Here is a 144179-nt window from a genome sequence, read left to right as displayed (position 1 = left end):
TGGAAAATGTCATAATGCAGGGTGTTAGAACCCTGTATAGTGATACTTTAAAATGGCTTGAAAATAGAAGCAAAAAATGAAAAGATAAATGACTTAACTGAGACTGATATAATACTTATAATTACTATCAGTGTGGTAATTCATATTTTATCCTTAATGACCATAGTGGTATTCTGTGCAAAATATGAAAAGTGGACTGATAAGATACAAGCCTTAGAAAGACTTATAATAAAAATAAGAAAAAGCCGGGCAGTGGTGGCGCACGCCTTTAATCCCAGCACTCGGGAGGCAGAGGCAGGCGGATCTCTGTGAGTTCGAGGCCAGCCTGGGCTACCAAGTGAGTTCCAGGAAAGGCGCAAAGCTACACAGAGAAACCCTGTCTCGAAAAACCAAAAAAGGGGGCTGGAGAGATGGCTCAGAGGTTAAGAGCACTGACTGCTCTTCCAGAGGTCCTAAGTTCAATTCCCAGCAACCACATGGTGGCTCACAACCATCTGTAATGAGATCTGGTGCCCTCTTCTGACCTGCAGTCATACATGCTGTATACATAATAAATAAATAAATCTTTAAAAAAAAATAAGAAAAATACTCAGACACAGACAGAGGGATTTAGACAAAAATCTACCATGCCACCGCATGATGAAACTAAAGAGAGGCAGCCCAAGGTTGTTAGAAAACTAATTTTAGTTTATCCAATTACTGTACAAAAACTACCGGAAGACATGGTAGGCACACACAAGGTTATCAAGAAGTTAAGAGGAATCCTATAGAAATATTAGATTTGAGGTGATTTAAGGAAGTGGTCATTTTATATGATATGTATTCACCCTATGTGAAGCAGATATTAAATCCATGGGCAACTCAGATCAGAATTATCCCCCAAGACTAGAAAGATTTGGCAACAGCAATATTGGAAGCTGGTCCTCAGTCATAATATCAAACATGGTGGAAAGAGGAAGCTAGGGCCATACAACAATAAAATCCGGTTAGAGGTATTAATATTTCCCAAGATCAGTTTCTAGGTGAAGACCAATATGCTGAATTGCAAAGGTAGCTTGATTTGATGATCACACCTTGGCACTATGCCCTTTAGCTTTGAATGCTTGGAACAAGGTTCAAGAATCAGGAAAGAAGTCTGAGTCATTTACTAAAACTATACAAGACCCAAAAGAAGCCTTCATTGATATTTTTCAAAGATTGACTACAGTTGTAAATAGAATAATATCAGATACAAAAGTCAGACAATATTAATTGAATCTTTGGCTTTTGAAAATGCTAATTCAGAATGCAAAAAGGTTATTAGGCCTTTGAAGGCAAGATTGGCACCAATAGATGAATGGATTAGAAATATGGCTGATATTGAATCTCACATTTATAATGCAACTCTGATAGGAGAAGAAATTTCTAAAAGTTTTAAGAAAAATCAAAAGGTCAGATGTTTTAATTGTGAAAAGGGATTATAGGCAAGACATTCCTAGAAATGATGTTTTTTTTTTCTAAAGATAATCCAAGCAGAAGGCCTCAGTCTTCTGGAGTGTGCAGAAGGTATGGCAAAGGTCTGCACTGAACAAATGAATGCAGATCCACAAGGGGCAGGTAAAGTAACCCTTTGCCATTGGTAAATGTCCTAAGGGGCCTCCTGATACAAATTCAATTCAACCATTCCCTGTTAGCATTGGAGAAACTCATCACAGAGCAATTAATAGATTGAATGCCTGTTATTAAAACAGCACTGCTCTCGATGTAATCAAGGACAAACAGCTTCAGTAGATAAAGCAAAAGATTCAGGGGAGAACAAAAAACAAATACTTTAACAAACTGCTATAAATTATCAGAGACCAAAGCTAAAAATACAAATAACTGGCATTCAAATGGAAAGTGTGCTAGACACAGGGGCAGAGGTTAACAATAATTTCACCAAAATCTTGGCCTCTTCAGGAGGTAAATATTCAGCTTCTAAGAACTGGAACTTTATCTCAGGTAAAACAAAGTGCAAGATGGGCCGAGTGTATAGGTACAGAAGAACATATAGGAAAATTAAATCCATATGTGGCTAACATTGCCATGAATTTATGGGGATGTGATTTGTTGCAGCAATAGAAAATACAGATTAACAATGCTCTAATCTAAGAAACAAACCATAAAATAAAGAATGCTTCTGATAGAAATATTAAAAGTATTATCAAGAACATTAACAGATTATCAGGTTGTACATAAGCAGGACACAACAGCTATCGATCTTCCAAAGGTTCCAACGACTCTACCTTTAAAATGGTTAACTAACAAAGCTGTGTGGGTGGAACAATGGATAAGCAGGACACAACAGCTATTGATCTTTCAAAGGTTCTAACCACTCTACCTTTAAAATGGTTAACTAACAAAGCTGTGTGGGTGGAACAATGGCCTTTGACATTGGAAAATTTACAGGCCCTAGAACAGCTGGTACAGGAGCAGGCAAATGCTCAACATATTGAAGAATGGACCAGTCCTTGGAATTATCCTATATTTGTCATTAAAAAGAAATCTGGCAAATGGAAAGTGGTAATATATTTAAGAGCCATAAATAAAGTGATTCAGCCAATAGGCTCTTTATAGCCTGGAAATCCCCTGCCTTCTTTATTACCTAAAGGATGGTCTATTACAGAAATTGATTTAAGGACTACTATTTTACTATGTCTTTATAAAAACATGACAGAGAAAAATTTGCCCTCACAATGCCCACTTATAATAATAATGCTCAACCTGTTAAAAGGTATCAGTGGAGAGTTCTTCCATAAAGGATGTTAAACAACTCCACCAGGTGTCAATTTTTTTCATATCAGTCATTGGAAATAATTCATAAACAGTTTTCTCAATCTAAAATTTATTATTATATGGATGATATCTTACTGGATGATTCAGATGCAGATACCTTAGAAAAATGTTTGATGAAGTAAAGAGAATTTTGCCTTGATGGGGCCTACAAATTGCTCCTGAAAAAATACAACAAGGAGATTCTATTAATTATCTAGGATATAAGACAGGTTTATAGAAAACTCAACCACAGAAAGTAAAAATCAGGAGAGATCATTTACTAACTCTTAATGAATTTCAAAAATTGCTGCGAGATATTAACTGGCTATGGACCACAATTGGAATTAACTACTCAAGAGCTAAGTAATTATTTCAAAACTTACAAGGAGACAAGGACTTAAATAGTCTAAGATATTTATCAGTTGAGGCTGATTGAGAATTCTCTGGTAGAAAAGCAATTATAGGATGTGTAAGCATTGCAGCTCACATGGGAAGGTGTCCTGGCTTGTTGAGAAGCCAAGGAATACCACAAAGTCACACTGCCTAACAAACCTCACACAAGAGATTTATTGGGAGGGAAAAAACCAGGAGGTAGTTGCCTCTACTCAAACAAGAAACAGCAGCAAACTGAACAGGATAGAGAGCTTATATAGAGTTTCTTAGGAAGTGGGTGAAACTTTTCAGGGTAGAGATTGGTTTGATTTCATGTCCAGAGATTTGGCTTTTTGCTCTGTAGGATGGGGGGCAAGGTCTAGCAGTTAGGACAGTTAAGAGTATACTGTGGGTGGAACCTGGCAGTTAGAGATCCTTGAGGGAGGAGCCTGGTCACTTGTGTGGCTCAAGGACCTTACAGGATGTGCATCTGGATCACTTGGATCCAAAGCTTGATTGTATTTTAATTATTTGGTCTTCTACTCATTCTCCCACAAAAATTCTTATGCAGAGAGAAGAGAATATCTTCGAATGAATATTTTTAGCACACAGAGTAAAAAATTAAAGACCTATGTAGAAAAGGTTTCTGAATTGATTCTGAACAGAAAAATGATACTTTGTCAATTAGCAGGAATAGATCCAGCAGAGAATGTGGTACCTTTTACTAATGCTGAAATTGCCTCATTATGGGTAGAAAATGAACACTGGCAAAGAGCTTGCAGTAATTTTTTGGGAGAGATTAATAACTAATATCCCAAAGCAATAGAATTAAATTTGTAAAAAGAACTAATTGGATCCTTCCTCACATTGTACAGGGAACACCAATTTCTGGAGCCCCTACAGGAAAGGCAGGGTATAAGTCATGAAAAATAAGTAAAGTGGATCAAAGCCCTTATGATTTAGTTAAAAAAAAAAAACAACCCAGAGCTGTATGCCATTCTTATAGTGTTATTAGATTTTCCTGGATCTCTTAATACAGTTACTGACTCGTAATATGCAGAAAGAATTGTTTTACATACTGAAAGTGCTGAACTTACTTCAGATGATTCAGAATTAACTTCAATATTAATTTAACAACAGCAAGTAAACGAAAATAGAAATTATCCATTGCACATAACACATATCAGATCCCATATGGGTCTATCAGGCCCTCTAGCACAAGGTAATGATAAAATTGATCAGCTATTGATAGGAAATGTGCTAGAAGCCTCAGAATTTCATAAGAAACACCATGTTAATGGCAAAGGTTTGAAGAAAGAATTTTCTGTCACTTGGGAACAAGCCAAGAAAGTTATAAGGAAATGTTCTACCTGTTCTTTGTATAACCAAACTCCATTACCTGCAGGAAGTAACCCAAAAGGTACCTAAAAATGAAATTTGGCAGATGCATGTGTTTCATTTTGCAGAGTTTAGAAAATTATGTGCATATGCACTCTACCATAGATACATACTCAGTATTTCCATGGGCAACTGCTTTAAGTTCTGAAAAGGCTGATTCTGTAATTAAACATTTATTAGAAGTTATTTCCATTATGGGGATACCTGTACAAATTAAGACTGACAATGCTCCAGTGTATGTCTCTAGTAAAATGAAACAGTTATTTTGCATATTATCATGTGAGGCATATATTACGGGCATACCACACCATCCTACAGGACAAGCAGTTAGAGAAAGATCTAATTACACTTTAAAGGATATGCTTAATAAACAGAAAGGGGTAATAAAGACCCCCAGATATAGATTACACTGTGCTTTGTTAACTTTAAATTTTTTAAATGCCAATGAGAAAGGAATAACAACTGCAGAGAGACATTGGATAGCAGAAAAAAAACTGCTTATTTAAATCATCCTGTATATTTTAAAGATGTATTGACCTCAAAATGGAAATCAGAATATGTGTTACATTGGGAAAGATGTTTTGCTTTTGTTTCCACAGAAGAAGAAAAGAATGGACACCACTGAGATTCATAAAAATTATATTTGAGCAGGAGAGACCTCCTGAACTTGTAAAGACTAACAAATGCCTTTTATTTGATCAGGTATGAAAAAATAAAACTAAAAACAACAGTATTTTTGAATTATAACTTACCAAAGGCACATTTGCCTTACTGGCACGAAATGAAAATAAACCTTATTTCTTAATTCCATGTTAGAATGTTAGACTGTAGATCGCCATGTGGCTCAGGCCATCTTGGATATCAGCTTTTGAGTTTTCTTCTTAAATAAAAAGGATATTTTGTTGTTTGGTATTAAAAACACAGTTAAGAGTTTTAAAATGTTTTAAGTAAATTCAAAGAGTTAGTACAGTTCAGTTTTTTTTTTAATCTCTAAGTGTTAGAGTGATTTGGAGCTTAGAAAAATATTTGAGCAAGACCATAATAACTCATGTCTTTCATCACAGTAAAGACAGATGGAACTCTGTAAGTTAAATGTTTTCTAAATTCTAGAGCTACAGTGAACAAGGTGGTGGTGCATGCCTTTAGTCCCACCACTCAGAGACAGAATTCAGACACAGCTCCTAACTGGTATGTTTGCATACTAGAAAAAAATCACATACCGTATTTACAGAGTATTATAAGAACCCCTCTACAGGGTTACTAGAAGTATAGGCTGAAGTTCAAAGTGAATGTCCTTTGTGATCTAAAAATCAATACACTTTAAACCTTGAATTTATATATGTAAAGAGAAAGAGTATATTTATCCACACATACTAAGTTATATTTAGTTTCAAATAAAAACACCCCTTTTTTTAAATTGAAAGATAATACTTTTTCTGTTGCCAAAAATCATTTTCCCTTATAATCTGCCAAAAAACAAAAAAAAAAACAAAAAAAAACAAAAAAAACAAAAACAAACAAACAAACAAAAACTCCCCAAAGTTAGGGTTGGGTCAGGGTTTTGTTTCTGAAGAAGGATGGATCACCAAGAAGAAAAAAGTAAATTGGTCAAGTGGTATCGTCCACCTCCAGCCTCTTCTATGGCCAGGTTCCACACAAACAGTGAACACCTTTGTCTCTGAGAAGATGATGGGGCCCTGTAATGGGGACTCCACCTGGACTGTGGTAATGCCACTAAGCTGGCAAACACCACCCAAAGCTCAGCTTCTAATTACAAACTGCTCAGGACATTCAAATTGCTGAGTTCATATGAGACTGCCATGAACATTTTATAGGACTTGAACTCAGAAATACTTAATCCTAAGACTGTCAAATACAACTAAGCTGAACATTGTAGAAAGCTTGGTAAAAATAGCTTCATTATTATAAATAGTTTTACTGTGTTAGAGTTAAAACCTTTCCTTCTCTATTGGAAAAAAAAAGTGGGAAACGATGTGGGATATTTTATCACATTGTGAACCCCAAGATTGTGTCATTAAATGAAATCAACCATTGGTCAAGAGGTGGGACAAGCAACCAGTTGACTGGAAGTAACCGTAGAAAGTGAGGGGAAGTCAGAAGGTTGGAGAAAGTGGTACAGGAAATCAAAAGGAGGGACATCAGGTTGGGGGGGGGATTTTGTTTTAGACAGGATAGGAGAAAAGTCTCTTTCTGGGACAATGGAGGAGGAGGACAAAGCTGGGTGCTTTCTCTGTCTCTCTGAGCTAGCAGATTTTCACCCCAGCATCTGATTCCCAAGTCTTTATTGATAAAAGAGAACAATAGAGAGACTTGGTTAAAAACAACAGAATGTTCATGTCCTGTGGAGAGAGGTAGATCTGAAAGACAAGGTGAGCAAACCTTAACCCCACCCAGCACTGATAAGACTGAGCAGGACAGCCAGGTGGTGGTGGCACACACCTTTAATCCCAGCATTCAGGAGGCAAAGGCAGGTGGATCTCTGAGAGTTTGAGGCCAGCCTGGACTACAGGTCAAGTTCCAGGACAGCCAGGGGATTATACAGAGAAACTCTGTCTCAAAAAAACCAAAACGGGGAAAAAAAAAAAAAAAAAAAAAAAAAAAGACTTAGCATGGTGAGGGGAAACATGGTCTGCCTGGCACCTTTCGTGTGCCAGGCAGTTAGGCACTATTATGGTGAGCAAATACATGGTGAGGTATGGAAGAGAGAGAGAGAGACAGAATGGTTCCTGTCCTGTGGAGAGAGGCAGATCTGAGGAGGTGAAGGTGGTGAGGAGTGGACTGAGGTGGGTGGCTCTCTGAAACCACAGGGTCATAGCAATGTCCAGGACTCAGCTGCTCCCAAGGCCTGTCTGGGTCTGTGACCCTGATGCATCCACTGTCTGTGTGGATGTCTGTGGCTCCTGTTACCACCAAAGGCTTAGAGGATAGAACTGCACAGAGTTGGCCCTACTCCTCACTGGCTGCAACACTAGGGAGACCTTCTCAGCTCTATTTCAAGGTCCAGAGGAGGTGCAGGGCCCTGAGAGTAGGAGAGCTGTTCCTGCCTCTCACCAGCTGCAGCACTCAGGAGAGTGGCCCCTGCACCTTACCTGGGCAACACAGTAGAGCTGGCCTTGATGGCATAGGTGTGGGTGAGCCGGTCCTGAGGGTGTGAAAGTATGAGAACCAGCCCTGACCCCTGGCTCCCTGCTGCATGGGGTGAGCTAGCCAGGACAGTGCTGGAGAGCTCCCCCTGGTGGTGAGGGTGGAGAAAGCTGGTGAGCTGACCAACCCTGCTACCACCCAGGCCCAGAACCAGGGTTATAGGTTGGCCTACCCCAACATCCACCTCATCTAGGATCTGCTAGAGCACATAAAGGGGCCCCAGTCTGGCAGATCCAAGGCTGCAGGATCTCCATGACACAGAGCAACAACAGGATATCCCAGAAGAGTCCCAGTGAGGGCCCAGTATAGATAGTGTAGCAGAAACCAGAGGCCTCCAACCAGACCAATGACTCTTTGCAATGAACACTTGCAGGTAAATTTATATGGACTAAGGGGCACACTGTGTGACTCACTGTGTCACACTGCAGCTTCCATGATGAGATTTTTCTTTTTCCTTTCTCTTAAATTTTATTTTATTTGTAGGCGGGATTGCAAGGGTAAAGGGTGGATATGAAGGGATGGGGAGATGAATGGGATTGAGATGCATGATGTGAAAGCCACAAAGAATAAATAAAAAGTTTTTATAAAAGGATAATAAACATTTGTAAGTTGATAACAGTTGTGGTCAAAGCCACTGTCGCATGGGCCAGCTCTGTTTAGTCATTTTGGCTTTATTCTCAGAATATTTATTCAGGCAATCCTAGTCATTAAAGGAGAAACAGACCTGTCCATACACGAGACAGAAGGGCCAGACTGTCTCATTCCCAACATTTTCTGCCAGCAATCTGTTGGGTGGGTTCAAAATGGTGGCGTGTTCACCTTTTGACATCATGACTGTTCATCCTTAAGAATCACAGAACTGAGTAAAAACAAGCGAAAAACAAAAATAACCCAAATAACAAAAATAATGCTGTTAAACTTTTGTTTAACAGCATTACCCCAACACTTATGTTTTAAGTCACCTTATGACTTTGTGTTGGACTCTATCCATAGCTCTTCTGGGCTGCACGTGACCCATGGGCATGGGTTGGAAGTATCCTGCAGAAAATGAGCCAGGCTGCTTCATGTGCTGAGACCAGCTCTGCCACCCACAGATCTGCATCTGCACTGACGCAGATTGAGACAGGAGGTGATAACAGAGCTTGGGTCATTTCAAGGTCTACTGCTTTCTGTCAGCCCAGGGATGGTGAATATGGGACCTCCCAAACCTCTGTATCTTACGACCATACTCAGGGACATAAGATCCAGCATCCGAACCAAACTGTTCTTTGACCCTCTTACAGAACGATTTAAGAACCTTGGAAAAGCTGTATCATAGGCTAGTGGTGGATGAGAGAGCGCAAGATGGGCCAGCTTGGTCTGTGTGATGATTAGTATTAATTATTAACTTGACAAAAGTCTAGAAACACCTGAGAAATGGGCGACTGGGCATGCCCTGGGGGGTGTGCCTTGATTCCTTAAGCCACGTGGGAAGACCCATTTTAATTGTGAGTGGTACTGGGCGTGTAAGAGGAGAAAGTGAACAGAGCACTAACATGAGTGTGTTCGATACTCTCTTGTGACTGGATGTGATGTGACCGGGTTTCTCAAGCTCCCGCTGCTGAGACTTACCTGACACAGTGAACTAACCTGGACAGGTGGCCCACACAGACCCTTTCTCCTTTACATTGCTTTGGTCAGAGTATTTATCTCAGCAACAAGAGAGCCACTGGCGCCGGGCGGTGGTGGCTCACGCCTTTAATCCCAGCACTCGGGAGGCAGAGGCAGGCGGATCTCTGTGAGTGAGAGGCCAGCCTGGGCTACCAAGTGAGTTCCAGAAAAAGGCGCAAAGCTACACAGAGAAACCCTGTCTCGAAAAACAAAAAAAAAAAAAAAAAAAAAAAAAAAGAGCCACTGGCATCTGGTGACTTCCCTAGTCCTGCCTGTTCTGTGGGCCACAGCACCTGCAGCCCAAGAGCTCACATCCTTTCTCTCCTCGTGAGTGGCTGTTCAGCAGAAGTCACAGCTTTTGAAAATCCATGCTGGTCTATCTGGAATCAGTCAAGTATCTAGAAATCTGAAAGAGAGATGAATAATTGTTCATCTGAACCAAGCTCACCAGCTTTTCGGTCGGTGCTGACTGATAGCCACCACTAGTAGTATAAGGCGTCTCTCCATCCAGAATCTTACCCTGCGTTTTGTTGGAGCAGAGTTGGAGATCTTAGGAGGGGAGCATGTCCTGTTTCTAGATTCAATAGCCACAATTTCACCAGCATTCTGTATCACTTGTGAAGATCACTCGGCTCGTGCGTCGATGAAGAACGCAGCTAGCTGCGAGAATTAATGTGGATTGCAGGACACATTGATCATCGACACTTCGAACGCACTTGCGGCCCCGGGTTCCTCCCGGGGCTATGCCTGTCTGAGCGTATTTTTATAGTATTTTGTTCTGCCTTCTCATTGGTTGTAAACCCAAACACGTGACTGCCTCGTCACTGTCTGAATGTACAGCCCCCTAGGTCTTAAAGGCATATGTCTCCAATGCTGACTGTATCCCTGAACACACAGAGATCTATGGGATTAAAGGCGTGTGCCACCACCACCACCACCACCACCAACCACCACCACCACCACACTCTTGCTATGGCTCTAATAGCTCTGACCCCCGGGCAACTTTATTTATTAACATACAATCAATATCACATTTCAGTACAATTAGATTACCACCACACACTTGTTTTTCCAGTGCTGGGGATCAAACCCAGGACTCTCGTTCATGCCCGGTACACACTCCCCCCAGCAGTGTCCTCGGACCTCCTTACCTGTACACTGCTACTTGCCTCCTTACCTCCAGTAGGGGTGTGAATCTGATTCAGACGAGCAATTGTTTTATAACAACTGATTATTGCTAGTCCTGCTAACTAGTCACACAGCTACTGAAATACCCTTTTCTGTTTAGGAAGGGCTTGGCTCACTCTTTTCTTCTAGATGTGTGGTCCTTCATCATCCATCCCCAGCCATTAGCTTGCTAAATGCTTGGTCAGGACTCAAGCTGATTTGGTGTAGACAGCAGGTTCATACATTATTGGATTCCCAGTACCCACCAGAAGGGGGACTAGAGGCCAGAAGTTCAAGGTCATCCTCAACTACCTAGGAAGTTCAAAATCAACCTGGGCTACATGGCAGCCTGTCTCCAAAGAAGAAACTAACTAGCTAACTAACTAACTAACTAAACAAACAGACAGGGTCTTGTAGCTAGAGTTTTCTTGCCTTGCCCACAGTCAGGACAAATCTCTGTCACCTACCAGTCCCACAGCCGCTCAGACCCAACCAAGTAAACACAGAGACTTATATTGCTTACGAACTGTATGGCTGTGGCAGGCTTCTTGCTAACTGTTCTTACAGCTTAAATTAATCCATTTCCATAAATCTATACCTTGCCACGTGGCTCATGGCTTACTGGCATCTTCACGGGCTGCTTGTCATGGCAGTGACTGGCAGTGTCTCTCCCTGCCTTCCTGTTCTCTCCATTGTCCTCTCTGTTAGTCCCGTCTATACTTCCTGCCTAGCCACTGGCCAATCAGTGTTTTATTTATTGACCAATCAGAGCAATTTGACATACAGACCATCCCACAGCAGGGTCTGTCTTTGTCTCTGGGGAAAAAGCAAGACTAAAGCAGTTCTGCCCAAATTTATGTGTGCTTCCATGGTGTCACCAGATCCTCTCAAAGATAGCATTTGGGGATATGGTGAAGTCCCCAGAATCCTGGGGTCCACTTTGCAGCAAGATACCATTTAGCTGTCCTTTGTGCCGTGCTGAAACAAAACAGACCATCCTTCCCACATTTGGTCAGCATTTGCCAAAGGCAGCAGAATCCCCAGTGAGTGGGGCAGCACTCACGGACACAGAACTTTCTCAGAGTCTGTTTGCATCTGTGCCTTCTTCCTTCCATCGTCGTCGGAGCCTGTGACCAACCACCACACTTTAACACGAGGAAGAGCTGTATCTGGGCCTGTCTGAGTGCTGTAAACTTGGAGCCATATATACCAGGAGTGAGGTAGGCAGGGCTTGAGAAGCTGTGTTGGTACAGATGCCCACCACCAGCCCGTGCTGCTCTAAGTAGTCAGAATAAACTCATTTACTTCATAAGCTGGATCCATCAGAATTCCCCCATGGCCAGTCTGTACCCTCTTTATTTAGGAGGTAGATACTTCTTAGATGTCTCCTCAGGAGAATCCTCCCACCCTGACACACCATAAAACCCACATCATGCAAAGCAGGACCTCAGTGAATCTGGGAGTGACAGAAGCCAGAGTTTATGGACTCCTAATGGTGTTGCATAGCCTAGAAGTACATCAAAAGTCTCCACAGCTCTGAGGGGCTCTGGGTGGCTCCCTGGCACAAATACTTTCCTACCCTTTCTTTGGCTTGTATTTCTTGCCTTGTGGACATGTTCCAAAGAATGTTGCCATTAAGCCCTCTTGGCCAGCTATGGGAAGATCTGTGCATACTTGCCCTGGAGGAAGAATTGGGAATATTTTAATGCGATGCGATGCAAGCAAAATATCTATTTGAGAAGTAACTTTATTCTTACAACTAAAATGCACTTCACCAAATTGTGTCATTGATTTACCTAGTCTTGGGCTTCAGAGAAAATCTAAGCTTAACAGAGATCTCAGTTCTACAAAAGTGCAGAATTGCCATGAAGAACCTAGTAAGGAACCGTGTCCCGGAGCCAGAGAAGGGCCACCTAACAGGACTGCCACCGTCGCCTCCTACGCTCAAGCTGTGTATCTTCACTATGCAGTGCACTTTGACGGCTCCCATTCCAGCCTACCAGGCTTTAGAAACGCTGCTCGCATCCACCGTATTGATCCCTGACCCACTAATGGACTGTGATCTGAAGTTGGAGAGATACTCCAGCAGGAAAAGTGAAGGGTGACTGCAAACTAGAGACTGACTGGGAACCGAGGAGGCTGCTTGGAAGGTTTGGGGATGTGGTCAGATCTGTACCCAGGATGTGCTGGTCCATGGAGGCCTGCAGCTCTGCTCTGAGAAGCTGGGCTGTCTGGATGAAGACGGTGGTGATGCCCTGGGCTTCTAAGAAGAGCTTGATGCTACAAAGCCCCATGCTCCTTCTTTTTGGTAACACCGAGTAGTTAGGAACAGAGTGCCTGCCGTCCTGGAGGGAACCTCCCATTCTGGAGATAAAACTCCAGTATCACCTTTGCGAGGTTTTGCTTAGTCCTACGGGTTAAACGCCATCTCTCCACCCTGACGACTCTCCACCCACGTCTCATTTTACGCAATACTTCCTAAATTTGGATTAGTTGCATCTGGGGTTTCTTTCCCTGACTGACTGTAAGCATCACCGACTACGACTATAAGATTTTGTTCACTTTTGCACCCCTGTGTCTATGACAGTGACTTGCATGTAGTGGGTACTTCACTAAGTGTTTGACATGCACAAGGAAGGAGGCTGTGGAAATGCCTCAGCTCTGAATGGTGAGAACCCATCACCAAAACTCTGTAGAAGGCTCACATAGGCGGCCGGCACTTCCACACCTCTTACCTCTACCTGTCAACCCACGCATCCAAACCTCCCTCCCCCAGGCAATCATTTCTCCCTGCCTCTCTGCTGCGCCCCCATCCAACACTTCCTGTGCTGCTGCGCCCCCATCCAACACTTCCTGTGTTGTTACGAAGATGGACGAGGCTACCGTTGCCTCTCAATCTGAGAGAGGGTTCCATTCAGCAGTCATGTGAGGAGTAACAACATCAGGAACGGAAATGCTACGAAGAAGGCTCCTCCCCAATCTCCCCCTCACACCACAGTCTCCCCCTCACACCACAGTCTCCCCCTCACCAAATGCTTTGCTTCCCTCAGACTTCTAAAATTCTGTCCCACCCACCATAGTTAGACCTGATGGCCTCTATCTGTGTCGTGATGACAGCCACATCAGAGTATTAAATTGTGATAACACTGAACAGGTGTTTCAAGGTGTTTACACACATCAGAAGCAACAACTAGTGAGCCATTCACAGAAGAGTGTGTAGCACTGAGTATGCAAGTTGAATATCGGTGCTTCGCCTGCCCCGCGCCTCTCTCTGGCCAAAGAGCTCTGACCAGAGCCCAGGGTTTCTCTCCTTGCACCCAGCCGCACGGCCCTGTACTTCCCTCTGCTTGGTGCTCAACCTTAGGGGAAGGGAAAGAGAGCTCACTGCTTAGCCAGGGGTCAGCCTGATAACTGATCATCAAGATCTTCCCACACTTTGTGCAAAGGCACTCACCCACCTCAGTCCCCAGCACCGGTGGGGACTTCTCATCCACACCTGACCACACGCTTAATGATTCCATGTGTTTACTTATCTCTCTCCCTAGACCGTGAACGTCACTGACTGCCGTTCACCACTCTGTCCCAAGAGGCTCACAGAGTCTCAGGCACAGAGTAGACATAAATACGGCTTAAAGACGCAATGAACGCTGGGGTGGCTCAGAGGAGGAGCAGGGAAGCGCTTTCTCCAAGGAGACTGCGGCGGCGGCGGCGGCAGCGGTGGAACAACAGCGACCCCACGTGGTCAATTGTCATTTCCCGGAGAGCTCTCCTCTGCAGACGTCGCAGGCGTTGGAGGGCCCTTGCTGGCATGCTAGCAAAGCTCGTAACTCACTAAACTTGATTCTTTATTCTTTTCCTTAATAAAAAAAATAAAAATCTGCTCTCGAACGTCTCTCCACAGAGAAAGACACTGGGAAACGCGCGGTGGCTCAGAATGGTGTTGCTATGGTAACTCCCTCCCCTCAGCTAACCATTTGGAAATCTTACATTTTTAGATTGGTATGCTTTGAAAAGCCCTGTTTATGTCTACTTTGCTGTTTACAAGCTTGAATTCCTTCACTTTATTGTATTTAGTTCGTCTCACCTTTTAAATTGTTAAAGGGCATATTATTCAAATTCCTTAGCTGGGGCTGTTGAGCCTGCTACCTGAGTTCCATTCCTGGGGCCCACAGTTGCCTGACCTCTATACCTACAAAAAAAAAAAAAAAAAAAGTTAAAATTCCCCCAGGTAACCAGCAGGAAAACACCCGGGAAGAATCTATGCCTTGTACCCAAGCGTTCCCAACCAGAATTTGGTAGCCAGTTGGGTGGAACGAGTCTAAGCCTGTAGTGGAAGCTGCTGTGGCCTGTCCTATTCCTGATGTTGTTCACCTGATGATCTGGAAACACCATCCGGGCTGCCAGTACAGTGACCCCGACTGCCTGTGGCACACACCTGTTTTCCATCATTAGTCACCCACAGGACAAGAAAGCAAAAGTAAAGGGAAACAGAGCGCCACACTTAATTAGAACCACCCTAGCCCATATCCCTGAGGCCTACCCATCGCCCCTGGGAGAAGGCACGTCCAGGGGTCCTTCTGGATCTGGGAAATGAAGGTGATTAGTTGATGTTGGGTGATGTAGGATGATATGGCAAATGAAAATATTATAATGGAAACAATAAAGAAAGAAAGGCCACAGGAAAGCTTTCTGATGTTTACAGACCAATGAGACCCAACCCAGGAGGAAGGCCACGGTAAAATATTTACACAGAAAACAGGCTGTCTTGTCCTTCTAGAAGTTTCTTCCACCAAGGTCCAAAGCCTGATTTCTCTTTTGTTAGTGGTATATGTTTATTACTCCACTCACTTCATATTTTATTCTTAAAAGCAATAAATAAGTGATAGTTGTTTCATTGGAATGCATGCTTGCTACAAAAGAAAATTCACACACAGAACATGATGAAAGACTTCACCTTCCTGAAGATTGCCTTGGAGCAGTTTGATGGATAATTACACATATGTGCACACAAATATTCATACATATTGTCCAGCTGTTCACCTAATTACAATTAGGTATATAATTCAACCTAATGATAGCTTCAGAGTGCAGTTTATACTGTTACTTTGAATTTGAGTTTGGGTCTTAGGCTTAGGTCTTTGCTCTATTGTTTCTGGATTCTGACTCACTTCCGCCCTCTACTGGATCCTGGCCTCCTTACACTCCACCCCTGTTCCAGCCACATTGGACACCTGCATCAGGAAGGCACAGTCTGGACTTTATCTGACTCCCTGTCCTCTCCCGCTGCCCTTCTTTGTAAGGGTGGGTAACGGACATAACTAGTGGAGGAGGATTTTTAGTTCTGATTCTGTCATGGATTTTTGGTGGTGGATAAGTACATAAAAGTCTATCCCACAGAGAAAATGTAAAATCCAGAGCCAAGCCCCATAGCTTCAGAATGGCTGTTCTAACTGTACAGAAGTTCACTGAGATATGTTGACTTTGGGTCTGCTTAATTTTGGTGTGTGATGTTTATTTTATTTGCAAGTTAATTTTTGTGATAGTCAGTAAAATTATGGAAATTTAAAACAAAGCTGTAACAGTGAACAAATCCCTCAGAGGCATTTTATTTAAAGAGAGATGACCCTTGGGTTATCGTTGGGTCTTAAATGTCCCTCACCAGCTCATCTTCTTGAACACAGCTAGTGTAACTATTTACAGACCGTTTGGGAAGCTGTGGGAAGTCGGTTGAGAGAGGAGGACCTAAAAGGTAACACCCACTCTGGTTCCCACTAGACTCTCCAGTTCCGTGTGGCTCTGTGCTGTGAGTAGCCACAGGTTCCCTCTGTCAGGGACCAAGCTACTACAGTCACCCTGCTTTCTCCCCTAAAACTATGAGCCCAAAGCTGCTTCTGACAGGTACTTCGTCACAACAACAGGAAAATGGATGGACCTTCCTTTATCCCAGCTACAACATCACAAGCCCCCCAGAAGTTTCCATGGTGTCCCATCTCCTCCACACACGTTGTATCGCCTCTGCGGGCCGCACCTCTGTGGGCCCTGTGTTCATCTGAATTGTTTTCCACAACCCAGTTGCTGCCTTCCTGTCTCACCACCCAGGCTTGGCACGTTCATCACCAGGGGTTCCCAGATAGACAAGGGCACACTAGTCATTCCCACACAGTTTATCTGCTCCACGTTTTGTGATATTACACCAAGATAGCTGTTTCACTTAGGAATCAAATCAGAAAGCAGCGTTTCACAGCCATGCCTGGGCAAGCCACGTCGCAATGAAGTTACTTTGCTTTGTTTCTAAGTGGAATTGTAAGGTCCAGTGGCTTCTAGGTTTTCCTCCTCCTCCTCATCCTCTGCTGAACATCCTTCATTTTTACCAACAGGTCCTTTCATATTGATGGGGAAGGCATTTGTTTAGGGTGCAACCCTCTGCGGGACACTGGGAGGGGATGGAAAAGCCATGGGGCCAACTCTTTTAAGAAGGTGTTAATTGGATTTTCCCCATATAAAACCCCCTATAGCATTTTATTTCCTGGCTCCGCTTCTCACAGTCAACTTCATTTGCCCATTTAATGCAATTTGCTTCTCATGATAAGATTCTATTAAGTGATTATTAAGACATTCTGAGTTACTTCAGCCAAGCCTGCCTACAATCATTCCCTACCTCCTGGGGGTGATGCGAGGTGTAATTAGTTAAAGCTCACTATCCTCTTTCAGCATCCAGAGCTCCAAACAGAGACATCCCACACAGCAACCCCCAGCTCCTGAACTCAGTCAAGCACAGCCTGGCGCAGCCTGTGCACATTTCCTAAGTCCCATAGATCCACGCTGGATGAGAGTCAAGGCTGGGTGGATTATGTGAAAATAGCATCCTGGAAATTGCCTGTCTTTATTTATGTCAAATTGTATCCCTAAGGGTTGATTGCTTTTAGTTTCTAAACCATATTATTTAATAGTCCTAATCTTAGTGTTAATTAAAGAAACACACATGAAACTTCCACTGATAATTGAAATATGCTGAAGCAAATCGTTTGAGCATTACCCTCAAACCTTTCATTCTCACAGTCTCCCGAATTCCTAGCGCGTGGGAAACCCTGAACTGGGATCCGGAGCTATGCGATGTTGGGAAATGTAGTCATGGGCCTTGGCAGGGAATAAAAACCAAGAACTACAAAATGGTAAGGGATGACTTCTCCCGTTCACTCCAAACCTACCTAGGAACTAAGAGGTGGAAGTGGAGAGAGAGAGAGAGAGAGAGAGAGAGAGAGAGAGAGAGAGAGAGAGAGAGAGAGAGAGAGAAGAGAGAGAGACAGAGAGAGACAGAGAGAGAGAGAGACAGAGAGACAGAGACAGAGACAGAGAGAGAGACAGAGAGGTCCTCCAACTGGCTTAAATGCTTTTGCTAATGAAACTGCTCAAGTCAAGTAGCAGGGCTCTGGGCCCCTGGTGTGTGTGCTCTCATGGTGAGCTGGTTTAAAATCGGGGGAAGATGAGGAGCATTTAATTAGGAAAGGGAGATGAACTGTTTCACAGACACACAGACAACAGTGAGAAAGTCATGGATGACATCCTTATAATAAGGGATCAGGCAGAGAAACTGAGAAAAGAAGCAAGAGTTCATGGAGCGTTGCAGTGTGGGAACATTTAGGAAGGAAGCAAACGGCTCTCCAAACCCCAGTGGCTCTCAAGGGTTTCTCTGCATTACAGCAGGATACAATCATTTGTTTTCATAATGACTCTTTCACATCGAGGAACGTTTACAACATGACCAGTGCGCAGAGGGAGAGGTCGCAGAGAACTGTTCCCATCAAAAAAACATTTCTAGAAATTTAATCAGCCCTTAAAGTAATTCCTTGGTAGTAAGATGAAGAAGGCAGATTCCAGACCAACATAAAAATGCTTTCTAGCCATTTAAGGTGTGCTGAGATGGAGCTGGTAACTTTGAAGGATAGTGGATTCCCCCCACTTGGAGGTATTTAAGCAAAGCACTAACGGCCGTCCACGTGAACGCTGTGCAGACTGTGAATGTCTGCCCGCGGGCACAAACGCAGCCTCCCATTTCATACAGCTAGAGAGCGAAAAAGCACTTTTCCTTTCTAAATGCAAATTGTCAAATGAGAAAAAATAAAGCCTTTCAGTGGCTCAGTTTCGCCTCGGCCCACAGAGCCTGAGACGTCCTGGCCCTCGGCGGAAGGAGGCTGCTGACTGCCTCGTCTCTGTTTTGCTCTTCCCCTACTCCGAGGTGCTCAGAGCACACCTCATTTTTCCACGAGGCCCTTATCAAAACGAGTCCGTGTGGACAATGCCTCCCAGCGGCCAGAGCAGACGGTTCCTAGGGTGACTGGCCACCTCCGAAAATGACCCACCGCAATGCTGGGTGGTCATTTTGGAGACCCTTCCTATCAGATTCCTTCCTTTTCTTTCCCCTCCTGACTGTGTTTTATCCATCCAGATTTCATTCACTGGCCAGGAGAAGGATGACTCTATGATCTTTACCAGACAAACCGCAGGAACAGGGCCTATGCGATTCACATCCGTGGCATTAGGACCTTCCCACGGCTGTACTAGTTACTTCTCTACGTGCTGTGACAAAATCTTAAGAAGGAAGTCATGATGGTTAATCTTGCCAGGTTGATGGGATCAGACTCACCATAGAAACAGATCTGTAGGGGTTCTGTGAGCAATTGTCTCTGTTCGGTTAATTGACGTGGGGTGGGGAGTCCTTCTGTAAGTTATTTGGTCTCAGCAATTAGAGAAGGCACCGACATAGAAGAGTTCGTTTGGCTCACAGTTTGAGGGTCCAGGCCATTCCAGCAGCAGTGTGATCCAGCTCATCACACGGCATCCACACTCAGAAAGCAGAGATGAATGGATGCTGCTGCTCAGTCTGGGAGCCCGGCCCACAGAACGGTGCTCCCACATTCGTCCTGAGTCTCCCCATGCTATTCACACTAATCTAACCTAGAAAATCTCTCACAGACAGACTCAGAGTCTAGTCTCATTGGTGATTCTAGAGTCTGTCTGTTGTTGGTTATTTTTGCTCTTATGGGGGGCCCACCACCCAGCTTCCAAATAAATCACACACGGAGGCTTATTCTTAATTATAAATGCCTGGTCTTAGCTTGGCTTATTTCCAGCCAGCTTTCCTTAACTTTAAATTATCCTATCTATCTATTGCCTCTGGGCTTTTCCTTTTCTATTCCTTTATACTTTTCTTTGGTTCAGTTCCTTATTAGACCATCAGGTGTTTTACACAGGCACAGTAACACGGCTTCACAGAGTTAAACAAATCAATATAAACAAAAGTAATACACCTTAAAATAATATTCCCCAACACTGTCAATTTGATAATCATTTTAAGACAAGATGTGAGTGACTCTGATCCAACCATTACTCTTAGCATAGGGTGGTAAGGTACACTGCTTGGAGCTCATGAGAACAATAATCTTCAGAAGGCTCCATGACCTCTAAAGGCAAATACATGTTTCAAGTTTCTTCTTGTACATGCCACATACTTTCATTTTAAGACCTCCAGTATAAGGGGAATTTGCCATCCAGGACTAGATCTAAAGCACAGCTACTTGAAATACACTCATGAAATTATGCTATGATTAAGCCAAGAACAAATGGAGGAGGCCTATGTAATAAAACCAGCAAAAAGTTGTGAAATACAATGCTTACTACTGAGGCTGTAAACCAATATACATAACACTGTGGCCCTGAATACAAATTCAGTCCTACTAATGAGTATGCTAGAATTTAAACAACACAGCTTGAATTAGAAGTCAACAATAGCCAGCAAATAACCTTATAATAAGATTTTTAAAATTCCAAACCCTAGTCTTTTAAAATACACATATATGAGTGACTGGACATTTTCTGGTATCAGTGTGCCTAGACATGGACCATTCACTCTAGTGTCAACAGCAGGCAGCATGTGACCTTAAACTTCACACATTTTAAATAGTTTTAATTACTTCGAGGAATCGCATGTGTGTGCTCGCACACACAGGGAGGCACGCATGTGTGCACATGGTCTCCAGCCCAGCACTGTGTGACGTTCATCTGGGCCCCCTGCTTCGCCATGTTTCAGACGGCAGGGGCGTGCCGGCAAAGCTGGACACACAAGGAGCACACTAATGCCACGAGGCCCAGGTCGATCCTACGCATCTTTCATTTCAGGACTTCCAAGCAAAAGAGGGTAGAGTTCCAGTCACCTTTTACTAAGCATTCGTTTGCAACCCAAATTACTCCTGACAACACACTTTTCACAGGACCCCATGGGTGCCCTCACTGCCACGGTTTTCATGAGTATTTGGGGTGGTGGGAGCAGCCCTGTCAAACTACCATGAGTGATCGGGAACCTCCATGCAGGGCTTCACTGTCCTCCCAGCCTCCCCGCCCCTCTCTTCCCCTTCTCCTCCCACCTCTGCCCTTCACCTCCACATTCCTTCACCTCCACATTCCTCCACAGTCTCACACTTCTCCCAGAGAGTAGACTTGAACTCAACATGTAAGAAATGACAGTCAGGGGAGCCACGTTTTCTCTGTCACAAACCATGCTTTGTGTCTCTCCGCCTCGCCTCTCTTCCTCCACAGCCTGCTCCACATTAGAATTCAGCTCAGAGAGAGCGAGAGCTGACACTCAGCAGATGGCTGCAGGCGGTCCCCTCATGCAACCTGGACACCCACTCCAGTCCTCAGCTGAGGGAGTTGGGAGTGACAGCCATATGTTGGGGTGCCGCCGCAGCCAGCCGAAGACAGGCTTTGTTCTTTTGAAGGGTTTGTTTTGAAAGGGGAACATAAATAATACACAGGCGACTCCCTTCCCTGCAGTCTGAGCAGAGCTTGGCTGGCAGTGTTTGTGGTGGCTCCAAGTGCCCCACTGTTCCCTCAGCGTGCTGGGGGAGAACTGGGCTTGGCCACCAGATAAAGTGCAATTAATTGCCAACATTAAATAATAATAAATAATAAATCGCCCTTTCCCCATTTAATCAGTAGAGATCTTTTCTCAGAAACTCTGTAAAAATTAAAAGCTCTGTTTTCACGTACTCGAAAGGCTTCTTGCCAAGATTGCAGTGATGTCTATTGGCATGGAGGGGAGAGGAGGACGGAGATGTGGTCAGATGGGGCAGGAGCAGGGTCCGAATGTTCTTACAGCGCTGGAGAAGAAGAGTGTCCAGTGAGGGAGCCTTCAGGTCTGCCCCATCATCAGCCAGTCAAGCTCGCTTCCAACAGCAATTCTACATCCTCCAGAAAGGCATTCATCTCAAGTGTGAAGGAACCCTAAGACTCCTGGGAAGCAACGCAGCTCTGCTGACCTCTAGTCGCTCTAGGGTGATCAGGCACCCAACATCTGAAGTTCTCTGCGACCTCCGCTGGAGAGTGAGAGTGCTCAGTGGATAACTGTTTCTCAGGCTAGATAAGTTCTTGATAGTGTAAGATGTGTTTTAAGGGTGTGTGTGTGTGTGTGTGTGTGTGTGTGTGTGTGTGTGTGTGTGCTTGTGTACTTAAAAAGGATCAAAAATAATCTAGTCATAGAACTTACCGCGTGGGAGTGAACTCTAGAGGCTATGGAATGGCTGGGTTGGTAAAGGTCAGATCCTCAGCACCTCTGTAAAAGCTGGGCAGCTGGGTAAGGTGGGGTGTGCCTATAACCTGTGCTGGGGGCTGAGACAGGCAGACCCCAGGAGCTCACAGGCCAGCACAGCTGAATCAGTGAGGTTCATTGAGAGACCCTGTCTCAAAAATAAGGTACACCATGATTGAGGAAGATGTCTGTGTCAACCTCTGGTCTCCATATACACACACATGTGTGCACATCCATCCACAGAAATATGTGCATATACCATATACAGAGACATACAGAGACAGGCAGACAGACAGACAGACAGACAGACACACACACACACACACACACACACACACACACACACACACACACTCCTAGAAGCCAGATGTGATTTATAATTGTAATCCCAGCTCTCAGGATTGCAACCATGCCTCCCAATACACACACACTCCAGGAAGATGGCAATAAGTTTGAGGACAGCCTGGGCTACAGAATGAGACCCTGTCCTTACAAGCAAAACAAAATGAGTGAGCCAGAATGCAAACCATGGAATCTGGGTGATAATGATGTCTCTAAACAGCTTCATTGATTGCAACACATGCTCCACTCTGGTGAGCATGCTGATAATGGGAAGCTGTGTTGTGTATATCCAGGGGGAGGGGGCATTATAGAAGCTCTTCAAACTTACCACTTAATTCCTTCAGGAGCCCAAACATTTTCCATGAATAAAGAAACAAGGCCTATTATTTCAGTAAAAGAAACTAAATGTGCAAACAGTACTTAATTTATTTGTTGCTAGTCTCTCTGTGTCTCTGTCTCTGTCTTTCTCTGTCTCTGTCTCTGTCTCTCTCTCTCATTCTCCCCCCGCCCCCAGCCCCCACCCCCGCCATCTAGCCTCATGGGATGCTCTTAATATTAGGATGGAAATCTTCATTTAAGAAAAGGAGGAAAACACAGCACTTGTCCAGGTTTCTCCCGGCTAGCGTGCTGGCAGAAGGGAACCGTAAGCCAATGCATTATGAATCATTGGCATGGTAAGTGCAGTTTAAAAAGAAACCATGGGTACCATGTGACAGACACTTTTTGTAGTGTTTTACATGCATTAATACACTATGGTAACTAGCAGCTATTACTAAACCTTTATGCAGAAAAGAAATCCATTAATGCAAATAATTTATGTTCTTACTGTGCATGGTGGGAGGATATGTGAATGGACATAAACACAATATTGTTGTAGTCCGGGTATTAGTAACTGCCAGAGGCCTGTGGTAAAAGAACTGGTCGCCAGGGCAGTGCCAACCAAAGGTCCAACACCTTCAGGAGACTGAACTTAATAGGAGGCACTTAGGTGGCCCCAGGGGGCACTATGATCCATCCATCCCTTCTGCCTCTTCATTTCCTGCCTAGGGTAGGAGAGGCTTTGTTCTGCCATACACTCCCACCCCAATGACCTACCTCACCTCAGGCACAAAACAATGGGGCCTATTGATCACCTGCTGGACTCTCCAGAGTGTGGGCCAAACTAAACCGTTTGGGTAAGTTAATCATCTCGAGCATGTTGTTCCAGCTGACTGACAATAGTTGTTCCAAAGCAGTATGTGGAACTGGCCATTTGACTCGAACACAACTAGGTCCTTCTGAACACAATGCCTGCTTTAAGGAGTGTGAGGAGAGGGAGTGAGCTGTGGAAGTCTGGGTGGCTGTCCTTCTATCCAGCTTCCTCTGGGATGTCGGGGGGAAATGGTAACATTTCAGGTCTGTCCTACACCCTCTGGAAATGAAGCAACAGCAACCAAAGGGGCAGTGTTGAGTCCTGAGTGTGGGCTGGCCCTGTGGCAGGGCCTCTGCTGGCCTGTCCCCTTAGTGTGTTTCTCCCCTCTGCTGGCCGTCCCTTAGTGTGTTTCTCCCCTCTGCTGGCCTGTCCCCTTAGTGTGTTTCTCCCCTCTGCTGGTCCGTCCCCGTTAGTGTGTTTCTCCGCCTCTGCTGGCCTGTCCCCTTAGTGTGTTTCTCTGCCTCTGCTGGCCTGTTCCGTTAGTGTGTTTCTCCGCCTCTGCTGGCCCGTCCCCTTAGTGTGTTTCTCCTCCTCTGCTGGCCCGTCCCCTTAGTGTGTTTCTCCGCCTCTGCTGGCCTGTCCCGTTAGTGTGTTTCTCCCCTCTGCTGGCCTGTTCGTTAGTGTGTTTCTCCGCCTCTGCTGGCCTGTCCCCTTAGTGTGTTTCTCCGCCTCTGCTGGCCTGTCCCGTTAGTGTGTTTCTCCGCCTCTGCTGGCCTGTCCGTTAGTGTGTTTCTCCCCCTCTGCTGGCCTGTCCCTTAGTGTGTTTCTCCGCCTCTGCTGGCCTGTTCCCTTAGTGTGTTTCTCCCCTCTGCTGGCCTGTCCCCTTAGTGTGTTTCTCCGCCTCTGCTGGCCTGTCCCTTAGTGTGTTTCTCCGCCTCTGCTGGCCTGTCCCGTTAGTGTGTTTCTCCACCTCTGCTGGCCTGTTCCGTTAGTGTGTTTCTCCGCTCTGCTGGCCTGTCCTTTAGTGTGTTTCTCCGTCTCTGCTGGCCTGTCCCCTTAGTGTGTTTCTCCGCCTCTGCTGGCCTGTCCCTTAGTGTGTTTCTCCCCCTCTGCTGGCCTGTCCCGTTAGTGTGTTTCTCCCCCTCTGCTGGCCTGTCCCCTTAGTGTGTTTCTCCGCCTCTGCTGGCCTGTTCTGTTAGTGTGTTTCTCCGCCTCTGCTGGCCTGTTCCGTTAGTGTGTTTCTCCGCCTCTGCTGGCCTGTTCCCTTAGTGTGTTTCTCCCCCTCTGCTGGCCTGTCCCCTTAGTGTGTTTCTCCGCCTCTGCTGGCCTGTTCCCTTAGTGTGTTTCTCCACCTCTGCTGACCTGTCCCTTAGTGTGTTTCTCCGTCTCTGCTGGCCTGTCCCATTAGTGTGTTTCTCCACCTCTGCTGGCCCAGTGGGAAACCAATTTGCTCTGCTAAACAGTGATACTGACTGGCACTTGGGCGAACACTTTGAGACCATGCAATGCCTTCTAAGACACTGCCATCCCTGGTCTTGTGTTCATTGCCATTGTTGGGTGAAATGGATTTTATTTGAACATTTTTAGTTTCTTCCAAGTCAATAAAGGTGATTTTTCCCTAAGGTCACCTTTGTTACCTCAGCAATCTAAGTTTACATACCATGCGCTCAGTGGACAGGAGAGGCAGATGTGAGTGGTGGTAAGGGCTGTAGACTCGCTCGGAATCAGGAGACCAAGCACTCAGCCTGACCCTGACATTCCTAAGTTGGGTGATGTAGACTTCCTGGTCCCTTCCAGAGTAGGCTGTTTACAGTTGCTTTGAGTTAGGCCATTTTGTGAATCTGAGTTACGGAAAGCTTTGTGTCAAGGGGCTGCAGATCCTGTCCTCTAAGGCAGGGATCCTTTCGTGTGTTCACAGTGGACACAGATTCTGTAAGGTCACAGAGTCTACCATAACGGGTCAGCGTCACTCTGACCTCTGAGAAGGGATGAATGTGAGCTGCATTTTGTGGGAATGAAGGAGTAAAATCCCTAGGGAAGGGGCCAGAGAAAGGACTCCAGGAGAGTTCTAACACTCCACTTGGAACAGAGTCCTTCCCATATGGGGCAGAACATACAGTCGGTGTGCATCTAATAAAAGAGGAAAACTCTGGAGTGATATAATTCAATAAGCCTTTTGAGATACTTGTTATGTCCAGGGCACCTGATCTCTGCCCTCAGCGAGCTAGGGCAGCCTAGGACATTAGAGGCCTCTGGGTCCCCAGGTATGGGGAGAAAGGGAGGAGTGGAGGGCTTTCCTCACCCCAGGCATCTAGAACAATCCAGATTGTCAATTCGGAAATGGCCTGATGCTGAGACCCTTGGCACGGTTGGCCCAGAGGAAGGGAGAAGGGGCCGCAGTCTTTCCCTCCAAGGACTCCATCCTCTTCTCCAGGCTCGGTTGGTGCAACTGACCCTGCAGCTGCTCCACCCACTCTTCCTCCGGTCATCAGCCGGCTTCGGTTGAGCCGAGAGCCATCACTTCCTACAGGAAACCTCCAATGCCGATTCACAGTCCTCTCCAGGACTTCAGCTTCCTTTTCTAGCTTCATTCTATGCACCCTCAAATGTCAAGAGTGCACTCTCCTGCTGTGGCTCAAGAGTTTGACTTAGGGGGAGGGGGCAGGTTCTCATGTAGCCCAGGCTATGCTCACTACGTAGCTGAGGATGACCTTGAACTTTCTGATCCTCCTGCCTCAGTCTCTCTGGGGTTACAGATATGTGCCATCATACCTGATTTATTGGGAGGGGGAACCAAGCCCAGAGCTTCGTGTATGCTGGGTAAGCGCTCTACCAACTGAGCTACATCCTCAACCTTCTTGACTATTTTCAGTTTTCCATTGAGCCCTATTTCCTCCTATCCATAATGAACCAAATCAAATATTATCTTTCCTACAGAGATTTCCCTTATCGATTCACTTAATTTAACTCAATAAGCCTTTTCCTCCCACTGTATTCCCTTGTTCCTGTTGTCTGTCTGGCTCCCATCCGAGGCATGACAGGAAGCTAAATCCTTACAATACGAAACCATTTAGGATGAGAGTGCTAGTGGATGATGTTAATTTGATGACCAGAGTTTATCAGGCATGATAGACCCTGTAGGCACCATGCAGAAAATCCTTCCAATTTTCATGCAGTAGTTAAGTCATGCAGAACAGTACGGTGATTCATTCATGATGTCTGCTGAGGCTACAGGAAGCAAGTGACAGCATGCACGACATTTTTGACACTTTTTTTTTCACGGCATACTTCCAAAGAGCACACACTTCTGCACCGCTGGTCACATAATCTTGGTTGTTTACAGTATTTGTGAATGTAACACGATCTTCACCTGAATGAGTAGGTTTTTCAGCTGCCTGTTAGCTTTCTAATTGACACCATCCATGATTGGCTTACAGGTTCTTGGAGGCTCCCTTATATCTGAAAGTTCCTACTATCTACAGCTCTGGCTCAACAATAGGAAATCTTTCAAAACCCTAGGGCATAACTCAATTGATAAAGTATTTGCCAAGCATGCAGGAAGCCCTGCTTAGAGTCCCAGCATGAACCAGGTATGGTGGTGCATCCCAGCCCTCAGAGGTCAAAGGAGGAAGGCCTCAAGTTCAAGGTCGTCTTCAGCTACATAGCAAGTCTGAGGCCAGTCTGAAATACATGTGTCCCTGCATATAACAAAATAATAAAACAACAAAAAACAGTAGCACCAAATGCTCTCCATATTTAGAATTATTAAGGTATTATCATTATTTGGAACGCTCGTTTTCAATATTCTGAGCTTCAAATTGTCCATATACCTAATCCTGCCTAATGCTGTTTCTACATTCAGTTAGTAATTTGTTCTGGGTGCTTAACAATGCAGCGGAGTCTGGCTTTTCAACCAGTTACTTGGAGAGCAAAATGTTTTCACAAACAACCAAATAGATGGCCTGCCGTCCCTTTTTTGACCGTGCCCAAAGCTCTAGCCAGGTTCCCAGTCTCTGTACACAAGATCCCCTCGTGAGGTCTCTAATGGAAGTCGGGTGGTTCCCTATGGTGCTCTGTGATCAAAATTAACTCACATAAAACAAGGAGGCCTCCTGAGCTGAGGGTGAAAGCCTGTTTGGTTCACTCTGGGTATTTTTCTCTTTCTCCATGGGCTCTGAAAGTGATTATCTTCCAATCAGGGAACAACCCTGGCAGAGGAATGCGATCCTTGTAAAACCCAAGGGCGCACAGGCTTCCTTAACCAGAAACAAGCCCCCACAAGTAGGAAGGCCAACTGGGACGTCTTCAGTACCAAGGGAGGCATGGGGACCCAGCACAGCAAGGGGGTGTCAACGCTTGGCTGGAGGGCAGGCAGTTGCCATTTGAACTAATGCTTTTGAAAATCTCCCGCTGGGGAGAGATGGGGGAAGTGCTAATGGATGTAATGAGCCAAGCCTCCCAGGGAAGCCACAGAGAATTTCATCAGCCAGTCATTTAAAACTAGAGCGAGGAAAATGCTTTGGTAGAGGGGACAATGGAGGAGCAGCATCAGCCAGGCCTGGGAAGTGGTCAGGGGCTCTGAATCCAAGAGTCTGGCCATCAGCACCATGGCCCTGCGCGCCCTTAGCAGAGGCAACAGAGGTGTGTGTGTGTGTGTGTGTGTGTGTGTGTGTGTGTGTGTGTGGGGAGGTACAAGCAGGAGGCTCTTGTGTACCTGGATGCATTTGAGAGACTACCACATGAATTAGCACAGAGGTAGCTCCCAGGGCAGCTGGGCTGTGTCCTCACAGGGACCCCTATTCTCATGCATCTCCCTGGCCATGTCACCCTTGCCTATGTGGACCTGCTTTTACTTTAACACGCAGAACTCATTTCCTGTTAGTGCCATGGCAAGCTACTGTGCAAAAGCTGAGGTACTGGAGGCTGCGTGGGGGAGGAATTCCTTCCTGGCTTTTGTCATTCCTAAAAGCCAGCCCTATCTCTTAGCTCACGATCCCCTCCCCATCTTCACGGTCAGCAATGCTTCCAATCTCTCTCTGACCTTCCTTTCTCGCCTTTACTTTCACAGGGACCCCTGTGATTAAACCAGGCTCACTCGGATAATGCGGGACAACCTTTCTATCCTAAAGCCCTTAACGTAAATGTTTGACGTGTCAGGTTCGAACAGCAAGCACAGGGCATCGATGGAGAGACATTCTTCAGACCGCTTCATTCCCCAGAATTTAATTTCAGCTGCCAGAGTGGAACAACCAACCTGTCCCCGGGTCTGGGGTTCAGCAGCCACAAGGAACCGGGCAAACTAGATAGGAACAGGGGAGGCCCTGTGTGCTGGCTAGTTTGTTGTCAAATTGTCACAAGCTAGGGTCATCTTGGAAGAGGGAACCTCAGCTGAGAAAATGCCTCCCTAAGATCGTCGGTCTGTGGGCAAGCCTTTCTTGATTGATGATTAATGGAGGAGGACCCAGTCCACTGTGGGTGGTGCCATTCCTGGAAAGGGGGTCCTGGGTTCTGTAAAAAAGCAGGCTGAAAGCCCTGAGGAATAAGCCAGTAAGCAGTGTTCCTCCATGGCCTCCGCGTCAGTTTCTGCCCCCAGATTCCTGCCCTGGTCTCCCTTCATGATGGCCTGCAAGCTGTAAGCTGAAAGAAACCCTTTACCCTGATAGAAAGCAGCCTGTAGGACACAGTTCAGCATTTCTTGAGTCATTTTATTTATCCACTGATCCTCTCTGGATCATTAATGTCCTGGGACACGCCCATTCTTCAACCACCTTCCAGTTGAACGGTCCCTTTGATCTCTGACCCTACCTTTCACCCAGGGACCTCAGAGGCCCAGTTTCTCAGCTTTGCCTCAGTTTGGCTCCCCCGTTAGAACCTGACAGAGTTAACAGGCTGGTTGCCTCACAAAATAACTTCTAATCCACCACCATGTCTGGTAACTCCCTCTTCTGCATATAACAAAATGAGAAGCATATAAAAAATGAGAAGCAGATGAATATTGTCTTAGTTATGCTTTTTTACGGTTGTGAAGAGACACCATGACCATGTCAACTCTTATAAAGAAAGCATTTAATTAGGGGTGGCTCTCTTACAGTTTCAGAGGTTCAGTCCATTATCATCATGATGGGGACACATGGTGGTGTGCAGGCAGACGTGGTGTTGGACCTGAGAGTCCTACATCTTGCAGGCAACAGGAAGTCGACTGTGACACTGGGTAGTATCTTGAGCATAGGAAACATCAAAGCCCACCCCCACAGTGACACACTTCCTCCAACAAGGCCACACCATAGTGACACTCCCTCTGAGATTATGGGGACAAATTACATTCAAACTGCCACAAATATGTTTTACAAGGATTTTGTACTTCTAACCTTAAAATCTTAACCAATGACAACTTATAGTCTGTTTAGAGAGGTTTCTATCTGAACTAAAAATATCAACTGAGTGTTCTCCTAGCCCAGAATTATCTGACTGTGTATTGCTTTGACAGGATGTCCAAATATGTTGTAGACTTTTGTATAATATGCCCCACCCCAAAATGACTTGCATATAAGAGATTTTAAGAAAACTTCTTACTGCAAAGAAAAGGAATGATGTCTTCATTTTCCTACCAGGGAAAATGTTTCCAATAACCCACTTTTCTTGCAGCTTCACTCAAGAAGATAATCTGATTACTGCAAGGTTCTGGTTGTTCTCTCACAGGAAGAGGGGACCTGCAAGGCTTGGGGACAGGCTGCACTTGGAGGCCATTTGACAGTTGGCTCAGGTGACATCACTTGTCATTCTGTGTGGTCTGATACCCCTCAACCATAGAATTAAAACTGTGTGTGTGTGTGTGCATGTATGTTTGTATGTGTGTGCATGTATGTTTATGTGTGTGTGTGTGTGCATGTGTGTTTGTACATGTGTGTGAGTGTGCGCGCATGTGTGTTTGTGTGGGAGTGTGTGTGTGTTTCAGTTCATTCCTACCTCTAAAGTTTTTTTCTTATGCACAAAGAATTATATAGTTCAAGACAGAGGTTTCTGTTTCTCACCATTTACTCTAGCTCATGGATTTCCATACTCCTGTGTCCATTAAGCATTCCTATTGGCTGCTGATTACTGACCTGGAGTGCTGTGTGGTGCTTGCAGAGTTTGGAGGCAGAGAGAATGGGTGTGACTTGGCAGTTCTGCAAGGCAATCAGGAATTTGGGTTTTTTTTTTTTTCCTCTTCATTTTAGCATGTGGTTTCCATCCTCATGGCTGCTTCATGTTTCACATACATCCATGATAACATCTGCCGTTGCATCTGTCTTCCATATAGGAAACAAAGAAAAAGAGGGGTAGGGAAAACTTCACCCCTGTATTCTGTTAAAATAAATTTTCCTGGAAATTATCCAGGAGGTAGTGGCGGTGGCAGCGCACGCCTTTAATCCCAGCACTTGGGAGGCAGAGGCAGGCGGATCTCTGTGAGTTCGAGGCCAGCCTGGGATACAGAGTGAGTTCCAGGATAGGTTCCAAAGCTAGACAGAGAAACCCTGTCTCAAAAAACAAAACAAAACAAAACAAAAATTCCTGGAAATTAACCCAGCAACAGCTGTTGATATTCCACTGGCCAGAAGTTAGTCACGTGGGAACCTTCTGCAAAGGGACACTGGGAAATGTGGTCTCTTTGCTTGTTACTAAGGATGCAGAGAATGCGGGATACTGAATGGGAACAATCACATTCCTGGCCTTACCTCACTCCACTCATCTACTGCCACCTGCAAGACTCACTTAATTACAGCCTCCAGTTTGTATGGATTTCCCTTAGGTCAGGGCTCCTCATTTCTCATTTATTAATTACAATTATATGGGAAGATCTGCCCCTTTATTTATTCTTTATTTATAATAATATTGATTCATACATGATCCCTTTAATGGTGAATGATATCTGGAAAAGAAGTTTTGAAAGCTTCATAGCATTACCTATCCGATAAGACAGTTTGAAAGAACAGTACAACCCCAAGTTCAGTTATAAGAAGTTGGGGACACCAAGGCCACACAGTACCCGGTGTTGTCACACAGCTCAAAAGTGACAGAAAAAAATGGCCAAATTAGGGTAGATCCACTACTGTAGATTTCCCATTTGTCAAAAATATGAATATATAGTTAGCAGGGGGGAAAAGGCAGTTGAGGTAGACAAATGTGATATCTGGTTCACAGGCTATTAGACAAAATAACACACACACACAAACAAATAAACTTGGCATCCAGGAAGTGCTTTGATAGGTTCTGCTGAATGGGTCATCATTACCTTCAAATATTCCTTGGTCTCTGAGATTTCTGGATGGCTTGGTTGTGCTGTAAGTCTTTTCTGAAACATGATAGGGCGTAATAAAAGTTAACGTGTTAGTTACTTTTCTGTTGCTAAAACTGCGTGGCTGAGACAAGTTATAGAAGGAAGGGTTTACTGGGGCTTACAGTTCCAGAGGGTAAAGGTCTGTGACGGCAGCTGGAGCAGGAAGCTGAGAGCTCAGGTCTCACACATCTTCAGACCGCAAGCAGGAAGCAGGGAGTGCAAATTCTTTTTTTTTTTTTTTGAGACAGGGTTTCTCTGTATAGTTTTGCTGCCTGTCCTGGATCTCACACTGTAGACCAGGCTGGCCTCAAACTCGCAGACATCCTCCTGGCTCCGCCTCCCGAGTGCTGAGATTAAAGGCATTGGCATGCCACCGCCACCCGGCAAGAGTGCAAATTCAAAATGGCAGAGTCTTTAAAGATTCAAAGCCCACACCTTGTGACATACTTCCTTCAGCAAGACCATGCCTTCTGAACCTCCCCAAACAGCACCACCAACCAAGTATTAAAATGGGACCAAGTATTAAAATGGCAGAGACTATGGGGGACGTCTCATTCTAACCATCAGAACCACATGAATATTTTTTTAAGTGAAAATGATAGTAAGTTGTCTTTCTGATGAATGTGCATGGTCTTTGGGTGGGACTTTAATGATGAATTGCCCCTCCTCCTCCTCTTTCAAAAGCCCAGAAAGCAAGGCTTGGGCATCTGGCCAATGGATATTGGGTGAGTAGTGAGCCAAATGGAGCTTGAATCCAGGTCTGCTGACTGGCGTCCCCACCTGCATTGAGCCTGGGGGTAGAGGGTTTGTGTTGTGTGGCCCAGGCCTTTTGGTCACCTCAGAGGTGTACACCATAGGACTGGCATGTAGTCTAAAGTTTTCTCCGGTCCCACCCAGCCAGGTGGTCCCACAGCTGCTTATAAAATAATCACTCAGAGGCTTAATATTATTTACAAACTGTATGGCCTATGGCAGGCCTCTTGCTAGCTAGAGCTCTTATATTTTAAATTAACCCATTTTTATTCATCTGAAGTTGCCACTTGGCTGTGGCATTACTCATCTGCTGGCATCTTGCTGGTCCTTGGGTGGTGACTGGTGTCTCCTTTCTTTCTTCCTGTCTCTGCCTTTCTTCTTCCTGTCTCTCTCTTGGATTTCCTGTCTGGCTATAACCTGATTTGCCATAGGCCAGAGCAGCTTCTTTATTAACCAATCATAGCAACACATATCACAGCATACAGAAAGACATCCCACAGCACTGGCACTCTTTTTATGTGTTTAATTTGAAATGTCAAGTCCTCCTCCCCTTTAGATTTTGGCCAAGAATCCAAGACAAGCACACCTACAGAGGGGAAGATTGCTTTAGAAGTTGGAGCCGTGGTTTGTAGTCTTGGCCAGAATGCTAGAGGTTGCTCACATCAGGCAAGATCCTTCATTTCTCAGAGATCGCCTTTTCTCACATAACATGATAGGGTTGGACTAAGTGATGTCTCAGTCCCTGTCCTGCTCTGAAATCAAGGGGCGGGGTCTCAAACTCCTGTCTAGGATTTCCTTGAGTGCCTTGGGCCAGCAGCAATCTCTTCAGTAGAGCTCTTCCGCCCCCTAGTGGCCAAACTGGAAGCTTTTTGCCTTACCGTGCCTTCTGCTTCCAGGTCCCTCCTTGATTGCAAGAGAAAGAACAAAGCCATTTCAGCCTTTCCTCAGCAAGAATGAGGCAAACTGCCAGAGCGGGAAGGAACACATGTTTAATTCATATCCTTGGAAGCTCTGCTGGATGAGCAAACACAGTGCCATTCCTATGGCGGAGGCCTTGGTGCTGTGGGCATGTGGCTACAAAGCGGCTCCGATATGGAGAATACCCAGCGGGTGCCCTGATAGATGCAACCCCCGGGAGATGTGTTTGGGTTACTCCCCAGTGAGCTAATCTGTTACATGCAGGTCCTTAATACTTTCAGCTGCTCCCAGTTAATACTCATTAAGCATGCACGCGGCGCTTGTCCTCCTCCAGACTTCTGAAGTAGAGAGGGATGGGAAGGGGCCCTGGGGTCTCCTGCTGATCCCGGGCAATCTTTCATCCCACAGTGGTCCCTATAGGGTTGTTCCTTTCTTTGGCATTTCTGTTAGAATAGGAAACACTCATAGAGCTCACCTGAGCCTCAAGTTTTCATCCGAGGGGTGGGGTACGTACTTCACACATCCTGGTGTTTGTCCAATGATACCAGTGCTCTAGGAAGGACAACTCACTTCCTGAGTGCTTCTCACACAGCTCTTGGTGACAACTGTCCTCTTGGATGGCAAGTTCCACACTCTTCACTTCTGGCTGTTCTACCCAGTAAGGCCAACGCACACAGTCCTACTTAGGATGCCCATTGTACAGGCCAGGAAAACAAGGTTTAAAACTAGGCTACGTGACTCCTCGAGTACCCCAGTGGGCAGTGATGGAGTTACTATAAACAAAGATGACCTGACTCCTTGTCCAATCACCCAGTGTTTGAAGGAAGGGATTTGCTTTTATAATCTCAACGAGGGGCCGTCGCTTCATTAAGTTTTACCACAAGCATTATTGGAAACCATTAATTGCCTGTGATTTAAATAGCAATGTGAGATTTTCTTTTTCTTCCTTGCCAAGCCGGACAGTGTAGTCAGCAAGTGGAGGAACCAGTGGCCTGGGACTCAGAAGACCTGAACTCTTGTTTAAGATGACCTACAGCAAGCTACTGTGCCAGGAAACCCTACCTACAACAGTGTGGACACTCCATTCCTCCGGCAGGGATTCCTGCCCTCTTAGAGAGTGCAAGGGGAGAGAATTTCATTGTTTTTTTTTTTTTTTTTTAAAAAAAAAACATGTTTTCATTTTTATTTATATGTACATATGAATGTAGGAAGTGTCCCAGGGCATCAGATCTCTAGAGCTGGAGCTACGAGCTGCCCATATGGGTGGGTGCTGGGAACTGAACTCTGGTTCTCTGGAAGAGCTGCGTGTGCTCCTAATGGCCCAGCTATCTTCCCTGACCTGTTGCTGATTTGGGGTAAGTTTCAGTGTCTCTCACCTTGAGCCTATCCAGATAAAAACAATCAAGTGGGGATACTTTTTGCTTAATACATAGGTGTCGTTAACAGGCTTGACAGACAGGCTTATTGTCTTATTGCCTTGATTTAAATAATATTTATTCTTTGACAATTTCATACATGTATATAATGTATTTTGATCATATTCTCCTGGCCCCCATTCTCCTTTCTTCCTCTTCTACTCTGTCTGGGACCCTTTTTCCAACACATCTTCTTCCTACTTCATGTCCTTAAATAAAATCCACGGACATTAATCAGGGTTGCTTGCATGTACATGAGTGTGGGGTTATTTACTGGATCACGGGCAGCTCACTAGTAATTATTCCTCTGAAGAAACACTTCCCCTCCCACAGCACCCATTAACTGCCATTAGCTCTCCAGATAAGGGTAGGGCCTCACGGGCTCTTTCCCCATCCACGATGGAATGCTGCGGTTCAGTCTTGCGCAGTAACCACAGCTACTGTGAGCTCTTGAGTACCATAGCCATGTCGAGTCCCGAAGACAGTGTTTCCCAGCTCTGCCCGCACCCTCCAGCTCTCACGTTCTTTCTGCATCCCTCTTCAGCAGGGTTTCCTGGGCGGTGACAGGGTTAATATGAACCTCCTGTTTAGGGTGGAGCACTTAGCAGTGGTTTGCTTTCAGCATTAACTACTGTTTGCTGCAGAAGGAAGCTTCTTCTGACTAAGTAGAGAGCAGCACTAATCTGTGGGTATAAACCTAAGTATTTAGAAAGCAGGTTGACACCACGTTCATTTAGTAAAACAACAGTTGTAGGTTCTCCTTGTAGTGGGCACCTGTTCCATCTGTGGCCTTGAAGTACCAGCCCCTAGGGCGTGGCCTCAGGCCTAGCTTAAGCTGAGGGGCATGTATGCCTGGCCTCTCTCTCCCTGGTGGGCTTTGATGGTGCCGACTGACTCAGGCCACAGAAGCAGCGCGGGGCAGGACCTCGGCCTTCCAGGACGCTGCTACGATTTTGCCGATTCTGGTTAGTGGGTTGTTTTCTCCAGTTTATGACCTAATAAACTTCCTATACCCCTTCAGCAGACTCCTTTGGATTTCTCTCTATATCTCCCCTTTGGTCTATGGCCTCCCCAGCTACGGGCTTTTGGACCACAGTATCAAGCACAAATTCCCTCCCTCAAATCCAATCAGAAAGTGGTTTGTTATTTCCACAGTATTCGTGCCGTCGTTGCATTGGACACATCTTACCTGGGAGGTCAGTATTGCAGCATGCAAGGCCCTCTCCTGGATGAGACTGCTGATGGCTTTACTCCCCCAGTGGCCAGCACAGTACCTTCTAGAACAATGAAATCTTGTTAGCTGGGAGGAAGTTCCCAAGTAGTTCCACTTGATTTCTCTAAGTCCTGCAGTGTATCATGTCTTCAGCGGTATGGTCTCACCATCTACTTATGGTGGGCAACCAAGAGCAAGGCAGCATCTGTATTACTATGGGGGACTCTGGGTCCTCCATGACCAACAATTCATATGGAGGTATCCCATGTATGGCACTGGGATTTTCATTTGATAATTCACCCACCCATGCAAAATAACTCCACTCAAATTCCCTCTTAAAATCTATATTTTAAATGATCTTGCATTGTAGTGGATTTGCATAAGGCCCTTCATACACCCTTAGATTTGGTGTGTGTACCTCCATTCCTTCTTTCTCTGACCCCCCACTTCATTCCTGCTTACATCTTTCTACCCCTCTATTCGTCCCATCATATGCACTCTGCTGTCCCCTCTCCTGAAGGTCTCTTCCCCTTCCAGCGCTCGGGCCCACTCTAGCTTCCTGACCTCTACAGACACTCCAGATCAAACACACAGACCTACAAAATTGAAGCTAAATGTGCACGTGAAAGAGAGCATGTGTTGCTTGTCTTTCTGGGCTTGGGTTATTAATAATTTTTTTTTAAAGACAGAGTCTTACTATGTAGCCTAGGTTGACCTTAAACTCACAGCAATTCTCCTGCCTTAGCTTTCCAAGTACTGGTATTGCAGGTATGTGCTACCACATTTGGAAGGTTTTTAAAATAAAAAAAAAAATCTATTTTATTTTATGTGTATGAGTGTTTTGCCTGTATGTATTTGCACTACATGCATGCAGTGCCTATGAAGGCCAGAAGAGGATGTAGGATCTCGTTGGAATTGGATTTATAGATGGTTGTGAGATACCATGTGGGTGCTGGGGATCAAATCTGGATCCTTCATAAAAACAGCAAGTGCTCTTAGCCACTGAGCAATCTCTCTAGTTCCACCTGGCTGACTTGAAAAAAGTCTATCTTTATCTATCTATCTATCTATCTATCTATCTATCTATCTATCTATCTATCTATCATCTATCATCTATCTATCTATCATTTAGTTTTTGAGGGGCTTGGCCTATTCTCCACCCTGAATTCCATTCCATTCTCAGGTGATGTATTGTTTTAGGGTCTTGTGGAAAATCAGTTTCATCTCCAGTAGCCTTCAAATTATTGAACAGTCATTATCAGGAGCTCAGTAGTTAGGCTGCTGAGGCCATGTCTAAGGTTATACAGGGCAGCAATCAATTAGTCATGCCTGCCATGGGCAGGGGCTGAGAAGCACATAGAGCGAGAGCCACACATTGTTTGCACTGAAGAATGAGAATGAGCGAAGGATACTGCCACAACTACAAAGGCTTAGAGCTGCTGAAAATGGCAGCAGGAACCAGAATCTAGCCCGACTCCCTCCATGTTTAGCTGTCTCCTACCCAAGCCTACCGAGTGACTTTTATCCAATGTCAGTGCTTAGAAGATGGTTTCTGAGAAAGATCTGACCGAATGCCTGACACAGCTGACAGTTGGGAGCAGGAAGGGAGGCAGAGGCTGGTGCAGGTGGGAGGATGGAGGGGGAGGACAGCAGAGCAAAGAAGCCAGCCTTTCCAGCCTGTGGGGAGCACATGAACAAACAATGACGGTTTACGGCCTCTGAAACAGCAAAGGCACCTTGGCAGAGAGGCCAGCTGTCAGACTTCCCATCTGGATGGTGGACCATATTGGGAAGGAGCATGCTGTACTCCCAGGCTGGTAGCAGCACCCACCACCAGCCTCCCTGGACTGCACAGCAAGGGCCTGATGGCTTTTTCACAGGGCACCCTGGAGCTTCTGCCCTGAGCGGATGCCTTGTCTAAGAGAGTGGTGTCTATCCTCATCTCCATCTGGGAGGCTGCTCTGCCCAGACTGCACACATGGAACTTTCTCATCTATCAGCCACCAGACCGTGGTGCTGCCAAGTCTGCGTCCTGATTGCTCCTTTTATTTGCAAGGAAAGAAAGTGTCCTCTTAAATGAAAACAAATGCCATTGTGCATATATGTATGCTACCAAGAATGTGTGCACGTCAGAGGACAACCTACTGGAGCTGGTCATAGGGACCAAATCAGATTGCTAGACTTACATGGCAGGTGTCTTTACTCCTTGAGCTATCCTGCTGGCCTAAAACCAACCTCTATTAAAGACCATCCATAGTGTTTAAATCCCTAGTAGATGGGGGCACAATTGCTGTGCTGTGAGGCAGGATTTCCTCGAGCTCCAAACGCTGTACAGTGAAGGCTCATATCTGTCCAGGAGGTGTTGATGGATTCCTTCCCAGGAAGGCAGCTGGGAGAAGGGATGAGAAGTGACCAGACCCATTTCAGGGCAGCTACAGAAAGCTTTAGGCTTTTGAGTTTGTTTTTCTGGAGCAATTCGCCCTCCAGTTAGTCCCTCCTTCAGGTAGAAGCTTCCCTGCCCTTTGAGGGTCATGGTCTGTGGATAGGCCCCTGCTCCCATTCGACGATGATGTGACAAAGGGACACCCTGCACAGGTCCTGTGTCTAGTGATGAAAAGAACCTAGTTGTCACCTCATTTTGGAAGGTCATTCTTTTCTTTGTCACTATTGCCACACACTCCTTTACCAAGGAAACATGGGGAGAGTGGATGTCTGCAACCCAGGGGCCATGTTTACCTCTACACCATAATTATTGCCGAAAGTTATTATGAAATGAACATCGGTTGAGCATTGAGCAAGTTTAGATAATTCAGAAATAAGTGGCTTAGATCAGTGAAAGGTGAGTTTGTTATAAACTGGTAGAGGAGCCAGGAACTGAGATTCTGTCTGTGAGGAGAGCAGGAGAGGAGCAGGCACTCATTTAGCTGAAGCTGGATCCCAGCTACCAAAACAATCCTTGGCTTCCGAGCTGGAGAAGGGGATTTGTCTAAGGGTTCTTGACCCAAGCTGTGGTCAAATCCTAGCTTTAAGACTCCATATTTAGCTTAACCCAGCCCTTGTCTTTCCTCTCTGGGAAGCTACCAGCTCCAGCCTGTCCATAGTGGAATATGTTGGGGACTTCATACAGACAGTAGATTAAAGCAATCACCATCTCTCCTAAGATTTGTTGCACTGAAAAACATCTTAAAACTATGCAATTAAGATCAGATATGGGTCTCTATGGTAGCTTTTAACCTTAGCATTTGGGAGCCTGAGGTGGAAGGATTGCCATGAGCTTAAGGTTAGCCTGGGCTATAGAGTGAGGCCATGTCTCCAACCAACCAACCAACCAACCAACCAACCAACCAACCAACCAACCAACCAATCGATCAACCAACCACCCAATCAGTCAACCAACCAACCAACCACCCAATCAGTCAATCAACTAACCAACCAACCAACCAACCAACCAACCAACCAACCAACCAACCGATGATCAACAACCACAATCAGAACCAACCAACAAACCACCCATCAGTCCCAAATAAACAACCAACCAACCAACCAACCAACCAACCAACCAACCAACAGACGTGACTCATCTACCCACAATCCAAGAACTTCACCCATCAGCTTAAACCTCTCCCCAGTCAGTTCCCTGGCAAGATAAACTTGGGAGAATAGCTATCCATTTTCTCAGTCAGATGACTTCTCAAATAATGACAAATTTCTTTTAATAACTTATATATATATATCATATATATACACATAACTATTATATAATGAGTAAAGATTTTATATATTACAACACACACACACACACATATATATATATATATATATATGTATATATAATACAGTTTCTTTTGGAAATGATATGGTTGGGTCATATAAACTACATTTTTAGTGTTTTGAAGAACCTCCATATAGTTTCTTATAGTGACTGATTGAATTACTTTCTATTCTCCCAATAATGAAGCCCCTTTCCCCACATTCTAGCCAATAATTGCTGTCATTTTGCATTGATTTCTGTGTGTATGTGGTGTGCCTGTGTGTTTGTGTGTGCACACAAGTTTTTTTTTTTGATGTCATGCTGAGGTTCTTTACACTAAAATCATGTTTAGACCTATAGTGGATTTTTCTGCACATTTTGGTAAGGTATAAATACACTCGCTGTTACCCTCAGACATTATGTGAAAACCTATGCATTCAACAAGCATTTATTCAGTATCTCAGTCTGGCATCATGCCAGGCTTAGAGTTCCCCACAGGTTTTCAAGAGATACACAAAAATTATAAATAGTACAAGTGAAGTGGTATGTTATCAGTAAATGTTGGACTCTGTATGACACAAGGTCATTTCTATTATAAGAAGAGAGTTGGAGTGGCATTTGTGGTGAAGGAGACAGGAATACTCCCAGCATCCAGAGTGGCTTTAGAATGAAAGCTAAAATATGGAGGTCTAACACAGACTCTTAGTACTGTGTGCCAGGCTTAGGTCCTCTCGCAGGCTCTTTACCTGCCCAGTCTAGTAGGAACCAGCCTCTCGAAGGTATATTGACCTGTTGCTAGAGTTTTCCTGCCTTGCCCACAGTCAGGACAAATCTTGTCACCGCAGTCCACAGCGCTCAGACCCAACCAAGTAAACACAGAGACTTATATTGCTTACAACTGTATGCCGTGGCAGCTTCTTGCTAACTGTACTTATATCTTAATTAATCATTTCATAAATCTATACTTGCACGTGCTGTGCTTACCGCATCTTCACTGCTGCTGTCATGGCTGCGGCTGGCAGTGTCTCTCCGCGTCAGCCTTCCACTTCCAGAATTCTCCTCTCTCTTGTCCACTACTTCTGCTGCCACTGCAACCAGTGTTTATTTATTGACCAATCAGAGCAATTTGACATACAGACCGTCCCACAGCATTGACCACTGTAGCTTCCCAGGACATGAGTAGGACAATAGATTGCCAGTTCCTAATATTGTGTAGTGGGAGCTCTGTGTCCACAGCAGTCCAGCAGTTCAGAGAGAAGCCACTTCCACCTGGCTACAACCCTGCTGAGCAAACTCCAAATAGAAGTTTCCTTTAAGAAGAGGTTAAATATCCAAGAAGCAGCCACACTGGTAAAAAAGGCAATACAAGAAAAGAGAACAACCCATCCTTCATCAAGGATTTGCTGCTTGTCTAGGAAACTCTGACAGAATAGTCTGTTGGCATGGCATTGACTTGTGACTTTATGTGGAATGGCAGAGGAACACAATTTCATGGAGCATGTCTGCTCTCCTCTGACACACCAGCATGACAAAATCAGTTGTCCCAACGCCAAGTTCAGCATTACCATAGCTTTTAACGTTCACAGGCATTGCCCAGAAGAGTTACACACCATTACCTAAGCTGCTACCATATACATGTGTATGTGTTGCACACACACATCAACATAGAAATAAAGCCCACCTCATAGACAAAACTCCAGCTATGGACCAAAGGCAGCTTCCTCTTTGTCTTGAAGATCTCAATGTTCAATGCAGATATGGGGAAACTAAATCCTAGCACGATTTATTGCAATTGCTGGATCATGCAGGTATTCATGAAGCATTCTTTTCTGTTTGCTATTCCTTGTTTTGTCTGATGATGATGACGATGACATACCCATGAGAGTGTGCCTCTTGTAAAGGATTTCCTCCAGTGCTGCCTAGAAGAGAAAGGAAACACCACACGAAAATGGCTAGTGGAGCATTCCATTCTTATCTTGTTGGTGTGAAATATCAGCATGCTGCAAAGTGACTTTGGTGTTTATTCATGTTCAAACAGTAGCTTTGTGTCTTTACTGTTTCAGCCAGCCCACAGGAAAGACAGAGATGTCACTGAAGGATGTTCCTAAGGCAGAACCATCACTAAAAACGTCTGCATCAAGACAAGGGGCAAATATCTCAAGACACCACGTTTTGAGCATTCCCCTGGTTGTTGCAATGTTACTAACACTAGCCAAGACACAGAAATACTTAAGAACCCATTAGTGGATGAATTCGTAGGAAAACTACAGTACAGACAGATGTCATTATTTGGATGTGAACTGTACCCACCAGGTTCATATGTCTGCATATTTACTCCTCAGCTGGTACTGCTGTCTGGGGGGTTGTAGAACCTTTGCAATTGTGGCCTATCTGAAAGGGGGCCTCTCGGGGTAGGTCCTGAAGTTGATTCCACTCACAGTCTGGCCTGAGCTCTCTACACTTCTTGACTCACCAACATGACAGCAAACTGTACTGCAAATGTGCGTCACCAAGGATGGAGGCACTTCAGACACCATGGCTTCCACATCACTGGAGCCGAAGGACCTGTCCTCCCTGAAGACGTTTCTGTCAGTGTGATGAGAAAACTAAGACAGACAGATAGATATGATTGGTAGACCAATTGAGCACTACAAAAGGAGTTGCTCCTTTGATACAACACGGATGAACCTGTAATACTTTATGCTAAGTGGAGCAAAATAGACCAGAACAAAAAAATGCTTCACAACACCACATGCGTCTAGAGCCTGTAAAACCCAAATATATTAAAATGGAGAGGAGGGTGGTGGCTACCACGGATGGGAACGATGAAGAAGTGGAGTTTACCCAAAGGGGACAAACTTGCAGTTGTGTCCAATGGATATTTCTTGAAAACTACAATTACTGATATTGAAAACTTGTTAATACAGTAGATTTCAGGTGCTGTTTCAGGTGTGTGTGTGTGTGTGTGTGTGTGTGTGTGTGTGTGTGTGTGTGTGTGTAGAGAGAGAGAGAAAGGAAATTTAAGTGCTGGATATATTAACTTGATTACCTATTATAGTCACTTTTCTATGTATGAACAAAGCAGTCCATGTATACCTCAGTTACATACAATAAAAATCAAACTGAATTAAGCACACTTAGAGTTTAGAAGACCCAGTATATACATGTTGATATACTTGTAGGAGGCTGTAAAGGTGACTAATAGGCCTGGATTCTGGGACAACCTCTTTGTGTTCAGACTATGCCTCTGCCACTTTCTAGCTGTGCAATCTTAAGTGAATTAATCAACACCTCTGAACTTTTTATTCTACCCACTATGATACTGGCATGATAGGATTATTCTGAGTACAAGTAAGTAAATACATAGTAAATATATGTGTGCGCACACACATGCACATACACACACACAACGTCTGTGGTTGCAATAGTTTCTAATAAATTAAGCAACATGAAAGGGCTGGCTATTAGCATAAAGGAAAGGCCAATAAAGGCATATGCTTCATATGTATTAGTAAGAAGAAAAAAAAGATACAAGAGACACCCTAGAATCTTGCAGTGAAAAGTGTGTAATTTAGAGTTAAAACAAATATTACATACAGGCCATGGGAAGGCACAGTCACTTAATTATTCAGGGACTGACTTTTTCTCTAGGAAAAGAAATCCAAAATGCAGCTTGGAAAAACTGTCACCTTGGCTGAGGACACACAGGGTGGCTCTCGGCTGGGTGAGGATCAAAGGCCGCTCCAGGGCTGCAAGCCCACAGAGAACCGCAGCGAAGGCTGTGCAGGCTACACTGTCGTTAAGTAATTTCTCAAGGGCTGCAGCAATCAGGAGGCTCAGTACTGTGCTTAAGCCTGCCTTTCATTTAGAGAATTCGCTCTAAGTGTTCACAGCGCACTTAGGGATCCAAAAAGTCCTTCCGTGCCTTAGCGGGAGAGAGAACCCATGGCCTGTCTCTGAGGAAGAGGGAAAACCCACCCGGGCTTCTTTAATCACAACAAAGAGTGACTAATCCAACAGCAGCATGGCTCCCCGTGGAGTCTCAAAATATTATCATTTGAACCTGGCCATTCCTCTCCTCCCGTACAATATTTAAAGACACCGCACTCCATCCATATTTATAATGCTCCCAGCAGGGAGCCTGATTCGGAAGGGTAAATTGAAGGGCCTTCCAGAAGGGGCCTGCCCTGAGGTCCTGAAACATGTGCAGAAGAGGGCAAGAGGACCCGGTCCATCCCTTATTGGAGACCCAGTACTGTGGCCAGACTGGAAGCTGAGGACCAGCTAGAGGCTTCTGTGATTCTGCAATACCAGCTCAGGATTACATATGTCATCTTTCATTCTAGTCTTGATCTGGCTGGAGTTTCAGACTCTGAGTTAATTCCTTTTTCTTTGTAGTCAGCACGTTTCAGACTCCAAGATGTTGGAGATGCCAGAGCCCTGAAACAGCCGCCCAGAATAGTCGAATATAGGAACTGGAACCAGCCATAGAGAGATGTATGCTGCAGATACCAAAGTTGGAGAGATGGAGCCATCAAAGCCCTTCCATACTAAAGGCTCAGACTAAAGCCTCAGACTCCAGAGGTTGAATTTACAGAATCTGGAGATGTCCCTGCTGGATTTGGGTCTGGCTTTGGTCCAGTATTTCTTCACTGTGCTCCAGTTCCTCCTTTTTGTAATGGTAATGGATCAATCACTGTGCCATTGTATGTTGGAAGTATGTAATTGGTTTTTTATTAGGTGGCAGTTATGTTACAAAATTGTGCCGAGTTTCAGAAGAGACCCTGAACTTAGAACTTTTCAACAGTGTTGAGACTAAGAAAGACTATGGGGACGTTTGCATTCTGCATCATGAAATGGCCACAAGCTCATGGGCAGTAGAATGTGGAGGTTTGAATGAGAAATGGCCTCCATAGGCTAACGTGTTTGCACACTTGCTCATCAGCTGACGGCTCTGTTTGGGGAGACTATGGAAATTTCAGGACATGTGGACTTCCTGGAGGAAGCAGGCTTTGAGCGGTTATAGCCTCACCTGTAGTTCACGCTCTACCTTCTGCACATGCTTGAAGACGTGATCTCCCAGCTCCTTTCTCTTGCAACCTGTTGCCATGCCTCCCCCACCATCATGTGCTGTGGGATGGTCTGTATGTCAAATTACTCTGATTGGTCAATAAATAAAACACTGATTGGCCGGTGGCTAGGCAGGAAGTATAGGTGGGACTAACAGAGAGGAGGAAAGAAAGAACAGGAAAGAGGAAGGAGTCACTGCCAGCCGCCACCGTGACAAGCAGCATGTGAAGATGCCAGTAAGCCACGAGCCACATGGCAAGGTATAGATTTATGGAAATGGATTAATTTAAGCTATAAGAACAGTTAGCAAGAAACCTGCCATGGCCATACAGTTTGTAAGCAATATAAGTCTCTGTGTTTACTTGGTTGGGTCTGAGCGGCTATGGGACTAGCGGGTGACAGAGATTTGTCCTGTGGGCAAGGCAGGAAAACTCTAGCTACAATCATGGACTCCCTACTTGGAACTATAAGCCAAAATAAACTCTTCCTTCCATGAGTTGCTTTGGGTCATAGTGTTTTGTCACAGCAACAAAAGCAATTAATCTGGGTTTAATCCCAGCACCTTTTAAAACTGGATATGATGGTACACACCTCTCTCTAACCCCAGCATTCTGGGTATGCAGGCAAGAACATCAGAAGTTCAAAATTATCCTCTACCACATAGCTAGTTTGAGATCAGCCTAGGATGCCAAGTAACCTGTGGCTGCCTACGCAGTCCTCTTCTGTCCGTTTCACAGATGTTCACTGTGAACATCCTATGACTCAGCTCTCTAGTGAATGCTGAGGATAAACAGGAAAGGGCGTGGCTCCACATCTCAGGAGGGGCCTAGGCTGTTAGCTCAATAAGCAATCATGAGTCTGATAAATGGGGTCTAAGAAGATGGCTCGTAAACCAGTTTGGGCTCCCTGGGACGGGGAGTGAAACGTTGGTTGGTTTCCAGAACATAGGTTGATTCCTCAGCACTGGGGGTGGATAGGCATTCCAGATGTGGGCATGGAGGGATGTGGGGTGTGCCTCTGAGGTGAGACAGTGCTTGGAACTGCTTTGAGTGCCAGACCTGCATTCTGCAGGACTTGATCCAAGGGGCATTTGAAGCAAATGTATAACAGCAGAGTTTGTCTTACCTGCTTGTTTTTTCCTTCTCCAGAGTCAGGTCCTCCGAATCCTGAAGAACTGACTTCGGACACCATTTTCTCTGGGGGCTGGGGTGGTATTCTGAAAAAGATGCTCCTTGTCACATTACCAAAGGTTGTTTCTTTATTATTCAAATTTGCTGTTTGACTTTGAGACAGTTGGGCAAAAATTTTATAGTTTCAAATCGGGGAAATGAGCTTCTGAACTTAAAGGAAATGTTCTATAGTTTATGGACAGCTCCTCTTAACAAGGGTTTGTTTCTACTTTCTGTCTACAAACCCATATAATCAGCTGTCACAATCACCAATGGACTCTGGGCACATGTGATTTGTGTTTGTAGAGTGCTCCTCACAGTACTGCAGTCTGGATCAGTTTCTCAAATATAGTAGACAAGAGTCTAACTCAAACTGAGCCAAGGCTGAGACTCAAAAGAATGGTGTTTATTGCCAAGCCTAATTGTAAGTGAGAGAGAGCTGCTCCCCACTCTTTAGGAGTTTTGCTACATTTTAGTGACTTTCCTGAAGATTAAGTGAAATAATGAATGGGGTGTTTGGAGATGGTCTGTCTGTAGCTGGCTCGTCCCGTTTGTCCATGTCAATGGGACGTTCTGCTGAGGAGTTGAACCCTACATGCTCCGAGGGGTAACTAGAAATGACCTACAAGTTATGCATATGTCATGGCCCCGTATGGTTACTTTCCCTGTTTGTGATGGCAAAATATCAGGCAGAGGCGATGTAAAGGAAGGGGAGTTTGTTCTGGCTCCGGGATGTAAGGTGACTCCATCCATCCTAGCTGGCTCCAGGGCAGCAGGAGCACCCACCCGCTCAGCTCCTCCCTCATGTGCAGAATAGAAAGGGGGGGGCGCGTGCGGGGGGGGGGAGACTGCAAAGTAAATCTCAAGGTCGACCTGACCTAGAGATCCATTGCTCTACCTCCAGAATATTCCACAACCTCGCACCCCTAGCTGAGGACCAGGTGTTCAAACACATGAGCCCGTTGGGGGCATTTTGCATTCAAACTGTATCAGGCCCCTAGTTTAATGATAAGGATATGAATTTCTAACAAGAATTTGTGAAGTCCATCACCATTCCTCTCAAGTAACCTAAATAAGCTTGTTGTCTAGATTGAGTACATGCTAGAAGGGCTCTATAAGGACATTAATGTGTGGAGCACCATAGGACGTGACGAGCGATGGCCGACAGTCCTTTACTTTGCATCTCGGGAAAAATGAACAAGCCAGGGTTTCATGGGCGGGTGATGAGTCCTGGAGATAATGTGGCTTAAGGAGCCCATGCATTCATGTGCCACGCTCACACTATCCAATGGCTCAGCAAACCTTATGACCTTCTCTGACCTCCAGGCCCAGGCGTCTAGACGCAACATCTGTTCTGAAGGTTAGTTTTGGTAGCAAAGTCCAAAGGACTCTCTTGAAAGTCAGGAGAAGAATAAGGAAAGAGACCCTTCTTAGGTAACACCTCCAACGAGTCGAGGCAGACGAGGTTGGCTCTGTCTTCCTTTTGGAATAATGAACCATTCAGTCTTGGGAAGAGTAATGAGTCAGAACCCCCGGGGCCCTTCCAGTGGGACAGTCAGCTGCCAGCTGGCCTTCTTGTTTCAAATAAACAATTACAATGAGCACGGCAAGTTGATTTGAGCAAATCCAGGCACCTCTCTCTGGACTGGCATGTGTTTCTGCGTGGAAAATGAAGTTGGTCTACCTTCAATGGCATCAAGCCATTCCAAAGAATGAGCTTGATTTCTCTCAAACCTTGGCATTATTTTGACTTTCCTGGTTAAAAACATGTAAAGTCATGAAGCCTACTATGGGAAATGGATCCAAGTAGAATGAAAGGCATTTTGCCATTTTTTTTCTAAGCATGTCAGCAAGTTGGTCTTATGAACAAGACAAAACTCTTCTACCAGGTGACGACAAATTTTTTCAATTACCATTGCGTTAGATGTAGCAGGTAATGCAGACTAGAGATTCTCACCCAGTATACTGACTCACCACTTAGGCTCCTCTTGTTCAAGCTACAGTAGTGAGAAACAGACTGAATTCAGCTCTGGAACGACAGGGGCTTCCTCTTCCAAGTGGAATGAATCAATGCATCCTTCACTGCCTGATGAAGAGGGACCATATTTGGAAGACCACATAGAGGGGAGATGCCCACAGTGTTCTGTCCACCCTTCATCCAGTACTCCGCTAGTTATAAAGAGGTGTTGGTGGAAAATGGAGAGCTAGGAGGTTGAGTGTTAGTGAATGAAACAATCACATAAAGATACTTGTAGTTCTATGCTGGGATTCTAAGGATCTAGGGAATTTTTATTTAGAACCTTTTTTGCCTATCATGTGTGTGTGTGTGTGTGTGTGTGTGTGTGTGTGTGTGTGTGTGTGTGTGTGTGTGTGTGTGTGTGTGTGTGTGTGTGTGTGTACACGAATGCATATAAAGGCCACGTGGATGCCTTCCTCTATCCCTGTCCATATTATTATTATTTTTTAATTTTATGTATATACGTGTCTGTGTGTTGCCATGTACAGTTGAGGGCTGGTGCCCATAGAGTCCAGCAGAGGGAAATGGATCCCCTGGAGCTGGAGTTACAAGCAGTTGTGGGCCATGACACTCAGATACTGTGAACCACAGTCACGCCTTTCCCAAGAGCAGCACCCATTCCTGACCATGGAGCATCTCTTCAGCCTCTCTACATTTTATTTCAAGACAAGGTTTCTTACTGACTCTGGAGCTTGGCATTTCTGCTAGACTGGCTGGTTGGTGAAGGCCTGGGATCCACTTGGCCCCCTCCTTGCACTCTGTGCCAGGGTTATAGGCTCCAGGAGGTATGTGATGTCACATCTGTTAGCTCATCCTTTTGATGTTAAACCCACTTGTTTCTGAAACGGTGGAAAAGAAAAGGGTGGCACAAGAGAGTGAGAGCCAGGCTCCTTGTTCTGGAAAGACATCGATGAAGCTGGACTAATATGCCAGAAGAGACTGAGGGCTTCAGAGTCGTTCCACACCTCACTGCATCCAAGGCCTCTGCTTTGATTAGTGTCTCTCTGCGTTATCTGAAAAGTCTTTCACAAAAGCAGAACCCGGCAGTGCTTCAAGGAGCAATTGATGAATCTGTGATCAGAGTGTGTGATTTATCATCTTTCACGGTAATTGATAGATCAAACAGCCAAAAAGCCCCAGTGACGCTATAAAGACTTTGATAAATATGATTTAAAAGTCTGATATGAAACTCTTATATGGAACACTGCACTCAACCATCAGAGAACATATGTTCTTTTCAAAATTGCACATCACATTTATGAACGCTCACAGCAATTCAGGACACAAAGCAAGTCTAAAATTAAGTTTCAAAGAATCCGCATCATAAGATCACATAGCAATTAAGTTAGAAATCAGTTAAAGGCATAAGATAAGGTGCTGGGGCGATGGCTCAGAAGGTAAATATGCTTGTGAGAGTGTGAGTAACTTAAATGTCTAGTCTGACAGAAAGCCAGGCTCTCAATTGAAGAAGTAATGCTGCCTTCCACCTTCCCTCTCCACCTAGGGGCAGTGGCAGGCTGCTGGCCTGCTGCCGAGGGAGGGGATGTCAGTCTCCTTTATCCCTGCCGTCCTCTCTGTCATCCCTCTCCTGTACTAGACAGAGTTCAATCAGGAAACAGAAAACACTCCCGTTACCTCAGAAAGAATTGAAGAATTATTAACTACATATAAAACTGCTAGCTAACTGAAGCAATTAGTACTCTAAGCTAGCATCAGGGATAATTTCAGGAAGCAGATACCACCCCAGGGCTAAGGACATGCAAGAAAGAGGTTAGAATTCTTAATAACCGAAGTGTTCCTGTACATCTAACTAACAGCCTGTGACATGCACCCAGGGTAGCTAGGAGTGCAGCTCAATCCCAGATCAAAAACTTACTTTAAACATGGTGTGTGTTGTGTGTTGTGTGGTGTGTGTGTGTGTGTGTGTGTGTGTGTGTGTGTGTGTGTGCGCGCGCGCGCATGCGGGTAAGTGAGTGTGTGTGTTTGTGTGTTTGCAACTTGATTGCATGGTTCTCTGGCATGAACTTTCTAGGTAACAGCCTTCCTGTTACAATGTATAAAAGCTGACAGACATACCTGCTTCAACTCTGATCTCTGGAAAAGAGGGTGAAAACTGGTTAGTGTGGGGGTCTTTGAGATCAGAGGCACAGCCCCCAAGAGACCAGCACTCAGTTTCTGAAAAGAACGTACGCACTGGGTGGCAAGTGGGAATGTCTCAGGGTGAACAAGGCAGAAATGACGAAAGTGCTGAAGAAACTACAACCAGCATGGCAGAGAACATCCTCCTTCCACAGAGATGCAGTGTCGGGAGACACGAGGGAAAAGACAGAAAGCCTGCCACAGCCAATGCGGGGGATCGTGTTCCCTTTGCCCTACGGCCTTCCCGTCTGCCTCTAGCAGCCCCAGAAGGCAACAGCTTTTAATCTTAGATAATGTGACATCTTTACATATTTTAAGTTGCATTCATAAATCTTTTTAAAAATCTCTTCATTGTTTTGATTAAACTAATATAATTTCCTGGAGTAGTCAAATCACAGGACGCCAATAAACAAAACTCACAAATAAGGCTAAGGTTAAGTTTTAAAATTTTTCAGTAACTGTATATAAGCAATGAAAGTATAGTTTAAAAATCCAAACCAGCCAGCAGTGGTGGTGCACGCCTTTAATCCCAGCACTCGGGAGGCAGAGGCAGGCAGATCTCTGTGAGTTCGAGGCCAGCCTGGACTCCAAAGCAAGTTCCAGGAAAGGCACAAAGCTACACAGAGAAACCCTGTCTCGAAAAACCAAAAAAAAAAAAAAAAAAAAAAAAAAAAAAAAAAAAAAAAAAAAAAAAAAATCCAAACCAATCATCCATACAAGTTAGAATTTTAAATTTCTTACCCACACTACTGGCTCAAATGATCTTAAATATTCCAGGCACATGAGATAACAAATATGGGTCTCTTCACACAAATACCGATACACAACAAGCTGCTTCCTTAAACACGTGTCAGGGCTTGAGTGACATCCCTCCTGGGCTGTGTTTGAACACTTGGTCCCCAGCAATGGCGCTGTTCTAGAAGATTGTGCGACCTCGCCAAAATCTGAAATCAAGGGCCATTGAGGGCTCGCTCCCCTGGGGCGTGAGGGGACCCCTTTAGGAATGTCAGCATGCCCTTCTTCCTTAGCTCACAGCCACATGGCTGGGATCGCTGTCTCCATCTCCACATCACCTTATCTCAGTGCGTGTCCTGTGTCTTACAAGGTTATTTATCACTGGATTTGGGGCTCATTTGGGTTTTTCAGGTATTTCAAAATCATTAACATCATTGCATCATAAAGATCTTCCTCCTACCCCAAATAAGGTAAAATTCAGTTTTCAGGTGTTTAGACACTGACATTCTTCTTGGGGGCCACCATTCAAACCCATCTCCTCACAGAAAATTTGCCATTCCATGAGTCATAGAGAGTCCAGATCAGGTATGGAGACACTGACTGCTTTCCCTGGGAGCCACATTTCTGAGACACATTTGATTCTGTTTGAAGCAACGTCAGTGATGTTCAGATGCAGCTGCATTGCAGTCCATGGCCCCGGGTTTTGCTCTATAGAGAGGTGGTAGCCCTAGATCAGGTCACTGGAATCTTGTCAATAAGCTAAGAAGCCATTTTCAGGCTCACAGTGAAGAGTGCCATGATTTAGCCTGGGTCGTAAAAGGGCCATCCTGGCTGTAAGGAAGGAAGGGGAAAGCCAGGAGCCTAATCAGAGGACATGAAGGAATCCAGGCAAAGTCAAAGATGAAGGAAGCTCGGAGTGGGAAGTAGCCTTGGAGGTGGTAAAGATTGGTCAGATGTTTCTTCTACAACAAAAATAAGTACCAAGTGATTTGTAGGTATTTTGGACATAGGATGTGAGAAAAAGAAAAGTTAAGGCAGACACCACAGTGTTTGATGTGAGTACCCTGGAGGCTTGCATGATCCCCAACTGAAGCAGGCAGATTGTAAGCAGCACAGGTTTCAGGTGAGAGGAAATGTTTTCTAGACATTGGAGTGCAGCATCCCCTATGGGTTAAAGTCAGAGAGAGTGGACTAAGCTCTAAACACGTATTTAGGGGTCATCAACATGCACAAGATACTTCAGGCCACATGGCTGGTTGATGACCACAAGAGTGGAGTAAACAGAGAAGAACGGACCAGTGGAAAAATGCCACCAGCACCCAGAAGTCAGGGAGAGGAGCAAAGCCAGTAAAAGAGGCTTGGAAAAGGCAGCCAGAGAACACAGTGTCCTAGGAGCCAAGGGCCGTGTCCTTGTGTCTCTGGGGCCTGTATCTAGCACTGAGGAATGCTGTCTTAGAGAGCCCGAATGCTCCTTAACAGCTCTGGTAACGTCTGCCATTGCTTCTTAGTACATCTGCTCTTCCTATGCAGCTAATGTCTTGATGTTTTCTGCTTACACTTCTATAGAAGTACTAAATGAATTTAAATAATTAAAAAACAATAAATTAAAAAGATCAAGGAGTATGCCTCAGGATAGTAATAATTTTGAAGTATACTGTAACCTATTTACATAATCTACATATCATCACATCACATGCAAATGCCCTTGCAGCTATTAATTTTTAGCCACTTCAATAAGAGTAATGAATCTAATATCAGACCCTGCAACTTATGCAAAGGCAACTCTCATGGCACTTTTTAATAGTCACGAATATGAAGAGAGACTTGGTCCCATGGTTTGGACAATATGGTCAAGCAGTATGCAGGATCCCCCCACTCCTATGAATACTTACTGGTACAATTATAGGTTCTTTCCTGAGTCTGAGCTTTGCTTTCTTTTCTTCAGTGTCTTTCTTGGGGCCAGAACAGTGCCTGGCCCATGGTTAGTGTTTTAGAAGGTTTGCTCAATAGATAACTGAACAATGTCTGGTGCATCTGTGAGGTACTTCAGCTACTTTCTGGGATGGAAACTGAAGCTGAGACAAACACAACAATTATACTTAGAAGCTTCCATTTATTTACCTTCCTTAGTTAGGTTTCTACTGCTGTGAAGAGACACCATGACCACAGCTACTCTTCTAAAGGAAAACATTCAGTTGGGGCTGGCTCATAGTTTCAGGTTTAGTCCATTATCGTCATGATGGGAAGCATGGCAACGTGCAGACAGACATGGTGCTGGAGAAGGAGCTGAGAGTTCTACAGCTGGATCAGCAGGCATCAGGAAGAGAACTGGCTTGAGCTTATGAGACTTCAAAGCCCACCCACTAATCAAACACTTCCTGCAACAAAGCCACACCTACTCCAAGAAAGGCACACCTCCTGATAGTGCCACTCCCTATGGACCAAGTATTCAAACACATTAATCTCTGGGGGGCCACTCCTATTCAAACCATCATAGTACCTAACTGATTGCATACTTTAAAAAGATTTATTTTATTTTTATTTCTGTGGTTGTGTGTATGTCTCTGTGTATGTATGTCCCCTCAGAGGTCAGAAGGGGATCTGATCCCTGGAAGCTTGAGTTGCAGGCAGTTGAGATACCTGATGTGGGTGCCAGAAGCTGATGTGGATACCTGTCAGTTCTCAACCTCTAAGCCATATTTCTTTTAATGTTTTCTGACATTTGATTTATTTTTATTTTATGTATATAGTTGCCTGCATGTGTTATCTGTGCACAGTGTGTGCAGTTCCTGAGGAGGCCAGAAGAGGGCATTGGATCCTCTGGGCCTGGAGCTACCAATGGTTGTTAACCCACCTTGTGCTGGAAATGGATCCCTGGTCCTCAGGAAGTACAGCCAGTGCTCTTAATTGATGAGCCATATCTCTGCCCTCTCTAGGCTCCTATTTTTAAATAAAATCATCTGTACTTTTTTTGTGTAACATAAAAAATCAAAAGTAAACAATTTCCATCCAACAATATGTTTTTCACTTTCTTTAGACCACAAGTATTTTGGAAGAAAACACTAGGTAGAGGGAGAGGAGAGGAGAGGAGAGGAGAGGAGAGGAGAGGAGAGGAGAGGAGAGGAGAGGGGAGGGGAGGGGAGGGGAGGGAGGGGAGAGAGAGGGTAGGGAGAGCTACAGGGAGGAGGAGAGAGTTCTACTGAACAGACCCCCGGAGCAAGGCAAGTTTGCTTCTGTCACTTTCTCTAACTACCTTTTGCAGACATACCAAAGTAGAAGCCCAACTCTGTGACTCCGTGAGAAGGTAAACGAGGCAGTTTGAGTGGGAATGTCCCCCATAGTCTTGGGCATTTGAACACTTGGTCTTCAGTTGGCAACGTTGTTTGGGGAAGTTTAGGTGTATCAGCCTTGCTGGAGAAAGTACGTCATTGGGGGCTAGCTATGAGATGAAAAAAAAAACACTCCACTTCCAGTTTTCTCTCTCTGTCTCATGCTTGTGGTTCAAAATGTGAGCTCCTTTCTGCTCCTGCTACTGCCTATCGCTGGCTGCCAAGCTCCCTGCCACATCGGGCTTCTGATCCTCTGAACAATAAGCCCAAATAAACGCTTCCTTCTACTAGTTGCTCTGGTCATGGTGTTTTATCACAGGGGCAGGAGAGTAACTAATGCAGTAGGTGAACAAGCCACCCAGCACATCATATGGGTGTGTGCAAGAGGCTGAGCCCACTGGCCAAGAAAGCAGAGCGACTCTGCAAGCTGATCAAGAGGACTGCATATGCATGAGACTGTATCATGTGCATGCTCAGTGGTCTATTGTGGGCCTCTTTTCTCTGAGGAAGTGGGAGAAATAAAGATTTATTTTGTCAGCCTGTTCTAGTTTTTTATATGACTCTCAGCTGCCTTTAGACGTTTTTTCTCCTATGCAGTCAGATAGACAGCTGTAAAATTGATTGGCTTGAAAGCCAAATAATATGAAAGACAGTAGCCCACTTTATCATTTAATGCGAGCTATTTATTATGAGCAGTGCTGTGTTGGGATATCGACCCCAGGATTAAAGCTGGAGAAATATAGATCTGGAGATTCTGTGGGCACATAAAGCTCCCCAGCCATGGCGACAGACGATAATGAGCTTATGCTTAGAGGCCATCCTTTATCTCCATGGAGCCCAACAGCTATCATTTTTTCAAAATAATGAATTGTACAAACAATGAAGGGAACATTCGCTCAGCAGTTCTGCAATTTTTCGATGCAGCTTCCTTGGGCCAAAGTACATCGTCAACTGCTGAATAGTCAGAATGCCGGGGACGCCCTCTCTTGATTCGTTTGTTGTTTGGCTGGCTGGTCACTGTTTCTTCATTTACTTTAGCCCAACTGGCTATGGCAGGCTTTCTCCTTACCAGTCCCTCCCTCCCTCCCTCCCTCCCCCCTCCCCCCCCCTCCCTCCCCCCTCTCTCTGTGTGTGTGTGTGTGTGTGTGTGTGTGTGTGTGTGTGTGTGTGTGTGTGTGTATGTGTGGGGCGGTCAGAAGACAATCTTGAACTGTTCTCCCACGCTTTGTTTAAGAGAGTCTCTACAGAGTTTGGCTGGCCAGTGAGCCACGGTGGGGGTCCCTGGTTTCCGTCTAGCTATCGCTTGGATTGCAAACACTTTGCGCCATGCTGGTTTATTATGGGCTTTTGGTGACCAAACTCCAGTCCTCATGCTTGCAAGGCCAGGCCTTTAACGTCCAAGCCACTTCTTTAGCGTTTCTCATGTCTGCTATTACTTCTGTGTTTGTTCTTTAGCATTTATCAAGTCTGCTATTACTTCTGTGTTTTTTTCTCCATCTGAGAATCCTTTTCACATCTTCAGAATCTAAAATCTGTTCTTTTAACACACGGTTCAACTTGCACATATCCCACAGAATACTGAACAAAACGTTAGGATAACACGGTTCTGGATCCAAATTCTGCCTTTGGGGCTCACAAGCTGTGGAGCCCTCAGCCTCTCCCATTGCCTTTCCAAGGTGCAGCTTATTCACACTAAAGGTTGCTATCCTTATTATCAAGGGGTTTTCAAGACGATGCATGTCAAATGCTGAGCACAAATCCCTACCCACAGTGGGTACTGAAGTTGGTGTTAGCTCCCTGCCTCACCTGGCTCCTGCCCACTGAATTATAACAGTTAAATCTATTGCTACACTTAGGTAATTCAATGTACACTGGATTTTCAAGCTGGATTTCCTGGGTCCCAGACTTTTCAGTGTCTATTGTATGACTTTTCCTAGGGATGTATAAGAAAGCATCTAGTCACCTAGGCCAGATGCCAACAGACCAAATAAATTATTTCATCTAAGAGCTCTGAGAGGTAGCTTGGGCTTATTAATATTAACAATATGAAAGATGTAAATTGGAGTCAAAGCAATCTTACATTGATATCTAGATAAGACTCATTCTTGCAGGAAGATTAGAATTGAGTGGTATTATTTATTAGGAGTGAACACTTCATGATGTAATCAACGTTATATGAACAGTCATGATGCTATACATTGAGAGTTCAAACCACCAGCAATATCTTCCAGCTGAGCTCTATGATATACTTTGATTTTATTTATTTTATGCATCTAGAAATACAATAATCTAGATATTAGTACATTACACTGTCCCCAATGACCTAAGAGTTTTTCTTTATGATCATGTCTGCTGGATGGTCATGGAATGAATGCTTAGAACTGTGTACCAGTGGCTACATCTTTAAAGAAAAATGGCCTTTCCTTCCCCAGCAGCCATCATCTGCTAATAGCTCTCAGCTACTGGTGGGTCTCATGAGTCCCTCCCCAACCCATGCTGGAATTTGACTGACTTCATCTTGTCCAAGTCCTGTGCAGGTAACTATGTGCACTCATGAGTGCAATGGCTATGTTGTGTCCAGAAACAGTATTTCACTGAACTTCACCTCATAGTCTGACTCTTGTTTCCATGATGCTCCTTGTGTCTTATGGTGGTGGGAGATTGATATATATATATATGTCCCATTTATGGCTAACTACTTGTCAGTCACTTGTTATCAATATTTTGATCAGTTGAGTCTTTGTATTAATCACTTCCAACTGTAAAAATAAGCTTCTCTGGACAACATTGAGAACAATGCTCTATATGGCTATAAACCTAAATATTTAGAAGGTAGTTGGACAACATGATCTTCTAACAAGACAATAGTAGGGCCCCATGACTTCCCTAGCCATGGGCTTTTGTCTAGGTCCACTGTACCAGACCTGAATTCTCTCCTGTGGAGCAGGCCTCAAATCCACTGAGAAAGTGGTTGGTTGTCCTTGTAACATTCATGCCACTGTTGCCCAGCAGGCACATCTTGCCTGGAAGATCAATATTGTATTATTCAGGATTCTCTAACTGGGTTGTCTACACTGTTGTCTTTTGTCCATTAGTGACCAATATAGCACCTTCTGGATCTATGAAAACTAGCCAGCAGGGAGGAAGTTTCTGACTGGTTCTAGATTGATTACTCTAAGTTCTACAACTGAAGTGTGTGGTGTCTTCAGCAATGGGTCTCACTATCTAGTTATGGGAACTACCACGAGCAACAGCGACAGCTTATATTGTTTGGGGAGCCTCTGAGGCCTCCATGATCACTAATTCACTAGGGAGATAGCCTATTTTTATTGAGATTTTTATTTAGTAATCATGTCTTCTAGGAGCATCATTGTCCGCCATGCAGTGCACTTCCATCCAAACTCCTTCAAAAGGATCTTGAATTAGCTTACAAAGTACCAAGTTTCCATAAGGCTTTTTCAGACATCTCTAGTTTCGGCTATGGGTCTGTCTATCTTGTTTATCTTTTCAAAGAACCAACTCTCCACTTCATTGATTCTTTGTATTTGTTGTTATCTCGTATAATATTGTTGTTATTAGTTCACTAATTTCCACTCTGGTATTGATTTCTTTTTGTCTACTGACTTGGGGTTTGGCTTGTTCTTCTTTTTCCAGACCTTTAAGTTATTTATTTAATAGATTTCTGGTTTATTAAAGCAGGCACTTAGAACTGTAAACTTCCCTCTTGGGACTGCTCTCATTGTATCATGATGCTAGGAATGATTTCATTTCCTTCTCAATTGCTTCAAGGACTCCTTCATTTTTCAGTAGTGTGTTGTTTAATCTCTGTGAGTCTGTGCATCTCTAGTGTTTCATCTCACTTGATGTTCAGCCTTATTCTGTTGTGGTCAGATGTATCACAGGGGATTATTTTCAGTTTTCCTGTATTTATTAAGACTTGTGGTCTGTAATGTCATTTTATTCAGATACTTCTATTTACTTTTTGTTGAGCTGACCTGTCAATTTGTGAGAGAGGGATATTGAATTCACCTCTCCTTACTGTGCTCAGGCACTGCTGTTACTTTGCTTCTGTAGTACTTGCCTTATGAAATTGGATACACCTCTGTTTTGGACACACATGTTTAGAATCATAAGGTGCTCTTGATGGATTGTTCCCTTAATCACTATAAAGTGACTTATTTTCTCTCACTAATTTTACTTTGAAGTCATTTTTGTCAGATATGAAATCAGTGACACCGCTTGCTTCCTATTCCTTTTTCTCAGAGTACCCTTTGGCAGTCTTTCATCCTAAAGTAGAGTCTTTCTTTTGTGATGATGGACATTTTTTTTTTGAGGCAACACATAGGTAACTATTGATTTTTTTTCAGTTCAATCTACTAGCCTGTGCCTTTTCATTGGGAAATTAAGAATATTAACATTAAGTTACTGTTGTAAGGTATGCATTTATCCTGCCATTTTATTGATTTTGTAGTATTTGAATTTTTCTTCTTTCTTTCTTCCTTAACTATTATTCTAAAAGTTTATTCTTTCATGTGGCCTTGTGCATTGATTTTCCCTCAATTTCTTCAAGTATCTTCTGTAGAATTAGCTTAGTAGTCATGGATTTCTTTAATCTATTTTGTCATGGAATTTTTTTTATTTTTATCTCACTTATGACAAATAGTTTGCTGGTTATAGTAGTCTGGGTTGGCAGTTTCTTTTAAAACTTGAAATACATCTTTCTAGGACCTCTTAGCTTTTAAAGTTTCAGTTGACAAATCAGCTATTGTTCTGATGGGCCTGCCTTTGTATGTGATCTGGTGTTTCTCTATTACCACAGCTGATATACTATCTTTGCCTAGTATATTTATTATTTGAATGATAATATGTCTAGGGGAGGATCTTTCCAGGTCTTGTATGTTTGCTGTCCTAAACACCTCTTGAACATAGATTGTCATCCTTTTCTGAACTCCATGAAATTTTGAGTTATGATTCTTTTGAAAATGTTTTTTATGCCTTTAGAATGAAATTCTTCTTAAAATCACTTTATTTCATCTTTGTTCTTGATGGCTTCTTTAGTTCTTTAACCATGTCTTTAAGCTCAGATATTCTGTACTCTCCTTGATTCATAGTATTGCTGCGACTTTCCAAAGATGTTTGTTTGTTTGACTTAATATATATATAGTTTCCAGCATTTCAGATTGGATTTTCTTCAGTAGTTTTATCTTTGTTGAATTCCTCTTTCTCATAATCTATTATCTTATTTTATCTACTGGTCGTGTCTTTGAACATGCTTACAATCATTATTTTGACCTCTATGTCAGGATTTACTATAACTTAATCTCATTTGATGTCATTACTGGGGGGTGGCTATTAATTTTGGAGGAATTATGCTGTCTTACTTAGCCTGTGTGTGTGTGTGTGTGTGTGTGTGTGTGTGTGTGTGTGTGTGTGTGTGTTTCTTATGTCACTGCATTAGGATTTACACATGGGGCTTATTTCTATGTGAGGCTTACTTATTTTATCAGCTACTTCCTTCAGTTGAAAGTATTTGAAATGTTCGTGTGGGACATTGATATGTTAGAGTTGAATGAATAATTCAGAAAAACAATTCCTTAGTTCAGGATCTCAGGGGCCTTGGTATAAGTTTTATATGATTCCACAAGTACAATATTAACAGGGAGCAACAACAGCTGCTTGATATTACTTGCTATTACTATTATGTAAATTCCATAGTAGACAGTTAACAGCAGTGGCCCCTTTGACTTCTATAACTGTTGAGGGATAAACAACCAAAGATGAGATGGAGTGTAATCAGATTGTGGTGGGTAAAGCAGCTGGGGAGGGAAAATTAGGACACTGTTAGTGTCCACAGACTTTAGGTATTGTTAAAGCCACGGAAGATTATAATTAAGAAGTAAAAAGAGAAGAGCATAGGGAAGAGAGAGAGAAAAAGACTAAGGAACGAGAGAGGAAGTTGGAGGTGTGGCTGAAGAGTATCTCATGGCAGACGGGGTGGAGAAACATAAACAATATTCCTAAGACTCTACCGAGCAATACATAAACAAAAGCAAAACCATCATGAGACATGTATGCAAGAGTGGAACTTAAATAATGGAAGATAGGAACTTAAGAGATAGTTAGAGAGTGAATTTCTGCCTTAACTGCCCTGAGATGAAGTGCGATGTTCTCATACCCCTCAGGTTCTAGTAGGTTTCAACTGGTGCTGGGGTCGGGCAAGTGGGAGCTGCAGCCTGAGTGTTCCTGGGGTTCTGGCGTGAGCAATGGGGGAGATTATAAAACCTTTCATGATAGCTCCCCTCAGACCTCTGCACTTCATCCACCATGGCCTTTCCTGGCCCTGTAGGTGGAATGCTGGTGAGGGGTAGGACTTCCTTGGGGTTTCTACTGCTCTTTCCTGGGCAGCCTTATTCAGCGGTCTGGCATGGTGAGCACTGGAGCTGGGCTCCAGCTGGGCTCTGATTCTTGACTTCCCTACCTGCTTCCTCATAGAGGTCTCTCTGGGGTAACAAGTTCATTACAGGGATCGTTTCTTGAAGGATGTGAGCAAACTGTTATGTCTTTGTTTTCACTCATGGAGCATCTGTTGTAAGGCTTGCACTATGATTTCTTTTTCCTTTTCTCAACCTCTGACTCATCCTGAGTTAGCATTTATTCTTTGCTCATAGCCTGAAATGTTCATTTACCTATAATATAGGAAACGAGTGAATACCTCCCTCCCTCACTGCCGGCATGCCTTGTCTTCCCTCTTCTTACTGAGTGGAATGTCCCTGTGTGACCAGCCCCTTCATGAAAATCTTTCCAGTTCCTTCAATCATTGTCACTGATGTCCTGAATTGTCACCCATTCCTTCCAGCATCTAATCCCTCACTGACCTCACATGACCCTCCAGCTGCTACTCTGTTTCTGTGGTCCCATTTCAGGAAAAACAAAACAAAACAAGAATTGCCTCAAAAATAGCCGTCCTCCCTGCTTCCAAACCTCTCTTCCCATTTTCCTTTGAACCCGTTTCAAGCTGGCTCTCATCCCCACCACTCCACCGAGACGGCGCGGTCAGTGCCCTCCTAACTTCTAAGGCCAAATTAACAGTGAAACCTCAAGTCTTGACTCGAGTGCTTGACAGAGTTGTTCTCTCCAGGGTCTCTGTGCATTTCTGGGTCTTTTCTCCCAGCAAGCCATTGCCGTCTGTCTCCTTGACTGACTTCTTGTATCTCTGTCTTTCGGACACTGAGAAGCCTCAAGGCAGAGTCTCCAACCTGTTGTTATGTTTGTGTTCACTCAGCAGCTGAGTGAATTCTCGGCTCAGGGCTTTAATGTCACTCATACACGAGTGTCTCTGAGACTGAAATCTACGATCTAGATTTGTGTCCCTGGCTACCTTGTTGGCATCTCCACCTGGTTCTGTCTCAACAATGTCAAATGTCATACCTAAAACTGAATTCTAATCACTCCACATAGGGTGTTTCTAGTGTCCTGTTTCTGTAAAATTAATTCCACTTTAGTAGTAGCTCTGACCCAAGCCCTTAAAGTCATTCTCAAGACACATTTCTTTATACAATAACCAGTCCATCAGAAAAGTCTGTCATATACATGTTTTGGCCATTAGATATTTATGTCTGTAACTTTAAATTGCTAAGTAGCATTCCAGCAATAACTGTGCATGCTCAGTGCCCAGCCGTGAGTGTCTTATCTATGATCCCCTGAAGCTCCATAAAACCCTATGAGATATAATTATCATCTTTCTTTAGAGATAGATAAACTAAGGCACAGAGTAACTTGTCAGTGTCACCTGGCTAGTATATGAAAGTGTCACAGTGGTGGACTGGCCTGTGGTGCATTGCATTATACATTTGAGTATTTACATAGTTTAGAAGGTCCTAGTTGCCATAAATCATGCTGTGTTAACCACCTTTGTGTACAAAGCCCTTCCCCAGTTTGGAATCATTTTTTTTAGCATATATTCTCAAAAATTGAAGTACTCTGATAGTGAAGACCTTCTCCATTAGGGTAGCTTATTATTATTCAACGTTGGCTCTTATGAATCTGAAGTTATACATAGTTGTTAAGAAATCAATATTTTCTGAATAGAGACCATCTCAGGGGGAACTTAAATAAAACCTACTCTTGATTTAGTCACAATTTATTTTGAACACTCATTTGATCTTATGGCCTTTGGTTTCCACATGTGTTATATCAAGATAATCTCATGAAAATTTCCTCACAGGTGCACTAATCATGCCCCTCTTCCTATAAAATGAAGAACCTTTGGTGTTACTCTCCCTCATAAAAACTCATTCTTCTCCTTGGATCAAACACTGCTCCTTCCTGAAAATGGTTTGATCCGTTCTCTCTTTTAAGATCTGACAGGGTCAATAAGTCTTACTTGTAATGACTTTGCATGTCTGAATTTCATATCTTTCTTATTCACTGTTATGTCAAGATCTTAGAGACATGAAGGATGGATGATGTCAAGATATATTGTCCATGGTTGTATATCAGCTATGACCACAAGGAACATCATTTGAATTTTGATGAAGCGTTACATCAAATCTGTAGGTTACTTTGGTAATATAGCCACATTCACATATTAAATCTGCTAATCCAGGAGCATGGAAAGGTCTATTTATTTAGTAACTTTGTAATTTCTTATTTCAGTGTCTTAAAATTTTCATTACAGAAGTCTTTTGTTTCCTTGATTAAGTTTATTCATAGTTACATTTTTGTGCTACTGTGAGTAGGGTATTTTCCCTAATGTCTTTCTGAGTAATTCCATTATTAGTATATGTGAAAGATACCTGTTTTGTATGTTGATTTTGTAACCTGAAATGTTGCTAACCAATAATATCTGTGTTAGTGAGAGACCCTGTCTCAGAAAAACAAGGTGGACAGTGTCCTGATGAATGACACCTGTTATTGACCTCTAGTCTTCTCAATCATGGATATACATGTGCATGCACACCTGCACACATGAACATGTACACACATAAAAAATGTGAAAGTGATTTCAGGAAGTAGCAGACATTGTTTCCTAGTGTACACAAAGATGCAGCATGAACAATGGAACACAACCCTCCCCTCTTTATTCAATATACCTTATCGTATAATGTGCAAGCTCAAATCTAAACAAAAAATAAAGTACAGGTACATTTTATGAAAATTGGATTGTACAAATTTGAAATTGTCAATAACAGAAAAATATTATGTGCTACTGCATAAAATTGAAACTTTTTAAAAACAGCCATGAACTGCAAGATCCAGAATTGACTGGTACAGTGAACTGCCAACCTTGATTACTGATTGTATCCATAGTCACTGTGTTACATAGTATGGTGGGACCCACACTTTTATTTATGCACTCTGAAACACACACACACACACAAGTCAATGTTCCATATGTTACTGTTTGCACAATAAACCTATTCCAGATGTTACAGATGATAAAGCACTCCACACTCCTAACAACTATAGTCAATAATCTGCCATCTGATAATTTAAGAAAGTGAACATTCTAAGATACTGTGGAGAAAATGATAAAATACAGCAGCAGGGAGACAAAACAACACAAAACAAAAAACTCAGCAACAGCATGCCTACTAACACTTCTATCAATGTGGAAACTAACATTAAACTATGAGCAAATTGTGTGACATGTTTGGGAGAGCATCCCTCACACAAAACACACTTTCTCTTACTTTAAAAATTCTCATCTTTAAGCAATACTCACCCCAACCTCTATGCCTGAAAGACAACACATAAAACTGAAGGAGCTTTGGAGATTTCCAATTTAACACCATGTGTAGTGATCCACAAAGGGAATGAGATTCTACAGTAAGCTTCCCAGCAGTCACATCTGCTGTGTGTGTTATTAATTCTCTTTAGGATACAATGAGATGCATCGTCTTGTAGGGTAATGTTGAGGCTATTTTTATTCCAGGTTCTGATGAGTTTTGAGTCATCACTAAGTCACCTTCACGGTGTCTTTACAGGGCTCACCTTCATTCCACTTGTCTCACCAATGAGAAAAAGAGGACCAGATAGTCTTACCACCCTCCAGTGATCAGAGGATTAATGAGCTCACAGGCTCATCTGTAAACACAGAGCTTGGAAAAGCCCCATTGCATGGGACGGTAGTTGCAGGTGAACAGAGTCATACTTGCTACTGCACATGCTGGACTCTTGGTCCCAGGTTGTCTTAATATAAGCTGGGCATGTGCTCAGAGTGCCAAGGAGGCCAGGGCATCTGGACCCATTTTGATTTTTAGCATTTGGAAAAATCATCAAGAAAATGGTTTTCGCAAAGGAATTCACAAAGTTAGAGGCATACATAGATGTGGGAAGCTAAGATTGGCCTTATTTGGAGCTGTACAAATGCAGTCAGGATGGTTCTGTCATTGTATTCAAACTCAGGGCTTCTGAATGTCACAAACGGGCCCCACATCTACTACTCAATTGCAACAAAATTGTATTTCACCAAGAAATTTCAAAAGATTGTTTTTAAAAAAAAATTATTTCTTTCCAAGCCAGGAGTGTCCGCACTGGACTTTCTCTCAACAACACAGGTTGACCAGAACACTACAGACAATGCTACAAATGTTAAGTTTGTAAGGGACGAAGTCTTGTTTGACCTGTGCTTAGACTCAAATATGGATCTGGCAAAGTCTGGGCAAGATGCTCAGTATGACCACTGCAATGAATGAAGATAAGATTTGCAGATGCAGGGTCTTAGAATTGCCAGGGCAACTTCTTTCTTTGCATTCATTCCCCTCACACACTAAAGGCTGGATTTCCTGAGTGGTCTCAGTGAACTCTGTAACCCCTCCAATCATCATTTCCAAATATACTTGAATTCCCTATGCTTGTGCCATTCTCGAGATGTGTGTGAGCATAAAAACAAAAGCTATATATTTCCACACTGTGTTTCCACATTTTGGATCCCCTCCAGACACCATTCTGAATATGACACTCAGATGCAGGGCACTAAAAATGGTTCTTGCCTTAAAATAAAACCTTTAAAGATCCCTTAGTAGCTATTCAGGGACTGGAATTCAATTTCAGTTCTCCACCCTTTGGCCAGCTGTAGATTCGGAATGCTTACATAAAACACCGACAGTATGTACTTCATGGCAAATTTGATTTTTCTTCTGTAATAGAAATGTGAGTCACAGTCACCACAAGCTGTATTTCTGCTTAGATAATATAAAAAGCAATAATGGACCTCATCAAGGGAGAACAGGTCCTTTTAAAATTTTATTTTATAGGTAGCTTTAACATAAGCTTTGGGTACATCCACCTACTGCAACAAGCATGAAAAAAATCTAAGCCTTCAAATTATAATGCTCTATATTTTAGGCTGTTATATCTCAAAGAGTAACTTCTTAAATTCTTTTATTACAAGTAGTTTGTGCACATAAATGTTATATCACAAGAGCAAAAAAAAGAAGAAAAGAAAGAAAACATGTAAACTTTTACATACTACATAAATACTATAGTACCTGCCTTGAAGATATTCTTACTTTAAGTCAGAATATACTCTAAATGTCTTACATAGAAAATGTCGGTCAGTAGCCTATGTGTATAAAACACTGTTTTTGTTTTTAACTGATCTGTCTTTCATTGATCTTTGAAGGAGAAAAATACAAGATCAAAATTTAGTCCATAAGAAAGATAAAGCATGCTGGCAGCTTTGGGTAAAACACTAGATATGCAAATCCTTTGCACACTGAATCCAGCAAGCCTACCAGTGGTATCGAGATAGCCAAGACTGAGGCTCTACTCATGCTCATATTTCCGTATTTCCACATTTTCAGTGTTCTTTTCAATAAATGTTTTTCCTCAGAAAGTTCATCTGGTTATAAATCAAGTTTACTCCAGAACCTGTACCGTTTTTTTCCCAGACTCCTACAGTACACCTAGCTCTTGGCCGAAGTGTCTTTGGTGAAAACAAAGCCCACTGCTAAAGCATTTTTGAACATTTTGAACGCATGCAGAAACAACTACCTAGAGTCTAGCAGCCACACAAGCAGGCTCAAGTACCATTATTGTTTCTTTTGACCTAGACGCTTCAACACTATCTTGGAAAACACAGAGATAATGGCGGCAAGATGGTTGCAGAGCCCAGAGCTGGAGGATGTCTTGAGCTGTCTGCAGACAACAAGCAGGAATCCCTGTTTCTGTCTTCCTTTTCTGTGCACTTTCACTAAACGCAGTGTCTTATCTTCCTTGACAATGAAAACTTAAAAGCCCCAGCAGTGACTCATGGAGACCTCAAACAACACTGTCCATGCATGGGCTTTTTTAGACAGGCGAGGATTCTTAAAAGCTCTTTCCCCAGGGGGAGAGGGGAGAAACATCCTTGGTTTAGGAGCCATTTTTAGTGCACACGGGGCCCTGGCTGATGCTGTCCTCCAGGTACTGGCTGCCGGTGTCACTCCTGCTGTGGATGGTGGAGGGGATGCGGGAGGGGCGCCGCTCAGTGCTGCCATCCTGCGAGGTGCAGCAGATCATCTTCCTCATGGTGCTGTACATGTCCTCGTCCTTGTAAGAGTAGATGATGGGGTTCATGACGGAGTTGAGCAGCGCCAGCAGCAGGAACCAGCGCTTCACATGCTGCACGCCGCACTGCTTGCAGTTCAGGCCATCCAGCAGCAGCACCACGAGACCTGGCGTCCAGCACACCACGAAGGCACCTGCAGGGAGAAAGGAAGAAGTAAGAGCTGCCCAGACCCCGGATGCTGATGCGGGGCTTCTGTCTCAGCCTTCAGTGTTTTCTCACCCGCGAGGGAACTTACATCCGTCACACGAGGGTTAGAGATAATGAATGGCTGGGACCCCTTTGATCCGTGGTGTTCCACCCCGCTAGTCGTCTGCTCACCCACGCCTCCTTAGTAGGAAAAGCTAACTTTTATGACGTAGTTATAAAGTGCTCTGCACACGTGAGCCCCAGCAGTTTTCTGGACCACATTAGAAGGTTGCTGCAGTTACAACCATCTGGCAGAGGAAACTGAGGCTCGACTCTCAGCGTCGGCCTACGTGCAGGACTCCAGAACTCATACTCTCACCCGTTCTGCTGTTTCCAACTTCAGACTTTGGAAACACTTTCTAGAAAATTCTAGTAATGGCTAATGCACCCCACACACAGCTCCCCACCCCACGCACGCCAAGTAACACTGTACAATGGGCTTTGTCAGGGGCAGGCAGCCGTGGCTCCTAAGGCATTCTTCAGACTTTGATCAAGTCAGAAGTTCCATCCATCACCAATGCGCACTGGGGCTTCCTAAGCAGTCTGTTCTCTGTGATATATTCGCAGGCTATTTACTTAATTGTTTGCTGTGATCTCCACTGCTTTTGTAAGAAACAATTCTTTCTGGTGTGATAGCTAGAAATGTGCTTTGTAGACCGTGGTGGAACATGAACACCATCCACTAGTAACTGGATCGCTCTGACCTTACCTCTCAGCTCAGTGATGTTGAAACAGGTTCAGTGTTCTGCTGCTGTGTTAACATAACCTCGGGCAACAGTCAGCAGCTAACGTTTATATGCTTAGTACGAGCCAAACCTGGTGGGAGAAATGTTTTCCTTGATTAACTCATAGGACCATGCTATGAGATTGGCAGAGAGAAGTTATGTGCCTTGTCTGTAATAAATAGCTTTTAGGAGACACCTGGTTTGGAATGCATGCTCTCCTTCCACAGACAGCATTTTTTACTGTGGTGTGACCCATCTCCTTATCATGATGCAGTTCTTTTCTCTCAGTGCCTTTATGATGCATTGCTTACAAGTCAATAAATATTCACCTCAAGCTTACCATATGCTTGGGGCTGTACCAGACAGTGACGAGGAGCTAAAAGCGAATGTGGAAAAGAGAACAAGCAAGTCAATAAAACCATATCAATAGCCAGTGGCTCTGGCTGGCTAGCACCATCTCTGGGCAGTTTCCCTCCTCATGTGAGGATCAGAGCCGATGAGAAACGGTCCCCAGTACTGCGGTAGAGCCTCTGAGCTGGGGCTTTGCTGGGACCAACATTGGATGTGTAAGAGGTAACCGGAGAGGTCAGCTCTCTGTTGTATAGTGACACATTACCAAAGCCCACTGTTTCCCCATCACACGCGGGTTTTTACGGTCTGACTAACGTGAGTGAAGAACTGGATGTGGAGGGCAGGAAGAGTAGCTAGGTCCTCGCGCACTGACTGTACAGCTCCCGGAGATCCATGCCATGGCCTAGAGGTGGGCCTTCCTCAGCTGTAAGTTAGGGACTTTAGGGCACATCTGGATTTCCAAACTGTGGCACAAATCCTTTGGTGGGTGTGCAATCATTTTAGTGGATTTGGACCATTTTTAAAAAGGGGGGTAGAATAGGATAGAATAATGCACAGAATATATTACACAGGCCAAGGAAATTATAGTTTTCCTGAAATTTTATATATCACATATGGGTGTACTGGTGATCCAGCAGTGTACCACATGTTTAAAAAGATTTATTTTTATTATTTTTAATGACATGTATTTGTGTGACTATGTGTGCGTGAGTGCAGGTGCCCATGGAGGCCAGAGGGGTCAGATCTTCTGGAGCTGGAGTCAGGTAGTTGTGAGCTACCTGATGTGGGTGCTGGGAGTTGAACTCAGGTCCTCTGGAAGGGCAGCATGCACTCTTCACCATTGATCAATCTCTGCACACCCCAGGGTGTTACTTCTTATTGCTGGGCTTGGTGACGATTTTGAAAAGCACTCGTTTGAACCACCTTTGAGGCCCTATTCAGCTCCAGGGGTCTGTAGTTTCCACAACAGTAAGACTTTTATTCCTGTTGGTGTTCTTAAAGAGAGCCTCAGTGTTGTCAAGATAGAAGAGCTAAACAAGCCAGGAACCAAAAGCTGAGACTGCTGACGTTGAGGTGAAGACTCTTTTCTGTGTGAAACTGCCTAACTGCAAAGAACCCCAGTGGGAATGCTCCAAACTCCTTGGGAAGAGAGGAAAAACACTGTCTGTTTTAGACCTTGTAAAGTACACAGCAAAATTTAGTGAACGTGTAGCTTCCAGACCAATGGGAGGGGACGATGGAACTGAAGGGAAGGGGAAAGATCTCACTATGACAGAAGGGGGTGTTCAGATTGTGTGTGAGTGAGTGTGTGCGCGTGTGTTTGTTCCCCACTCAGCATGTTGATCTATACTGGTCAATCAGGTGACCTAAACACTACAAACAAACCTTTAAGTTGGTACCTCGTCTATCCTAACATGTTAATTCACACACACACACACACACACACACACACACACACACACACACACACACCTCTTTCTCTCAAATAGTTTCTTCAATAATAATGTGACACCTTTTTATTGTACCCCAATTATATGTCAGATACTGTTTTAATAATTTCTATGAATTAACCACTTACTTTCTAGTGCCTTTCTTGGAAGTAGGCACTAATACACTTTTCATTTTAGCTCTGAGGCCCAATGCCAGGTGATATGCTCAGAAGCATCCAGCTGGTGACTGCCAAGGCCAGGATTTCAAGCCAGGAAGCCTGGCGCCTGCCACTGGGCTGGGCTGGGCACCTGACAACAGATCAGAAAGTGTCTTCCTTCTAACGGGAAGGAAGCAGAAGTGACACTTCCCGACTTGAAGGTCCCATTTGCAGTATGTCATAGCTGACTGTGACTGAACAGCATCCAGGTCCATTTCTGGTGCAACAGGAGGATTTTCAGGAAGGAAAGGGAGAGAAGGGAATCGAACGCAAAGGTAAAAGAGCTGGATGAGAAGAAGACGAGGGGGCCCCACAGATCTTCTGTTTACATGGTTTCCAGAGAACAAGGAAAGGCAAGTCTTCTTTGAAAGAAGAGCCTAGGCATGAGGGCCAATCACCTGTGGAACAGGTGCTTCATGCTGAGGCCCACATCCTAGGCAGAAACTGCAATAATATAAGACTCTGCTCCCGAAGGCCAGGTTCTCACCCATATGCATAACAAAATGCAGGTACTGTTGGCCTACCAGTTCATTTCCTAGAGGGTCTCAGCATATGTCAGCTGTCAGGTGTGAAGCCACTCTCTCAAAATATTTTAAATGATATGTCAAGAATTTCTTGGGCCCTGAGGACCTGTAATGTAGAAAAATTCTTGAAGAATGTGGGAAATAGTGCATGTGTATGGGCAACTGTACTAACTATAATAATACTCCTTAAAAAATAGGAGGAAAAGGATTGAGATATACCTCGTAGAGTGCTTGTCTAGCATGTATGAAGCCCTGGGTCCTACTCATTGCCACCACCAAATAAATCAAGTGGCAGTGCACTTGGAGAGATAGATAAGTTCCTCCTCAGTTGCATAGTGTCTTAATGACAGAATGGGATACCTAGGACTCTGTGCCAAGTCAAGTGAGTTGGGGTGGACGGTAGGGAGAGGAAAGATATCCTGGGAGGTCCAGATCAGTTAGCCCCTCCCAGTCTTCTATAAATCCTAGAAAGAAAAACCTTAAAGGAATGTTCTTTGTGTTTCTTTGACTCAATACACAGACAATTATTGCTAGGAACTAACTACCAGGGTTCAAAAGAAGTCATGATAAGATCAAGTTTCCACCAACAAAAGAATCAGCATTAACCAACGAGCATGGGCCCAGTGTGCCTATCTGGGAACGAGTGGAAGAAGCTGGGGGTGCTTTTCTTGGAGAAGAGGGGGACATGGGTCAAGTGTCTTCTCAAACCTGTATGCTGATCATACAGAAGAGACAGGCGCAGGCTTGTCCTGAGCTGGTCCAGAGGGTCACATGGTGCTGTGGATATTGCTCTATATAAATAAAACACTGATGGCCAGTGACCAGGCAGGAAGTAGGTTGCCAGGCAGGAAGTAGGTGGGACAAGGAGAGAGGAGAATTCTGGGAAGCGGAAGGCTGAGGAGGGAGACACTGCAGCCACCGCCAGGACAAGCAGCATGTAAAGACGCCGGTACGCCACCAGCCACGTGGCAAGGTATAGATTTATAAAAATGGGTTAATTTAAGATAAAAGAACAGTTAGCAAGAAGCCTGCCACGGCCATACAGTTTATAAGTGATATAAGTGTCTGAGTGATTATTTTATAAGTGGATTGTGGGACTTTGGGGCCTGGGGAACCTGGAGAGAAGCCCTCCAGCAACAACATGGAACATGGAGGCATACAAAAAGCTAAGATTTGGATGTAAGACTTCCAGAGGATGGAGGGATTTAAGAGAACCCTGATGTTCGGCAGGCTGAATCCCACTGGGACAATTATTTCCTTTGTCTGCAGCATTCTAAAATGTATACAGGAGAGAGATTTTTATGTTAAAATTAAAGCTATGCTAAGTTTCTTCTGAACTTTATTTTATAGGAAATTGCCAAATTCTATGTAACTATTAGATTCAACTCATTATAAAATCCAGACAAATTTGACTTTTTTCAGGACATATGCAATGCCTTGGTTAAAAACTTATCAAGGTGACTTCTCTAAACTAGTGCTTTCCCAAATTAGCTAGCCAACTGAATTACAAGGGAGTGTGTGTGTGTGTGTGTGTGTGTGTGTGTGTGTGTGTGTGTATTGTGTGTGTACAGGCACACATGTGTGAGTGCACATCCATATGTGTGCAGAGGTTAGAAGACAAACTTGGATTTTATGTCTTACATGCTGTCCACCATTATGAGATAGTTCCTCATGGGCTTACCACTCACCAAATGGGTTAGCCCTGTTAGCCAGCAAGTGCCAGGCACCACCTGTCTCCATCTACCCTTCACTGAGATTACAATCATATACCATTACATTCATGTTCTTTTTTACATGGCTTCTGATGATCACACTCAGGGTCTCGTGCTTACAAAGCAAATACTTTACCCACTGAGCAATCTCCCCAGCCCAACAAGAGAATATTCTAATAATGTACCTTCTGGTCCCCCAAAGGACCTAATATCAGCATCTCTTGGGAGAATGTGGAAGTGTGTAGGACTAATCAATTCCATTTTGTAAACTATCTCTAAACTGACCCAAAATGATCCAAACAATCTGACCCTGACAACAAAATCATAGACTTTATAAATATATTTTTAAAAAAATACAGAAAAGGGGAGAGACAGACTCCTTTAACATGAGAAAAATATATCCCTAGAGATTAATATATTCCCCTCAAATTTGAGAAAATGTTCATGAACACATGTATAAATCAATGTACAAACCTTAGCCTTGAAACCAGACTATAGGCAAGACACACATGATCCTCCCCTGGGGCCATCAGTTTTTTGTTTTGCTTTGCCAGAAATGCCCGTCTCACACCCTAATCTGAGGTCTGCTTTTCTTTCCAGACTTAGCTCGCATCCTGCATGCTCCACTGGACTGCTCCCATCTATCACCCCCAGGGACCAGTCCTTCCTTTCAGCCCCTCTAGCACCTTCTGCTTCAGCACTCACATGCCTCTGGGCACACGGCCGGCTTCATTCCATATTAACATGCCCCCCAGAGCCCTCGGCCAGGCAGAGCATTTAGAGCTTTAGACATATTCCCACTTAAAGACCCTCCATACAAGATTGCTGTCTTAGTCTCCCAGGTGATGAACTTTGACATTTAGAGCAGCTGAGATTGAAGCCAGAATTTAAGACCCGTTTCCCTATGCAGGCTCTTTAGCTTTGTGTATTATTCAAAGTGATTTTTAATGCATAGGTCTTGTCTCCCAGGCCTTTCATAAGTCCTGTAAGCAAGCAAGTTTTAGCTTAGACATGTTTGTGATCCTTAGTATGAATCTCCACATTCATCAGCAAAGGAGATTAAGTAAGGTGAACCCAACTGGCTATCAGGAGCCCCGTGGGCTAGGCATTGTGCTAGCTAGCTGCACCCTGACCTGCCACTGTGGACAGTATACTACCTGCTTCTCGGGGCTCGACAGGAATGGAAACCAGGCCCAATGACTCCAGCAGTTCTCAGAGAAGAGCTCAGAGGAAGTAACACTCTGTTGAGCTAGGTCCTGAGGGCCAAGAATGACTGTGCAGAGGGGTCAGAAACAGCGTGAGGCACCTGGGGAATCCCAAACACCCCAGGATGGTTTGAAAGCAGGTAAGAGATTGAGGAAGTCAGATGGAGCCTGAGAATCGAAATCTAGGCAAGCTTGTGCACATTACTCAGGAGTATGGGTCGGAGGAGCTCAGATTCAAAATGCCATCTCCAGTGACTTCATCCAGAGAAGAAAGCTAGGATACTCTTGGATATCCATTCTAGGTGATGAATTAATGGCTCTCCCAAGCATATGACATGGTATGAGTCATGTACCTTCTTGACAGGATTAAGGAAATATTTCTTGGTATGGTTCATAAAGGAACTCCAATAAGGAAGACTAGGTCAAAGGTTTCTCAGACTCTGTAGCAGCTGCATGGCTCATGAAATCCACTTAGTAGTTCACAACCAGCATGGAGAAGAAAAGTCGGCTGAGCAGAAAGCATCATCGTCTAGAAAGTGGAGTAAAAGCGCATTTGTCTCATAAAATGGGCTTCAGTCGCATGCACAGGCATGCGTGTGCTGGGCTGGGACTTGGAAGCTGTTCCTTACTGCAGATCCCAATGTAAAACTAAACTTGAAACTACCCACCTCTAGACATCAATGGTTTGCAAATCACTTTTTAGAAGTGGGGGAAATTTTTTCCCAGAGGAACTTTCTCATCAAGTTTTTCTGACTAAAGTAAGCAGGGGAGAGAGGAGTTTTGATTAAGCTCCACACAGCAAATCTACTCTTGTTCCTCTCCCAGGAGTCTCTCATCCCATCACACACCACTATGGTTTGAATCTGCCCCCGCAGCTTCACGTTTTTGAAAACTTGTTCCCCCAGCTGGTGGCGGTGTTCTGTAGGCTGTGGAGCCTTTGCGGGGTGAGGCCTCGTTGGAGGAAGTAGGCCACTTGGGAGATGGATCTTGGAGGTCTGACATGCCTGCCTCCTTCCTATCCCACCCCCTGCTTCTTACCTGCCCCATGCTCTTACCAACACGGACTAAGCAACTTCTGCTGTGATGGACTTGAGTCCTCTCCAAAGCTCCCTTCATGTTACTTCTGTCTGGTTGTTGGTCATACACACATGTGGGACCCTTGGCACTCCCACTGATCATGTTCTGGAAACTATTGCTACACGAGGTAGCTTTATTTATTTGGTTGTTTGTTTGGCTTTTCGAGCCAAGGTTTCTCTGTATAACAGCTCTACCTGTCCTGGAACTAGCGCTGTAGACCAGGCTGGCTTCGAACTCACAGAGATCCGCCTGCCTCTGCTTCCCGAGTGTTGGTATTATAGGTATGCACCATCACCACCCAGCCACAAGGTTGCTTTTTGATACTGTTGAATCTTGTATCTATAAGTCTTATATTTCAGAGCCAAGCTTTGTGCACATTCTCAGATGGACAGGAATAGGCGAAGAAGGAAGTCTGCTCCCACCTGCATCAGGATTGCCCCAGGGGAGGAGTTTGCTTATGTTTCAGTTGCTACCAAATGAGAATGAGGTGTGAGCTGGGTATCTCCCTGTTTAACCAGTTCCCTTGGGAGTGCTCTACCATGGTTAACCATGAGAACCACCAGCTGGCCAAAGCATCTGAAGACTGGCAGAAATCCAGATGAAAAGCTGACCAGGATCTGAGAAGGCCATGGTTTAGATGGACAGAAGCAGATTGTTTGAGGGCTGGAAAGGAGGACAGAACTTGAAGGCACACTGCATACTCGGATCATCTTGGCAGTGAGGACAGGGAAAGAATGGAGGATAGCTGAGAAGCATGTGTCTGTGATGGCGAAGCAGAGGAGACCGAGGAGGGCCCTGTCTGGGAGGAGGAAGCAGTTGTCCCATTATAGGACTGGGCATTTAGAGTGCCTGTGGCTTTTCTACATGTAGAGAGCAGCTGGAAACAAGGCCATGAGCCTGAGAGAGATGGATAGAGATGTTGACTTGGGAGCCATCAGCTGCAGGCTGCAACTGAAGCCGTGTGCCCTTCTGTTTAAGTATTTACGGAGCAAGTGCCTACCATGCCAGATACTGTCTTCATGATGATGACATCTGCATGAGAAGTCTAATTCCCTTCTATTTCCAAGTGACCGGTCAGTGTACTAATCATATGCAGTTATTTCTTAATGGTGTTTTATGTTCTTTTGGTAACTGTTGTAGAAACTCACTAAGAGTATGATTAGACTATAAATGAACTTTCTTCTCATAATCAAATAAACTAGTTGGAGTGCCAAATTCAAAAAATCAAAAACATGAGCTGTCAGAGTTAGTTTTTCAGGTCTAATGAATCACATTAGGACATTCAAGTCTAGCACTGAGATGACTGGCGCTTAAGGTCATCGGAAGCATCAAGTTAAAAACACCTCAATGAACATTCAAGTCATAGCAAGGGACATCGAGGCTCCAGATGGGCAAAGTGCCCTCCACCATGTGTTTAAGATGATTTAGCATCCCTGGGGGGTAGCTGACTCTCCCAGTTAGCTTCAACTGTCAACTTGACACAAACCTAGAGTCGTCTCGGAAGAGGGAACTCTTCTGACGAACTACCCGGATAAGAAAGGCCTGTATCTATGTCTATGAGGCATTTTCTAAACTGCTAATTGATGTAGAAGAGCTAAGGCCACTGTGGGCGGTGCCATCTTCCAGCAGGTGGTCCTAGGTTGTAAAAGAAGGCAGCTGAGGAAGCAAAGCCACGGGAGAAAGCCAGTCAGGAGTGTCTCCAGTCTTTGCTTCACTTTCTGCTCCGGTCCCTGCCTTAGTGTCTCTTGTTGATGGGCTGCAACCTGTAAGATGTGTATCCATATTTTCATCTGTTTAAAAATTCACACATGCAATTAAAAAAAAAAAAGCCTTGACATGAGTGTAGCTCACAAAAGACTCATAATGACAAAAACAGCCGCACAGGCTAGTCTCGCTCTGGCACATGGACTACTAATTTCATCAAACAGGAGGATATATTTTAAATCTGTTCACTCTGTCATTCTTTGTTTTTAGCCCAGGAAAAAGCCACAGAGCACAAGCAATAATACTAACCTAGGAGCCACAGGGCTGTCTGATTTACTAAAATAGAAAATTACAGCCCCACACAAAAATCAGGAGGTGGACCTCATTCTGGTGAAACAGTCTTCGTATTTGAAAAAGGAAACAAAATCAAAGCAAAAATGCAAAATAAATAGGTGTTTGGGGTTGAAGCTTTGTAATATATGTGTTATATATTAACAGATTATTTAAGGGGAAGTGTTCTTATATTAAATAATTTGTTCCATGATTTAAAAATAATGCTTCTAGATGTAGTTTGTATTCTAATTCATGTTCATCTACTCACAGTGTTTTAAAAGTCAAATAACAGAGAAAAGAGATTGTCACATGTTTGAAAGGAGTGAAAATGTATAGTTTAGCAAATCTGGACAGCTTCAAATAGATACTGAACAGTTATATTGTCCACAAATCCTCATTTGACGCTGTTGTTACCACTGTCAAAACTCCTGATTCTAACAAATAGTTTTCAGACACTTGTTTTTAAAATTGTAGGCAGCTTCAGAAAGTTGGAACTCTTCACGCCAAGCACTTATAAAACACAGTCTGAAGAGGCACACCAGCTGCGGCCCCAGCCTAGACCTAATTCTAGTCTTTAACTTTGGACAAGAGCTGGAAATCATAAACCCGTAAGCAAACGCGGCCTCCACCCCTGGATTCCACTTAGAGCAGCTTGCGTGTGGACCCCACTGTCTCAGTCTTACCAACTGTTCTCTCAAGGGCCTCCCACCATCTGAGGAAGGGAGGAAGATCAGTGGTGAGCAGGAGCAGAGAGGCAGCTGTTTGGTATAATATAAAGACAGACAGACACCAATTAGCCAACCCAAAGACTTAAAGTTCTTCCCACTGGAGTCCCTCCTTTGGATCAAGAAGCCATCTTTGGTCCTTTACCCAGAACGTTACCTTTTCATTTTATGACATCACCTGCTTTTAGCATAGAATGGGGGCCGGGGGAGATATAAAAGGTCGTTGACGGATTGCCATTTCAAATAACATAGAAAGCTGGCCAGGAAGGCACCACTGACAGCAGCGAAGGAAAACAACAGGAAGAGCAGGACTGAGGGAGAGGATGGAAACCACACTCCTTAGAGAGGCTAGAAGCTGGGTAACTAAGCATTGTAACAGAGTTACCACCACGGTGGCTAATCACCCATGGCGTTACTTGCCTAGGAGGCTGGATATTGTTTCTAGCAATCAAATGGAATTTGTCCTTGGGAGAAACACCATTACCATTCTCATCATAGAAAAAAAAAGCTTGAAATCCTACAGGGTCTGAATTGAAATCCTGTCTATGACCAAGGGCAAATCAGCTAATAGTTCTGAGCCCATTAGCTATAGAATGAGCAGATGATAAGACACAAGAGGTTTTGTGAGAATTTAATATGATAATACGTGGGAGTGCTGACACAGAAAACACTTCAGAATGTTGGTCCTGACTGTCCAGATAGTCCGGGCCCTTCTCCTGCTGCACTGAACAGGTGATCTGTAAGCAGACCTCATAGCATGCTTTGGCTGCTCTAGCATGCTCACATGTGCACGCTCTCTCTCTCTCTCTCTCTCTCTCTCCTCTCTCTCTCTCTCTCTCTCTCTCTCTCTCTCACACACACACACACACACACACACACACACACGCTGCTGCTGCTGCTGCTGCTGCTGCTGCTGCTGCTGCTATAACAGAATGCCACATGGCAGGGAAATTATAAACAACAGAAGTTTATTTAATGTATATGCTGGGGAAACGAAACCTGTATCTGGTGACAGCTTCATGCTGTGTCATAACACGGCAGAGGAGCCCGCAAGCATTCATGAAGCTGGGGCAAGCCAGTGTGACCTTGTCACACACTGCTGTCAGCATCACCAACCCGTTCCCGGGACGACGGCATTCATTCTTCCCCCACGGCCCATCTCCTCTTAAATGTCCCACCTCCTAATACTGTATCATGGGGTTGAGTTTCAACATGAATTTAGAGGAGACAGTCCACCGTTAGTGAGCATGCACCCTCGAGTGTACAATTTCTCACATTCCAGCCTGTCCCTGCGTGGATCTGGGAGCCGTGCTAGATTGACAGCTCACGAGAGATCTTTTAACTAATTAACTCATTTAGGCATGATATATCCATACTATGCATACTATTTTATGGTTTATTTTTGTTTAAAAGGTAATAAATCATAAGCACATCATATCCATATTAATATTGTTTTTGACAGTTTATGTCACTGTTTGGATAAATCACAATTTATTTGGTAAACCTTCTCTTGTGTGTGTGTGTGTGTGTGTGTGTGTGTGTGATACATTTTTAAATTTAGTTTTATTTTTAAGAATATTATTAATTTGTTCTTTGATAATTTCATAATCCATCAACGCATCTTGATCATATTCAACCTGAATCCATCCTCCCATTATAACCCATTCTTAGCCATTGATTTAGGACAGAGTGCTCATTAGCTGATTTATAAAGTTCTTTGATTTTCAAGGTTTTTTTAATCTAAAAAGAAATAAAGTTCTTAAAATCATTCAACAAAAACCTCAATCAGGAAAGAAAAAGAAGCCTGGAAACTAATAATGTTCACAGAATGTTTTTGTTTTGGACCTCAAGAGTAATTCACCTTCTAGGTGAAATTCCCTAAGAAACATTTCATCAGAAAGACATATCTTAGCCTGGAAAATGAGTTAGTAGATACTCATTGGGGCATCTATGAGTTCACACCTATTGACTTAGCTAGCCATTGGGAAGTACTAAGCTATTGTGTAGACACACACACACACACACACACACACACACACACACACACAAATATTCACTAAGCCATCAAGGAGCAATGTGACCTGCTAGCACAATGTCCTCCTATTGTACAATTCCAGAGGTCACCACTCTAATAATATATTTCCATGAGTGTCATTTCCTTGGGCAATGTGATGCCCATATTATAAACATATACAGGGCTTCATGTAGATACTTATCACACAGGCATCACATTACCTAAAGGCAGTCTTCCCAGGTTGTGTGTATGTATGCGCATGTGAGCATGCTATAACCCATGCACTGTATTATTTCAGGAAATGCCATGAGGACTGAGCCAGTAAGAAGCGCTCTTTCATGGCCTCTGCTCCAGTTCCTGCCTGCAGCGTCTTACCTTGAGTTCCTATCGTGACTTCCTTCATGAGGGACTCTAAACTGTAAGATTAAATAAGCCCTTTCCTCCCCATGCATTTGGTCATGGTGCTTTACCACAGCAACAGAAAGCTAGCTAAGGCAACAACCTTGTAGCATTTCATGGTTAATCTGACATGCTGCCTAGATGTTCTTCTGCCTTCTTGTCTTGCTCACCTAACAGCTAGTGCAGTGTCCAGACTTAACAAGTGTCCGTTGTCAGTTAAGAGAATACCGACTGAACATCTGACAGCATTCTGAGTGCCTCGTCAAGACACCAGTTCTGGCTGGAGTCATGTGACAATCATCTCACACTATACCCAAAACTTCCCTCACCTGGAGCGATGAAGAACATCCATTTGGATCTTTCCCTCCGTTACTTAGAATGAGGATGAAGGAGACAGGAAGTGAAACTCACAGTTATTGAATGTGAGAGGCCGAAGGACCTTTCGTCCAGTCCTGATGATGCAGATGGAGAAACCGGTAACGGAGAGGGAGCGTCCTGAGTTAAAAATCACGGCGGACAGAATCTAGGCTTCAGTCAAGACTCTACTCTTAAAACAGTGTCTTTCACCATCTACTGGCTGAGGCCCTAAGGTAAGCACTGGGCATCTCAAACTGAGTAATACACAAAAGGGGTCTCTCGTGAGCTGTCAATCTAGCATGGCTCCCAGATCCCCACAGGGACAGGCTGGAATGTGAGAAATTTTACACTCAAGTGCGCATGCTCACTAACGGTGGACTGTCTCCTCTAAATTCAAGTTGAAATTCATCCCCATGATACAGTATTAGGAGGTGGGACATTTAAGAGGAGATGGGCCGCGGGGGAAGAATGAATGCCATCATCCCGGGAACGGGTTGGTGATGCTGACAGCAGTGTGTGACGTCAAGGTCACACTCGCTTGCCCCAGCTTCATGAATGCTTGCGGGCTCCTCTGCCGTGTTATGACACAGCATGAAGCTGTCACCAGATACAGGTTTCGTTTCCCCAGCATATAAATTAAATAAACTTCTGTTGTTTATAATTTCCCTGCCATGTGGCATTCTGTTATAGCAGCAGCAGAGAGAGTGTGTGTGTGCTCGCGCGTGCACATGTTAGCATGCTAGAGCAGCCAAAGCATGCTATGAGGTCTGCTTACAGATCACCTGCACAGTGCAGCAGGAGAAGGGCCCGGACTATCTGGACAGTCAGGACCAACATTTTTAAAGTGTTTTCTGTGTCAGCACTCCCCACATATTATCATATTAAATTCTCATGGTTGTGTATTTGTGTAGTTAGAAATTCTCTCAAAGTAGATAAGTAAAATTCCTAGCAGATGGATATAATCTCTACTTGGCATGATCCAAACAGTCTTTACTTCTTCCTTATGTATTTCTCATTGATGTGCTAACTTTTGCCACAAGCATATCTTTGGTTTAAATAATATACCTCCACTAAAACTATTTCTGTTTCCATTTGGGGGATAAATTCACCTTCACACACCGGATTTCTACCATAGCAAATGAAGTCAGATTGATCACATAAGCTGAGATTCTAGAAGGTCATAGCTGCCTCTCTATTGTGTCTTCAATTAGTTCACTAAATGGGAAAATGCAAAGCAAGGGCATGAGTCACTCACTGAGCGGTAAAATCATGACACCACCCTTGATGTAGGATCAATACAGATCCATTATGTAAACTATGATGTCTGTTATTATAAGACTCATTTTCATTTTTGTATTTGTTGTAAATTAAGTCACAGGGGCAAAAAAGAGGAAGTATCCAGGGCCAGGGAATCTCTGTGGCAGAGGCCTGTAATCCTAGCTTTTGGGGAGGCTGAAGGAGAAGGATTGCAAATTCAAGGCCAGCCAGGGCTACTTGTCACCAGACCCTGTCTTAAAATATAAAATTAAAAGACAAAAGTAAAAGGATGCTTGGAAATGTAGCTCAGTGGAAGGTATCTGCCATGTGCAAGGCTACAGATTCAATCTCTATCACTGCAAAGAAAAAAAAAAGACAGATAGAAAGGGGAAAGGCCTGGACAGTGGCCTGGCAGTGGCCTGAGAATGGCCCCAAATGACCACTGACCTCTGCACCCAAAGCATAGTGATGACTGCTCCCATCTGAAAAGAAAGACATCAGGGAGGTGAAAGGGCCAGTTATGCACGAGAGGAATGCTGGATCTCACCTTCAGAGGTGAAAGCCCCATAAGTTCATCCTCCAGACAACCAAAGCTTAAGTCTGCTAAGTAGAAGCGTTCCCACATTGACTTGTACCGAGATCCTACTGATCACAAGTCTGTCTTTCCTGACTGCTGTCTCACCAGTGCACATCCAATTGCCTTCCGATGCGGGTGTTATCATTCCTCCCCGGTATCGGAGGCCATCAGCCCTGTTGTGGTTAGAATGAGAAATGCCGCACATAGGCTGGTGTATCCGAAGGTTTGGTGCCCAGGTGTGGTGCTGTTTGGGGAGACTATGGAACTTTTAGGACATGGAGCTTTGCTGAACAAACTACGTCCTTAGGATAGACTTTGAGCATACACAGTGTCACTCCACTTCCTGTTTGCTCTCCCTGAGTTCTGATGTGGTTGAAGAGTTGGTCTCTCATCTTTCTGCTCCATCCAGATTGTTTCATACCTCTCCTGTCATGACGGATTCTCTACTGGAACTGTACGCCCAAACCAAACTCATCCCCCCTTTGTTGTTTTTGGTCATGGTACCACAGCAACACACAGTAACTAACACACGCTGTACACACCCAGTGGTTCCTACACCTCTCAAAGTCTTCTTGTTCATCCCATTCACGCGTGGCTTCAAGGCACTGAATGGTTGGAAGCAGCTACATTTGCTAAGAACTGCAAGTAAATGGTTAAACCAAGCCAATGGAGCACCAAAGGATGATGTTAGAAATAAGCCAAAGTGAAAGACTTTAGGGAAACCTTTTCTGTTTGCAGGCCATTTTCCACCACAGACACCACCATTGATTGTAAAGGACATTCAGGAATCACAAGTCATCACTATATGACCAGTGGAGGGAGTCAGGGCTAATATATATTTTAAAGACTCACATGAAAGATGGAAAAAGAAGTCATAGTCATCACTACATCTTAAAATCAAAACAAAACAAAACCAGCTCTCCCTCCCAGGTCAGCTCTGGAATTTGACCTGCAATCTGGACACTGGCTCTAAGACACAGGAAAAACATAGTCACCCTCTTCTTTATTCCAAGCCACTTGGTAAAAGTAGGCTAGGTAGGCACTGGACACACAAACACAGACATGAGACCATCTATTAAGTCTTAAACCACCAGCTTCCCCAATAACTCATCCTGCTGTTTTTGTGTTTTCATGTTTCTGTTGCTAAGAGCCCAAATGACAAACCTCTATAGTTCTTACTTGGCAAGGGCAGCATTCAAAGGACCATTCAAATTGTATTGAATACCTTCCTCTGTTACTTCCGATCATATCTGTATTTCCCCAAAGTCAATTAGAATTGGTATTTACCAGAATTTGCTTCAAGGAAATGAAATGTGACACCGTCTTCGCCTTCTAAAGATTTTTATTTCAAGTTTACTTTGTAATCGACACAGCAGTGTGAGTGAGAACACACTGTTCCATCCTAAGAACATGGCAGCAATGACTGACTGGTGTTGTGTGATTGTGCACCAGGCCAGAGGCACAGAGGTGGGCTTCTTGTCTCAATCTCCTTGTATCCCCCTCACCGGTTCTACTGCCCATCTGACCCTTTCTGTTCATCATGTGCATTTAGTTATTCACTTTCACTCATTTTTCATTAGGAATTCTGATTAGATCCTGTTTGGGGCAGCAATGTCAGTTAACTAGGTAACTTGCAATTACAAAATAATCACTCAGGCTGGAGGTCTAGCTCGCAGGTGGTAGAGTGTGAGGGTTTCTGTCCATTCCCCAGACCCACCCCGTCTCACTTCCATTGTTCAGGTCTAATCCTTGGAATAACATTGCTGTCTGAGGGCTTAGGAGTCATCTAATAAATGTTTATCTAACCCTTATCAAGTTCTTACAAGGAGCCAACATCAGTGGTAATTGCTCGGAACTCAAGTAAACAAGGAAGACACAATCTCTCCCTCCTCCCCTTCCATCCCTCCTCACCCCATCAGTTCCTCATTTCAATGCAGCTTTTCCTAGTTTAATTCCAAAACCACCCGCATTGCAGAGACCTTCTCTCATTCCCTAGAAAGCAGCGTCCTCCCTGGTCAGTCCTTTCAATGTTATTCTGACTGGCCTCCTTCTGCTGCTCTCTGCAATTATTATTTTATGGGTTGGTTGATTAACTCACTGATAGTCGTTACTCAACTTGGAACGTAAATACGAAGTCAACACTTTGTCTCTTTAGTTCATCTACCGGCACCATATGTGCAGTGACACCTGAGCCCATGAGTTGGGAATGAGGCCAAGAGCTGGACGGTTTAGCAAACGTCCCAGGGCTCCTCATGCGCAGGGTGGGCTTTACATTAGCAGAGATCTTTATTCTCAGCCGCCAAGCCAAATTCTAGCAACCATCTCAGCCTCCATGAAGCTGGGAACATGCCTTCTGTGAAATCCTTCTACTGGAAAGAAGAGGGCCTTCAACTTTGGGCTCGAGGTCTGTATAAAATGTAATTTGGTGATAATGCACAGCCTGGGTCCATGGGAACCTGGCAACATTGTGAGTTGGGCTCACGTTCAAGCTAAAGAGGGCTAAGAAGATGCCTCGGCTGGTAAAGAACTTACTGCACAAGCATGGGGACCCAAGTTCAATCCTAGAACCCACTTCAAATGAGAAGAGCATAGTGGTCTACACTGGTCACCCCAGTGCTAGGGAGGCGGAGACGGGCAACCAGCGAGTCCAGCCCACTTGATGGGCTCCAGGCTGTTAGGAGACCCCGTCTCACAAGAGCAAGGTTTAAATGGTGCCTTAAGCACTGCACCTGAGGCTGTCATTTGGCCTTCACACACACACACACACACACACACACACACACACGCACGCACGCACGCACGCACACACACGCACGCACGCACGCACGCACACGCACACGCACGCACGCATGCACACACACACACACACACACACACATGAGACAAGGCAGGCCAAAGGGAAGAGCAAAGCTGACCTTTGACCCCATCCCCCCTTCACACTCAGGCCTCTGCACTGTTATGATCTGCTGAATCTTGTTTTTTTCTGTTTGCTTAGTTTTATTTTTGAGACAGTCTCATTTAGTGCCCAGGGCTGGACTGGAATTCATAGTGACCCTTATACCTTAAACTCTCAAGACGGGCATCGCAGCTGGGCGTCACCCCACTCCCGGCTTCTGGCTTCCCTCCAAGTCCTTTAAAGCTCCGGCCATTCCTTCGTCACCATAGTTCTTCCTACTCTGCCCTGGGTTGACTCAAATGTTCCCATTCCCACATCACCACATATTTATCCGGTTAAACACCAGCAGACCTCCCCCGTGTGCCTGGGCAGCTGGAGGTGTGTCAAGAGTAGAAGCATGGCCACAGTTACTGTGATTCCTAACTTGGCATGGAGTTTCCATGGAGATACCGTTCCTACTAAAAACTGGGCAGGGCTTAGTTTCCATTCCTCTGTTCGGGGAAAGCACAGCACAAGCTTAAATATGAGGAGTGTTGCATTTTGCTGCACTGCTGAACCGTCATGGTATCTATTGGAACATTCTAGTTTGTAAGGCAACCACAGACAAGCCCCTTCCTGACCTCGGAGCAGAAAGAAGAGGGCAGTGTGCTTCCGCCTCTTATCTCTTCCCACAGTCGCCAACAGGAGCCCTGAATCTCTACAGTAAATGTTAGGAAGTCAAGGTGATTGAGAAGTGCCTGGCCTCTAAGGGTTTGTCTCCACCTGGGAATAAAAGTAACTGCTGCAAGGTAACAAAGGACACGTATCAATTCGTGGAATGGGTAGGAACTTGGAGTAGAAATGTCAGAAGAAAAATGATGGGGGAGATAATACTTGGGGGGCTTGTGAAGAGAACACAGAGAATGGAATTATTGGAAAGAAGGAGTATTCACAATTTGTTCCTGTGCTGGCTGGCCAAACTTACACCATCTAACCAGAGCGAACACCTTCAAAGTCAGGGCCATGTATGGGACCATGATAATGACAAGCTGAGACAGGAGTCACAGCAAAAGGAGCCACATGTTCTGTCATCTCAGGAACCTGGGACAGCAAGGCTCCTCTTCTCGCTGTAAAGGGCTGTTATGATATGGAACCCAAGAACCAGAGACTCTTCTTATGAACCTTGTTTCTCCACATTTGAGCAGTCAAACACATTGTTTCATTGCTTCTTTGCTTTTGGTTTTTTAAGAGGAGGTCTTGTTTCACTGCCCAGGCTGGCCTTGAACTTGTGGTCTCTGGCCTTAAATGATGCTCATGTTTCAGCCTCTGGAGCAGGCACCAGGACTGTACTGTACCACTACACTCAGCCGTGAATAAGGAAAACACACTTAAACTATGCTACACTGTGATTAAAGAATTCTCCATCTGAAAGTTACTTGTATTAGGAATTGACTTAGTAGCTTTTGATTACCAGTAATAAGTAAGATTAGTAAGATAAAATATATAAACAACTATAAAGTTGTATATTTTGTAAGTTGCTAATTAACGAAGGAAAACTTCTGAGTCACCTAAGTACAGATTCAGACACAGGTCACTCCAAGTTTAAAGGCATCTTTGATTGAATGAATAATCACTAGGCTACTGAGGTGGCTCAGAAGGTAGGGTGCTTGTGGCCAATTCCAACAACCTGAGCTTGATCCCAGGGACCCACATGATGGAAGAAGAGAACTGATCCCCTCAAGTTGGCTTCTGACCTCCACACAAACCATGCCAAGCACCCTCCGCAATGAAAATAAATAAATGTAATGAATAAGAGATTGCCCATGTTGGTCCAGAATACAGATAAAACATGCCCTCTGTCTCTGTAAAGGAAGCGTGGGAGAGTCTCTCACTTACGCTGTGGAGTGAGGACATCTTGATCAGCTCCTCCTCTTGCTCCGCAGGTTCCCTTTCCCCCAGGACAAGAGCACTAAAGTTTCCTCCTTAAACACACTCTTCTCCGACTGCCTGAAACACCTGTGTTTGCTTGTGCACAATGACTAATTTACTGTTTTTACTGATAGAGACACTTTGCTAGTTAGGTAAACTCCAGTAAGACTCTCCAAGCCTGCTTCCTCATTTCTGTAACAGAAGAGAAATCCCTCTCGGGAGCTGATGAGCCCATGGGAGAAGATGGGGGAGGGGGGGGGAGGGATGGAGGGAGGAAGGGAGGGAGGGAAGAGAGAGAGAGAGAGAGAGAGAGAGAGAGAGAGAGAGAGAGAGAGAGAGAGAGAGAGCCCTTCCCTTTAGCATGTGGGTTTGATTCAACTCTATCTGGATGGCAATGATGAACTCCTTTTCCTATTCTAGGAAAGACCTGTTGTGGTAGATTGAAACCTAGAACAGTTCATAGAGCAGCAATGAAGCATCACACATTAATAGCTTGGCCCCTACTGACAGACCACTGGGTTTGAATCCCAGGTCTACTAGTGTCAACCATTGTTTAATCTAGTAACCGACCTGCAGAGCAGCTGTCGGATGCATCACATGGGGCTAACATGGATGCCTACCTGCTTCAGTTGTTGTAGGGGTGGATGGATTTCTCATGTGAAGTCAAAGTTATAGAGGCTACTGGTCAGCTTTAAAGATGTCCAGAATGAAACATGGATCAGAGAAAGGCTGGAGAAATACTAGGAAACCAGAGCTATCTACATTACAGAAAGTAGCTATGAGGAATCCCAGAGGGGTGGTGGGGTGTCAGTGTGTGTGTGTGTGTGTGTGTGTGTGTGTGTGTGTGTGTGCACGTGCATGCAGATGCACTTTGTTTGAGACACAGTCTCCTTTGTGATTTTCCCTCGGCATCGTGCCTGCTGTGAGCATCTGGTCTGTGAGCACCTGAGGGAACTCTCCTGTTCCTGCCTTCCATCTCCCTACAGAAGTGCTGCGCTAACAGAGACCATGTCACATGTCCTGCCACGTGGGTTCTGTGGATTCAAACTCAGGTCCTCAGGCCTGTGAGGAAAATACATCTATCCTCTTAGGCATTTCCCCAGCCTGAAGGATAGTGACTTCTTGAAAATAAATTTAGTCACTTAAGGCTAAGTAAACAGAGCAAAGCCAAAAAGACCTATGTGTCAGAGGGATCCTGCCCAAACCTATCAACTCAGAACCTTTGGTATTAACCCTCAAATGCCATATGTATTTGGTTTTACCACTGTTACTTTTGCCTCTCTTTTTCATGTCTATTTTCCCAGCTAGATCAGGTATATATCAAGAACTGAGACCATAGAGAGCAAATTGCCTTTCATATCCCCAGGTTTTCTCTTCACACAGTGTCGTTACAACGTGGGCACTGGATCAATATTTATTCATGAGTCAATGATCAAATGACTGGATAATAAATGGTCTTATTGATACTTGTAGACACTTGCCCAAGGTGTAAGACGACCTTTGAATACTAAGAGAACAGCAGTTTACAAGCCTTGAAGAGGAGCCGGGCAGGAGCCACTGGCAGCTGAGAAGGTAGATAAGCAGAGGGCCATTCCTCCGACCTGCAGGCCTCGGTCTTTTCTCCTGAACAGCAGTTCTGCTGTGCATCATCCTGTCTGCTCAGCAGGTCCAGCTACTCTGGCCAGAACAAAGGAGTTTCGGGAGCCTTTTGCAAGATTGTTTTGCTTTTTGCAGATGACACACTCTTAGGCAATTAAGGTGCTTGACGCTGTGCCTCTATCTCAAATGAGCTGGAGTCCTGGGTGCCACTGGAACAGTTTGTGTGGATTGTTAGCTAGCTTTCCTTTCCTTTCCTACCACTTGTTACCAGGACCAATGTAAAAATCAAACGGCATGTGATTCCGACCCTTGTGTAGAAACTTCTGTGCTTGTTTGCAAAAACAGGTGGAAAGAATGGAATGTGGCGCTGGGATTAAATGATGTGATGAGATGACTCAGTGGCCAAGAGCACGCTGCTCTTCCAGAGGACCCAAGTCCTACTCTCTGTAACTCCGGTTCAGGGGGTCAACAAGCTCTTCTGCCCTCCAGGGGCACCAGGCACAAAAGTAGTGCACAGATATATATGCAGGCAAAACACTCATGCACATAATAATATAATTTTAAATTATTTGATTGGGGAATGCTTAGAACATGCATACATAATTCAATGCTATGACATCTACTTGTAAAATATCCTCCTTGATATAATCACGACACATTATATGCATATGTGAAAATCTCATAATGATACCCATTATTATGTGTAATTAATCTCCGCTTATAAAAGCATTAAAAATGCAAACACACACATATGCAAATAAATAGCTTCCTTGGATGGTTGGACTACACCTACTGATGTAATGGGATGTGGTCTGAAAAGCTACCTGAGAAACTGGAATTTTGGAAAATCAGGTTTTGGTTTGGATTTGGGGCAGGAAGAGTACTGGACCAACAGGCTGAAAGCAATCCAGGCCCTGGGGACTGGGGGGCAAGTAGAGGATGCCAAGAGCCCAGTGCCAAGTCTTGTGATTAGCATCACAAATGAATGCTCAGACCCTAGTCTTGGCCAGGACTGACACCTAGATCCATGGTGGATGATCTCACACAACACCCTCTTGCCCTGAACCCTCCGCCATCTATTTTCTCGGTTCCTGTAAACAGTGACTGCAGCCTGTACTCAGGTGGGGTCAAATGTCCTGAGCTATATATAAGTGAACAGCCTCCTGTCTGCCCACTTGCCCAGACCAGACATTTGGATATCATCATTTATACCACATTCCACCTTATATGAGAAAAATTACCAAGTACCAATGGTCCTGCATCCTTAATTTCTCTCTGACCTACCTGTCTTTCTGAGAGTGGTTACATCAGATCCCTATCAAGTCTATATATTAATTGAAGAGTCTCTCAAATGGTCTCCTGTCTCAGTTTGACTAATTTCAATTCATCCCCTGTATGGCCAGCCATCTTTATACCAGCACGTCTGACCAAGCTACCTTGTAGCTTAAAAGTCGTCTGGATAAAATCCAAAGCTCACAGCTGGAAGTGCAGGCAGGTTTCATGACCTCACCCAGCTGACTGGCCTGCAGTCCCTCTTCAGGGGACCTCCTCGTGTCTTCTAGGTGACCGGCACTGCCCTGAACAGGCCATCCTGTCTTCCCCTCTGGGACTTGGTTCCTGAAGGTCCTTCTGCTCTCAATGTACTTCACAGCTTTACAGCCCAGTGCTCTCACAACAGCACAGCTCACAACTCTCAGGTGAAGAAAAACGACACTTCACACTATGCGCCATCGTTTAATGCACACACATATCTTTTAAGGTAGGTTTGGTCATGTTTCCCTTTTGTAGAATAAGAAAGGGGAGGCCACTGAGAAAACACCATCTGGTCTGAAAAGCTTATGTCTCAAAGAGGGAACCTCTTCTGATGCTCCCAAGGTGCCCTGCTGATAGAGAATTTACAGTGATTCACCTTCTCAAAGTTCTGTACCATAGACGAGGCTAGGTCTTAAAAGGAAAAGACCCGCCTAGTTTGGAGTCGTCTCATATAGGATGCTTAAATTTTTTGTGAAATTAATGAATAATGACGACTGTCTACTTCATGGTGTGTTTACAGTCAGATCTCAGCTCTTCCAACTACTGAGCATGTGACCTTAAGCATGTGACCTTCAGCAAATTAGTTCAGTTCTCTGCCTAGAGTGGAGATGACTATAACCCACACTTCAGAGAAGAAGAAAACCAATAAACAAGTGTAGAGTAGTTCACAGGGTCCCTGGCACCCAGAGAGGATCAAGTAAGTGTTTGCGTTGCTGTTAGAAGCATTGAATGACAATGAAGAATCTCAACAGGCACTTGTAGAATGGAATGCATGTCACTGGCAGGGTTTTACAGGAAAGGGCAACAACAGAGATAACGTGACAGTCCCCAAGCACATGCTGGACCTAGATCCAAACAACGTCATTATTATTATTATTATTATAGATCACTATGTACCTTCGTTAACAATTCCTATCCAACTAAAGTCTAAAGGGGATGGCCAGAAGTGTCATTCTGAGTAAGCATACCACTAACATACATGAAGGTCCATTCCTATACATTCCCATACATTCTTACACATTTCTACAAGGACCGGCTCATAAGAAAGCTAAAGGGAGAGGATTCCTTAGATCTGTGAGAGTGTTCAGAATGGAAGAAGTTTCATTTTACAAGATTTTTTTCTGTGCAGTTTACTAATGACAGGGGTAAAGGATTGCATCCTCAGATGGGGGCGGGGCTTAGCAGGTGTCTCATTAAAACAATAATGTGGTTGAAGAAAAAACACAACCAAAGGAGTTGGCAGTGTGCCAAAACACTGGCTGGTTTTCACCTAGAATTTTAGTCAGAGATAACCCTCTGCTATCCTGTCCAAAACCTTCATCCTCACATCTGTGACACAGCCAAGTCATCACTGGAGTTATTACCTGAATGGTGTCCAGGCTCTCAGTTCTGAGCAGCTACCCTGCTTTTGGCAATGCTTAGGTTTGCAAATGACAACATGTTCATTTGGTTCCACATTTCTCTTTTCTAGATCATAGCCCATAACCAAATTCCTGAAGTTCTTTCCCCATTTCTGTGAACTCTATTTTAAATGCCACTTAAAATATAAGCATAATCATGAAAATATTTATCAAAGAGATCTGCAAAGATTACGAGTATTTTCTAATGACACATTGTTTGATTTGCTCATTAACTTAATCAAAATGTTTAAAAGCAACAATAGCTCATCACAACAAAAATTATCAGCTATAACGTCAACATCTGTGAGATGGAAGCAAGAAGTTAGGGGGTCAGTCTGACTGCCTAGGTAGGAAGGACACTTTCTCAAAAAAAAAAAAAAAAAAAAAAAAAAAAAAAAAAAAAAAAAAAAAAAAAAGAAAGAAAGAAAGAAAAAAGAAAGAAAAGAAAAAAAGAAATGAAAGAAAAAAAACATTAATAACAAAAAGCCCCATCTGGGGTGTTTTTTAGATTTCACTAAAGGGGGAATTTCCTTTAGAGGGGAAAATAGATGAACCCCACACACACACACACACAATGGAAGTCTACGAAATTCTGCTGACTCCTCTGCCAGTCTAGAAGCTCCCTGTTCTACAGTTTCAAGTCAGCTTCATGATTGAAGACTGAAAAGGACAAATACAAATTAAAGATCTCTACTCTGTACTGGAGTTACGTGGTTATGACCACTGCTATGTGCATATTCCTCTCTTAGTCACACACACCACCACCACCTCCACCACCACCACCACCACCTCCACCTCCACCTCCACCACCACCACCACTTCCCTCCTCCAAGCATCCTCACACAGCTACGCAGAAGAGGTCCATGGCAAACATGATTCCCCTGCTGATCAAAATGAGTTTTTTTGAAGGACCTGACCCTGACTGTGCTAGACCAACTAGAATCCCTTTCACAGACCCCAGTTTCTGGACAGACGAAATAGTCTAAGGTATCAAGGGATCGGGGTCAGAACTCTAACTTGAGGCTGGATAAGCTGGGTTAGTTAAAGAAAAAAGAGGGGCATTGTGATACAGGCATCCAAGAGCTGGGGGTGAACAGAAGCAGGAAGAATTAAATAAGCCTCAGGAGAGAAGTTCAGATAAGAACTGAACAGGAAGTACTTCCCAGCATGTCCAGGGCTACCCTGCCTTACCCCAGGCTGCCCCAGCACATCATCTCCACACCCTGGCATCATCTGAGACTGTTCCTCTGTTTTTTACTTAAGTAAATGTAAACCTGTTGCTGTTTCTGCAATCAGAAGAATAGTTAGTGTGTAAAATGGAATGTTCTATTTAAACAGACAAAGCTGAAATCGTTCCTTCCATCAGGTGCTATAATTGCAGGGTCTCAAGCAAAAGAACTTGATTCACTCACCAAAGCCCGACAGTTCTCAGAAAGTGAGAAAGCCTCCCCCACATTGTAGTTTTTCGAGTGGCTTAAATGATTCAGACTTGCAGACATCATGTTCCTGACACTTCTTTTCACTTCATAAATTAGAGCTTTGAAGAATTCTCTAAGTGAAACACACTTAAGCAGATTAGTGTTTGCTCAGATAAAATGAGTGGTATTGGGGCAAATGACCAAGGCCCCCAGCTGGTCTTCTCATCACACTCTCCAAATTGTCCTCTTTAAAAAAAATTACCAGTGAGTAGTCATGAGCAAGCAAATTTTTTTTCTCTAAGCTGGTAAATGAGAGTAGAAATTGGGAATTCTTTTTAGGAAGAGAAGACAATAGTGGTAGTCCTGTTTGAATCCAGGCTTAAGATCACACTTGGCGTGGTTTTCAAAGTCTTCCAGGGTGCAGTTTTGTTCACAAGGAGGTTTTTCTTGTTTGAGCCTTGTTGCATAAGACTCTTGGAAGACAGCAATGAAAAAGGTTTCCTTACATGTTGAGACACAGCAGAGTCCATGTAGAGAAAAAACAAAACAAAACAAAAAAAAAAAAAAAAAAAACACCCAGTGAGCAACTCTCCAGTCTCTCCCAGGCAATGACATCCTCTCCTTAAGACAAGGCAGATTAAATGATGGAGTCCAATGCTGAAGACAAATGGCCTTCAATGACTTAGTCTTCGCAGGTAAAAGCAGAGTCTGGGTGAGTGGCAGGGCTGAGCCCCGTATCTAGAGATACAGAAGCTCCGGTCTATGGTGAGACACCCCCCCCCCCCTGTGCTGAAACTGCCGTTTTCTGTCACACCCCCTTTCCCCCCACACAGCCCCCTGGCTCTCTTCAACCTGGGCCAGAATCTCTAGGCCAGGGCAGGGCTGTCCTTAGACACAGGACTAGCAAGTTGAAGTTTTTCTCTAGGTCCTCCTTCCAAAAGAAGTACTTTTCAAGTGTGATGTGCCGTCTTCCGTGGTGTTCAAACACAGCAATGAGTTGGGTTTGTATGAGGCAATGGAGCCTGTTTTATCCTTACTTAAACTTCACAATCCATAGTCTTTTGCTAGGGACAGAAATTGTACAAAGTGAAGGACATTGGCTGGGATTCACTAGTGGGTGTAAATGATAACAATCCTGCTCCTCCAACAGCATTTTCTAAAGAGGCTTGAAAAGTTTGCAAGGTCATTCCAAACAGAAAGGAACTTGCCCAATTTTCCTTTTCTGGCAAATCAAGTCAGTGTAGCTTTAGAACTATTTCTGGAACTTTCCCAACTGGCTCCTTTCTCAAGCTTTTGCACTTGCTGATGCCAGCTCAGCCTGGACATTACTTTGTAGCCCAGGTAATCAGTGGGCTAAGCCTCTGAGAAGCTAGGCTTCTATCCAAGCAGGGGAGAAACCTTCCAGGACTCCCTCCTCACCAGCCCTACCACCCCATCTATCCCTTTTTCTGTTTTATTTTTCTTCATATAGCGTGAAATTATGTTCTATTGTGTTTGTTTATGGCTCACCCATGCTGGAATCCATGAAAGCAGGAAGTTGTTCTCAGTTCTAAATAGGCTATAATAGCCATTCTCAGCAAATATCATCTGAATGAATAAGTAGGAATGGACATTGAATCTCAGTTACTTGGAGAGTGTTTGCCCTTTCCAACATCTTGTACCAAAGCAGAAGTGCTGTTACCTCCAAAGGTCTGTGAGTTATAACAGTCTGGCGTTGGTGGAGAAAGAATTACTGTATTGTTTATGGAAATGAATGCACTGGAGAGTAATTTAGAAACATCTAACAAAATTTTACAACAAGTATTTTTCAATCTACAATTTTCAAATTACATAGCCTATCAAAACTAGCTTGACAGTGTGCAGCCTGAGGAGGACCATTCTTTTCATGATGGAAACTTAGAAAAAGCTCAGGAAATCTCGATGATTCAGTGTAGAATAAAATGTAGTCTTAGAGTTATTGAAGAGACTAGCTCTATATACACCTTTAAAGACAAAGGAGGCCGCATCACTACACTGTCAAGTAAGAAGAGCAAGGTGGGAAATGATTATGAAGAGGGTACATCCCCATGCCAGAATGAGTCCTCTATGTGTGGGTATCGCATACACGCAGGCACGAAAGTTATGAAAATGCTGTGTCGAGTTTCTGCAGAGATTCTGAGGTCCCAGAGAGAGAGCTGGAAAGGACTTCTACTTTCTAAGCCATAGACTTTGTAAAATGTACATTTTAGCAACAAGCAAATTGCAATCATAAGAACAAAACTGATACAGATGTTGAAGTTTGTTTAAATCCTGGAGCCAAAGCAATTTAATATTGATGAAACTAAGTCTCAGCTCGTATATCTACATTAACTAATTCTGTTGCTTCTGTAGGCTTTATTTACAAATTCTAAGAACTTGGTCCCATCTATGGCCCAGGGTTACTGAGTGGCTAAACTAAACTGGTGGGAAACATTTTGAAATCACTAAACGACAAGAGGCTATTGTGTATGTTGTGTAAACTTCTTGTTGGCATTATCTTTCATTTACTCCCAAGAACACATTTTTTTTTTTTGTGTTATGACTCTGACAGATGAGGAAAAGGCCGTGAACACTTAAATTCCTTCTTGGGACACAGGGACTTTCTACCTTGGTCCCACCTCTCACACTCCTGCAGCTTGAATGGGAATGGTCTGCCTTAGGCTCACACTTCTGAATGCTCGGCCCCCAGCGGGTGGCACTGTTTTGGAAGGTGGGGAAGCTCAGAAGATGGAGCCCTGCTGAGGAAGTAGGTCAGGTGGGAGCAGACCCGAGGTTAGATACTTCACCCTGCTGCCCTTCTCTGTTATCTGAATTCAGAAACATTGTGGCCAGTTGCTTCAGGCTTCTGCCGTGGGCATTCTACCCCATGATGGTCTGCAGCCTTTCAAACTGTAAATCAAAATAAATGCTTCCATTGAGTTGTTTCTTGTCAGGAGTCACAGCAGCATGGCATGTTAACGCTGCATACACTGTCCAGAGAGCAAAGGAAAACACCCTCTACGCGCAAATCTGCCAAAGACAAAAGGCATGAGGATCACAGGCCGGGGGAGTAAAATCCACCCTTTCAACTACAAAATAACACAACTACGGTGAAAATTTCTGTTTCTTATATTGCAAAGGGTGTTTGTCTATCAGTACTAAGAACAATCAAACGTTTAAATTAAAGGCTGATGCTATGCTTGTAGGCACGGATAAAACTCTTTATTAGAGGACAAGTGAGACCTAGAGAACGCTGGGGCATGAAGGGGGCATGGAGTCCACTAGTCTGTGAAAAGGACACCGGAAGCACTGGGGAGTATGCGAAAGCGTGCTTGCTACCACAGTGCCACAGCTGCAGCAGAACGTATATAAACAGACCCAGGAAGACACGCTCAGCCAAGCTCAGCCAGTCTCACACGCCACAGTCCTAAAGAGTTGCTCCTGCTAAGGCTTCCCACCAGGGAGCTCATTTCTAAATGGCAGGGTGAGCTTCAGCTTGGGGAAGGCAGCTTACTGAACTCCAATATTACCCCGCGGATCAGTGGGACCTGGGCACTGAGGGTAGTGGTGGAGGTGCATGACCAAAATATATGTACAAAAATGTCATAATGGGACCTGTTATTATGTGTCACTAATAAATGCTAATATAACAGAAATCCAAGATAGCATGCTATTAAAATTGCTGGGAAGACTCCCTAGAGTTCCCTAAGAATTAACAGAGGTGTCTTAAATACGTTCCTGCTCTCCAAGGGGCCAGTAGAGAGCCAAGGGTCACACTGTCCTAGTCAAGATCAGAAAGGCCCAGGCTCATTTGGATTCACTCAGCCATCCCGTCCCCACCGAGGGTCACACACAGCACACACAATGGCAGAACCTGACATCCTTTTTTTTTTTTTTAAATTTTTATTATGTTGCAGTGGTATCTCCTTTGCCCAATTCAAATAACATGGTGGCATGCTATTTAAAACTAGGAAAGCCTGCCGTGGGTTAATTTTAGAAGGCTACTCCTGCCTCGAGCTGACAGCATGTTCCTCTGCTTTTCTTTATGACTTTCTGCATTCTCTAAAATGGTTTCGGGCTGCTTTCCTTCATGTTTCCTCAGGAGAGCAGTAGTACAGGAAGCAGAGTGTGCAGGTCCCTGGACGAGGTCAGCACTGGACGAGGTCAGCACTGGACGAGGTCAGCACTGGACGAGGTCAGCACTGGACGAGGTCAGCAGGAGTCCCCTAGTGCTAACGGCTTGAGTATAGCACTTTCTCCTTCAGACCACACCATGAAATTGCTTTCATGCCCACAAAGGAGTTGTTCGTGTTGGTGCAGATGAGATTGGATACAATAAACCTAGCAAAACCATTTATTCCTAATAACTAAAAGAATAAGACAATGACAAAATCTTGCAATTTTTTTTTGATATACAGGCAGAAGAAATGTATTTTAAAATGGAAGTCCCTAGATCAAAATGGAGTCACTTGGGGGGCGAGTGTGTGCCTGCTAGTTTATTCTCCTGCAGATTAGGGCTGAAGGGTCTTTCCTGGGGTTTTACAAGAACGTATATCAGTATATCATGCTCTATAGGAAGGGAGGGGATTTCACTTGGGACCCTATTTTTTTATTGGACTTCCTCTGTTTCTAAACCACTATTTTGTTGTTTTGTTTTTCCACCAGGCAAACTGAATTCTTCTGCCCACCCCCTCACACTAGGGGCTCCTGGAGCTTTAGTGTCTTAAATCTACTCTCCCTTTCCCAGATCGCACTATTGCAGCACCTCTTGCCTGTGAAAATGCTCCCCCTGGGATAAGAGTATTCAGAGTGCCTTGGTTATTCCTCAAAAATCCATGTCGGGGCTAGACCACTAAATTAGAAGTGTGTGTGTGTGTGTGTGTGTGTGTGTGTGTGTGTGTGTGTGTGCGTGCACAGGAGGGAACAGAGAACTCATGTACAAGCTGAACATGCCTCTTGACACAAGGGCCATACTACCTCCTTAACCACATTGCTATAGTGAATTGTCTGGTTTGAGCAGCCCTCGAAACCCAAGCACCAGTAGCCTATCGGAGCCCACCAGCATGCCTAGTGAGGAAGTCCTCTATTGATCAGGAGAGACACGATGACCCACAGGCTTCAGTTGGTGGCTAAAGCCTGAGCATCTGCCTAATCTAGTGTCACTAACCAGGGTCTGCACAGCAACCTAACTCCAAGTCCGCTGGGGCTGGGACTTTCCTGGCACCAGCCAGTCTTTCAGGGACTCATTGGCTCTCCAGAGGAAGTATCCCCTCTTCCCAACCCAGACTGCAGATCCCTGAGTGCATCTAAGCCAGTGGTTGTTAGGAAGTAGCACAGATGTCCTCCATTCTCTCTGGGCATCCCTAAGCACATTCTAGGGCTCACACTCTGGTGCTGTATCATCTCTGGGCTGCAGTTTGATGCTATGTTTTCTGCAGTCTAAGCTATGAGGAGCCTGACTGGCTAACCAACCCCCCTCCCTCACTGGATCCCACAGAGCCTACTTACAAGGCTTGTCTTTCCAGAGCCCACATAGCTACATCAGAGGGGCAAATATTGTCCATCTGGGTGTGGCCAGCCTCTTTCCGCTTGGCCTCCTCCTGCTGGAGTTAGCACCGGCTTGCTATCACCTCCTGACTTTTTCTGGTCTTTGGTGTTGCATGTTCCCAACTGTCCAGGAAGCCAGTTTCTGTAACAGAATGTTCGCTTACACTGTGTGAAGATGTGTCACTGTGATTGGCTTAATAAAGAGCTGAATGGCCAATAGCTAGGCAAGAGAGAGAGGTGAGACTTCCGGGGAGAGAGAGGAAGAGGAGGAGGAGGAATCCAGGCATGCAGATTATGCCAAGGAGATGCCAGGATACATTGAAATGGAGAAGAGGTTAAAAAAAAAAAGCTACATGGGAAAACGTAGATTAATACAAACAGATTAAGTTGTTAAGTCTCCATGTCATTATTTGGGCGCTGGCTGATGGGACAGAAAAAGACTCATTACAAGTTTCCTCTTCTATCTCTAGGTGTCTATGTGCCCATCCTGAGAAAACGACTAGGGAACTCTCCAGGAAACTCAATCAAGTCCAGAGATGCTGGTGAACTTTACTGTCCATGAGAAGTAAATATATGTTGTGATTTTAGCATCTTACTTCCTGAAAGGGTGCCACAGTCCACGATTCAAAACTGATCTATTCAAGACATCTAGCACATTCAGTAGATCCTCAAGGGACCACACAAGAATGAGGTCTCTCTTTTTCTTAGACCCTAGTCTCTTAATCTCTCACTGTTACTCATTCAATCATGTAACAAACGCCAATGAGTTTCTCTTTTAAAATTTACTTCTTTCTTTTTAGATTAAAGAGAAATTACATCATTTCTTCATTTCCTCCCTCCAAACTCTCTTTGTTCTCCTTCAAACTCGTGGCCTCTTTTTTAAAATTAATTAATTGTTGCTACATGTTATCTGAAGCTATCTTTGCTCAAATACCTTGGTCTGCCCATGTTCTCCGAAACTCTAGACCTCATTAGGTCAGTCCCTAAATCATCCAATGTGGCCATCTGTCCTAAAGCTCTGAACCTCTTGAGGTGGCCTGCAAGTCCCCATGTGCCCAGAGTCCATCCTTACAAGTGGGTGGGTTCCGCAGGGCTGTATCTCAGTGGACTCCTCAGTTTAGGGTCACCTCCTCCTCTGTCAGCCCTCTGCTCCACCCGAGGCAAGCACTGAGCCCTCCCCCATTTCCCGTGCCTGAGCTGGCAGCAATTCCATAAAACCAATTCAAGAACTTAAGACTATTCTTGCTGTGCCCCAAGACTGGCTGCTCTTGGGATGGAAGTCTAGAAGCAGGTGGTTAGTTTTTGGCACTGCCCCTGGGGACCACACTGAGAAGGATTTCCTGAGCCAGAAGCCTTTTACAATCTCTTCTTACATAGAAAACGGCAAGGGAGCGTCAGGGAGCTTCAGATTTGCCCAAACCTGTGAGTTCCCTTAACGCACAGAGTCAGCACAAATGGACAAGGGTCCAGACAGAACTCCACAAGTGAGCACTCACTTTTCTAGAAGCTCTGCGTCCTTCTGACAGGCCAGCATCTCATCCTAACAAAGACATGTTTTTAGCTTCTGAGACACATGTGTGTGGAGGCCAGAGGTCAGCCTCAGGTGACACATACAAACTCAAGGAATTACAGCTCAGGACCCGGTGTTACCATGAACCCTCAGGATTCCTCCAGGTCTCGGCAGAAAGCACTGTTTGGGGCTGAAAAGATGACTCAATCATAAGAATGCTTTCCATGCAAGCATGAGGACCTGAGTGCAGTCCCCAGAATCCACATAAAAAGCCAGCTGCAGTGGCATACACTTGTACTCCAAGTGATGGGCAGAAAGAGACAACTGGATCCCTGGGGCTTGTGGACCAGGCAGCCCAGCCTCATCAAGGAATTCCTGGGCAAAGTCAGAGACTGTCTTAAAACACAAACAACCCCTGCCCCCCAAGATGGATGTCTTCTGAGGAATGACACCTGAGGCTGACCTCTGACCTCCGCACACATGTCCACAGCATCCAGGTGCACAACCACACAGACACAAATGCACACATGTGCACCAAGGAAGGAAGAAAGGCAGGCAGGCAGATAGGTCCTAGCGTGCATGTACATCTGGAGTCACAGGGGAGCATCTAAGAAGTCAAGCCAATCCCAGGAGTACAGCCTGTTTACCCTCACAAACAAACCAGGCACAGGGATTCTGAAGCTCGGAGCTTTTGTGAGGACACCAGGTCCATCTGCAGGAAGCCACAGGAACAAGGACCTTGGGACATATCCTGGGGAGGGACTGCTCAAGCTGTACCCAAGGTTCTGAGCTCTGGTTGCAGGCTCATCTGTGGGGTTCTTGAGGTGAACTCAGTGATGAGGGGTGCTGTTCTGGACATGACATTTATTTTCATTAGCCTTGTCTTGGACCAAATAGGCAGGCTGGAAACAGAACAGGAATGATCTGTCTGTCCCTGACTCCTTGGTGAGTCCAGTTTGGAAATGCTAGGAATGTGGGAACACTAAGGGAGCCCTGGGACGCCCTCGCTGCCAAGATAACATACAGGAGTTCTCGGCCACACTGTGCCACCGCCCTTTTGTCTGTGTCCCAGCTTGATGATAAGGACAAGATACCAGCATGAGAGAAGAAAAGACTTCAGAGTCGAGGAGATTAATCACCAACTAATACACACAGCGAGTCCTGATCCGGGGGACAACATTTAATGAGCTCTAAGTCTCCTGGCTCCTGCTGGGGTTAGCCCTGTCTATCTAAGGTTGAGAGGTCAATCTTGTTGGCCAGGCCATCATGGACTGGTCACAGGGGCCAATGCTTTACATAAGGGACTGCATTTGCTTTGAAACCTCGCGGTAGCTTCTTAACTGTCTCCAATATTTTTATCTTGACTTGCTCTTTGTGAGGGGACAAGGGAGCATGAGAGTGAGCTGAAGAAACAGGCAAAGAAAAGTGGCTTTGTGCTTTTTAGAGCCTTCACCGTACACACACACACACACACACACATACACACACACACACACACACACACACATCATACCACCATCTGAATGAGAGACCCCTACACTGTGTGGCAGGCCCTGGTACAACCCCACTCCACATGACCAGCTGCCCTGAACCAGCATGAAGGGCCCTGGAGATCCTTCAACCTCTAGGCTCAGCTCTAACAAAGACATCTCTCTCCATGCCTTGTGGTCAGAGAGAAAGGTCAAATCCTGTCCTAGATTAAGTAAGTCCTTCCCAGAGACACAGATGGATCTTGACTGAGAAGCAAGTGTTTCCCACGAGAGGCTGGATATTATTGGTGGGAACAGAAAGGAAGCAATCATGTCACAGCATAGTATGACAGGTCTCTAGTGACACAAACCAGACCCCACAGCAGTGGGACTGAGGCTGAGGAAGCTGATTCTGCAAGAGCCTGAAGGGAGGGACCGCTGGCTGGTCAGGCACACCCAGACAGTAGGTAAATACGGTGCTTATGCTTATGCACTCCGAGGGGGCACAAGCCGGGGCAGAGAGGCGAAGTTTAAATGGATACTTCTTTGCCTTTTTGGCTTGTGACCTGGGCAGGTTTCCACCCTTCTCAGACTAGTCTCCACACTCAAAATGTTTCCCCGAAGCATTGTACAAGGGTAAAACAGAACTATGTGATACTCATTTACATACAATTCTGTTTTTTTCTGCATAGTGTTGCTATCAGAAATGAAACCACCAGGGTTGGGAAAGTGGATGAATGGGTGATGTGTTTGTTGCATTAGTGAGAGGACCTAAGTTCAGAGGCTGAGAAACATATAAAGCCATACACAGGAGCACGTTTAGTAGCCCAGAGCTCCTTCAGCGAGACGGGTGGCAGAGATGGAGGCACTGCATGGCATTATGTAACACATGGTCTGCCCAGTTAGCCACAGGAGATGTTTTCTGTACAGCATCACACCCACCTCAGGCCCAACTCACACTTTCACACCTGCTGTACTTAGAACAACAATATACCACCTAAGGGTACAAGACCTGTGCTCTAGCCACAGCATGTCTTCCAAGCAGAGCATATCTTCCAAGCAGAGTACCACTGCTGTTTAGAACTTTACCCATAAACACCCTGCCCTGCTCCCTTCCCACACATGGCCCCGCAGTGGCTTCCCAGCCATATGCATGTGCCTGTCTCCTGCCACTGAAATCTGGCTTCTATCTCATCTCCAAGAGAAGCCTTCAGGGACCATCCAGACCCACAGTACTCTCCTTTGGTCAGTCTTTGTTAGTTACATTTTCTGGGTAGGCATCTCTTTTCCTCAGATAACCCAGGTTCCTGTGAGTCACACATGGGACAGCCACACACAACTGCTCTGATTTAATGTAACCTCCCGCATGACACATTGTTGACTCATGAGCCTTGGTCATCCCCTGACAACCATAAAACACTAGAGTAAGGCACATGCCAAGTGTCTTTGGAGTGGGGGCCAGGTCTTAGTAGGTCTTAGTAGGCGGTCAATAAATGTTTAGGATAAGAAGATACAAAGAGCAGAACTCTCTTCTTGGTGAGAAAACATGAAGAGGGAAATAGGCCCACGACTACGTGGTAAGTCTTCTGAGTAGACCACAACAGATGACCCCTGTGCTGCCACTAGGCACCCCAGACAGGTAACTTGCTTTAAGGTATGAGGCTGGCACCTGCTAAAACAAGAAGGAACCAGGAAGCCCTGAGCTTGGGCCACAACACTAGCAATGATTTGCTAGGTGAATCTAGTCAGCACTTTCAAAAGATAAGGCCACAGGATCTTTTCTGACACACTGCAGAGCTCACAGGACAGGATGGTCAAGGAAGGCAGGAGGGAGCACAGAGGAGGGGTTTCACTTGGGGTGTCTCCAGTTAGTACGTCTTGGTTCCCCTGCCCTTTACTTCAGACATCTCATCGGTCCCTCCGTCTGTGACAGGCTGTGAGTCCAGAAATCATCCCTTTTCCTTGACTCCCACCCAACATACTTGCCTTAATTTCCTACTGAACACAGCTGTCCCCCATTGAAATTTCCAAAAGGTACAATGTTAAGGTGAATTTGATAAAAGTCTACCACAGACCAGCATGCATTCATCATAATACTCTAGCTGTTAAACTAGGCGGGTAGGGGTGAGGGGGGCGTTTAGATGGTGGATAGTGACCACACTGGCAGAAACCAAAGCCCCTGAGAGGGCACGCAATTCGGCAACTCTGATCCTTCAGCAGGCTTGCTGCAGGACCTTTCACCAGAACACACGCCTCAGAAGGTCAGATGTAAAAAATGCTTCTACCCTTTGCATTCAGAAAACACACAATGACAAAAAAAAAGATAAGCCAGGAGAAAATCCAAAGACGGGAGTGAGAACAGGGATTTACAAAGCTGGCTTCATTCAGTATAACAGCAATCGTCGGGTATGTGGGGAGAAACAGAAGGGGTGACCGAGCCGTGATGGGCTTGGTAGGAAGGGTGCTGATTTGGACAAATGGGAGTCGAGCTAACTGCAGAGATGGGCACCCGAAACAGTGAGATGGGGAATGGAAGGAAGGGGCTGAGATGGCAAATGGCTACGTGTGGAGAAGCAAAGAAGACAGACCCCTGACAAGGCTGTGGAGGAGAAGGCGTCAACAGAGGTGGGACACAGAGACACACCACAGACATGGCAGCCTTCCCAGTCTCCATGCACCGCCTGAGAAGAGGGAGTGGATGATTAATTTGATTGCCGTCTTGATTATCTTAGGAACACTAATGGCGGCAGCGAGGCTCATCTTTGGGTCTGTGAGGGCATTTCCAAGGAGGGTCAACAGAGGAGTGAGGGGTTCCCTATACTAAATACTGTCAGCACCACCCCATGAACTGGGAACCCTGACTGAATCAAAAAGGGAAAGGAGAAGGTTGGCTGAATGCCAGGCTCTCCCTTTCTCTCCTCCTGATCCTCTGGGATGTGAAGGAGCAGCCTTATGCTCCTGCCACCATGGGGCTGTCTGCTGTCCCCCACAGGGCTGCTGTCCCCCACAGGACTGCCTGCTGTCCCCCACAGGGCTGCCTGCTGTCCCCCCATGGGGCTGTCTGCTGTCCCCCCACAGGGCTGCCTGCTGTCCCCCCACAGGGCTGCCTGCTGTCCCCCCACTGTCCCCCCACAGGGCCGTCTGCTGTCCCCCACAGGGCCGCCTGCTGTCCCCCACAGGGCCGTCTGCTGTCCCCCACAGGGCCGTCTGCTGTCCCCCACAGGGCCGTCTGCTGTCCCCCACAGGGCCGCCTGCTGTCCCCCACAGGCGCCTGCTGTCCCCCCACAGGGCTGCCTGCTGTCCCCCACAGGTCTGTCTGCTGTCCCCCACAGGGCTGCCTGCTGTCCCCCACAGGTCTGTCTGCTGTCCCCCACGGGGCTGCCTGCTGTCCCCCACAGGGCTGCCTGCTGTCCCCCACAGGGCTGCCTGCTGTCCCCCACAGGGCTGCCTGCTGTCCCCCACAGGGCTGCCTGCTGTCCCCCACAGGGCTGCCTGCTGTCCCCCACAGGGCTGCCTGCTGTCCCCCACAGGGCCGTCTGCTGTCCCCCACAGGGCTGCTGTCCCCCCACGGGGCCGTCTGCTGTCCCCCACAGGACTGCCTGCTGTCCCCCACAGGGCTGCCTGCTGTCCCCCACAGGTCTGTCTGCTGTCCCCCACAGGACTGCCTGCTGTCCCCCACAGGGCCGCCTGCTGTCCCCCCACAGGACTGCCGGCTACCACATCTTCCCCACCATGATGAACTGTTTCTTCTCAAGAGCCCAAATAAATCCTTGCTCCCTTAATTACCTTTCCTCAGGAGTTTGGTCACACCAATAAGAAAATGAACAAATGCAGGAGGGGACAAATCCAGTGGCATTGTTGGGACAACTGCTAAGGGGCAACTGGACCTTGGCACTGAGTCCTTGCCAGCCTGCCTGAGAACAACAGAGTCCCCTGAACCCACAGAGTCCCATTGCACATTATGAAGCACACAGATCAACTGCTACCCAGTGACTACTTCAAGACTGAGTATAAACTCTGACCCCTAAACTCTGTACTAACTGTTGGTGCCTTGATGGCTCCACTCTGAAAGGATTTAGTCATGTGCCGTCTGATATGATTCCCTGCACACTGATAAGAGAGGAAAGGCCCTGAAAGGCAGCAATCTCCTCCTCCTCCTCCTCCTCCTCCTCCTCCTCCTCCTCCTCCTCCTCCTGGTATTTTATTACTGAGGCACACAGGTAGCAGAGCAAACACTGAAATCAGGCTTCTGACCTGCAGAGGCACCAGCAAGATGCAAGACTACAAAAACTGAAAACAAAATATCTAAGAATTCCCAGCGACTTTGCTTAGCTTCTTTGGCCTTTTTGGTTTGTGTGTGTGTGTGTGTGTGTGTGTGTGTGTGTGTGTGTGTGTGTTCATTCATGCACATCATTGCACTCACATGCTTGCTTGCCTCCTGCCATCATTGCACTCACATTCTTTTCACTCTCTCTCCCTCTCTTCCTTCCTTCCTCTCCTCTTGTTTAGATGCAGAAGCATTTCACCGAGAAGCACATACTGCTAAAGGCCTCTGTTCTAGCCCCGGTTCTTTTCAGACCCAGCAAATCTCTCAATTCTAGCAAAGGTGGTGGGAGCCTTTGAAAACAAGGTATGCCTTAGCAGAATGTGTCCGTAAGACAAGGACAATGTGTCACGAGGAACATCTTCTACACAAGATGCTGGCTCTGTATTACAGGGCTGCACCGAGCTCACTGTTGGTTAGGGTATATGACATACAATGTTTTATTCATAAATTTTGCAAAAATGAAATGAAGTATTAATGCAAATGCCATCTGTCAGAGGTAGGAGTCATTGACAGAATCTGGTCTGGAGGATGAAGGCAGTCACAGAAATCAATAAAGATAAGTGTAGAGATTTTCAATTTGTGGTGACCACAGCAGATGCTCCAGATCTCCAGTGACAGAGACAGTGCCATTTACCAGCTGTCAGGCACCTCCTGCAAAGGAGACCTAGTCAGTCCCCTTGTCGATGACTGTCCATATTGCAGAATCTCACATTACCTTGGCACCAACAGCAAGACTCTCTAGGCTCTGTCTCTAGGGTCCCTGGTGGCACTTCTGGGGATAAGAGGGCATTCTGCTTGAATATGGGTGAAACCCCTATGCGTTAAACTAAGGTCTAAGAAAAAGAGCTAATGTTTTCTTAGTACTTACTATGTACCAAGCGCTAACTTAGTTGTTTTATAAGCACTGTCTCTTAACCTTCAAACCCTCACCATACCAAAGGTACTGTCTTCATCTTACAGCTGGGAACCCCAAGTTATAGAGTGATTAGTAAACTGCCCAGGGTCACACAACTCAAAAGCCACAAAGCCAGGATTGAAGTCTTGTTCCCCTACAGGCTCCAAAGTCCTTCCTCTTACTATCTGCTTGGATAAGCATATGGTTGGAAAACTATGGATCTGTTAGATCCCAGGCGATGGCCAGAGCTCTTGGTCTAACCTTGCTTCAAGTTGGCTTGTCTGTTGGAGCATCTCCACTGAGTTATGAAGGGTAAATGAAACAACCTCTCAAGGGCTTGGAGCACACTGATCTCTGCGCAGGAGGGCTCCAGCATGGCTCCTTTCTCTCCCTCCCAGGGCGGAACTCTCCCTGACTGGGTTTGTTTGACTTCGGCTCCTTCATCACGTTGGAAAATGCAGTGCCCATTTGTTGTGGATTGACTGTAAAACGGCCTCCATAGGCTCCTATGTTTAAACATCTGTGCTTCAGTGGGTGGCACTAACTCAGGAGGTTTGGAGCTCTTGGGAAGTGGAGCCTTGCTACAGGGAAGTGGCTGTCTGAGGGGCAGGCCTTGAGGCCCTGCCTCCTGCCTTCTGTCTGTGTCCTTTCCTGCCACCACAGCCTCAAGCCACTCCCTGCTACCACACCTTCCTCACCACAGCAGACTGCACCCCCAAACCGCGAATCAGAACATCCCTTTCCTTCCTCAAGCGTCTTTTTCTCAGGTATGTGGCAACACCAACGAGAAAAACGGAGGCACACTCCTCTGATCTGCTGTCCTCTTTGCAGGCACATGTTGGCCACAGTGGCTAGAGGCCAAGCAAACCTGTGAGCAAACCTGGACTTCTTTGAGGTCCAGATTTTCAAAAGCCAGTCGACTTCCCTAAATCTCAATTTCCCCATTTATTCATTGTGTCAAAATCTAAGCTAATGTCTCCCTCAAAACAAAGGAAGGTCTAGCACCAGTCTATGTGAGATGATTGAAAGAAAGAAGAAAATGTCTAATTCCTTGTTGTAATTACCACAGGCCTTTGCAACAGCCCTTAGTAACATTATATATATTTATATATATATATATACATTTATATATATATTATATATATAATGAATATAAATTTATAAATCTATATTTATATGTATCTATGCCCATAAATGTGTACTAATACATATACACACATATGTCGATGCTTTTTGGCAGAGAGAGAAGAGGTAGAGGGCGAGGGAGAGAGAAAGAGAGAAACAATCTCTTTGACCTCAAGACCTTGGCTTTTCAAATATTCCTGATCATAACTCATGGAATGGATGCATCAGTGTATGCTGAGTTTGGTCTGTTAAGTTTGGGGTATGCTATCTTGGAACACCCTCATGGATAACCAGGGAGTACATTAATGGATTACACCCACAGCTTGAACCACTCCACAGAACAGGAAGTCTGTGGAGGACTTTAAAGCATAGCTTCACACATCCCTTAGCCTTTTCTTTTGTTTTGCAAGACAGTGCAAAACAGAAGAAATTCAGCTAGCTTCTGATCCCTGTGTCTACAGATCACATGGTCTATTGTTGGACAATAAACACAGTTTAGTATGTATGTTTGGTAACTCCAGTGGATTAGGCTTGTTGACAAGTAGGATTTCAAAGCTGCATCTTAGACAGGGCATGGCACTCTTTGGAAGGAGAGATCATATGTCTCCCATGTCTTTTCAATGAGTACCAGTAAGCAACTTCCTCCATGGACGGGGATCCACATGCCTCACAGCCCAGACATGCACTTTGCCTCAGGGCCACTGAAATATGAACGGGATGCTGATAAGCCTTTCCAGTCATGAAGGTTCAGAACTCACAGCACCACCAGCGCCACCACCCTCAAAAAGCAGTCTACCCTTGATTCTGCTCTGTGCTTTCGTGTCCAACAGAGAACATCCAAATTTTCTGGCTCGCTGTTGAACTCTTTCCACGGTAGGAAAGTGAGCGAGCATCTGTGGTGGTGGGCCCTTCCTTGGGTGCTGCAGAGGCTCTGGGTGTTTTTGACTACTTTTTAAAAAAAAATAATTATTTTTTTCTAGATTTATTTACTTACTTTTATGTGCATTGAATGTTTTGCCTGCTTGCATTTATGTGTGCCATGCTTGTTCCTGGTGACTTCAGAGTTCAGAAGAGGGCATCCAATGCCCTGGAACTGGAGTTATGGGTGGTTGTGAGCCACCATGAGGGTAATGGGAATCAAACCTTCGTCCTCTGGAAGAACAAGTGCTCTTAACCACTCAGCCAGCTCTTCGGCACCCTCGACCATCACTTTTGATCATGCTGTTCCTCATACTTAGGGTGTCTTCTCCCACCCCCATGAAGTCTTCCTTTCCTTGCGGACTATATTCCAGACTTTCTAAGTTCCCCTTCCTGCATGCTTTCCTCCCTGCAAAGCTCACTGAATTCATGCAACCACCTGCTTCCTAGAAACTGTTTATGAATATTTATGAACTGACTTTCTAATATTTCAAAAACACTTCTAAGAAACTTTGGGACTTAATCCCATTTAATGAGTGTTCCCTCATTAAATAAGAAGGTTTAGCATTTTTCATTGCAATACCTAAATCACATAATTATTAAAGATAACACTTTTAAGCTACTTATCTCACATTCTGAGAACTATCGACTATAATGATGGTAGACCCTAGAACTGCTGGTTTTCCTAACAGTCCGTCATTTGGGGGACATTTGTTTTAGACAACTGAATTCTCACATGAATAGGGCACCTGGAAGCTTCCCCTCTGGGATACTGGGAGATGCTCTTATGAAAATGGCTCTGTGTTTTAACACAGTTAATCCACGAACTCTGTGTTGGCTACTGCCCTGCAGGAGTCTGGTTCATTCATTGTTCCTGCATTTCTCTCTGTAACACACACACACACACACACACACACACACACACACACACACCTCTTCCTTTTCCTTTTCTTTGGCTACTTACATCTTGGAAAGAACTTAAAGACAATCTATTCAGTAATTTAATTTACCAAAAAGATGAAATAATGTGCTTTATAGATCACTCTATAGAAAACTTTCAAAACATTTGGGGTCAAACCCCAAATCTCTGTCATTAAAGAAATTGGAAGCTAGGCACTTAAGACATCACCTCCTAGCTCTTCAGTTTCATTTCCCTTTCCCAAACTTCCATCTTCCACCAAATCCCTCTGTCTCACCACCGGAGAACTTCCCCAGATCCTCAGCACCAAAGCGTCTCCTTGTCGCTAACCAATTCCCCAGTGCCGCTGCGTCTGAATCCCACGACTTCTCATCTTTCTTGGTGATTTCACTGTTTATTCTGGTTTTCCTCTTAGCCAACACCACACCTGTGGAAACCACACAGTCCTTTCCTTTAAACTCCTCCATTACTGGAGGAAAGCTCACATAGGACAGTTAAGCCCATGATGGTTGCTACTGCAAAGACCTGCGTTTTTTCCACGTGGGTAGGGAGGGACGAACAGAAGCCCCTTCTGCCTCTTCTGTTTGATATAGACAAATGTGCTGAGAGAGAAGGTAGTGTGTCTTGTAGATAAGTAATTTCTCAAGACATATGGCCAAGCAATAATTATCCCTACAAGCTGAGCAGGGATGTATCCCAGCTCATTGCCTTCAGTCTTGACTGAAGAATCAAGAGCTGTGCTCCAGGGGGAAATAACCATAAATGCAGGCCTGTCCTTCCAACGTGCTAAGGGGTCAAAGGACAAGGCTGGATGGAAACACACCAGCGAACCAACACAACACACATAGGCTCGGCAGTTAGCTTTGTTGGTAAAGTGCGTGCCTTGCACACTCGAGGACCCGAGTTTGAGGCACACACTCCATGTTAAAAGGCAGAGCGTGGTGGCACACACTTGTAACCCTAGTGCTCATGAGAAATAGGTGGATTCCTACCTAAGGCCTGCTGGTCAGCCACTTAGCCGACTCGGTGAGCACCAGGCCAGTGAGAAACCGTCACACAAAACAAAGCAGAGAGCACCTGAGGAATGTCATCTGAGGTTGACTTCTGACCACACACACACACACACACACACACAGAGAGAGAGAGAGAGAGAGACAGAGAGAGAGACAGAGACAGAGACAGAGGCAGACAGACAGACACACACACACAAAGAGAGAGAGAGACAGAGAGACAGACACACACACAGACACACATACAGACACACACACAGACATACAGATATATAGACAGAGACACACAGATACACACAGAGACAGACACACACAGAGAGAGACAGAGAGACAGACACACACACATACAGACACACACACACAGACATACCGATATATAGACAGAGACACACAGAGAAATACACAGAAAGAGAGACACAGACACACATACAGAGAGAGAGAGACAGACAGACAGACAGAGACAGACAGAGAGACACACAGATAAACACAAATACATAGACACAGACACACAGAAAGACACACACAGGACACAGACACACATTCTCTCTCTGTCTCTGTCTCTGTCTCTGTCTCTGCCTCTGTCTCTGCCTCTCTCTCTCTCTCTCTCTCTCTCTCTCGCTCTCTCTCGCTCTCTCTCTCTCTCTCAGTACAGACTATGACAGCACGTATGTACATTCTCGAGGCCTTAGCTCCACGACCAACAGGGAAATGATGTAGGGCACATTGCTTAGACCCTACACTTGGCCTCTTTCCCTGGTCATGGCAGGATAACTGAAGCAGCAGTCTCACAGAGCTGCTGCCGAGAGGATTGACTACGTCAACACTCATTAGAACCACCACCACCACCACCACCGCAGGGCAGCGCTCGGTGCGCTGGGCACTGTACAGATATGAATAAACAGGCCTTGGCTTTGAACCATGTTGCTCGGTGTCTGCTGACCCCCAAGTCCTAGAGACATTGTGATGGTTTCCATCCACACCACATACACTCTGTGTTTCCCAACATGGCCAAAATATTCCAAAATCTGTAAAACTTTTCTTTTCAGTGTGAACCACAGTTACACAGTTAGAACTTCTCTGTTCCTAAGTGTTTTGGATGAAGAAGCCTCCATCTAGACTCGCTTCCCTGGGTTGCCCTCTCTTGCCTCCAGGCTGCCTTAGTTTCCCAGGTACTTTCTGGGCCCCTCTGCTGACCGTTCCTCCCATGGAGGGGCTTCCCTCGATTCTCTTCTTCACCACACTCACATCCACTTTCGCGGTGAAGTGGGCAGGCGGCTTTAGACCATTTCCTCCTGCAGAGTCTCTCAAATGTCTATCAGCCCGGAACAAAAGCCCGAATCCCTGATTCAGGCCTCGTCCTGTGAGCGCAAGACCTACACTCTGCACGGATGTCTGAAAGGATCTTCAACTGAACGTGTCTGAATGCAAGCTCCTGACCCTCCCCGTAGCTCCTCCCCTTTCGTCTTCCTGATCTCGTTAATAATATGCCCCCCTTCCCCTGCTCCTCTCACCATCAACACACATTCTACCATTGCTCCACACACACCTCCTTTTTGAGGGAGGGCATCACTCTCTGCTCAGCTGGGATTGACCTCTATGCTGTCCTCCTGCCTCAGCCACCCAAGTACTAGGTTTATAGTCCTGAGCCTGGAAAGTCCCTTCAACATTGACAATCTGGCCATCACTCCGACGATGCTCTGGCTCCTGTGAACGCTCCCAAGTCCCAGAATGTCCCTTATGTTTCTGCTTCTGCACTTATCTCACTCAGTGTCCTCCTACAGCCGCAGGAGAGAGAGAGCCTAAAAGACAGACATGTCAATATTTGGTCCAAACCCTTCCAGTCACTCCTCACCTCACTCAGAAACACCAAAGTCCTTACAATTACATGGTCCTACCTAACCTGAGTGGGCCATCCTGTCCGACAGCTATCTGACCTCACGTCCTTCTACCTCTGCCCCCCACTCTTCATCTTCCGTCTGGTGACATGTCTCAGCTATCAGGCTGTCCCTTCCTTACTTTGCAGCTCTGCTCCAAAGCATGTGGTCCCTGACACGCCTTTGAAAATCACAGGCTACACCTGCGCGACATCTATTTTGCTTCCTTGCTACACTTTTTCAGTACAAGACTGATCTTCTAGGTTCTGCTGGTGTTGTTTGCCCTGTCAGAAGACTTATTTTCTCACTGCTATGAGAATTTAAGCTCTGTGAGTGGGAATTTGTCTTATCCCTTCACTGCCGCCTCCTGATCGCACAGTGGGCATCCCGTAGCGAATGGCAGCTTGGAGGGAATACTGGCTGTTTGGCTCCTCTTACCTAAGACAGTCATCACCGTCTTCATTAGCTTCATGGGAGCCCTCCGGCGGCTGATGGAGCCGCTCGTGTGTGGAGACAACACGTTGGTTTTCCTCTTGACGTACATGTAGATGCGCACATACACCACCACCATGATGAAGAAGGCCAAGAGGTTTGACACGGTCCAGAAAATGAGGTAACTCCTGCTGTAAATGGGGGCCAGGGAAGAGCAGGCAGAGATGTTGCAGATGCAATTCCAGCCCAGTGTGGGGACCGCCCCCATGAAGATGGCAATGGCCCACACCAACAGAATGAGCAGCGTCACCCTCTTTTTGGTCAAGTTGCTGTGGACCCGCATCCTCATGATTGACATGTGCCTTTCCACCGCAATAACCAGCAAGTTGGCCAGAGAGGCAGTCAGGCTTGCGTCCAGGAGCCCCTGTCGGAGAAACCAGCGGTTGACAGTCAAAGTTTTGGACACGGGGCCGGTGTTAAACATCAGAAATACGTAGGCGATTCCAGCAAAGAAGTCTGCGGCAGCTAAGTTCGCCAGCAGGTAGTAGAAGGGAAAGTGGAACTTCCTGTTTGTGATCACTGCTGCGATGACCAGGGAGTTAGAAAAGAAGATAAAGAGGCAGAAAAATGTCCCGACACACAGGACGATGACAAGCTTTGTCCCCGTCCACTCGTCGGCCGTGTCCGCGTTACTCTTGTTGTAAAAGAAGTCCATCCGCTTGTCGTAGTGACACTCATTCATCGTGGAGAAGAGCTGCACATCCTGGGAAGGAAGGAGAAGAAGACAGACGTCACTCAGTGACACCAGGACACCCCTCCTCCAGGAGACGCCTTTCAGTCTCCTGGGTCTCACTGTAAACGCCCCTGTGCCTGTACATTCCCTCCCGACTCCTACCGCAGTGCATCGCTGCATGCAAGTGGTTTCCCAGGGTGAGCTGGAAGTTCAGGAAGGGAGCGCCCATGCTTCCTTTATTCACACCAGGATCCAGAGGCTCTGCCTGCTCACGATGGGTAATCGAACAGCTGGCTAGTAAATGAATGGACGATCAAGGAGGCATCAATATGTCAAATGTGCTGTCCTACCATTTCTACTCTGCACCAGCGACAGCAACAACATAGCACAAATCATTAATGAGTGTTTTCTGCTGGTAGCATCCAGGCCATTTCTTATTCATGAGTTCTGCTCAGTAATCAAAAGCAGGCTTGTAATGCCAGGCATATTCTTGCCAAGATAATGCTATTGAATTACTCTTCCAGGGCCAAATGCCTTCTCCAAGAGATCACTTTCCACACCTCCAACTCCAATCTCGATCATTCTATCAGCATCATTTAGTTTCAGGCTGCAGTTACAATCACTTATTAAGCTTATGGTGTAGGGAGGGAGACTTTGGTCTCACACTGCTCCCTAACCTTCTTGTTCGCTTCTTCCTCATAGTCACCCATTCTAATGTTACCAATGTAAATATGTACGCTCGGTTTTCCATTCCAATCACTTCAAGTCGGTCACTTCCCAGGAGACTCTCCAACCCACGGGTGATTGAGGACAAGGTCTTTACAGGTGCCATTGACATGTAGGGTTTGTGCAGATATCCAACCCAATGCAAAAACTAGACTCACTTAGCAAGTGAAGGCAAGTCCTCAAGACTTGTGTGGAAGGGGACACTGAACTGTGGTATCAGGCTTGCAGGGATGACACTGGTCCCTCTCAATAGAAGACTGAGTATGACATTTCAAAAACCAATGGAGTTGAAGCCAAGATTCTAACTTGCGGTTGGAAGGGCTATCAAATCCCCCACGAAAAAACAAGGCTGGGGTTTATTTACTAAGCCACAGGCTCAGCAGACCTGAGAGCTGAGCTGTCTATCTTTTGGAATGAAGTCGGTGTAACAGGGAAAATATAGAAGAAATCCCAAATTTTGAAACTTCCTGTAGATTCTGGAATCTGATACCACACCAGAGTAGAGATTATCAGCCTAGACAATGATTTTAAGTAGTATAAAGCACAGTTCTATCTTAGTCTGCTTCTCAATTTATATTTTAATTGTATAATGATATCTTAAAGTAAATTAAATATTTGCTTTGTCATTGTGAGATAAAATGCTCACTTGATATACTTAAACAAATTTCGTAATTTTAACAGCTTTTTTACATCCTGTTACATGTCCTACTTAACTAACGCCTAGATTTGGACAGTGGGGTTTTTCCCAGTGTTTGACCTTTATAAGCAATTAATCTTTATATACACGGTCAACTATTGGAGTAATTCATGGTTTTCAGAATGAGGTAGAGGATATCACTGTGTCTGACGGTTTCTACAGATCATGTCAAAATGCTTGAAAGTGATTGTATTTCTAAGTCTACTAGCACCATAGGAAGGTGTGAAGAAAATATTAGTGGAATTCAATTAATTACTCGGAGAAAATTAAGTGTTCAACGATGCTAAAGTTATACACAGATTCAGGACAACCTGAGGAGCGCACTCTGTGAACGGTCTGCTGTGTCATCCCAGATCAGTCTGGACCTCACCGTGGAGGCAGCATCACTCTGCCTCATCGGTGGACTCCGCCCCATGAAAGACCGTTGGGGATTCGCTTCCGTCATTCCATCACTTTGAGGAGCTACAGCAAAGCTCCATTTGTAGATCAGACTCAGCCTTCCCCAGACACCAGTGACGGTGCCTCGATTGTAGATCTTGGACTTCCCAACTCCAGAATTGTAAGAAATCAACTGTGTACAGACCTAGTTCAAGTTACTTTGGTTCTAGCCACAGGAATTGGCCCAAATGCCACATGAGAACTTTTAATGATATAATTACACTGTTTTCTTTTGCTAATTAAAAATGATTTACAGATTTTGTTTTGTTATAAACTCTTGATAGTTAAGAAAAACATTTTTCTAATTTAAATGTAATATTACTCCTGAGTGATTTATTAGAAATATTATGTAGAATGTTAGAATTCAGATGTTGTTCTTATTTTGTTAAAGAGATGTTAGATTTTTAGTTTGGGTTGTTTCATTTGGTCAACTCCGTGATTGTGTGAGGCACTAAGTCCTTGATTATTGATACTTCAAAAATCTTCAAATTCTACTTTTCTTCCATAAGAATTAAGCTGTATATTCCTGAATTTTTTTTTTTTTTGAAAAATTGTTATTTTTCAAGGAGTCATTTTTGTCTTAAAAATGTTGAGCTGTCACAGGGAAACTATGATTAGCAAAATTTTCACTAAGCAGCTCTCTTCCCCTGCACAAGATTCTACATCTGGGAGAAACAGAATGGGAATAACACAGTTCATACCATGAATTAGTTTAAAGCAAAAAACCAAACAAACAAAAAACCAATATGGACGATCAAGCAGTAAGTGCAAATCATGCCATGAAGTTGTGTAGCCCTGGCTGTGCTGGAACTCATGCTGTAGAGCAGGTTGACTTCAAACTCAAAGATCCGCCTGCTTCTGCCTCCCAAGTGCTGGGATTAAAGTCGTGCGCCGCTGCCACCACCACCGGTGTTGAAAGACTTTTAAACAAGAGTTCATGGATTCTGTGTCCATTCTGTTTTCAATTGTACATCAATCGAAAAATCAGCTTATGGTTCAAAGGCAAAGCCTGGGAGACCTGCGTGTACTCAGCTGACCCACACCAGCTCAGCTCACTTGAGGGTTTCCCAGAGAACAAACTTTCGGTGATTTTTGTCTAAAAACTTCACACCCCCTAAGACTTTCCACACTGACAGCTGATGCAGCTGGATCCAGCCCTCACCAACTCGCCCATGAGACTTCCTGCCACCTCACCCTGTCTTCTACATTTGCTACCAGGCTTACTGATGGTTCCCAGGGCAGATATGTTACCGTAATTTCTAAGCTGGAAATCACCAAAAATCCTAGCCAGTTTATAACTAATGGCCAACTTAGCATTTCTTGACCTCTCTCAGCCCTTACAACATGATTCTGTGATTTCAAAGAAAAATTAATGTGCCATTTCACTCCTAGCCTCCAGTGTTCTCTGCAAGACACTGCTGAGCAATTCAACTTGCCGTCACTTTGGACGTGTGAGGGTCATGTTTCAGCACTTGTGCAGGTACCTTGTAGACCACTCAACGTCTAGGCTTTTCTTCCATGTTGATATAGAAACACTGGTGTCCAACTCCCACCCCAGACCATCCTGATCCAACAGAGCAGGGACCTGTCTAATATGCTCACCCTGACACTGGTGGATTTGATAAATGAACGAGTGACCTTTGCCCTCTGCTATGTCCCACTCCCCTAAAATGAAAAGTCCGGAGCTAAGCAGCTTTGCTGACTTACACAACAGCCACTAAGCAAAACCGGGGAGTTTCATCACTTATTAACTCCGTGTTCTCAGTGAGTTAATCTCTTTGCTCTAGTCTAATTTAATTACTAATATTAAGTGTGCACCCCGGGCCAAGTGCTAGACTAAGCATTTTACATGGATCACTTCATTTCATCTTCCCAACAATGATGTGCTGCCATTTTGCAGAAGAGGGAACACAGCGTCTGTAAAGGCCACAAGGCGGAGAGGGAGTTGACTCTATTTGGGTAGCTATTCCATAAACCCACACTGCGCTGTGCTTCCCCTCCTTAGGCAAAGCCAACACCAGGCAGAACTGTGAACTCTAGTGAGATGTTTGGTAATGGCCACATTCCTGAAAAACAGATGATTTGATCAAATCACGTTCAAAGACTGCCCCGCAGTATAAAACACAGATGGACACTCTGAACAGCCTTTGGTCCCTCATTCCTCTTTTAAAATAGCCTGAAGTGGGGTGGGGGAGACCTTCCTTTCCCCCTGAAAATGTTCAGTTTTTACAGTACATGTGAAGCAGTACAGTCACACTGACGTGCTAACTCTTAACTTCTCCCACATCTGGGCTGATGTTTGTGTTTATACGGAAGGTTTTAGAAGGTTTAGTAGTTCTGACCCAGACACAGGAGATGCTAACTAAACCTTGGAGTGATGACCACAACTTCGAACTCCAGTAATGTAAGACTTCATAAAACGGCGGTTTAGGAAGTCTATATGCAGAACCCAAATGAAAACCTGACGAGCAAAGCGTTCATTTACATCCTCCCCAACTTGTTTCTCTGAAGGAAAAAAGATAATCAGGCCACTTGGAATGTGGAAACAATTATGGAAATGAAGTCATCAGAAAACCACTCAAGGGGCCTTTATTTCCAGCTATGTCTTCAGAGACAAGTCGCTGCCTGGCTTTTCAGTGACCTGCCCCTCTTCCTGAAGGACACGGGTGCAGAGAAGAAGGGTGACGATGGCTGCTGTCTGTATTTTCTCTTGCTGTGGTCCACGAACGCAGAACCACCCTCTCCCAGCTGGAAACCTCATCTCGGTGGGAGTGGAAGCTCAGCGTAGTTGCTGACTCAGGAATGCCTGCGGAGGTTGTCAGGTTTGCTCACTTCACTGGGTTCAGTCAGTCATGTTCATGGCAAAGAAGGACAGCAGGCATGATTGAAAATCACCTATAATCCCTGGAGTTCACTTTAGCCATTGCCACCTAAGCCTCTGCACCTTCCATTCTGTCTCTACATCCACCTCTTTCCTCACGTACCCCCAGGACTCACATTTCTGCCTCATTCCTGCGCAAACATCACTCCATCAGACACCTCTTCCTCGGGCCCTCTAAGGGGAAACAGGCAACAGGCTGCCCTCGGGCCTTTCACCCTGCCCTGTGATTTGCAGCATTTCTCACCATCTGACAATCTAGCTAGGGTCCTGGAGGCTGCTCTCTCCAGCAAGAAGCTACATTTAGGAAGGCACGCATTTTGTGTTGTTATGACACACCCCTGGGCCCTGGAAGAATGCCCAACACACACATGGTCTCCGTAGATGCTTATTAAATACAAACTTAAGTGAAGAGCCCTAAGACACCCATGCCTCGTGACTCTAACCTTCTAACCATACTGACCCTTTCCACTTTCTTCCCCCACATCATGCTCTCTAATTTGAGTGTCACAACTCACTCATTTTCCTGGCTTAACTTGGCACCCGAGCCCGCCGGCAGAGGTGTGAGGATGGTGTCTGCTGCTCTTGAATGCGGCTTCACCAGAGCAGACAAGTTCTGGGTGGTCTGAGGAGCAATCCCACCGCAGAAGCTCCCTGCGAGTGTAGACCTCAGAGAGGAGGGTCCTGTTTGAACCTAACTTCAAAAGAGAAAGAGCCAGTTGTCAAAGCTGGACCCATCGAAGCCACACCACAAAGTCGGGTGGAATTGCAATCCAACATGCACCATGCACATCCAGGGCTGAGTTCTGAATAAAACAATCAGTCAGAATGAAGTGAAGGATCTCCCCAGCAGACAAATCCCTACTGAATCACACGATATTCTATTGTTAAGAAGGGAAGCTCAAGGTCCAGTGCTTGCAGCGCTACCTAGCGAGCTCCTTTCAATGACTTCCTGTCCAAATGCAGACACAGACATGGAGAAAGCCGTGACTCTTCAGTTGAGAAACTGAGCAAACGTCATTTCAGTCAGATGACCAAAGTCAGTGTCAGCAGTCTGAAGCCCCGTTGATCATCTAACTCCTGAAACCGTGTGTTAGAAATAACAATTTACTCCAAGGCCTTCTGAAGCAGCCCCACACTCTGCTCATCTTGTAAAACAAACAACAATGAAAAAAAAAAAACAGCAGAGAAATCTCAAGCAGAGAAGACCCTGTGCCACTGTCATAGCTAAGGGGCTTGACATCGGAACAGAGTGTGTGTGGTGATGTTGTGTTCCCCAATATGTTGTGCACACTAATAAACTTACCCGGGGTCAGAGAACAGAACAGCCACTAGATACAGAGGCCAGAAAATGGTGGCACACACGCCTTTAATCCTAACATTCCAAAGGCAGAGATCCATCTGGATCTCTGTGAGTTCAAAGCCACACTGGAAACAGCCAGGCATGGCAACTCACGCCTTTAATCCCAGGAAGTGATGGCAGGAAGCAGAAAGGTATATAAGGTGTGAGGACCAGGAACTAGAGCTGGTTAAGCTTTTAGGCTTTTGAGCAGCAGTTCAGCTGAGATCCATTCCGGATGAGGACTCAGAGGCTTCCAGTCTGAGGAAACAGGATCAGCTGAGAAATTGGTGAGGTGAGGTTAGCTGTGACTGGTTCTGTTTCTCTGACCTTTCAGTGTTCACCCCAATACCTAGCCCCGGGTTTGTTTTTACTTAATAAGACCACTTAGAAATTCATCTACAAGTGTATATCCTGAAGGCTGAGGAGAGCTGAATAAAACAAGCGTTTTAATAGTAACAACGTGTCTGTGTCAGCTCACTAATTACAGCAAATGTGCTGCATGGACTTGGATTTAACAATGGCAGCTACTGTGCAGGAGATACGAACCAGGACACTCACTGTGTGCTCCACTTTTCCACAAATTTAAATGGCACTATACCTAAATATTTTTAAAAATTAGAGACAAGGAGTAGGTACAAACTCCATTACATTTATGATAACTTCAAAACAAATTGGTAAAATAAACAGGGAAGTAGCGATTTGCTACAGCTTATACATAAGCCGATCTTGTTGGAAATGGGATAAGAGAAGCCATCGATAATCTTATATAAAGCTGGTGTGCATTTACTTCAGAGGTGCTTGCTTCATTATAGACATCCATCTTTTCTCCTCAGAAGGCTGAACACCTCACCTCTGTTATTCAGAATGAATCTTCAACTAGGGCCCCTGAAATCACTCAGATGCAGAGCCTGTGTTCCTCACCAGCAGCTCCCCGCCCCCACCCCGATATCTTCTGCACAGACAGTAAGGTTCCCAGGGAGGGGCCACACAGAGGACCAGCCAATGCTCACTTGGTGTGACTGGGGAAATCCCCAATAAAATGAGACACTGGAGCCAAAGGGAATGACTCAGTGAAGTGCTTGTAAGCATAGAGTTTGATTCCAGAACTCCTGTAGTAATAAAAATGTCAGGTGCAGTGGTACGCGCTTGTAATCCCAGTGCCGGGGAGGAGGAAGCAGGAAGATCCTTGGTACTCACCGGCCACCCAGCCTGGCTTAAGGGGTTAGCTCCAGGCTAATAAGAGACCTGTCTCCCCTAAGAGGTAGAGGACACTAAGGATGACACTGGCGTTTATCCTCTGGCCTTCACATGTGTGCCCCCTCCCCCACCTCCGCCCAGAAATTGACGTTCCCAAGTCATCACTAACTGGGAGATGGCGGTATTCAGGACAAACTGCAGGCCAGGCTTAGCAGAACAAATGGGTAATTGTGTTAGATCACATTGCGAAGCCCTTTAGGCAGGGAGGGCGGCAGGAGACAGGTCAGCAAGTTCACCTACCGCCATCTCTCCCTAGGGAGTGGGTGGACTTATAGCGTGTGGGGTACACCACAGCTTCTACCCTGGGACTTGTTTAATAAACAGCTGTAATCAAAGGCATTGTTTCCCGGATGTTCCTGAGGGCTGAAGACTGTCTTAAGCCCCTTGACTAAACAGGAAGGCAGCAGTGGAAACACAGTAGAGAGAGAATAACACACGGATTTTATGCGATCAACAAATTCCCTGACTTCGTTTATCCAAATGTAAAGTAAATCTTTAATTGTGTTTACTTCATTATAAAATTGTAATCCACGTCTAATTCACTAAGCTAAGGAGATACATTTTGACCTTTGACCCTCATCAAAAAATGCTAGTCAAAGGTTTAAAATTAGTATTATTTATATAGAAATTCCTATGACAATCTTTAGATCACTGTATAATCACATTTCAGCAGCTTTACTGCTCAAAGGAGTTGAGGATACAAACGTTAAAAGTGTAGATAGTCGTGTGGAAGGAAATACATTTGACCAAAGAAATCGTGTCTAAAAAAGGTATCTTGAAAAGTTTCACGTTGCTGCCTTGACACTCGGCAACAGGAAACCTTGCGGTCCAAACTTTTTGGTTGTTATCTAGCTGTACACCACATTCCTTCCTGTGGCCTGCCTCTAGTCCCCAGAAGGGTGCTTGGGAGTCCCTTACTCTGCAGGGCTTGTCCTAAACCGTCTCCCTCAGTGTCCAGGGGCAGGGCACTGGTGGACTGCGGAGACTGTTTCTTGCTCCTGCAGGGCATGCCCACCTGAGCTCACCCTCCGTCTCTGCACAGAAGGAAAATGTCACGGCCATGCCCTGCTGTGGGAGACAGCCCCGACTGGTGCTTCAGATCCCAGAGAAGGGCCTGGGAGTGAGCTCACCCCGACGGGGAAGCTCCCGCTCCGCATCCTTCTTGCATCCTTCCCAACTCGTGCCTGCCCTGGCAACAAGGCACCGGTTGGGCTGTAGGAGATGGAGGCAGGTGGCCATGCTGACTTCCTGCCACCTTCTTCCCAGGTTGCTGTGAGTGTGCTGGCTCCGTCACTACTGGGCAGCCCTCTCATGGGGTACCCTTGCCTTCTCCTTCCTCTTGGCTGGTGCCTGGGGAGGGAGCGTTAACTATCCCTTGCAGTTTCTGGGTCAGAGACGCCATATCATTTCTTGCCAGTTCCCAGGAGTTCATTCCCTGCCAATTGCCCCTTTGACTCCCATTGCCACTTTTCCTGTGCACACACGCATTTGGCAGCTGATGGACAACCTCAAGGGTCAGCCCCAGAAACACCATCTACCTCCTTTAAGGGGAGGTCTCTTCTTGGCCTGGAACTTACCAATTAAACTGGGATGGGTGGCCAGTCATTCCCAAGGGTCTCTTGTGTGGTGCTGGGCCAGTGCTTGGATTACAAGGACATGCCACTATGCACATTTTCACGTGGAGTCTTGGGGCAGAACTCAGATTCTTACGCTTGCAAGGCAAGCTCCTTTACCGACTGCACCATCTCCGCAGCCCAGAGTGTTGATTCTCCTACAGTGGCTTTTTAGTTTCTAGATCCAGACTCTCTTCAGCTGTGTGTCAAGAACTCCTTAGATACTACACAGTGTAATCATTTTCTGCCCATGTGTCTGCCTTTACCATCAGGTTGTGTTTTAGGACATGAACGTTATTTATGACCTTAATGCTCAGTACAGTGTCAAGTAGTAGATGTTCAACAAATGCTTAGTTGTGGTGTGTGTGTCTGCTGGTTTATTGGAGGAGAGAAGACGGAAGCCTAATGATTCTGTGGTGAATGATGCCTGAGCATCACATAATTAGAAGACATACAGGCCGTTATGTAAAAGATTGGCTGAGGAAGACACAGCACACTTGCTAAGGCCTTCAATATACCCTGCTAACTATTCACCTATTTAACCCCCATGTCTGAATTTGACATAAGCAGAGCTGGTGTCCTTATGCCTCCCACTTTTTAGAAATACAAACATAGAATCTGGTTGGTAATGGGCACATATTTTTTAATGCACTCAATCTGAAAAATTCCCAAGTCCTGTGTCTAGCCCTCCTTTCCTGGGCTGAAGCTGACAATGGATGGTCACTACTTGGCACTCCCGTCCTTGACCTGTGACTGGACTCCCCTGGGTTTCCCACTTTGTGCTCCATGTTATCTCTTCTGTTCTCCCACCAGCCTTGAACTAGAGGCCGTCTTGGACTCGATTCTTAGTTCTCTTCTTTTCCTTCTGCATTCTCTTCCATTAAAAGATTATTGCCCGAGCTGGAGGGATGGCTCACCAGTTAGGAGCACTGGCTGTGCTTTCAGAGGACCTGAGTCGAATTTCAGCACCCACATCGTGGTTCACACCCATCTGTAACTCCAGTTCCTGCAGATCTGATACCCTCCTCTGACGTCGGTGGGTGTTACACATGGTATACAGAGACATATGGTGTATGTGGTGAACAGATATGCAGGCAGGCAAAACACTCACAAATGTAAAATAAAACAAATAATAATCATTTTAAAAAGTTTACTGCTCAAATGAAATCTATGCAGCTACCAGTTTGTCTTGATCATCAGCTTGACGGGGTTTGGAAGCTCCTGGGAGAGACACTTTCAGACATGGCTATAAGCGTCCCAGTTGTGACAGGGCCCCATGACTTTGGACTTGCCCTTGTCTAGCAATCTGGCATAACCTTGTGGATTCTAACGTAGTTTCCAACCTGGGTGTTTGCTTTCTGGACTTCTCCTGAGAATGGATCTCAGCTTCTCACTTGAACTTCTCATTATTAGCCTCACCATACAATGTGCTCCTAACCGTCAGGCTTCCCTAAAGGTTTAGCAGGACCCTATTCTCCACTTCTAAGAAGCTGAGCTCTGCATAATGTAACACTGACCTCACAGACATTTGTAACTCACCTGCCCACAACTGTAGATTACTCTGTGAATTCTCTTGCAATTGGCTCTTTGAATTATTATTTAGCTTTAGCTAAGTATTAGGTTGCTTTTCTTTCTTTCTTTTTTTTTTTTTGGTTTTTTCGAGACAGGGTTTCTCTGTGTAGCTTTGCGCCTTTCCTGGAACTCACTTGTAGCCAGCTGGCTCGAACTCACAGAGATCCGCCTGGCTCTGCCTCCCGAGTGCTGGGATTAAAGGCGTGCGCCACCAACGCCCGGCTAGGTTGCTTTTCTTGATACTTAATGCTTTGTTTTTCTTTCTTGCGAGTGTGTATGGTGTATGTGTTTGCATGCAAGTGCATGTACATGCAGACAATCTAGAGTATCATTCCTCAGGAATCTCTCCACATATTGTTTCAAACAGGGACTCTCATTGGCCTAGAAGTCTAGCAAATAGGCAAGGCTAGCTGGACAGTGAGCTCCAGGGACCCACGTGTCTCCATCTCCTCTCTCCCCATGTACACAGTGCTACACCTGATATTTAAGTGGGTTCTGGGATCAAACTCAGGTCTTCATGAATGCAGACAAACACTCTATCTCCCCAGTCTATGCCTTTTTCTTGCAATGCTATAGCCCTGTATCCCATCCCCTAAATATCTTGATGCTCCATATTCCAGCTTCCTTGCAGCTGAAGAGGCCATATAGAATAAATGAAATGTGCTCTGCACAATCAGCCCTAAAACACTGAGCAGCCATGTGTTCCTTTATGTTCTTCCTCGCCTGTTTGCCCAGCAGTAAACACAGAAGCAAGGAGAAAGCCCTGGAACAGCACAGATGAACACAGCCATGGACTAGTGTCCATTATAGAGGAAATAATAAATACAGGAGTTAAGAATAAATACTTAGAAATGGTTACAGCAATTTGACTTTGCCACAAGATAAAAATGCAGGAGTGGAGTTGTCTCTGAAAATACACTGATCTTCTGCAGAAACACTTTCTTTTCTTTATTCTTCTTAATATATTTATTGGTGCCTGAACCCAGGCCCTGCAAATGCTAGGCAAGCACATTACCTCCTTTTCCCAAGCAGATTTGATAAGCAATGTCCCAGCACATGCCACATAAAGAGGAAGAAAGGACGCTTGGAGTCTGAACTCACCACAGTACTGAATGGCCTTGAACAAGACAGAAAGATAGACTTCTGTTTTATTCAAGTCACTGCACGTGTGACATCCTTGCCTGTGGCTCCTGGTGAAGGATTAGAAAGAACCAGAGCTTGAGGAAGTGTTGGCTGCTCCTTGTATCTTTTAGTAAAGCACCACCAGAGAGAGATGATCTCAGGTGAGAAGTGTCAGGAAAGGTAGAAAGGAACAGAAAGTGTCTAGAAACTGAGGGCCTCAGAGCATCGGAAAGCATAACTGCTTCTCTAACCTCAAAGAGTATGAATTTCCATGAAGCACTCATGGTCATTCCCAAGGCCTCACAGATGCTCCAGTGGGATGAGGGAGGAGAGCTCATAATAGATGAGAGTCAAGGTGCATCCTCCCTCACCTGTCTGCATCTCAGAAAACCTCCAAGCAGACGCTGATGGAAAGATGGGAGAGACGGGGTAAGCATCAGAGCCAGAAAACAGGAATGCTTGAGGAAACTGATCCAGAATGGAATTCACATATGGTAACTAGCATGTAGAATTCACTAGAAGCAAAAGGAACACAGGCATTGTATTGGAAAGGAAGCCATGGCTTGACCTGAAAAGGCTCTTATCTGTCCTTTGTCATGGACCCCACATTTACCAACTCACTGTAGAGGCGCTCACAGAGCATCATGGTCCGACTCTGGAAGGCCAGCTTCACAGTTCACTCCACTGCTGGGAGATCTCCTACTTCCTGCTCAGTATTTGCAGGCCCTGTCCCTGGGTGTTCTGAGCTGTAATCAGTTTCTCTCAGTTCTCCTCCTCCATGGTAGGACAGGTTCATCAGCCAAAACAAGAAAGGGGAGAACATTTTAGCACTGGTGTTTGAAGTAGATTAGAGAAGGTGGCCAGTGCTACAGCCTAACAACAATCAGGGACGGATGGTGGTAGCCAGCTGCAGACCCTTCGTCAGAGGTGGAATCCTCCCTCCAGAATGGCTCTACCCAACACCTCCTGGTAGGCCACTGTCCCTTCCTTCCTTTCTAAAACTGCCATGATCTTTAAAACCACACAGGCTCACTAACAGGACCAAATCAAAGCAATGCTTCCAGCACGCAGCACAAAAGTCCACCCCTAAGAGGATCAGGGGTGCCCTTCCTGAGAGTTTGATGCAGTCCAGGGCTGCAGTTCTGGGGGTTTAACTGTGATCTAACACCTCAGTGTCAGGAGGAAGGATGACAGCATCATCCTGTAACTATGCTAAAACGGCAGAGTCCAGGGAAGACATTGCCTGGCCCGAGGGCAGGCTCAGTGCCAGCATCCGGGCTTCAGACCCTCCACTTCACTCTTCCACTGCCCCAAGCACAGCAGGAGGGGAGAAGAGAGGAACTCAACCCAGAGGATACAGGACTCAGGGCCAGGGTCTGAACACTGGCTGATGAAAGCTATGCTGAGTGGTGACGAGTGACCACCATACTTTGTGGGAGAAACTAAAACCTCTCCTCTGGATGAGAACACGGCATCTCTGTTCAGCATCCTACCCAGAGCTATCAGGCACGAGAAAGCCATCGAGGCATCGAGACCTGAAAGGAGGAAGTACAACTGCCTTTGTTCACAGATGATAGGATCTTTTGTGTAGAGAACATTACTGATTCAAAGAGTCTCAGAACGAATAAAGCAATTCTGTCAGGTTACAAAACAGGGGTCAGCGACACAATGCCAACTCTATTTCTACACCCTCACAACGAACAACCCACAACAGAAAGTAAGAAAGCAATTACAGACATGATATCATCAAAGCAGAGCAAAATACCAAGTAATAAGCTCAACTAAGGACACAAAAGACTTGAACACGGAAGGCTACAAGAACGCTGATGACAGAAATCAAAGAAAACAAACACACAAAAAAAGTGGGAAAGAACACTCAGATTCATGGAGCATAGACTTAAAATTGCTAAAATGTTCCAGACCAGTCAACATGATCTACAGATTCAATGCAGGAAAAAAAAAAATGTCCTGAAACTCATGAAATTGCCAAATGTCTAAATGATCTTAGAGAAGTCACACTTTCTGATTTCAAACCATACTACAAAGCTACAGCAACTAAAAAGGTATAGCACTGGCAAAAGTCTGTTGTATAGACCAATGCAACAGAAGAGGGGTCCAGAAACAAGAGCAACTGATGTTTGAGAGCGCGACTAGAATATAAAGCAGACAAAAGGTCGTCTTTGACAAATTCACCTTGCCAATGAGCATGGCCTCTGGAACTATTCAGCCTCTTGGAAGCCTTACTTGTCAATTAGAAAGCTACCTAGTTTCTTTGTGCCTTAATTTGCCTGTCTGCAAAACAGAGAGAATAAAAAGGCCTTCTTCCTAAGACTGTTGGGGGATTCGATGTGTTTAGAGCATTCTCACACACTGCTGTCATCAGCAGGACCGATGCAAGGCTGACCTCTTGAAGTCAGTTCCTTTGGTTATAGAAAGGAGACAAAATGGAGCATAGGCTGTTGGGATGAGGTGAATGTCACCATGGTACAAAGTCCCGGTTCCCTTCTAAGTCTAGAAAACTCAGGGAGTCACGTGATCCCTAGGCTGGCTGTGGGGGTGAGGGGTGGGTCCCAAGAGAGGCTACTAGGGAGGAAAACAAAGGAATCTGTTTCCTCTGATGGGGTGGGCCATCAGAACAGCCACCCCCAAGCCAAGGTTTCCTCTCCTCCCCCTTTGTTCAGAGCCCAGTTGAGACTTTCTCCCCACCAATGAAAACACAGAGTTCCGGGTGAATAGGGAAGAAGGGACTCTCCGCCAGTGGCCTGGAACTCTGATGTTTAGCCTTCTATCTGCAGACAGTTCCAAACTCACAGGGAGCCAATGTAGGATTTTTTTTTTTTTTTATGATGATGTAAAAGTGATGCCTGTTCCATGGAAAATAAGTTTCAAATTCTGAATTTTGATATTTTTTCCTAGTCCAGTACTGTGTAGTGTGATGGTGCATGTGGGTGGGGCTTATCAAAGGCATTTCAACCTGTGACACTTTCCAGGTACTTCCAGGTTATCAGGACAAAAAAGTCAAGCTTTTGCTGACCCATTCTGTCATGGCATTGGCGCCGTTTATCAGGATGCGACATCTTCCAGCTTTCCATGACTTTCCATCTGATCACGTGGGGAGATGTCAGTGCAGAGCGAACAGACTACAAATGGGGTGCTAATTCACTCTGACCAAGCTCCCCACTTTCTGGCCCAAGGCTCTTTACACTGCACTAACCCTCAAATTCTCTTCTTTTAGCCAATTTTCTGCTCCTCTAAGAAAGGGAATACTCAGAATTTGTTCTCTATAATGATGAGATTGCCTTCCACAAGCTTTTACTGACTCCAGAAGAAATATCATCTGGTTGCAATTAAAAATACCAATAACAAATAAATGCATCTTTTCTTCACAAATTTGGCCAAAGTTTATTGGGGTAAAAGCTCACGAGACAAGATGGAAATGTCAAAATTAAATAAAACACATTATAGAAAAACAGCAATAACTAGTCAGCTTCCCTGCTACAGAGCATGCTCGGAAGAGAAGCGGCGGAGTCTCCTGTTCAGCAGAACAAATGATTAACTTTTACAAGGCTAGAAACTTCAGTTATCTGACGAGCCTAAATCAGGGTAGAAGTGAACGGGGACAGACAGGCCGACAGTCGGTGGGAATGTAACTTTCTGCTTTCTGTAGCTTTCCTCCTGGTTAATCTGCACTTGTAGAGAGCTGCGTGCAAGTGATGGGCACATCCCACTGGACTCCAAGAGACCGCCTCGCTCCATACTGATTCTTCTCTTCCCTGCCCAGTTAAAGCCTCTCACTGTTCAGGATAAAGGGGAGACAGAGAGAGTCAGAGACAGAGAGAGAGAGAGACAGAGAGAGGCAGAGAGAGACAGACAGAGAGAGAGAGTCAGAGACAGAGAGAGAGAGAGGCAGAGACAGAGAGACAGAGAGGCAGAGAGAGAGACAGAGAGAGAGACAGAGAGGCAGAGAGACAGAGAGAGGCAGAGAGAGAGAGAGAGAGAGAGAGAGAGAAATCCAAAGACATTTATAAGGCTATAAAATTGCCTCAGAAAGCTTGTAATATAGAGCAGTGGAAGCCAGCTCGGGATAATTCAGTCCTCCCCCACAACCCCCCGAGAAAGCCTGAGAGATTCAGAGACACTGGCCGTGGCTGAGAATGCAGCATCACAGTGCACGCAGGCCGTGCACAGAGGCGTGGGCTACGGTTGACAGCCGTGGAGCTACGAGCTGGATGGAAGAATCTGAAGCCAACGTGGAGATTCAGAGTTGTGGGAACCAGGAAAGGAGGCGAACACAGAGTAGTCAGGGAAGGGGCCTTCATGGCGGGGAGGCTGGTTACTTGGAGCAAATAAAAATAAATCCTCATGATAGTGGGAATTGACTCTCTAGTGGCCAGAGAAGCTTTGCCCACATACACAAAGGGAAAAGAAAAGAAAGAGTTTCCACGGGTGTAACATTAAAGCTGTCATTTTATAGTGCAAGGCCTAGTACTGAGAAATTGTGTGTGTGTGTGTGTGTGTGTGTGTGTTACTTCCCAGTTCTGTCTTCTGAGAGCTATAGAAACAATCACACCGAGGCAACATTGGGGCATATACGCTTCCCACGTTATGTCTCCACACTGTTCTCATGCTGTACATTACATCGCCAGACTCAATCACCTCGACATAAATGGAACTTTGTACCTTCCCATTTCCATGTCCGCCCACCCTGCAGTGTATTACTGAGGGCTATTGTCAATAACATGGCAATGTGTAGTGGGGATATGCTGAGAAGGCAGATTTTTAGACACCCTTCACACACAACTATATGAGATGGAAGTATATGTTTGCTTAACTGTAGAAATCACTTTATGATATATATGTGTATTGGGATAAGTATATCAAAACATCACATCAAACCCCTTAAACACACAGCTTTAAAAGGAGAAAATGACATTATATACTCAAAGAAAGGATGAACTAATTTAGAGAAAGTACAAGATGAGCAAAAAGATGAGCTCAAAAGATGACAAAACTCAAGAGCAAGCATCACAGAATTTCCAGTGAGTATAATCTGAGCATCAAAATGAACACAGACATAAGATTTCAACATTGAATACAAAGGGAGTCTTGTGAGTGTTCCCTACTGTATGTGAGCATAGGAGAATGCAGGAGAATACCAACTTATCCGTGGAGGAGTGTTGGAAATGCCAAATCACTCTTGGCAACCTTCACAGACATGGTTGACTCTTGCAGAAGTCATCAATGCATGTCAACTCTCACAATGGAGGTTCAGGGAGGAACACACACTCACGTTGTCTAGAATCCTTCCCTACAAATAGTAATGAACCCCCAAATGAAAACATAGTGATTTTAGGTGGAGCGACCTGGCAGACACTAACATAACCAAGTGATCAAGGTCACTATCCCAGAGATGAGATGGGATGGTTGCATGAACCCTTGCTGTGAGAAACTGAGAATGGAGTTTTATTCTGCAATAGTTCAGCTAGCAGTCAAGACTTGAGTTTTGAAGAGTTGCCAAGGGTTTGCCTTAAAGTTACAATCATAAAACATGATCACCACCTCTACTAAGACTTGGAAGGCCTTTGGGCAAACCTGCATGCTTATTCAGGGCTATTTGACCCCCAACCCAGCCCTGCCACTAACCAAGCCACCCCTTTATAACTCCTCAAGTCAGCACATTGCTGAGTCAAAGCCAAGGCTGCAATACCTCCCCCCACCCTCAGTGTCCCAGGAACAACAAAGACACATGATGAGCAGTTAGGCGGCGATCTTAGGAGGGACAAGGGTGGCTGTCCTTGTGGAAAACAGCCTGTCATGTCTGATAAGGGAGACTGGGCTTATGAGAATGAGGTGGCATCAGGGGTCAAGGACAGAAGTGGAGTTGAAAGCTATAGGCAAACAGGACAAATTGGGGATGAGAGTTACACAGCCAAAGCAGGAGGGGTGGGGGAAGAAGAGGATCGAGGCCTGGAGGGCCATGAGGGGGAGGTGGCTACAACCTTGGGACCGTTCCCTCAGGTCAAACTACTCTCTTGGCTCATCTCAGGCAGAGAGTCACGGATCTTTCTGACTCAAAGACATAAGCTGCCAAGGGTTCAAGGTTGAGTCATGTAATCACTTTGCAGAGGGAGCCTCAAGTCATTAGGAAGTCGCAGGGCAGAGAGGGTGGTGTAGGGGCCCAGTACCATGTCTAGCATGACTAACAACTGCTGTTCCCACTCTCTTCCTGGCCTTAACTAGCTCTTGGGTTTTATGCACCAAGAACCGAGGTGAGAGACGATTTTTAACTTTAAAGCCTGGAACTTTGCTCTGTGCCTGGCATGCTGTTTAGTAATCTTCGTCAGCAATTAACTTCCTGGTCCTCACAGGGCAGCTCCTTAAGCTCTGCTTCTAATTTCCTCCCCGCAGTCTAGTATGACCTCAAAGACAGCAGAGAGACCTATGGAGAGAGGGCAATGATGTCCACTTGGTCCTCAAGACACCCACATGGAATTTCTGACACTCACGTAACCAGTGCTGAGTGAATCTGCCCCAGACGGTTCACACCTGGATGCCCAAGATGTCCACATGTGGATGCCCTACCTCTTTAATTCCTGCCATTTGTAAGGCCCCTTCCAGATTACAAAGCTCATATACAGGCCTTAATGGGACCTATCACTAACCCATGCAGGTAACTGAGAAAGGAATTGCAATCCCTATCATATAAACCATCAAACCAACTAAAACAAATGACAAGTGATATACGTAAGGTCGCAGATCCCACAGAGATAGAGCTGTGATGAGAAACTGGACTCTCATATCCAACCACTTCTGGCCCATCCCTTACAAAGCACAAGCTCTAGACCCGTGGTTCTCAACCTTCCTAATGCTGTGGCCCTTCAATACAGCTCCTCATGTTGTGGTGACCCCCCGACGACAAAATTATTTCATTACTACTTTATAATTGCAATTTTGCCACTGTTATGAACCGTAATGTAAATATCTGTTTTCTGTTGGTGTTAGGTGACCCCTGTGAAAAGGTCATTGGACCCCCAGGTTGAGAACCAGTGCTTTAGGCGATTTTGGAGACAATCCCCTGTCTTCACCACCTCCCCTCACACACATGACAGAACTGAACGTCTCTACCTACACACAAAATCCAGGCTGAGGATGCAGCCGCATCAAGACCAGAGAGGAGAAGGCTCACTGCAGGTAGAGTGTGAGACAGACGGGAAATGCCTATGGTAGATGTGAAGTGTCCCCCACTGCTTCTGGGGGTTGCTGTGACAAGGCGTAGCTGGAGGAAGAGTGTTTCTGAGGAGGGAGGGCCCTTGAGGTTAAAAGCCATGTTTCCTTTCCCCTGTCTGCGTCCTGACCTCCCCCAGATGTGAGCAAGCAGCCTTCTGCTCCAGATCCCTCCATTGTAACGGGCTGTGTCTTCAAATCATGAAACAATGTAAGTCTTTGCTCCCTTAGGTAGCTTCCAGTCAAGACAGTGGTCACAGTGGTGAAAAGAGAAACCAACCCAAGGTCCATGTCCAGGAATGGGGCAGCACATAAAAGAAGTGTGTGTGTGTGCTTAAGACACCTGCAGTTGGAGTCTCTGCACATGTTCACTGGGACAATGGACCACGGTGGCCAGGTCTGCAGGAATGTCAGGACATATGTTCAGGAGGGAAAAGGCCAAGCACCATTTTGGTACTTCCTGTATTTGAGGGACCCTCCTGTTTTCTCTTTTAATCTTGGGAGATGAATGTAATCTTCAGTTTTACAGATGAGAAAATTAAGGCCCAGGGAAGTCAAACAATGTGCCTACGGTCACGAAGCCGGGTAGAGTAAAGGCTGGGCTGGCTGGAAAGTCTGTTCCTCCCTTTACGCCACATTAATAATAATGCCCTGAGTCTGGCCCAGGCCATTTAGAAGCTTACAATCAGACTTAACCACTTTGTTGAGTATAATCACAAGCGAGAAAGCATCTGAACTAATGTATATGCCAAGGAGAGTGGCTAATGGGTCATTTGAGTTATAGCAATTCATACTGGAGTTATAGTGATTTCCCCTTGCCCCAGCCTAAAGAAATAAGAGGCTGGCTTAAGTTATGGTGGGCTGCTGATCCTCAGGAGAAAGCTGGGGAGCGTAGGGAGAAGCAACCCACCCTTAGGCATGAGTGCTCAACTTTTAGAGAATTAGCATTATTTGCTACCTGGCTCTTATACTGTGTGTACATACCTTCTATGCCTGTGTATTTTTGAAGAAAGAGAGAGACAGAGACAGACCAAAATTAACACATTGTAGAATCTCAAGTTCAGATGAAGTTACATGAAAAAATCATTGCATATTTTAATATTTTTCATTCATGAAAACATGTGCAAATCAGTTCTTTTAAACATCTTATAAAACAGCCAAACCAAAGCAGATCTGATCTGATATAGAGATTTGTAATTGCTGAACGCATTTGGTAAGATTGAGAAGAGTGTTATCACTAGACCAAAGAAAGCATCACGGTTTTGAATACTGAAAAAAAATTAATGGGAAAAAATTCCTGAACAATCAATTTCACTGGCCATATGGTAGTACTGTGCAAGTATTGTCCCCGTGGTTAAATGTTCAGGAGACATAGGACCCACCTAACTGGCCAGGTTTGCTGGCTGGATGTTTCAAAATGGCCCAGTTTGCTTAGGCACACTGTATTAACTGAGCCAAGCCTGTTCTGACTGCATCGTTCCTGGGGGAGCAGGGAGAGGAGTTCTAGCCCCTGGTTCCCTGAGCTTACTGAAACCATCACACAGGTTTGAACCCAAACCTCACTGTTAGCAGGATTGACAACTATTGGTAGAGAGTAAACCCAAGAACTCTCTTTAGCAATTCAGGCGCTCTGCATTAAGGGAAGGCTGGGTATGTACGCAAGGGTCACCGGCTTGCAAAGAGGATTTTGGCTAGGGCCGACATTACTTTGTTCTCCGATTTATAAACTAACAAGGAGGAACCCTGCGAAGTTGAGTCTTTTACTGTGAATGTGACATTCCAAGATCAAGAGTTAGTCAGGACAAAACTGATGCACCGACGAGCAAATTATGAGGGGAGGATTTGGGGGAAATCATTCCATTTACAAAATGACCTCTAAGTGCTTTGGAGGGCCATTTCCACAATCATGTTAATAAGACTAAACTGTTCGCAATATTCAGCCAGTCCTCAAATCACAAGCCTGAGAAAATTCTAAGCCTTTTCTGATAGTGGCAACTTGCACAGAGAAGGCAATGAAGAAACTGCTACAAAAACAAAGCACTTTTGTCCCCCGTGGTGAGCGGGGATCCCTCGCAACTGGTCAGAGCCGGTCAGAGTAACTATTTTCCAAATCTTGAGAGTTTTTACCAACAGTCAGACCACCACACCAAGTTAACTGCAAGGTGAAAAATGTCACCTCCCAGGACTCCCGGGGAGAACCCATTTCCCATCACCAGGCAGACTCCGCGGAGTTTGGAAAGAAGCGCCCATGCAAAGCGCGGCGTGATGGAGCTGGGTGTCCCTGCGCCCGTCCCACCAGCCCACAACCAAGGCGGATGCAGCCGGGCTTTTGCATCTGCATTGACTTTTGCTCTTGAGAAACACGAAGTGGGAAAGGGCAAGGTACGCCGCCGCACTTAGGGGGGAAAGTTGCGTCCCGGGAGTTTGAAAAGGATTGGAGACCAAAGAACCCCGAGAAAGCCCCTGTCCGGAACCCCCAGCCCGATCCGCACACCGCACTCACCGCTCTCGCTCGCCCACGCCGCCGAGCCCAGGAGCCGAGTGTCCAGCGGCTGCCGCATGCCCTCGGGGGAGCTCGACGGGGCGACCGGACTCCGGCCAGCCAGCGGCGGAGGACGCGGGGCAGGCAGAGCCGTGCGCCTGCTCTCCAGCGTCCGCAGCGACGCGCCTGGAGTCCCGGGCAACTTCGCCAAGGGTTGGAGGTGGAGCGGCGGCCCGGTCCCGCCCGGCCGGGTGCGTCTGCAAGTTCCCACGGGAGAGCGCCCCCAGCCGGCCAGGCTCGGATCGGCGGCCCAGGGAGGCGGTCTGCAGAAGCTTGGCTAGGGACCTAGTGCCCATGGGGGTGGCCGGCTTGGAGAGGCCACCTAAGGCTTCCTAAAGAGCCAGTAGCAACTGAGGGAGCCTTACCTCAGAGGGATACCAGGACTGAAACGCATTGCTCTGACCTTCTGAGAGATACCTGTTTGAGGTGGCTCCTGGGAAGCATTTCCCAAAGCCACCACCTGTGGGAGGCAGGCTCACTGCCAGGACCAGACCTGATACCCTAAAGCCAGAATCCCAAAGTCATCCTAGAGTTCAGGCAGCCCCAGAGGTGAAGAATTCACCTTTGTGTTACAACGGGAAACAAGGCATACCTCTGCTTCTTATGGGAGTCGTTTTGGCCTCCCGCAGAGAACAGTCCTGGATAAGCGGTTTCAAAACTGACCCACCTTTGGCAAAGACCGTGCAAAGGAAAGCAAAAGTCTAAAGGCTCAGCTCTCTCTGCGCCGGAAAACAAAATCTGGGTCACAGCATGCTAGAAGATGGGCCTTCCTGGTAACCTCTCAAGAAGATACTGTGAAGTGAAAAGCCTTCCTACTCAGCCTCAGACACTGGGGAAATGTCTAGAGTGTCGGTTTGGGCGCGTACAATCGTGTGCATTCAGTGGGACCCTTCTCTGTGCCCATCGACGGCCCAGTGGGTAAAGCGCACAAGCTCAGTTTCTACATTTGATCCTCAACCCCCATGTCTGTCTGTGCTGTACCCACCCACAAGCCCCGTGCCGGGAAGATGCAAACAGGAGGATCGGATCCATCCCTGGGGCTTGCTGGCCTGGCCCACTGATGAGCTCCAGGTTCAGTAGGAGACCTTGACTCAAAACACAAGGTGGAGAGCAACTGAGGAAGACAATGACGGCCAAGCTCTGGCCTCCACACCCATACACACACACACACACACACACACACACACACACACACACACACTGAATGAATGAATGAATGAATGAATGAATGAATGAAACCACCTTCTAGAAGACAGCCTGTCAGAATCTCTGTGATCATGAGGGACAGTGAGTCTGACAGGTGGCCATGAGATATTCCTGCGTTTCCAGAGTTCTGTTCCCAGCAGCCACATGAAGTGGCTCAAAATCCTTTGTATTTCCAGATCCTGGGGACCCAACTCCCCCTCTTCCAACTTACATACACACACAAATCTTTATTTTGAAAAACAGATTTTTGATCTCTGAAGACAGTGTTTTAGTAACGTTCTATTCACCCATTTTATCTCATCCCTTAAACAGTGATAGCCTCGTGGACCTCAGCCAGCCACAGGATTATGGCTAGAGTTTGATCTATTATTACTTCATCCGTGAATTCAGCAAATCACTATGGTATGTTGCATCTGAACTGGATAGAGGGACACACTTTACTAAACTACTATTCAAGCAAAAGATTTGGGAAACATTACATTGTAGCCTGGGGACTCAAGAACTTTACAAAGGAGAACCTTGACCCTGTGGAGTCACATGTGGCTAGTGTTAGCAAGGAATCCTTCGAACAGGAGAAGCAGAAAGGGGTGTGGTGGCCTGTGCAAAGGAGAATGCCATTCCAGCTGCCCCCGGTTTTTAACAGAGGGTCAGGGGTGAAGGGACATCAGTGACAGCTAGACGGGAACGGTGGTAACGACCTAGATAGGAGCAGGACAGCATGCCAAGACAGAGAGAAGACGATGCACGCCCTCCCCCCAAACAAAACACAAACAAAACAAAAACCACTGACTCTTCAAATGAAGTCCAAGGATTAGCCACTGGAGTCCTCTTTAAGTCCTTGTTGGATCAGGGACATCTCACTTCTTCACCAAATGTTTTTATTAGTTAAAAACAAATTAAAATTAGTACCACTTAGCAAAAACAAATCAACGCTAATACCACACGTGGCAAGCATGATGATGGCTACTGGCTACTGGCCGGAAAGTCATTGCAAACCTTTTAAACAAACAGCATCCTTGTATTCCTATATTCCCAGGAAAGCAAAGAGTTACAGCATTGCTTCATAGGGAAAGGGGGGTTTGGACTGCAGCCTTGAAGGAGCTGAGCCCCCCTCCTGCCCATGCATCTTCACGCTATAATGTAAGTGCTACTAGCTAAGTTAATTATTAACTGTTAATAAAAAAAAACAACAACAATAGTGGCCCCTTGCCATGGAGAGAAGCAATGTAGATTCCAAGGGTGACTTTCCTACCTGGCTTATGGAAAGAGGCCCGTGTTCCTCCATCCACTCCTGGACCTGCAATCATGAGGGCAAGAATTCACACGCCCTTCACTTTGAGAACAACCTGAACTGAGGCTATGTCGAAATTCGCTGCCCTGAACTAATTAGGAAAGAGGCTGCCTCCAGCAGCAGACAGATGTGTGAGGAAATGGAGTGGCGTCAAGGGAAAGGCGTAAGCGGTACCTGGAAGCATAGTTAGCTAGAAGGTTCTGAGGAAAAACTAAGCAGGCAGTTATGAACATAGAGGACCAAGAATAAGACGAGACGATGTCAGCAGAGTGGGTGGCCCTGTGCAGAATATCTCAGCCTCCTGCTAACAAGCTCAAAGGGAAAATCATAGAGGCGATCATAAATTCCCCAAACTCAAAAGTCAAAATGAACATATGCCCATTTAGCTTGAGAAAACTATATTTCATACGAAGTAGAACTCTATTACATACGGAGTAAAAACTTCACCCATGGTTATCAGAACATCACTTTACTCTGCACAGTTTTGCTCCCCAAAGTGACCAATTTGAAAATAAGTAATGGGGAGAATTTTTTCCTATCATATGTGAAAATATATTACAAAGCTGTTCTTGCAGTAGATGGCATAAAATATGGAGACCAAGTGCAGAGAATGAGAAACTACTGAATCCTCAACCCTAAATGAGACATCCATGCCACACCCCTTCCCCTCAAGGCTCAGAGGCCATTGCAGGAGACGGGGAGTAAAGACTGTGAGAGGCAGAGTTCGTGGTTACTACAGAGAAACAGTGTCTTGTGGACATAGCAGAGCAGTTGCTTGTGTGAACCTGCAGCAGTTGAGACCCGCCCTCTGCATAAGATCTGTACAAGCTCAAGCCAGACCAAATCCCAGCACAGGGGGGAGGCGGCATGGAGTTCCACCCCTAGCTAAGGAGGTGGGAGTTCTGGCGGATGAGGGAGGAGGAGTCGGAGTCGGTTTGCTTTAAGACTGCAGCCCATGGCAAGTCAGCCGTTCCCAGAGGGCGGCCACACATCCAAGAACATATGGGAGCACAAACTGGACCTGATGGATGTAAAAAGAACAAACAAAGAAGAGGACACAAAGTGGGTGGGAGGGAAGGGCATGTGGAAAGAGTTGGGAGAGGGGTGAATATGATCATAATAGATTTGACAAGATTCTCAAATTAATAATTTGAAAAATAACAGCTTGTGTACCTACACGTCCTGTTGAGAATAAAGATACTTGTATTTGAAGAAGCTGCCATCTTAAATCAATGAAAGTAAGATAATCCCGATGTGGATACCAGTCACTGATGGCGGCAGGGGGAGATTGTTACCACAGTAAGGGTCACACACACAGAGAATAAATTTAGCAGGGTCCAGAGAGATGTGCAGCGGTTAGGAGCCCTGACTGCTCTTCCAGAGGACGGCAGCTTGGTTCCCAGCACTTATGTGAAATGGTTTACAGCCACCTGTAACTCCAACTCCAGATTATCTAATTCCCTCTTCTGGCCTACTTGGGCACCTTCATGCAAATGGCATAAATACATACAGACATATGCATATAAATAAAAATAAATGCAAATCTTTATAAAATAATTTGTCAAAACAGCCATGAAAAAATTAGAAAAATAGTAATACTTAATTCAAGTTTAGAGAGAACTTCTTAAAAATAACAAGGTAAAACATCACAGGAAATAGTCATTGATTTTGCTACATACAAACAGATATATATGTATGTAACAAAAATAAATCTATTTTTGTCAATAAAATAATTCCTAATGATATTCTGCTATACTTGTTGACAGGAGCCTAGCGTAATCATCATCAGAGAGAGTTCCTCCAGCAACTGACAGGTTCCATCCAGTTTCAGGAAAGTGTCATGCTTTTGTTTTTCTTTACAGCTGAATAAAATTTCATCATGTTGCTACATCTACCCTATTTTCTTTATACATTTATCTGTTGATGGCTATCTAGGAGGGCTCCTTTTTCTTGCCATGGTGAATACTGTAGAGGCTGACAGAAGTTTTTTTTATTATCAAGGTTCCCCACTACTGACTAAGATTTGAAGGGAATGTGTAACTTCAGGCACTGCTGGTGGGAGCAGAAATTAGTTTGATGGTCCTGGTGGGTAATTTGCAGTACTTTGCGTTCATTCTCCAAGGTACATGTTTAAGTGAGGTGTGCCTTGAGGTCAGTGTCGGCTAAGCAGCAGCGTGGATCTGTGGTCACGCCACAGATGGAAGTCAGGGCCTGGGAGAAAGTCCTGGGACAAAGAAAGTGCTTTTTTATTGTTCTTAAGGCTGTATCACTAGGCCTCTGATGGTGTCGGTCAATCTATGGACATGCAGAACTGTACACTCTCTCAGAAAAAAGGGGAAGCTTAGGTGTGGATACTTTAGCCAAGGTTTTAACTTCTCCTTTACAGATCCACAAAAATAAAATAGAAAAGAATTGCTTTGTGTTTAGGTAAGTCCAGAAATTCAATAATCACAAAGGAGGTTAGAAGTGGTAAGAAAGCATTGTTTCTCTGACATCTTTTTGCATACATTACGTAGAAAATAATAATGGTACACTGTTATAACTTATGAGGTCTACAGATGAGGAAACAGGGACATAAGCCAGAACTCTAACCATGGCCACACCATTTGACTGTGTAATTTTACATTTGGGAGTTATCCCACAAACAGACAGACTCGTGAAGATGTTAGCATGTATGTAAACATTTCAGGATGCTATACACAATTAATATGCTTCAAACAACACAAATATCAGATGAAAACTGTTGGAATATATTTCCATTCATTAATAGAATATACTCATATACAGGCATAAAAAATATGTTTCTTAGAAGAGATAATAAAAAGAATATATTTATCACTTCATATGATATTTTTAATAAAAGGCAGAAAACAACTATATAATCAGTTTTGTTTGCTTTTATCATGTGATTTCTGAATGAACAAGTACTGCAAATCAATGCCCTGTTTGTGTGAACTTATATAATTCAGAGATAGGATTCTGTGTGTGTGTGTGTGTGTGTGTGTGTGTGTGTGTGTTACTTCCTAAATATTTGTATAGATAGGTAGACAGATAGATGATAGACAGACAGACAGACAGATAGAAAGATATATGCATACATACATACATACATACATACATACATACATACATAGGCAGGTAGGTAGATAGATGATAGACAGACAGACAGATAGATGTTATATAGGTGTTTCCTGAAGACTGTACACGAATCCGCAGCTGTCGCCACCCTCACGACACGTTCATGGAATCATGGGATCTTGGATTGAGCCATTTACAAGCCTTTGTGGAAAGGAGGCAGCTCATAAGATGCCTGGGGCTCACCAGCCTGGATGAGATCTGCCTGAGACCCTCCTCTCCCTGGGGTTTATTTAAATAATAAGGAAGTAAATGACCGGCTTAGGGAGGGGGTTTTCGTGGGGTGCAGCGGCCTATGGCTGCACAGGGACTTCCCAGTGAAGCTGCCTGTCAGTAACGTTTGTTCCTACTCGTAATCCTGGTAAACTCCTTGGTTCTCCTAACTGTAACCCTTTCTGAGGCCTTTTCTGCTTCTCTGGGTGAATATGGATAAATTTCTCTTTAGGCCTCCCCAAGAAAATCCATGCAGGAGTGGGGAACTCTAAATAAATATAGTCACTCCTTTTCAAATATAAACAATTATAAAGAAAATTATAAGGCATCTCAAGTGTCAGGGTAGAGCCCAATACTTTGTATACATAATGTCTAAAAAGAGAAACAGTCTGATGAAGAAGTGATGACTTGTTGCATATTAAATTGCTCATGAAACCAGACCCTGAGCTGAACTTCCTGTCTCACTCATTTGCCCCTGGAGAACTGGTGTAGTATGCCTGTGTTTGACATGACCTCTGTCATGTGATCCCCAAAGGAAAGATCCTTTATAGATGAGTTGGCCTTGGGGACTGTGGACAAGAGATGACAACTGGCCACCACCAAGAGAAGCATGCTCCAGAAATTCGCTCGGATAACGGCCCCCCATGCAGGCTTTATCTTGGCAGCCACTTCACCGCTTCCAGTGGCGAAGAGCTCACAACGTAGTGTCCTTTGGTTGGCTATCTTTTGCTTCCCTGGGACTCTTCAGTTCCACCAGGCCAAGCGAAACCATGAAACACAACAGCGGCAAAGGAACAACCAATCATTTGAGAAGAAGAACAGAGAGAGCGAACACATCCTACCCACAGCTGCGGAGTTACAGGGAGAGCGCCCCAACTCCAGCAGGAAAAAAAAAAAATCCTAAATAAAACAAGGTCTGTGGTTTGCAAAATCAAGTTCTCCAGAACTTCAAAGGCCATGGCTTTAATCCATGACAGAGACAAGATGAAGAGCAAACCATCTTCTCTGGGCCCCAGAGTTTCCTTCCCTGGGGAAGAGAATTTGATGTGAGAAAGAAACAGGAAAAAAAAATTAAAAAACTGTGGCCACAGGACCCCTACCACCTCACTGCCAATTATCTAAGACACTGACAACCCCCACTGAAGTGTAGGAACACGGGACTCATATGGTAGATTGTGTTCTAACATATTCTCTGTGTTGTCCCAGGATAAAATAAACTTCTTTGTGCATTGTTGTCAAGCTTCCCCCCCATCTGCCTTGTTGTGGGCAAGATGGTGGGGGTGCGGTGGGTTGAGCTTTACTAACCTACACAGGGCTCATTTTATTCTTTTCCCTTAACCCCACAGCAGCTGTATGAGCTCCTGCCTAAATCCAGGGATGAAGAGGCCGTGGAACCCATGCGGCTTTGAACTGACTTCCTCAGCTACGAAGATTTGGGAAACATTGGTCATCATGAGCCAGTCTGCTACATCCTGACTAGACAGAGGGGAAGTGTGCCCTGCCTTCCAACTGCAGCTTCAACAGGACACATGGCTGTGTGTTTCATGGCACAGTACTATGGAAACAGGCAACATGGCCGAGTAGACCCAGGGGAGACCAGGCCAATGCCTGAGGATTCTGTGGGTCCCAGGAGTGGTGGAAAGTAGCACAGAAGACAGTTGTCTGCTGCCAGTAAGGACCTGGAGAAATACCTGCAGCAGATGCAATGGGGACGGGGACCAGAACCCAAAGACTAGGAGAAGGAAACCATCCTCAGAAGAATGAAGGGAATGTGCCGTTCAGAATGCATCTGCTGCTTGTTAACATCTCGACACTACAAAGTCACTTCAGAACTTGAACGCCACAACGTGGGGAACACGGGATGGAACTGCTGAACTTTCCTTACTTTGCCCAGAGAGTGACAAATCGTGTCAGTGACAGAAATAAGAGATGCAAGAGAGACTCTAGGTCCAGTGTAAGAAAAAGATATTGCGTTTGCCTGCCTAAATTTTCAGCCTAAGAAGTGTATGCCTCACACCAAAAAGACCTTCAGAAAGAGTGATGGCACTAAGGACTACAGCCCACTAAGAGTTCACTCAAAAATGAAGCCACATCTGGACCACAGCAGCATATACCTGATATAAGGAGCTGTCTTCTCCCAAACCTCATGCTCCGGCTCTGACTAGATATTTGCCTTGCCTGAGGCAGTCAACAAGAACCTGCTACAGCAACACTTTCAGCTGTACAAATATTTGTTCTGGTAAATGTAAAAGAGAAAAAGGAAATACTTGTAAACAAACCCCGCTAGAGCTTTCTGCCTTCTATGTACTCAATGTTTTTCCTTGTTTTGCAACAGAAAGTTGTAACTTGATCCTGACATTCTTGTCTCTGGGATTGACTTTTTTTTTTAAAGTTAGATCTGCTGGATCCTGGCCAAATTAATATTTAATGTTCTTGTGTAATTCAAATAATAACACAACAGACTAACATGAATACACCATAAAAACAATCTGAGCTGTTGCTCTTCAGTCTGCTTAAAATGCAGGGTTGATTCATTTGAAATGGAAGTCAACAGCTAAACAGTTTTTTGTGTTCTCTTTAATGTAAAAAGTTTTTTGAAATAAAAAAGTCAAATAAAGCAGGATTCTGTAATATTGAAAATAAAATATTGTAACAATGGTATCACATGATTTTATGCTTTGTTTTGCTATTATTAATAGTTTACTTGCCACCACCAATAAAAAACACATGTCATTATAAATACCTTGCTATAATAGAAGCTTTTCTAAGAGGCTCAAATCTTCATTTCATATTAATTACTTAGATGTGGCTTAGTTTGATTATGTTGTGCTGTGATCAGACCAGAAATAGTGGAGATAAATCATAATGGAGGAGGAAGTAAAAAAAAAAATAGTAAGGAGCATAATGATCTGTGTACTTGAGAATAAACAAATAATAAAAATGAAAACCAGAAAAGAAAAATAAAAACTGTTATAGAGCTTTATCATAGAAATATTACTTAAAGTAACTATGATTCTTAAGCCTCACAGTCAAGTTCAAAAGTCACAGTGTCACCAGACATGACAGTGCATGCCTTTAATCCCAGCACTTGGGAGGCAGAGGCAGGCAGATTTCTGAGTTTAAGGCTAACTGGTCTACAGAGCAAGTTCCAGGACAGCCAGAGCTACACAGAGAAACACTGTCTTGAAAAACAAAAACAAACAAACAAACCCTATAGTGTCTTCTATAGTATTTACTAATTAAACTTCACCCAATTTCACTCAGTCTCCACAACTATAGTGTCTACTTTCAAGTGCAATAATAATTAAAATAACTGGTATGCAATATATTATTACCAGAGAAATGCTGTTAACAAAAGGATCAACTCATCAAATAAGACTTTTAAAATACATGAAATAAAAATTAGCTAAAGTGAAAAATAAGATAGCTGTAAATGATTGGAGATTCTGGCATTTCTTAGTAATTGACAGTAAAAGGAGGCAAAAAATCATTATATAGAATATTTGATTTAGCCTAATTGGCGTTCACAAAACAGTATCAATTACAAAATACACACACATGAAATAGTCACCAAAACACAGACACATGCAACAGCCATCACAACAGACCACATTTTGAATCGCAAAATGAGTTTCAA

At 44.9% G+C, this 144179-nt stretch overlaps 1 protein-coding gene and 1 non-coding gene across 2 annotated transcripts; one reads left to right on the top strand and one right to left on the bottom strand.

Annotated features, from left to right (window-relative positions):
• The first annotated feature begins 9988 nt into the window (after window positions 1–9988).
• Window positions 9989–10139, top strand: LOC114698289. The gene has a single exon (XR_003735335.1). It is a non-coding gene; the product is annotated as a 5.8S ribosomal RNA (ribosomal RNA).
• A 53343-nt stretch (window positions 10140–63482) lies between these two features.
• Lpar3 (lysophosphatidic acid receptor 3) lies at window positions 63483–134827 on the bottom strand. The gene is made up of 3 exons (XM_028876878.2): window positions 134659–134827; window positions 112560–113316; window positions 63483–67115 (listed from the first exon to the last, which is right to left on the bottom strand). The coding sequence occupies exons 2-3, from the start codon at window positions 113293–113295 to the stop codon at window positions 66787–66789; spliced, it is 1065 nt and encodes a 354-aa protein (XP_028732711.1). The 5' UTR covers window positions 113296–113316; window positions 134659–134827; the 3' UTR covers window positions 63483–66786.
• Between the last annotated feature and the right edge of the window lie 9352 nt (window positions 134828–144179).

Source organism: Peromyscus leucopus, chromosome 6, assembly GCF_004664715.2.
Source record: "Peromyscus leucopus breed LL Stock chromosome 6, UCI_PerLeu_2.1, whole genome shotgun sequence".
Taxonomy (NCBI): Eukaryota; Metazoa; Chordata; class Mammalia; order Rodentia; family Cricetidae; genus Peromyscus; species Peromyscus leucopus.
The sequence above is the reverse complement of the archived record's forward strand: the minus strand, read 5'-3'. Positions and strand labels throughout refer to the sequence as shown.

Coding starts and splice junctions, on each gene's coding strand:
- Lpar3 (XM_028876878.2), bottom strand. CDS start 113,295: ATGAATGAGTGTCACTACGACAAGCGGATGGACTTCTTTTACAACAAG. Junction 67,116..112,559: donor GACGGTGATGACTGTCTTAG/GTAAGAGGAGCC, acceptor TTCTCCCTGCAG/GTGCCTTCGTGGTGTGCTGG.